Below are 115,895 nucleotides of genomic sequence, written 5' to 3'. Positions count from 1 at the left end.
TTATGGGGTCAGGGGGGTTGTGGGGTGGTTATAGGGTCGCGGGGGTGGGGGGGTTGGGGGGTGGTTATGGGGTTGGGGGTTGTGGGGTCGGGGGGTTATGGGGTGGTTATGGGGTCGGGGGTGGTTATGGGGTTGGGGGTCGGGGGGGCTTATGGGGTCGGGGGGGTTGTGGGGTTGGGGGGATATGGGGTTATGGGGGGGTTATGGGGTCGGGGGGTTGGTGGGGGGGGGGTTATGGGGGGGTTACGGGGTCAGAGGGGGTTATGGGGGGGTTATGGGGCCAGGAGCGCAGGTACGGGGTTGGGGGGTGGTTATGAGGTCGGGGGGGGGGGGTTATGGGGTCGGGGGGTCGGGGGGAGGTTGTGGGGTTGGGGGGGTTATGGGGTCGGGGGCTGTGGGGTTATGGGGGTGGTTATGGGGCTCGCAGGGCAGGTACGGGGTTATGGGGTTGGGGGGTTATGGGGGGGTTATGGGGTTGGGGGATTGTGGGGGGTTATGGGGTCAGAGGTGGTTGTGGGGTCAGGGGGGATATGGGGTTATGGGGTGGTTATGGGGCCAGCAACGCAGGTACAGGGTTACGGGGTGGTTATGGGGTCGGGGGGGGTCGGGGGGGGGTCGGGGGGTTGTGGGGTCAGGGGGTTGTGGGGGGTTATGGGTTCAGAGGGGGTTATGGGGTTATGGGGGTTATGGGCCTGGGAGCAGAGGTATGGGGTTATGGGGTCAGGGGGGGTTATGGGGTGGTTATGGGGTCGGGGGGTTGGGGGGGGGTTGGGGGGTGGTTATGGAGTCGGGGGGTCGGGGGGGGGGTAATGGGGTCGGGGGGGGTTATGGGGTCGGGGGCTGTGGGGTTATGGGGTGGTTATGGGGCCGGCAGGGCAGGTACGGGGTTATGGGGTCGGGGGGGTTATGGGGTCAGAGGGGGTTGTGGGGTCAGGGGGTTATGGGGTTATGGGGGGGTTATGGGGTCAGGGGGGTTATGGGGTTATGGGGGGGTTATGGGGTCAGGGGGGTTATGGGGTTATGGGGGGGTTATGGGGTCAGGGGGGTTATGGGGTTATGGGGGGGTTATGGGGTCAGGGGGGTTATGGGGTTATGGGGGGGTTATGGGGTCAGGGGGGTTATGGGGTTATGGGGGGTTATGGGGTCAGGGGGTTATGGGGTTATGGGGGGGTTATGGGGTCAGGGGGGTTATGGGGTCAGAGGGGGTTGTGGGGTCAGGGGGGTTATGGGGTTATGGGGGGGTTATGGGGCTGGCAGCGCAGGTACGGGGTTGTGGGGTCGGGGGGGTTATGGGGGGGTTATAGGGTCGGGGGGTTGTGGGCGTGGCCTGGGGGTGGGCGTGACCGGGCAGGGTGGGCGTGGCCTGGAGGGGGTGGGCGTGGCCTGGCGGCTGTGGGCGTGGCCGGGCAGGGGTGGGCGTGGCCCCGCCGGTGACGTCGGCGGGGCAGGGGGCGGTGCTCGGCGTGCAGGCGCTGCTATTGGCTGCGACGGCGGCGGAAGTGGCGCTGGCGGTGGGCGGGGCCGTGGCGGCCGGGAGGGCGCTGGAGGCGCGGGGGGAGGCGGTGAGTTGGGGGGGGGGGTCGCGTGGTGGGGGTTGGGGGGGGGTCACGTGGGGGTGGGGTCACGTGGGGGGGTATGGGGGGAAGGGGGGATGGGGGCAAATGGGGGGGTTTGGGGGGTAATGGGGGGTTGGGGAAATAGGGGGGTAATGGGGGGGTTGGGGGGAAATGGGGGGGTTATGGGGGGGCTGGGGCGGGCTATGGGGGGTTAATGGGGGGTTTGGGGGAAATGGGGGGGGTTATGGGGGAAATGGGGGGTAAGAGGGGGAATGGGGGGTTATGGGGGGGTCTTGGGGGGATTGGGGGGTTATGGGGGACCCTGGGGGGTTTAGGGGGATCGGGGGGGCTATGGGGGGGGTTTAGGGGGGGGTTGGGGGGTCTATGGGGGGTAATGGGGGGGTTTGGGGGGGCTGTGGGGGGATTTTGGGGGAGATGGGGGGGTAATGGGGGGTTGGGGGCAAATGGGGGGGTTATGGGGGGGTCCTGGGGGGATTTGGGGGGGTTAGGGGAGCCCTGGGGGGGTTTAGGGGGATCGGGGGGGGCTATGGGGGAGTTTAGGGGGATTGGGGGGTCTACGGGGGGTAATAGGGGGGTTTGGGGGGGCTGTGGGGGGGGTTTGGGGGAGATGGGGGGGTTATGGGGGGTAATGGGGGGGCGGGGGGCAAATGGAGGGGTTATGGGGGGTCCTGGGGGGATTTGGGGGGGTTATGCGGGACTCTGGGGGGGGTTTAGGGGGATCAGGGGGGGGGCTATGGGGGCTTAGGAGGGGAAATGGGGGCTAATGGGGGGTGGGTGGCAAATGGGGGTTAAGGGGGGAAATGGGGGGGTTATGGGGGGTAACGGGGGTGGGGGGCAAATGGGGGGGTTATGGGGGCGTTTAGGGGGATCGGGGGGCTATAAGGGGGTAATGGGGGGTTCGGGGGAAAATGGGGGAGTTATGGGGGGGTCTTGGGGGGGGTCGGGGGAAATAGGGGGTAAGGGGGGAAATGGGGGGTAATGGGGGGTTCGGGGGAAAATGGAGGGGTAATGGGGGAAACGGGGGGTTTTGGGGGGGTTGGGGGGAAATGGGGGGTTTTAGGGGGGTCGGGGGGCCACGGGGGGGGTTCCGGGGGCCGGGGGCAGATTTGGGGTCACCCGGTGGGGGCTGACCCCGTGCCCCCCCCCTTCTCCCCCCCTCCAGCCCGTGGTCATTTACCAGACGGCCCTGCCCCCCCTGCAGCCCCCGCCCCCCCGCCGAGGGGGCGGAGCCTGCGGAGGCCCCGCCCCCTGGCCCCGCCCCCGAATAAAAGCCCTTGCTCCGCCCCCCTCCCATTGGTCTCTGTGTGCTGGGGGGCGTGGCCAGGCGTGGCCCCGCCCCCTTTACCCTATTGGTGGGGGGTGTGGAGGAGCGGGCTGCTGGCCAATCAGAATGCGGCAGTGACGTCATCGTCTCCGCCCCCCGGTGATGTCACCGAGAAGGGGGGAGGGGTCCTTTAATGAAAGGGGGCGGGGCGTCCAGCGCGGGGAGGGGGCGTGGCCAGGAGCCGAGGGGGCGGGGCTACGAAGGGGCGGAGCCTGGGCGAGGAGGGAGGGGCTCCGCGGCCCCGCCCCTTTTCCGACGGGAGGGGGAGGGGTCCTCAGAGCTGGGCGATGTCGTAGGCGCTGGGGGAGGGGGGAGGGGGGGGTTAATGGGGGGGTCACGTGATGGGGGGGGGTCACGTGGGGGGTGGGGGGGTCACGTGAGGGGGAGGGGGTGGGGGGGGCCCTTGGGAGGGGTGGGGGGGGTCCTTGGGGGGAAATGGGGGGTTCTATGGGGGTCCCATGGAGGGGGCAATTGGGGGGGGGCAATTGGGGGGGGTCTTGGGTGGGGGGGAAGGGGGGGGTAGTTTTGGGGGGGGTCACATGGGGGGGCAATTGGGGGGGTGTTGGGTGGGAGGGGTTAATGGGGGGGCAATTTGGGGGGGTCCCATGGGGGTGGTTCAAAGGGGGGGGTCTTGGGTGTGGGGGGGGTCCCATGGGGGGGCAATTGGGGGGGTCGGGGGGGGTCTTGAGGGGGCAATTGGGGGGTAAAGGGGGGGTCTTGGGGGGGGGGGGTCACATGGGGGGGGGTTATTTGGGGGGGGTCCCTATGGGGGGGTCCCATTGGGGGGGCAATTGGGGGGGTCAAAGGGGAGGGTCTTGGGGGGGGGTAAGGGGGGGGTAATTTTGGGGGGGGCGTCCCATGGGGGGGTAAATGGGGGGGTCTCATTGGGGGGCCCATGGGGGGGCAATTGGGGGGGGGGGTCCTTGGGGGTCCCATGGGGGGGGGTCCCATTTTTGGGGGGGGCAATTGGGGGGGTCCTTGGGGGGTCCCTTGGGGGGGGGTCCCATTTTTGGGGGGGGGTTACTCACTTCTTCCTCTTCCGGCCCCGGCACCGCGGGAACTTCCCCAATTTCCCACCTGGGGGGAGGGGAGAGAGGTTGGGGGAGGGGCACCCATGGGTGGGGGCACCCATGGGTGGGGGCGGGGGTGGGGGGGGTCACTCACAGGCGATGACGGCGATGCCGGTGACGAAGAGCGCGGCCGCCACCACCAGCCCCCACTTCCGGAGCGAGGGGTAGTCTGGGGGGTGGGTGGGCGTGGTCAGGGGGTGGGCGTGGTCAAGGGGTGGGCGTGGCCAAAGGGGGGTGGGGCGTGGCCTAAGGGGGTGGGAGGGGCCTAAGGGGTGGGCGGGGCCCAAGGGGGGGGGGGAGTGGGGCCAAGGGACCACGGGGGGCAGGAGGGAGGTGGGGAAGGGGCGTGGCCCTCGGGGTGGGCGGGGCTTCGAGGTGGGCGGGGCTTCAAAAGGGGCGTGGTCTTAGCAAGCCCCGCCCCCATGGATGGCGGGTCTGGGGAAGGGGGCGTGGCTCTGTGGGGGGGCGGGGTTCGGCGGGAGGGAGCGTGGCCAATCAGGGGCCGGGGGCGTGGCCGGGAGTGGGCGGGGTTTGTGGAAGAGGCGGGGCTTAACGGGGTGGGGCTGCGGAGGGGGCGGGGCTTAATGGGCAGGGCTTAATGAAGGGGCGGGGTTTAGTGGGTGGGGTTAGAGGGGGCGGGGCTTAATGGACGTGTCTTAAAGGGGGCGGGGCTTGTGGGTGGGCGTGGCGTTGGGGGCGTGGCTTAAGAATGGGGCGTGGCTTAAGAATGGGGCGTGGCTTAAGAAGGGGGCGTGGCTTAATGAGGGGGCGTGGCTTAATGAGGGGGCGTGGCCAAAGGTCTCACCGTAGTAGAAGTCGTCCTGCTGCCCATCAGCCCCTGCGGGGGGGGGGGGGGGGGCGTCAGCCAATGGGCTCTGGGGGCGGGGCTAAGGAAAGCCCCGCCCCCAGAGCAGGCCCCTCCCACCTGGGGGGATTTGGGGAGGGCAATGGGGGAAAACGGGGGGGATTTGGGGGGAAATGGGGGGATTTGGGGAGAAATGGGGGGATTTGGGGAGGTGGGGGGGGTCAGGGGGGGTATGGGGGGTCGGGGGGTCAGGGGGGATTTGGGGGGGTCGGGGGGATTTGGGGGGTTGGGGGGGGGAATTTGGGGGTGCTGGGAGGGTTTGGGGGGATTTGGGGGGGTTTTTTGGGGGGGGGGGGGTAATGGGGGGGGGGGGGCAGCACCCACCTTTCTTTGGCCCCGCTGTCGCCGCCGGCTGTTTGCAGCCACCTGGGGGGGGGATGGGGTCAGGGGGATGGTCCCCAAATCCCCTGACCCCGTAACCCCTGACCCCAAAACCCCATATCCCCCTGACCCCATAACCCCCAACCCCTGACCCCATAACCCCTGACCCCATAACCCCTGACCCCATAACCCCCAACCCCTGACCCCATAACCCCCGACCCCAAAGCCCCATCCCCCTGGCCCCATAACCCCCGGCCCCATAACCCCTGACCCCAAATCCCCTGATCGCATAACCCCAAATCCCCCTGACCCCACATCCCCTGACCCCATAACCCCTGACCCCATAACCCATGACCCCAAAACCCCATATCCCCCTGACGCCATAACCCCCTACCCCTGACCCCATAACCCCTTGATCCCAAAACCCCCTGACCCCATAAGTCCTGACCCCATAACCCCTGACCCCATAACCCCTGACCCCATAACCCCATCCCCTGACCCCATAACCCCTGACCCCATAACCCCATCCCCCTGACCCCATAACCCCTGACCCCAAATCCCCCTGAACCCATAACCCCTGACCCCATAACTCCCTGACCCCATAACCCCATCCCCTGACCCCATAACCCCTGACCCCAAATCCCCTGACCCCATAACCCCTGACCCCATAACCTCTGACCCCATATCCCTGACCCCATAACCCCGTCCCCCTGACCCCGTAACCCCTGACCCCATAACCTGACCCCCTGACCCCGTAACCCCTGACCCCACACACCGCACTCTGTCACCGCCCTTGGCGCCGGGTCCTCCTCCGTGGTCGATGGGCCTGGGGGGGACAACTTGGGGTCATTTAGGGACATTTTGGGACATTTTAGGGACATTTGGGGGACGTCTGGGGACATTTGGGGTCATTTAGGGACATTTGGGGGACATTTAGGGACGTTTGGGGTATTTTAGGGTCATTTAGGGACATTATGAGACATTTGGGGACATTTGGGATATTTGAAGACATTTTAGGGTCATTTAGGGACATTTTGGGGACATTTGGGGACATTTTGGGGACGCTTGGGGACATTGGGGACATTTTGGGGATGTTTGGGGGACATTTGGGGTCATTTAGGGACATTTTGGGGACATCTGGGGACATTTGGGGGACGTTTGGGGACATTTGGGGACATTTAGGGACATTTGGGGGACATTTGGGGACATTTGGGGACATTAGGGGGACATTTGGGGTCATTTAGGGACATTTTGGGGACATTTTGGGGACGTTTGGGACATTTTAGGGACATCTGGGGGACGTCTGGGGACATTTGGGGTCATTTAGGGACATTTTGGGGACATTTAGGGACATTTGGGGGACATTTGGGGACATTTTGGGGACATTTTGGGGACATTTGGGGACATTTGGGGACATTTTGGGGACATTTGGGGACATTTGGGGACATTTTGGGACATTTTGGGGACGTTTGGGGACATTTGGGGACACTCACTGGGGGACGCCCAGGCCATCCCGCTGCTCTCGGTGCTGGCAGTGTCTGGGGTGGGGGGCCCGTCTGCAACTCTGGGGGGCACAGAGACCAGTATAAACCAGTATAAACCAGTATAAACCAGTGTGGACCAGTATAAACCAGTAAGGACCAGTATAAACCACTATAAACCAGTACAGACCGGTACAAACCAGCACAAACCACTACAAACTGGTGATCCCAGTAAAAACCACAACAGACCAATGTTCCCAGTACAGACCAGTATGTACCAGTATAAACCAGTATGGACCAGTATAAATCAGTATGGACCAGTATAAACCAGTAAGGACCAGTATAAACCACTATAAACCAGTACAGACCGGTACAAACCAGTACAAACCACTACAGACTGGTGATCCCAGTAAAAACAAAAATAGACCAATGTTCCCAGTACAGACCAGTATATACCAGTACAAACCAGTATGGACCAGTATAAATCAGCATGGACCAGTATAAAACCAGTAAGGCCCAGTATAAACCACTATAAACCAGTACAAACTGGTGATCTCACTAAAAGCCACAACAGACCAATGTTCCCAGTACAGACCAGTATATACCAGTGCAAACCAGTACAAACCAGTACAGACCAGTACAAACCAGTGTGGCCCCATGCCCCCAGTCCAAACCAGTCCAAACCAGTCCAGACCAGTTCAGACCAGTCCAAACCAGTCCAAACCAGTCCAGACCAGTACGGACCAATACAGAACAGTACAAACCAGTGTGCCCCCCCCCGCTACCAGTACAGACCAGTATAGACCAGTACAGACCAGTACAAACCAGTACAGACCAATGCAGACCAGTACAAACCAGTACAGACCAGTCCAAACAAGTGTGCCCCCCCGCCCCCAGTCCAAACCAGTCAAAACCAGTACAGACCAGTCCAAACCAGTCCAGACCAGTGTGGCCCCCTGTCCCCAGTCCACACCAGTCCAAACCAGTCCAGATCAGTCCAAACCAGTCTAAACCAGTCCAGACCAGTCCAAACCAGCCTAAACCAGTCCACACCAGTCCAGACCAGTCCAAACCAGTGCCCCCCACTCACCCTGACTGGAGCCCTCTGTGGGGGTCTGCAGGCCCGGGGCCACGCTGCTTCCTGCGGGGGGGGGGGGGGGGGAATGGGGTCACCCCCCAGGACCCCCCGTGCCCCCCCCCAGACCCCCCCCAGACCCCCCTGTGCCCCCCGACCACCCAAAACCCCCAATTTGCCCCCCCCGACCCCAATGCCCCCCCCCGGACCCCCACCCCCCCCCCAGGACCCCCATTTGCCCCCCAGACCCCCCCCGGACCCAAATGCCCCCCAGACCCTAATGCCCCCCCCCGTGTCCCCCCCCCGACCCCCCAAAAACCCCCACTTGCCCCTCCCCAGACCCCAATTCCCCCCCCAGGACCCCCATTTACCCCCCAGACCCCCCCCCGGACCCCAGTGCCCCCCCCAGACCCTAATGCCCCCCTCGTGCCCCCCCGACCCCCCAACCCCCCATTTGCCCCCCCAGACCCCAATTCCCCCCCCAGGACCCCCATTTGCCCCCCAGACCCCCCCCCCCCCAGGACCCCCATTTCCCCCCCCCCCAGACCCCCCTGTGCCCCCCCGGACCCCCATTTGCCCCCAAGACCCTCCCAGGACTCCCCCAGACCCCCCAAGACCCCCCCAAGACCCCCCTTTGACCCTCCCAGACCCCAATGCCCCCCCAGGACCCCCATTTGCCCCCCCCAGACCCCAATGCACCCCCCGGCCCCCCCCCCCCAGGACCCCCATTTGCCCCCCCCAGACCCCCCCCCCCCAGGACCCCCATTTGCCCCCTAAGACCCCCCAGGTCCCCCCAGACCCCCCCAAGACCCCCGGACCCCCAGGACCCCCTGTGACCCCCCAGGACCCCCATTTGCCCCCCAGACCCCCCCAGACCCCCATTTCCCCCCCCAGACCCCCAAAACCCCTATTTCCCCCCCCCAGACCCCCCTGTGCCCCCCAGGACCCCCATTTGCCCCCCAGACCCCCCCAGGCCCCCCCCAGACCCCCTCAAGACCCCCAAGACCCCCCTGTGACCCCCCAGGACCCCCATTTGCCCCCCAGACCCCCCAGGACCCCCAGACCCCCCCAGGACCCCCATTTGCCCCCCAGACCCCCCAGGACCCCCCCAGACCCCCAGGACCCCCATTTGCCCCCCCCCCATTACCTTCACTGGGGGCCAAGAGGAGGCTCAGGGCCAGGAGCCAAATGGGGGGGGACCTGGGGGGGGGGGGACGACACAGATTTTGGGGGGGGGGGCACCCAAATATTGGGGGGGGCAGATATTGCGGGGAGGGGTCAGATTTTGGGGAGAGGGGGGCCCAGATTTTGGGGGGGGGGGCAGAGGGGTTGGGGATGGGGGGGGGAACAGATTTGGGGGGGGGCTCCCAAATATTGGGGGGCAGAGATTTGGGGGGGTCCCCAGATTTTGGGGGGGGTCCCCAGATTTTGGGGGGTCCCAGATATTGGGGGGGGTCCCAGATATTGGGGCCGGGGGGCACAGCGAGGACCCAAATTTGGGAGGGGGGGGCAGATTTTGGGGCCGGGGGTGCCCAGATTTTTTGGGGGGGTCCCAGACACTGGGGGGGGGGTCCCTGATATTGGGGGGGGTCCCCAGATTTTGGGGGGGTCCCAGACATTGTGGGGGGTCCCAAAATACCGGGGGGGGGGGCAGATAACGGGGAGGGCCCCCGGATTTTGGGTCCGGGGGCCCCAGATTTTTTTGGGGGGGGTCCCAGACACTGGGGGGGGTCCCTGATATTGTGGGGGGTCCCAAATATTTTTTTGGGGGGGGTCCCAGCCGTTATGACCCACGTGCCCCCCCGCTTCCGCGTGGGTGGGGCCCCCCCGGCCTCCATCTTTCTAACGGGAACGAGCCTGGGGGGGGGGAACACCCAAAATATGGGGTCAGGGTTTTTTTGGGGGGGGGACACAAAAAAGGGGGGGGGGGCACAAGGGGGGGTGGGGGCCGCTTACCCTCATGGCGCTGCCGAGCGGAGGGGCCGGGGGGGGCACCCGGGGGCAGCTCCACCCCACAGGAAATCCTGCGGAGGCCTGGGCCGGCCCCCCCCCTTCCTTGGCCCCCCCCCGAAAATATTTTTGTGCCCCCCCGGCTTTGGGGACAACGTTGTCCCCAAATTTATGTGCCCCCCCCCCCCCACAAGGTCCCCAAGGCCTGGGGGGGCTCCGAAAGGCGGGTGTCCCCCCCCCCCGTGTCCCCCCCCCGCGTGTCACCCCCCTCGTGTCGCCCCACCCCGTGTCCTCCCCCTCGTGTCGCCCCCTCGTGTCCCCCCCCCCCCGTGTCCCCCCCCCGTCTGTCTGTCGTCCCCCCCCCCCTCGCTGTTACGGCCCAGATGTGGGATCGGACCCCCCCCCCGGGGGGGGCCTGGGGCCTCCAAACACCCCAAAATTGCCCCCCCCCCCCCCACCATATCCTAATACCTTGATCCTACAAACGCTCCGATATTGGGGACCCCCCCCCCAAAAAAAAATCCTAATGTCTTGGTCCTCCAAGCACCCCAAAATTGCCCCCCCCCCCCCCAAAATCCTAATAACTTGGTCCTCCAAAAGCCCCCAAAGTGCCCCCCCCATATCCTAATGTCTTGGTCCTCCAAGCACCCCAAAATTGGGAACCCCCCCCCCCATATTCTGGTTCCTTGGTCCTACAAACACCCCGAAACTGGGACGCCCCCCCAAATCCTAATGTCTTGGTCCTCCAAACACCCGGACATTTGGGGCCCCCCCACACCACCTGGGGACTTGGGGCCTACAAATCCATGCAGGCCTCGGTCCTCCAACCCCCGGCCTGTTGGTCCTCCAACCCCTTGACTCCTTGGTCCTCCAACACCTCGACCCCTTGGTCCTCCAAGCCCCGGCCTGTTGGTCCTCCAACGTCACCCCTGTTGGTCCTCCAACCCTTGGTCCTCCAACACCTTGACCCCTTGGTCCTCCAACCTCCGGCCTGCTGGTCCTCCAACACCTTGACCCCTCGGTCCTCCAACCCCTGGCCTGTTGGTCCTCCAACCCCTTGACCCCTTGGTCCTCCAAGCCCCGGCCTGTTGGTCCTCCAACCCCTTGACTCCTTGGTCCTCCAACCCCCGGCCTGCTGGTCCTCCAACACCTTGACCCCTCGGTCCTCCAACCCCTGGCCTGTTGGTCCTCCAACACCTTGACCCCTCGGTCCTCCAACCCCCGGCCTTTTGGTCCACCAACCCCTTGACCCCTTGGTCCTCCAACCCCCAGCCTGTTGGTCCTCCAACGTCCGGCCTGTTGGTCCTCCAACCCTTGGTCCTCCAACCCCTTGACCCCTCGGTCCTCCAACCCCCGGCCTGTTGGTCCTCCAACCCCTTGACCCCTCGGTCCTCCAACCCCGGCCTGTTGGTCCTCCAACCCCTTGACTCCTTGGTCCTCCAACCCCTTGACCCCTTGGTCCTCCAAGCCCCGGCCTGTTGGTCCTCCAACGTCACCCCTGTTGGTCCTCCAACCCTTGGTCCTCCAACACCTTGACCCCTTGGTCCTCCAACCTCCGGCCTGCTGGTCCTCCAACACCTTGACCCCTCGGTCCTCCAACCCCTGGCCTGTTGGTCCTCCAACCCCTTGACCCCTTGGTCCTCCAAGCCCCGGCCTGTTGGTCCTCCAACCCCTTGACCCCTTGGTCCTCCAACCTCCGGCCTGCTGGTCCTCCAACACCTTGACCCCTCGGTCCTCCAACCCCTGGCCTGTTGGTCCTCCAACCCCTTGACCCCTTGGTCCTCCAAGCCCCGGCCTGTTGGTCCTCCAACCCCTTGACCCCTTGGTCCTCCAACCTCCGGCCTGCTGGTCCTCCAACACCTTGACCCCTCGGTCCTCCAACCCCTGGCCTGTTGGTCCTCCAACACCTTGACCCCTCGGTCCTCCAACCCCCGGCCTTTTGGTCCACCAACCCCTTGACCCCTTGGTCCTCCAACCCCCAGCCTGTTGGTCCTCCAACGTCCGGCCTGTTGGTCCTCCAACCCTTGGTCCTCCAACCCCTTGACCCCTCGGTCCTCCAACCCCCGGCCTGTTGGTCCTCCAACCCCTTGACCCCTCGGTCCTCCAACCCCCGGCCTGTTGGTCCTCCAACCCCTTGACTCCTTGGTCCTCCAACCCCTTGACCCCTTGGTCCTCCAAGCCCCGGCCTGTTGGTCCTCCAACGTCACCCCTGTTGGTCCTCCAACCCTTGGTCCTCCAACACCTTGACCCCTTGGTCCTCCAACCCCCGGCCTTTTGGTCCACCAACCCCTTGACCCCTTGGTCCTCCAAGCCCCGGCCTGTTGGTCCTCCAACGTCACCCCTGTTGGTCCTCCAACCCTTGGTCCTCCAACACCTTGACCCCTTGGTCCTCCAACCCCCGGCCTTTTGGTCCACCAACCCCTTGACCCCTTGGTCCTCCAACCCCCAGCCTGTTGGTCCTCCAACGTCCGGCCTGTTGGTCCTCCAACCCTTGGTCCTCCAACCCCTTGACCCCTCGGTCCTCCAACCCCCGGCCTGTTGGTCCTCCAACCCCTTGACCCCTCGGTCCTCCAACCCCCGGCCTGTTGGTCCTCCAACCCCTTGACTCCTTGGTCCTCCAACCCCTTGACCCCTTGGTCCTCCAAACCCCAGCCTGTTGGTCCTCCAACCCCTTGACCCCTTGGTCCTCCAACCCCTTGACCCCTTGGTCCTCCAAGCCCCGGCCTGTTGGTCCTCCAACCCCTTGACCCCTTGGTCCTCCAACCCCTTGACCCCTCGGTCCTCCAACCCCCGGCCTGTTGGTCTTCCAACCCCTTGACCCCTTGGTCCTCCAACCCTCAGTCCTCCAACCACCCTCCCCCCCCAAAATCCGCAGGCCGCGGTTACCAAACAGCTCCTTTATTGGGGGGGGGGGGCGGTGGTGAGCAGCTCGTGGGGGGGGGAACCCCAAAACCAGGAGGGGGACACCCCAAATCCCCCCAACCCCCCCCCTTTAGGTCTCCAAATTTGGGGTTTTCCCCCCAAAATTTTCGGTGTTTCCCATTATGGGGCCTTTTTAGGGGGTCCCCTTATTTTTTTTGGGGGGGGGGGGAACCTTAATTTTTGGGGTCCCCCTTTTTGGGGGGGGGGGTCCCATTATTTTTTTGGGGGGGTCCCATTATTTTTTGGGGGGTCCCTTATTTTTTGGGGGGTTCCCCTTATATTTTTTGGGGGGTTTTCCCCCTTTTTGGGGGTTTCCCCTTTTTTGGGGGGTCCCCTTATTTTTTGGGGGGGTCTCTTATTTCCCCCCATTTTTTGGGGGGTTCCCTTAATTTTTGGGGGCGTCCCCTTGTTTTTTTTGGGGTCCCTTTTTTTTTTGCGGTGTCCCCCTTTTTTGGAGGGCCCTTATTTTTTTGGGGCCCATTTTTTTTTGGGGGGGGCCTTATTTTTTGGGGGGGGGTCCCCTTATTTTTTTGGGGACATTTCCCCATTTTAGGGCATTCCCCCCATTTCTCAATGCCCCCCCCCCTTTTTTTTTAGGGTTTCCCCTTTTTTTTTTTTGGGGGGGGGGGTGTCCCCATTTGGAGGAAGATTCCGGAAGGGGGGGGGGGTCCCAATTTTGGGGCCATTTCCCCATTTTTTGGTGTTATTTTTTTCGGGGGGGGTGTCTCCACATCCCCCCCCCCCCCTTTTAGTGTGAGCCCCTTTTTTTGGGGGGGGGGTCCCAAGTTTTGAGGAGGGGGCTCCCTCCTTTTTAGGGTCATGCTCGCAGGGGGGTCCCCCATTTTGGGGTCGCCCCCTTGCCCTTTTTTTTGGGGGGGGGGGGGTCCCCAGTGATATTTTTTTTTTGGGGGGGGGGGAATATTATGGGATGTGCCCCCTGCCCCCGTGCCCCTTTGCTTCTCAGAGGTGGTTTCTTAAGGGGGGGTCCCCCATTTGGGGGGGTCCTTGGCTCAGTCGTGGGGGGGGACCCCAAATTCACCCCCCCCATTTTTTTTGGGGGGGGGGGGGTCGCATGCACCAGACTTGGCGGGGGGGCTACGCCGTCGCCGCGGGGGCTGCGGGGAAGAGATGGGGACAGCGGTGACAATGCCCCCCCCCCCCCCAAATTCCTCACCCCCCAATTTACCCCCCCCCAAATTTACCCCCCAATTTCCCTCCTCAAATTTTGCCCCCCCAATTTACCCCCCCAAATTTGCCCCCTCCAATTCCCCCTCCCCAAATATTGCCCTCCCAAATTCCCCCCCCCCCAGAATTTACCCCCCCAGAATTTACCCCCCCAAATTTACCCCCCAAATTTGCCCCCCCCAAATTTATCACCCCAATTTTGCTCCCCCATTTACCCCCAAAATTTGCCCCCCCCAAATTTACTCCCCCAACTTACCTCCCCAAATTTACCCCCTCAAATTCCCCCCTCCCCAAATTTGTCCCCCCAATTTACCCCCCCAAATTTACCCCCCCAAATTTGCCTCTCCAAATTCCCCCAAAATTTGCCCCCCTATTTACACCCCCCAAAATTTGCCCCCCAAATTTCTCCCCCATTTCCCCCCCAGGTTTATCCTCCAAAAATTTGCCCCCCAATTAACCCCCCCAAATTTACCCCCCCCAAATTTGCCCCCTCAATTTTGCCCCCCCAAATTTACCCCCCCAAATTTGTCCCCCTAATTTACCCCCCCCAAAAATTTACCCCCTAATTTCCCCCCTTTTTAACTCCCCCCAAATTTGCCCCTCCATTTTATCCCCCCCCAAAATTTGCCCCCCCCAAATTTGCCTCCCAAAATTTGCCCCCCCAATTCACCCCCCAAAATTTGCCCCCCATTTTATCCCCCCAAAACCTGCCCCCCAAATTCACCCCCCAAAAATTTGCCCCCCCAAATTTACCCCCCAAATTTGCCCCCCCAAAATTTACCCCCCAAAATTTGCCCAAATTCACCCCCCTCAAATTTGCCCCCCAAAATTTGCCCCCTCCCCCAATCCACCCCCCTCCCTCTCCCCCCAAATCCCCCCCCCCCCCCCAAATCCCCCCCCCCGCCTTTACCTCTCCCATCTCCACCAAGGCTGCTCCCCCCCCCCCAACATCTCCCCCCGCCCCGCGGTTGCCATGGCGACCCCCCACGTCACCATGACGACACGTCGCCACGGCGACCACGAGCATCCTCCTGCTGTAAGGCTCCGCAGCACCCCCCCCCGCCCCAAAATCCCCCCCCCCGGGACCCCCCATTGCTCCCCCCACCCCAAACGACCCCCCAGGGCCCCCCCTTTTCCCTTGGCCCCCCCCCCTTTTGCACCCAGCCCCCCTTTCCCCCTCCCCCCTTTTTCCCCCTTCCGCCCCCCCTTTTCCCCCTGCCCCCCTTTTTAAGCCCCCCTTTTGCCCCCCCATTTGCCCCCAGCCCCCCCATTTGCCCCCCCCCCATAAAATGCCCCCCCCCATCACTCACTGGGGGTCTTCGCTGGCTGCCGGGGGTCCGGGGGCTGCGGGGGTGGGGGGAATAAAAGGGGGGGACACCCCAAATTTATCGAGGGGGGGGTTTGAATATTTGGGGGGGGGTCCCCAAAATGAGGGGGGTCCCAAAATGGGGGGGGGGTCCCAAAATGGGGGGGGGGGTCCCATGGTTTGGGGGGATCCCAAAATGGGGGGGTTTCCCATGGTGAGGGCGGGGTCCCCAAATGAGGGGGGCCCTAAATTGAGAGGGGGGTCCCTAAATTGGGGGGGGAGGTTCCCAGTATTGGGGGGGGTCCCAAAAGTAAGGGGGGTCCCAAAAATGGGGGGGGGGCATAAATTGAGGGGGGGGGGTCCCATAATATGGCGGGGGGTCCCATAATTTGGGGCGGTCCCATAATTTGGGGGGGGGGGGAGAATTTTGGGGGGGTCCCAGGGTTTGGGGGGTCCCCAAATTGAGGGGGGGTCCCCAAAATTGGGGGGGGGGGGTCCCAGGATTGGGGGGGTCCCAAAAATAGGGGGGGCAAAAATGAGGGGGGGCATAATTTTGGGGAGGGGTGTCCCATAATATGCGGGGGGGGTCCCATGGTTTTGGGGGGGGGGTCCCATGGTTTTGGGGGGGTCTGAAGAATTGGGGGGGGGGGTCGGGGGGGGCACGTGGATTTTGGGCAGGGGTCCCCAAAATTTAAGGGGGGGGGGGGGGCTCACCTCGGCTCCGCCTTTTTGCACTTGAATTTCTTACCTGGGGGGGGAGAGAAAAAAATTGGGGGGGGGCGACCCCAAAATCGGAGCCGCCCCCCAAAAAACAAATAAATTGGGGACCCCCCCCCAAAATAAAATGGGGGGGGGCACCGCAAAGGGAGCTGCCCAATTTTGGGGTCCTGGGGGCGTTTTTTTTAAGGGAGGGGGGATTTTGGGGTGAAAAAAGCAGATTTTGGGAAATTTTTTTTTTGGGGGGGGGGTTGGGGGATGTCAGGGGGTGAATTTTGGGGTGAAAAGGGAGGATTTTGGGGTCGGGGGAGTGGATTCGGGAGGTGTTTTTTGGGGGGTGCTGACGCATTTTTGGGGTCCCAAGGGGGGATTTTTGGGGTCCTGGAGGGGGGAATTTTGGGGTCATAAGGGGAAATTTTGGGAAAAATATTGGGGGGATTTTGGGGGGAATTCGGGGGTGAATTTTGGGGCGAAAATGAAGGATTTTGGGGTCGAGAGAGTGGATTTTGGAATTTTTGGGGTCCCGGGGGAGATTTTGGGGTCAAAAGGAGTGATTTTGAGGTCCTGGGGGGGATTTTTGGGGTCAAAAGGGGGTATTTTTGGGGTCCAGGGGAGGATTTTGGGGTCATTAGGGGGATTTTGGGGTCTCGGGGGGGGGGAATTTGGGGGTTTTAAAGGGGGATTTGGGGGACCTAGGGTTGATTTTTGGGATTATAAGGGGGGATTTTGGGGTCAGAAGGGGGATTTTGGGGTCATTGGGGGGATTTTGGGGTCACAAGGGCAATTTTGGGGGTCCTGGGGGGATTTTGGGGTCCACGGGGGGATTTTTGGGGTCCCTAGGGGGGATTTTGTGGTCCTGGGGGTATTTTGGGGCTATAAGGGGCGATTTTGGGGTCCCTTGGGGGATTTTGGGGTAACTCAGGGGGATTTTGGGGTCCTGGGGGGATTTTGGGGTTTCTTGGGGTATATTTCAAGCAGATTTTTTTTTGGGGGGGGATTTTTGGGGGACCTGGGGGTCTTTTGGGGTCTTGGGGGGTTATTTTGGGGTCTTGGGGGGATTTTTGGGGTCATAAGGGGCAATTTTGGGGTCCTGGGGGGTATTTTGGGGTTTTCTTGGGGTATATTTCAAGCAGATCTTTTTTTTGGGGAGGGATTTGGGGGATTTTGTGGGGGTCCTGGGGGGTCTTTTGGGGTCTTGGGGGTTATTTTGGGGTTCTGGGGGGGATTTTGGGGGTCATAAGGGGCAATTTTGGGGTCCTGGGGGGTATTTTGGGGTTTCTGGGGGTATATTTCAAGCAGATCTTTTTTGAGGGGGAGGGATTTGGGGGATTTTGGGGGGTCCTGGGGGTCTTTTTGGGGTCTTGGGGAGTTATTTTGGGGTCTTGGGGGGATTTTTGGGGTCATAAGGGGCAATTTTGGGGTCCTGGGGGGTATTTTGGTGTTTCTTGGGGTATATTTCAAGCAGATCTTTTTTTGGGGGGGGGGATTCGGGGGATTTTTGGGGGACCTGGGGGTCTTTTGGGGTCTTGGGGGTTATTTTGGGGTTCTGGGGGATTTTTGGGGTCATAAGGGGCAATTTTGGGGTCTGGGGGGGATTTTTGGGTTTCTGGGGGTGTATTTCAAGCAGATCGTTTTTGAGGGGAGGGATTTGGGGGATTTTGGGGGGGGTCCTGGGGGGTCTTTTGGGGTCTTGGGGAGTTATTTTGGGGTCTTGGGTGGGATTTTTGGGGTCATAAGGGGCAATTTTGGGGTCCTGGGTGGTATTTTGGGGTTTCTTGGGGTATATTTCAAGCAGATTTTTTTTTTTTGGGGGGGGGGGGATTCGGGGGGATTTTTGGGGGGGACCTGGGGGTCTTTTGGGGTCTTGGGGGGTTATTTTGGGGTCATGGGGGGATTTTTGGGGTCATAAGGGGCAATTTTGGGGTCCTGGGGGGTATTTTGGGGTTTTCTTGGGGTATATTTCAAGCAGATCTTTTTTTGGGGGGGGGATTCGGGGGATTTTTGGGGGGACCTGGGGGTCTTTTGGGGTCTTGGGGGTTATTTTGGGGTTCTGGGGGGATTTTGGGGTCATAAGAGGCAATTTTAGGGTCCTGGGGGGTATTTTTGGGTTTCTGGGGGTATATTTCAAGCAGATCTTTTTTGAGGGGGAGGGATTTGGGGGATTTTGGGGGTCCTGGGGGTCTTTTGGGGTCTTGGGGGGTTATTTTGGGGTTCTGGGGGGATTTGGGGGTTCTGGGGGGATTTTGGGGGACATAAGGGGCAATTTTGGGGTCCTGGGGGGATTTTGGGGTTTCTGGGGGTATATTTCAAGCAGATCTTTTTTGGGGGTGGGGATTTGGGGGATTTTGGGGGGGTCCTGGGGGTCTTTGGGGGTCTTGGGGGTTATTTTGGGGTTCTGTGGGGGATTTGGGGGTTCTGGGGGTATTTGGGGGGTCATAAGGGGCAATTTTGGGGTCCTGGGTGGTATTTTGGGGTTTCTTGGGGTATATTTCAAGCAGATTTTTTTTTGGGGGGGGGGGATTCGGGGGATTTTTGGGGGGACCTGGGGGTCTTTTGGGGGTCTTGGGGGTTATTTTGGGGTTCTGGGGGGATTTTGGGGGTCATAAGGGGCAATTTTGGGGTCTGGGGGGGATTTGGGGGTTTCTGGGGGTGTATTTCGAGCGGATTTTTTTGGGGGGGGATTCGGGGGGTCCTGGGGTCTTCTGGGGGGGTCTTTTTGGGGTTCGGAGTGGGGGGGGCACTCACTGAGGGCGACGAGGACCCCGAGGACGAACATGGCGATGGCCAGGACCAGCCCCGCCAGCCGCAGCGTCTCGTAGTCTGGGGGGACAGGGACCCCCCCCCATATGACCCCCCCCTCCACACCCCGAATCCCCAAAATATCCCCCCCCCCCCCCCCCAAAAAAACCCAACCCCAAGGAACAAGAAAATTCAAGGAACAGCCCCAAAAACACCCGGATCCACCCCAAAAATCCTTTAGACCCCCCGGAACCCCAAATCCCCCTCAAGACCCCAAATCCCTCCCGGACCCCCAAAGCCTCACCCCGGACCCCAAAATCCCCCCCCCAGACCCCAAATCCCCCTCAGGACCCCAAAATCCCCCTTGGACCCCATAAAATACCCCAAATCCCCCCCAAATCCCCCCCCCCCAGACCCCCCAAAATCCCCAAATCCCCCCCCAAGGACACCCCCAAATCCCCCTGCACCCCAAAATCCCCCCAACACCCCCAAACCTCCCCCAGGACCCCAAAAGAACCCCGTGGACCCCCCAAATCCCCCCTGAGACCCCCCCCAAAATCCCCAAATCCCCCCCCAATTACCCCCACCCCCCCCAACCCCCCAAATACCCCCTGGACACCCCAAATCCCCCCCCCAACCCCCCCCCCCAAATCCCCCCCAGGACCCCCAAATCCCCCCTTTAACACCCCTAAAGCCCCCCCAAACACCCCCCAGGACCCCCAATCCCCCCCCCAAAAACCAAAATCCCCCCCAAGGACCCCCAAATCCCCCCAAAACCCCCAAAATCACCCCCAACCCCCCCAAATCCCCCCAGGACCCCCCAAATCCCCTTCACCCCCCCCAAATCCCCCAAATCCCCCCAAATCCCCCAAATTTCCCTCCCGATCCCCCCCCCCCAACCCCCCCCTCCAAAAAAATTCCCCCTCCCCCCCCAAAATGTCCCCCGATTCCCCCCAAAATCCCCTTTCCCTCCCAAAAAGCCCCCCCAAAACGCCCCCAAAAAGCCCCCCAAATACCCCCCTAAAAAAATGCCCCCCCAAAAGTCCCCCCAAAAGCCCCCGTCCCCCCAAAAAGCCCCCCAAGCCCCCTCCCTTCCCTAAAATTGTCCCCCCCACCCCCCCAAAAGCCCCCCCAAACTTCCCCCCCTAAAAAGCCCCCTCCCCAAAATTGCCCACCCCAAATACCCCCTCCCCAACCCCCCCAAATCCCCCCCAAAAGCCCCCTCCCCCCCCCAAAAAAGCCCCCCTCCACCCCATAGTGCCCCCCTCCCCCCAAATTGCCCCCCCTCCCAAATTGCCCCCCTTGCCAAAATTGCCCCCCCCCAAAAAAAATCCCCCCCCCCCAAATATCTCACCATAGGAGAAGGGATCCTTGGCGCGGGCGGCTTCTACGGGGGGGGGGGGGGGGGCAAAAAAGACCCCAATTTTTTAATAGGGGGGGGGCCCAAAATGTGCTGGGGTGGGGCTCAGATATTTGGGGGGGTCCCAAAATTATTTTTCCGGGGGGGCGGCGGGTGGGTGCGGCCGGAGGGCGCTGAGTCAGCGCTTTGCGCCCGTTCACTCTGGAGCGGAATGATGGCGGCACCGGGGGGGGGGGGGGGCGAATTTGGGAGGGGGGTAAAAATGGGGGGGGGGGGGTTAAAAAGGGGGAGGGGGGGTTAAAAAGGGGGAGAGGGGTTAAAAATGGGGGTGGAGGGTTAAAAAAGGGGGGTGGGGGGGGGTAAAAAGGGGGGGTGTTAACTCTGGAGCGGAATGATGGAGGCAATGGGGAGGGGGCTGAATTTTGGGGTGGGGGGGCATAAAAATGGGGGGGGGTAAAAATGGGGGAGGGGGGTTAAAAGGGGGGGAGGGGGGTAAAAAGGGGGGAGGGGGGCTAAAAATGGGGGGAGGGTTAAAAAGGGGGGATGGGGGTAAAAAGGGGGGGTGTTAACTCTGGAGCGGAATGATGGCAGGGAGGGGGTTATGGGGGCTGGGGGGGTCAGGAGGGGGTTGGGGGGGTCGGGGGACCCATCCTGCACCCACCCAGCACCCACCCAGCACCAGACTGTGCCCTGATTTCACCCAGCACCCACCCAGCACCCACTCAGCACCCACCCAGCACCCTCACCAGCACCCGTCCTGCGCCCTAATTTCCCCCTGCACCCACCCTGCACCCACCCAGCACCCACCCAGCACCCATTCTGCACCCTGCACCCATCCTGCACCCGCCCAGCGCCCATCCTGCACCCACCTGTGTCCTACATCCAGCACCCATCCTGCACCTCCCGAGCCCCTCTGCGCCCCCTGCACCCATCCTGCACCCATCCTGCACCCATGCTGCACCCCACTGCACCTCATTGCACATTGCACCACCCTGCACCAATCCTGCACCCCGTTGCACCCCCTAGCACCCTTCATCCATCCTGCACGCACCCCGCACCCCCTGCACCTTGCACCACCCTGCACCCATCCTGCACCCCCTTGCACCCACCCTGCACCCGCCCCGCACCCCACCGTACCCCCTTGCACCTTGCACCCCGCTGCACCAATCCTGCACCCCCTTGCACCCTGCACCCATCCTGCACCCCATTACACCCCAGTGCACCTCCTACACCCTGCACGCACCCTGCACCCACCCTGCACCTATCCTGCACCCTGCACCCATCCTGCACCCACCCTGCACCCCCTGCACCTTGCACCCCCTTGCACCCTGCACCCATCCTGCACCTTGCACCCACCCTGCACCCCTTGCACCCCCTTACACCCCGGTGCAACCTTGCACCCTGCACCCATCCTGCACCCGCCCAGCACCCCCTGCACCTTGCACCACCCAGCACCCATCCTGCACCTCTTGCACCAGTCCTGCACCCACCCTGCACCTTGCACCCATCCTGCACCCACCCCGCACCCCCTGCACCTTGCAACCCCCTTGCACCCTGCACCCATCCTGCACCTTGCACCCACCCTGCACCCCTTGCACCCCCTTACACCCCGGTGCACCACTGCACCCTGCACCCATCCTGTGCCCGCCCAGCACCCACCTAGCACCCACGCTGCACCCATGCTGCACCTTGCACCCATCCTGCACCCATCCTGCACCTTGCACCCCTTGCACCCAGCACCCACCCAGCACCCACCCTGCACCCATCCTGCGCCCACCCCGCACCCCTGCACCTGCACCCCCTTGCACCCATCCTGCACCCCTTGCACCTTGCTCCCCCCCCCCCATTTTTTGGGGGGGGCCGCCCCCCCCCTCACCTCCCAGCGCTGCCTCCGTGGGGGTGGCCATGGCGGCTGGGACCTGCTGGGACCGGCTGGGACCGGCTGGGACCGGCTGGGACCGGTTGGATCCGGCTGGGACCGGTTGGATCCGGCGGGGTCCGCTCGGTGCCGGCTCCGATCCGGCGGCGGCGGCGGCGCTGCGGCAGCAAAACGGGGGGGGGGGGGGGGGGGGCGGAGCCAACGAGGCCACGCCCACCTCCCTCCCCCCCCAATTAAGGGGTGTCCCCATCTAATTGGGGGGGGAGATGAGGGGGTGGGGGGGGCTCAGTGCAGGGGTGAAGCCCCCCCCCCAGGCGCTGCAACAGCCGGTGGTGCAACAGCCGGTGGTGCAACAGCCGGGGATGCAACACCCTGCGGTGCAACACCTGCAGATGCAACACCCGGGGATGCAAAAGCCGGAGATGCAACACCTGGAGCTGTAGCAGGCGGGGATGCAACACCCAGCGACGCAACACCCTGCAGTGCAACACCCGGCGCTGCAACACACAGCGATGCAACACGCAGCAGCGCAACACGCAGCAATGCAATGCCCGGTGCTGCAACACCCTGCAGTGCAACACCTGCAAATGCAACCCTCAGGGATGCAACACCCGGGGATGCAACGCCCTGCGGTGCAACACCTGCAAATGCAACATTCGGGGATGCAACACGCGGTGCTGCAACAGGCGGCGATGCAACATGCAGCAATGCAACAACCCCCGGTGCTGCAACAGATGGTGCTGCAACATCCATGCAGTGCAAACACCTGCAAATGCAACCCCGGGGATGCAACAGCCGGGGATGCAACAGCCGGCAGTGCAACACCTGCAAGTGCAACACTCGGGGATGCAACAGCTGGAATTGCAACATGCAGCGACGCAAACCCTGGTGCTGCAACACCCAGCGATGCAACACCCTGCAGTGCAACAGCCGGTGCTGCAAAACCTGGTGATGCAACAGGCGGTGATGCAACGTGCAGCAATGCAACGCCCAGTGATGCAAAACCCGGCGATGCGACAGCTGGGGGGGCAACGTGCAGCAACGCAACAACCCCTGGTGCTGCAATGCCCGGTGCTGCAACACCCTGCAGTGCGACACCTGCAAATGCAACACCCGGTGGTGCAAACAGCCGGTGCTGCAATAGCCAGAACTGCAACACCCACAAATGCAACGCCCAGGGATGCAACAGCCTGCAGCACACCACCTGGTGCCGCAACAGGCGGCAATGCAACACGCAGCAATGCAGTGCCCGGCGATGCAGCACCCGGCAGTGCAACACCTGCAAATGCAACACCCAGCGCTGCAACAGCCGGTGATGCAATAGCTGGAACTGCAAATTGCAGCAATGCAAAACCCAGTGATGCAACACCCAGTGATGTAACACCCTGCAGTGCAACACCCGGTGCTGCAACATGCAGCAACGCAACATGCAGCAATGCAACGCCTGGTGCCGCAACATCCCTGCAGTGCAACACCTGCAAATGCAACACCTGGTGATGCAACAGCTGGAATTGCAACACACAGCGACGCAAACCCTGGTGCTGCAACACCCAGCGATGCAACACCCTGCAGCGCAACACCCGGTGCTGCAACATGCAGCAACGCAACATGCAGCAATGCAACGCCCAGTGCTGCAACAGATGGTGCTGCAACACCCTGCAGTGCAAGACCCGGTGATGCAAGAGGCGGTGATGCAATGTGCGGCGATGCAACGCCCGGTGCTGCAACATCCCTGCAGTGCAACACCTGCAAATGCAACACTCGGGGATGCAACAGCCAAGGATGCAACGCCCTGCAGTGCAACATCTGCAAATGCAACAGCCGGGGATGCAACAGCCTGGGATGCAACAACCTGCAGCGCAACAGCCGGTGCTGCAAAACCTGGAGATGCAACAGGTGGCGATGCAACTTGCAGCAATGCAACGCCCGGTGATGCAAAACCCGGCGATGCAACAGCTGGGGGTGCAACACGCAGCAACACAACAACCCCTGGCTCTGCAATGCCCGGTGCTGCAACACCCTGCAGTGCAACGCCTGCAAATGCAACACCCAGGGACGCAACAGCCGGGGATGCAACACCATGCAGCGCAACACCCGGCGCTGCAACACCTGGCGATGCAACGTGTGGCAATGCAATGCCCGGTGCTGCAACAGACGGTGCTGCAACGTCCCTGCAGTGCAAGCCCTGCAAATGCAACACCTGCAAATGCAACTCCCTGCAGTGCAACAGCCGGTGCTGCAACACCTGGTGCTGTAGCAGCCGGTGATGCAACACCTGGCAGTGCAACACCTGCAGATGCAACACCTGGCAGTGCAATAGCTGGAACTGCAACACCTGGCGATGCAACGCCTGGAGCTGCAACATGCAGCAATGCAAAACCTGGTGATGCAACACCCAGCGATGCAACACCCTGCAGCGCAACACCCGGTGCCGCAACATGCAGCAATGCAACATGCAGCAGAGCAACACGCAGCAATGCAACGCCCGGTGCTGCAACAGATGGTGCTGCAACACCCTGCAGTGCAACACCCGGTGCTGCAACAGGCAGTGATGCAGCACCCTGCAGTGCAACGCCTGGTGCTGCAACAGATGGTGCTGCAACACCCTGCAGTGCAACACCCAGTGCTGCAACAGGCGGCGATGCAACACGCAGCAATGCAACGGCCGGTGCTGCAACACCCCGCAGTGCAACACCTGCAAATGCAACACCCGGCGCTGCAACAGCCGGGGATGCAACACCCTGCAGCGCAACAGCCGGTGCTGCAAAACCTGGTGATGCAACAGGTGTTGATGAAACTTGCAGCAATGCAACACCCGGTGCTGCAAAACCCGGTGATGCAACAGCTGTTGGTGCAACACGCAGCAACGCAACCACCCCTGGTGCTGCAATGCCTACTGCTGCAACACCCTGCAGTGCAACACCTGCAAATGCAACAGCCGGTGCTGCAACAGCCAGTGCTGCAATAGCCAGAACTGCAACACCCGCAAATGCAACACCCAGCGATGCAACGCCCTGCAGCGCAACACCCAGTGCCACAACATGCAGCAATGCAACATGCAGCAGAGCAACACGCAGCAATGCAACGCCCGGTGCTGCAACAGATGGTGCTGCAACACCCTGCAGTGCAACACCCGGTGCTGCAACAGGTGGCGATGCAACATGCAGCAATGCAATGGCCGGTGCTGCAACAGCCTGCAGTGCAACACCTGCAAATGCAACACCCAGCGATGGAACAGCCGGGGATGCAACACCCTGCAGCGCAACAGCCGGTGCTGCAAAACCTGGTGATGCAACAGGTGGTGATGCAACATGCAGCAATGCAATGCCTGGCGATGCAACACCCGGTGATGTAACAGCTGTTGGTGCAACATGCAGCAACGCAACAACCCCTGGTGCTGCAATGCCTACTGCTGCAACACCCTGCAGCGCAACGCCTGCAAATGCAACACCCGGTGGTGCAATAGCCTGCAGCATACCACCTGGCGCCGCAACAGGTGGCGATGCAACACCTGGTGATGCAACACCTGCAAATGCAACACCTGGTGCTGCAACAGCCGGCGATGCAATAGCTGGAATTGCAACACCCGTTGATGCAACACCCGGTGCTGCAACACGCAGCAACGCAACACGCAGCAACGCAACGCCCGGTGATGCAACGCCCGGTGCTGCAACACCCTGCAGTGCAACGCCTGCAAATGCAACCCTCGGGGATGCAACAGTCGGGGATGCAACACGCAGCAATGCAACACCCGGTGCTGCAACACCCTGCAGTGCAACACCTGCAAATGCAACACCCGGGGATGCAACACCCTGCGGTGCAACACGCGGTGCTGCAACAGGCGGCGCTGCGACACGCAGCAATGCAACACCCCCGGTGCTGCAACACCCCGCAACACCTGGCGCTGCAACACCCGGTGCCGCAAACCCCCCATTAACCCCCCCAAAACAACCCCCCCCAAACACCCCAAAAAACAACCCCCCCAAAGCAACAACCCCAAAACAACCCCCCCCCAAAAAATTCCCCAATATAACACCCCCAAAACAACCCCCCCGCAGGCAAACCCCCCCAAAAACAACCCCCCAAGGATCCCCTCAAAACAACCCCCCCAAAAACAACCCCCCTAAAAACACCCCCCCCAAAAATAACCCCAAAGCAACCCCCCAAAGACCCCCCAAAAACAGGCCCCCCAAAACAACCCCCCCAAAAAAACACCCCAAAATAACACCCCCAAAACACCCCCCCAAAAGAACACCCCCCAAAAACACCCCCCCCCCAAAACAGCCCCCCCAAAATGCCCCCCCCCAAAATGCCCCCCCCAAAATACCCCCCCAAAACAGCCCCCCAAAAGACCCCCCCCCCCATGACAGCACCGACAACCTGGGGGGTGCAGCCTTTATTTGGGGGGGGAGGCACAAAAAAGGGGGGGGCACAAATATTTGGGGGGGGCACAAGGGGGGGGGCACAAATATTTGGGGGGGGGGCACAAATATTTGGGGGGGCACAAATATTTGGGGGGGGGCACAAATTGGGGGCGGGGTCACACAAATTTGTGGGGGCACAAAAATTTTGGGGGGGGGATTTGAGGGGGCACTCAAAAATTTAGGGGGGCACTCAAAAAGGGGGGCACAAAAATGGGGGGGACAAATTTGGGGGGGGTCACAGAATTTGGGGGGGTCACAGAAATTTGGGGGTCACAGAAATTTTGGGGGGACACAAATATTTTGGGGGGACACTCAAAAATTTGGGGGCCACAGATTTGGGGGGGGGTCACAGAAAAAAATTGGGGGGGGGGCATAAAAATGGGGGGGACACAGAAATTTGGGGGGGGGGGACACAAAAATGGGGGGGCACAAATTTGGGGGGGGGTCACAAAAATGGGGGGCACATAGAAATTTGGGGGGACACTCAAAAATTTGGGGGGTCACAGAAAAATTTGGGGGACACTCAAAAATTTTGGGGGCGCTCAAAAATGGGGGGCACACAAAAATTTGGGGGGGAAAGAAATTTGGGGGTCAGAAATTTGGGGGGGTCACAGAAATTGGGGGGGTCACAAAAATTTGGGAGGGTCACCCAAAAAATTGGGGGGGGGGGGTCACAAAAGTGGGGGGGCCATAGAAATGGGGGGGGCACAAAAATTTTGGGGGGACACTCAAAAATTTGGAGGGGGGCACAAAAATTTGGGAGGGGGATACAAAAATGGGGGGCACAAATTTTTGGGGGGTCACAGAAATTTGGGGGGTCACAAAATTTTGGGGGGTCACAGGAATTTGGGGGGGTCACAAAATTTTGGGGGGGTCACAAATATTCGGGGGGTCACAAATGTTTAGGGGGGTCACAAAATTTTGGGGGGGGGGGTCACAAATATTCGGGGGGGGGCGCCGTCCGTCCGTCCGTCCTCGAGCTGCGCACAAAAGGGGGGGGGAGAAATTTGGGGGGGTTATTCCCGCCCCTCCCCCCATCCCGAGACCCCCCCCCCTAAAAAAAAAGGGGGGGGGGGACCCCAAAAAAGGGGGGGGACCCCAAAAAAGCCCCCCCCCCCCCAAAACTCACCCCCGCGCTCATCTCATCCGGGTGGATAAACCTGGCCGGGGAGGAAAGGGTTAATTAATTTCGGGGGGGGGGGTCAATTAAAGGGGGTTAATTAAGGGCGGGGTTAATTAGGGGGGGGTTAATTAGGGGGAGGGGTTAATTAGGGGGGTTAATTAAAGGGGAGGGGGCGCCCCCCCCACTCACGGCGGATCGATTGGCGCAGGGGCCCCTCGGTCTCGTCGGGCTCCCCAGTCCTGGGGGGGGGGATCCCAGTAAAAACCAGTTAGAGACCAGTTACACCAGTGACCCCCACACACATACCCAGTTACCCCCCAGTGCCTCCCAGTAACCCACCCATTCACTCCCAGTTCCCCCCAGTGCTCCCCCATTTCCCTGGTGCCCCCCTAATTTCCCTCCCAGTAACCCCCCATTCCCTCCCAGTAACCCCAGTTCCTCCCAGTAACCCCCCAGTCTCCTTCCAGTTCCTCCCAGTAACCCCCTTTGTCCCTCCCAGTAACCCCCTTTGTCCCTCCCAGTATCTCCCAGTTCCTCCCCATACCCCCCATTCCCTCCCAGTAACCCCCATACCCTCCCAGTTCCCCCAGTTCCTCCCAGTAACCCCCCAGTCCCCTTCCAGTTCCTCCCAGTAACCCCCCAGTTCCTCCCAGTAACCCCCAATTCCTCCCAGTTACTCCCCAGTCCCCTCCCAGTATCTCCCAGTTCCTCCCCGTACCCCCCATTCCCTCCCAGTAACTCCCATACCCTCCCAGTTCCCCCAGTTCCTCCCAGTAACCCCCCAGTCCCCTCCCAGTTCCTCCCAGTAACCCCCCCAGTCCCTCCCAGTAACCCCCTTAGTCCCTCCCAGTTACCCTCAGTGCCCCCCATCTCCTCCCAGTTACCTCCAGTTCCTCCCAGTGCCCCCCAGTTCCTCCCAGTAACCCTCCATTCACTCCCAGTTCCCCCCAGTGCTCCCCCATTTCCCCGGTGCCCCCCCAGTTTCCCCTCCCAGTTCCTCCCAGTCCCCCCCAGTTCCCCTCCCAGTTACTCCCCAGTCCCCTCCCAGTATCTCCCAGTTCCTCCCCGTACCCCCCATTCCCTCCCAGTAACCCCCATACCCTCACAGTTCCCCCAGTTCCTCCCAGTAACCCCCCAGTCCCCTTCCAGTTCCTCCCAGTAACCCCCCCAGTCCCTCCCAGTAACCTCCTTTGTCCCTCCCAGTTACCCCCAGTGCCCCCGATCTCCTCCCAGTTACTCCCAGTTCCTCCCAGTGCCCCCCAGTTCCTCCCAGTAACCTTCCATTCACTCCCAGTTCCCCCCAGTGCTCCCCTATTTCCCTGGTGCCCCCCCAATTTCACTCCCAGTTCCTCCCAGTAACCCCCCAGTCCCTCCCAGTCACGCCCAGTTCCTCCCAGTTACCTTCAGTGCCCTCCATCTCCTCCCAGTTACCCCCCAGTTCCTCCCAGTGCACCCCCAGTTCCTCCCAGTAACCCCCCATACCCTCCCAGTTCCCCCAGTTCCTCCCAGTTCCCCCCCAGTCCCCTTCCAGTTCCTCCCAGTTTCCCTCCCAGTTCCTCCCAGTCCCCCCCAGTTCCCCTCCCAGTTACCCCCCAGTCCCCTCCCAGTAATCCCCCAGTTCCTCCCCGTACCCCCCATTCCCTCCCAGTAACCCCCGATACCCTCCCAGTTCCCCCAGTTCCTCCCAGTTACCCCCCAGTCCCTCCCAGTTACTCCCAGTGCCCCCTATCCCCTCCCAGTTACCCCCAGTTCCTCCCAGTGCCCCCCAGTTCCCCCCTGTTCCCCTCCAGTCTATTCCCAGTTCCCCCAGTTCCCTCCCAGTCCCCCCAATTCCCCTCCCAGATCTCCCAGTTACCCCCAGCCCCCTCCCAGAGCTTCCCAGTTCCCCCAGTCCCTCCCAGGTCCCCTCCCAAGCCCTCCCAGTCCCTCCCAGTTCCCACCCAGTCCCTCCCAGTTACCCCCAGTGCCCCCCATTCCCTTCCCAGTTACCCCCAGTTCCTCCCAGTAACCCCCCAATCCCACCCCAGTTATCCCCAGTTCCTCCCAGTTCCCCCCAGTACCCCCCACTTCCCCTCCAGTCCTTCCCAGTTCCCCCAGTTCCCTCCCAGTCCCCCCAGTTCCCCTCCCAGTTCCTCCCAGTTCCCTCCAGTCCCCCCCAGGTCCCCTCCCCAAGCCCTCCCAGTCCCTCCCAGTTCCCTCCCAGTCTCTCCCAGTGCCCCCAGTTCCTCCCCCAGTGCCCCCAGTCCCCTCCCAGTGCCCCCCAGTATCTCCCAGTGCTCCCAGTTACTTCGGCTGCTGGTCAAACTTGCACCGGCAGTGGCGGCCTGGGGGGAAGAGGTGAAATGGGGGGTGGTTTTGGGGAGGTTTGGGGCTTTTTGGTGATTTTGGGGCAGTTTGGGGCTATTTGGTGATTTTTGGGGATTTTGGGGGGTTTTGGGGTGGTTTTTGGGGAGTTTGGGGCTTTTTGGTTACTTTGGGGCATTTTGGGATGATTTTGGGGCTTTTTGGTGATTTTCGGGTGTTTTGGGGTGGATTTGGGGGTTTTTGGGGATTTTGGGGTGTTTTGGGGTGGATTTGGGGTGTTTGGGGGCTGTTTAGCGATTTTGGGGTGTTTTGGGATTGTGGGGTAGTTTTGGGGTGTTTTGGGGCTATTTGGTGATTTTCAGTTTTTTTGGGGGTGTTTTGGGGTGGTTTTGGGGGAGTTTGTGGCTTTTTGGAGATTTTTGGGCATTTTGGGGTGGTTTTGGGGCTTTTTGGGGATTTTGGGGTGTTTTGGGGTGGATTTGGGGTGTTTGGGGGCTGTTTAGCGATTTTGGGGTGTTTTGGGATTGTGGGGTAGTTTTGGGGTGTTTTGGGGCTTTTTGGAGATTTTCGGGCATTTTGGGGTGGTTTTGGGGCTTTTTGGTGATTTTGGGGTGTTTGGGGGTGGATTTGGGGTGTTTGGGGGCTGTTTAGAAATTTTGTGGTGTTTTGGGATTATGGGGTAGTTTTGGGGTGTTTGGGGGCTATTTGGTGATTTTGGGGTGGTTTGGGGTGGTTTTGGGGGTTTTGGGGCTTTTTGGTGGTTTTGGCGTAGTTTTGGGGTGTTTTGGGTCTTTTTGTGATTTTGGGGTGTTTGGGGGCTATTTGGTGATTTTGGGGTGGTTTGGGGTGTTTGGGGTGTTTTGGGTCTTTTTTGGTGATTTTGGGGTAGTTTTGGGGTGTTTTGGGGCTTTTTTGTGATTTTGGGGTGGTTTGGGGTGGTTTGGGGTGTTTGGGGTGTTTTGGGGCTTTTTGGTGATTTTGGGGTAGTTTTGGGGTGTTTTGGGGCTTTTTTGTGATTTTGGGGTGGTTTGGGGTGGTTTGGGGGTGTTTGGGGACTATTTGGTGATTTTGGGGTGTTTTGGGCTGGTTTTGGGAGGATTTGGGGCTTTTGGTGATTTGGTGATTTTGGGGGTGGTTTTGAGGTGATTTGGGGCTTTTTGGTGGTTTTGGGGTGGTTGGGGTGGTTTGGGGGTTTGGGGAGCTTTTTGTGATTTGGGGGTGTTTTGGGGTGGTTTGGGAGGGTTTTGGAGTATTTGGTGATTTTGGGGTGTTTTGGGGTGGTTTTGGGGGATTTGCGGCTTTTTGGTGATTTTGGTTATTTTGGGGGTGGTTTGGGGTTGTTTTGGGGCTTTTTGGTGGTTTTGGAGTAGTTTTGGGGTGATTTGGGGCTTTTTGTGATTTTGGGGTGGTTTGGGGTGGTTTTTGGGGGAGTTTGGGGCTTTTTTATGATTTTGGGGTGTTTTGGGGTTGTTTTGGGGTTGTTTTGGGGTGTTTGGGGCTTTTTTGTGATTTTGGGGTGGTTTGGAGTGGTTTTGGGGTGGTTTGGGAACTTTTTGGTGATTTCGGGGTGTTTTGGGGCTCTTTGCTTGTTTGGGGCTGTTTTTAGGTTGTTTCACAGCCATTTACTTATTTTGTGCCATTTTTGGGTTGTTTTGTGCCAATTTCTTTATTTTGTAGCCATTTTTGGGGTTCTTTCACCCCCGTTTTGGGACCTTTTTGGGGTATTTCACAGCCACTTGCTTATTCCAGGCCCTTTTTGGGTTGTTTCGCACCCATTTACTCGATTTGGATTGCTTTTTGGGTTATTTCACATCAATTTACTTATTTCATGCCATTTTTGGGTTGTTTTGTGCCAATTTGCTTATTTCGGGCCATTTTTTGGGTTCTTTCACCCCCGTTTTAGGACACTTTGGGTTACTTCGCAGCCACGTGCTTACTTCAGGCCCTTTTTGGGTTGTTCCCCAGCGCTTTGCTTATTTCGGGCCGCTTTGGGGTTATTTCGCGCCCGTTTTCGTATTTTTGACCGTTTCCGGCGCTTTTTGACCCATTTCCCCCCCCCCACTCACTGAGGATGAGGAGCACCCCGAGGAGGAAGAGCACCCCGGCGAAGATGAGGCCGCCGATGCGCAGCGACTCGTAGTCTGGGGGGGGGGGGGGGCACGCTCATGCACACGCGTGTGCACACGCGTGTCCCCCCCCGTGCACACGTGTGTGCGAGCGCGTGCCCGACACGCAAAAGGAGCCGCACGCGCCTGTGCGACACGCGTCCCCCACCCCCACGTGTTTGCACACGCGTGTGTGATCACACGCACACGCGTGTTCAACCGCGCACGCGTGTTCCCTCACACACACATGCGTGTGTAACCATCTTCCGGACGCGCAAACGGAGCCGCACACGCGTGTGCAACAGGAATTCCCCCACCCCCACCAGTTCCCCCACCCATGTGAGTTCACCCACACGCGTGTGCTCACCCACACACGCGTGTTCACCAACACACACACGTGTTCCCTCACACACGCGTGTGCAACCATGCTCTAGACACGCAAATGGAGCAGCACACGCGTGTGCAAGACGTGTCCCCCCACCCCCACCTGTTCCCCCACCTACATACGCTCACCCACACGCGTGTGCTCACCCACACACGCGTGTTCAGCAACACCCACATGGTCTCACACACATGTGCCCCTTGCACACGCGTGTGCACCCGCACTCACCGTAGTGGAAGCGGTCGCGTTCCTCCGGGACCCCTGTGCTGGGGGCCATGGTGGGACCCCCCCACCTGCACACACGCGTGGCCTGCGGGGAGAGCGCACACGCGTGTGCAAGGGGCTGGGTGGCCCCTCGTGGGAGGTCACGCGTGTGCGACACCCCCCCCCCCCCGTGTGACGTCACAGGGGTGTAAGCGCTCATGTGACGTCATCGCACGTGTGTAAAAAGGTGTCCCGTGATGTCACACACGCGTGTGCAAGTCCTCATGTGACGTCACACATGTGTGTAACTGCTAATGTGCCATCACACACGCGTGTAAAAGGCTTCCCGTGACGTCACACGCGCGTGTAGCCTCTCATGTGATATCGCACACGCGTGTGCAACTCCTCATGTGACATCACACGTGCGTGTGTAACCCATCATGTGACGTCACACACGCATGTACAAAGACTTCCATGACATCACACACATGTGCAAGCCCTTGTATGACATCGCACACGCGTGTGCAAGTCCTCATGTGACATCACACGCGTGTGTTACTGCTAATGTGACGTCACACACGCGTGTAAAAGGATTCCCGTGACGTCACACGCACGTTTAACCTCTCATGTGACATCGCACACGCGTGTGCAAGTCCTCATGTGACATCACACACGTGTGCAACATCCCATGTGACGTCACACACGTGTGCAAGGCTTCCCGTGACGTCACACATGCATGTGCAAACCTCCACGTGATGTCACGCGTGAGGACACGCCCCCGTGTGACATCACACGCGTGCAACACGCTTGTGTGACATCACATGTGACATCACACGCGTGTGCGACTGCTGCTCCCCAAGCCGGGACCGAGAATGGGAGAAAAATGGGCAGAATTGGGTAAAATTGGGAAAGAATTGGGCAAAAGTTGGGCAAAATAAAGCAAAATTGGGAAAAATCGGGGAAAATTGGGTAATATCGGGCAAAATTGGGGAAAATCGGTCATAATTGGGGATAATTGGGCAAAATAGGGTGAAAATTGGGCAAAATCAGGAAAAATTGGGAAAAAATAGGGTAAAATGGGGCAAAATAGGGCAAAATTGGGTAAAAATGGGCAAAATTGGGTAACAGAAAAATCGGGGAGAACTGGGAAAATTTGGGAAAAATCGCCAAAAATGGGGCAAAAAGGGGCAAAATGGACAAAAGTTGGGCAAAATTCGATAAAATCTGGCAAAAACTGGGCAAAAATTGGGCAAAAACTGGACAAAAATGAGTAAAATTGGGAAAAATAAGGCAAAATTTAGCAAAATTGGTCAAAATTGGTCAAAATTGGGCAAATATCAGGCAGAAATGGGCAAAATCAGCAAAAGTTGGGCAAAATTGGGCAAAATTGAGAAAATCATGCAAAATCACACAGAATTGGGCAAAAATTGCACAAAATTGGGCAAAATTGGGTAAAATCAGGCATAATTGGGTATAATCGGGCAAAATCGGGTAAAGATTGGGCAAAATTCTGCAAAATCGGGCAAAATTGGGCCAAATCAGGTAAAATTGGGCCAAATTGGGCCAAATCGGGCATAATTGGGTATAATCAGGTAAAATTGGGCAAAATGGGGCAAAACAGGCAAAAATTGGGCAAAACAGGGAAAAATTGGCAAAAATAGGGCAAAATTGGGCAAAAACTGGACAAAAAGGGATACGAGGAGTGCTAATGGGGGAAACCGGGCCCAAATTGGGCCAAAACCCAACAAAATTGGGCAAAAACCGGGGGTGAGGTGGGGGGGGTGGGCGCAATGGGGTGAAAGCGGGCGGAATTGGGCAAAACGGGGCGGAATCGGGCAAAACCGAGCGGAATTGGGCAAAAGGGAGGCCGACGGCCGTCGCCGTGGAGACGTGACCTTGAACCCCCCGCCCCCCCCCGCCCACTGGGGACGCCCCTCCCCCCACGCCTCCCCTCCCCCACCCCGGGGGGGGTCCCCAAGGGGGGGGAGGGACCCGTGGGGCCCCTATGGGGGGGGGGTGACAATGGGGGGGGGGACATTGGGGGGGGGGACACGGGGGGTGACAATGGGGGGGGGGGGCACAGAGGTGACAATGGGGGGGTGACAATGGGGGGGCACAGAGGTGACAATGGGGGTGACAATGGGGGGGGGCACACCGGGGGTGACAAATAAGGGGGGACACGGGGGGTGACAAGGGGGGGGGTGACAAAGGGGGGGTGACACAAGGGTGACAATGAGGGGGGTGACAATGGGGGGGGGGTGACAAATAAAGGGGGGGGACACGGGGGATGACAATGGGAGGGGTGACAATGGGGGGGGGGAACGAGGGGGACATGGGGGTGACACGGGGGGGACAATGGGGGGGGCGCAGAGGTGACAATGGGGGTGACAATGGGGGGTGACAATGGGGGGGGTGACACCGGGGGGTGGTGACCCGGGGGGGGGGGGGCAGGGGGGGTCTGTACCTGGCTCCGCCGCCGCTGTCCCCTCCCGGCCGCCCCCCGGCCCCGCCCCCCCCCCCCCCCCCCCCCCCCGCCCTATTTTTACCCCGCGGGGCCGGGGCCAAAAATCCCAAAACGGGCGGGGGGGGGGGAGGGGCCTGGCAGGGACCCAGTAGCTCCCAGTAACTCCCAGTAACTCCCAGTAACGTCCCAGGGGCCTGCCGGGGACCCCCAGCGAGCTCCCAGTAACACCCCAGTAACTCCCAGTGATCCCCAGTAACTCCCAGTAACCTCCCAGTAACTCCCAGTAACTCCCAGTAACTCCCAGTAGCTCCCAGTAACTCCCAGTAACTCCCAGTAACGTCCCAGGGGCCTGCCAGGGACCCCCAGCGAGCTCCCAGTAACACCCCAGTAACTCCCAGTGATCCCCAGTAACTCCCAGTAACCTCCCAGTAACCTCCCAGTACACTCCCAGGGACCCCCCAGTATCTCCCGGTAAACCCCAGTTACCCCCAGTAACTCCCAGTAACTGCCAGTGACCACCCAGTACCTTCCCAGTAACTCCCAGTGAGCTCCCAGTGAGCTCCCAGTAACCCCCAGTAACCCCCAGGAGCCTCCCAGTAACTCCAGGTAACCCCCCAGTACCTTCCCAGTAACTCCCAGTAACTCCCAGTGAGCTCCCAGTGAGCTCCCAGTAACTCCCAGTGAGCTCCCAGTGAGCTCCCAGTAACCCCCGGTAACCCCCAGGAGCCTCCCAGTAACATCCCAGTAAATCCCAGGGACCCTCAGTAACCTCCCAGTATATCCCAGTAACTCCCAGTAACTCCCAGTAACGTCCCAGGGGCCTGCCAGGGACCCCCAGCGAGCTCCCAGTAACACCCCAGTAACTCCCCGTGATCCCCAGTAGCTCCCAGTGAGCTCCCAGTAACTTCCCAGTTACCCCCAGTATATCCCAGTAACTCCCAGTGACCTTCCAGAGCCCTCCCAGTAACCCCCAATGACCTCTCAGTAATTCCCTGTAACTCCCAGTAACTCCCAGTAACATCCCAGGAGCCTCCCAGGGACCTCAGTGAGCTCCCAGTAACTCCCAGTAACTCCCAGTAACTCCCAGTAACATTCCAGTGACCCCCCAGTAACTCCCAGTAATCCCCAGTAACTCCCAGTGAGCTTCCAGTAACCCCCAAGACCCTCCCAGTAACCCCCAGTAAACCCCCAGTAACTCCCAGTAACGTCCCAGGAGCCTCCCAGGGACCTCAGTGAGCTCCCAGTAACTCCCAGTAACTCCCAGTGACCCCCAGTAACTCCCAGTGACCCCCCAGTAACCCCCAGTAAACCCCCAGTAACTCCCAGTAACGTCCCAGGAGCCTCCCAGGGACCTCAGTGAGCTCCCAGTAACTCCCAGTAACTCCCAGTAACATTCCAGTGACCCCCAGTAACTCCCAGTAATCCCCAGTAACTCCCAGTGAGCTTCCAGTAACCCCCAAGACCCTCCCAGTAACCCCCAGTAAACCCCCAGTAACTCCTAGTAACGTCCCAGGAGCGTCCCAGGGACCTCAGTGAGCTCCCAGTAACTCCCAGTAACATTCCAGTGACCCCCCAGTAACTCCCAGTAATCCCCAGTAACTCCCAGTGAGCTTCCAGTAACCCCCAAGACCCTCCCAGTAACCCCCAGTAACTTCCCAAGGACCCCAGTGAACTCCCAGTAATTCCCAGTAACCTCCCAGGAACCCCCAGTGACCCCCCAGCATCTCCCAGTAACCCCCAGTTACCACCAATAACTCCCAGTAACCCCCAGTAACCTCCCAGGGACCCCCAGTGACCTCCCAGTAACCTCCCAGTAACTCCCAGGGACCCCCAGTGACCTCCCAGTAACCTCCCAGTAACTCCCAGGAGCCTCCCAGTTACCCCCAGTAACAACCAGTAACTCCCAGTATCCTCCCAGTAATCCCCAGTAACCTTCCAGTGACCTCCCAGTGCCTTCCCAGTGACCCCGAGTAACTCCCACTGCCCTCCCAGTTACTCCCAGTGCCCCCCAGTTCCCTCCCAGTACCTCCCCAGTATATCCCAGTCCCACACCCCTCCCCCCCGTATATCCCAGTCCCCGCCCAGTGCCTCTCCAGTCCCTCCCAGTCTCCCCTCAGTTCCCACCTAGTATATCCCAGTCCCTCCCAGTGCCCTCCCAGCACCTTCCAGTGCCGCCCAGTCCCTCCCAGTTCCCCTCCCAGTCCCTCCCAATTCCTCCCAGTACCCCTCTCTCCCCCCAGAGCCTCCCCAGTGCCCCCAGTCCCCCCTAGAACCTCCCCACTTCCCCCCACCCTCTCCCAGTCCCTCCCAGTACATCCCAGTGTCCCCCCAGTACATCCCAGTGCTCCCCCATTTCCCTCCTAGTTCCCTCCCAGTGCCCCCCAGTCCCTCCCAGTGTATCCCAGTCCCTCCCAGTCCCCTCCCAGTTCCCACCCACTCCCCTCCAGTACCTCCCAGTGCCCCCCTAGTCCCTCCCAGTATGTCCCAGTACCCCCCCCCGTGCCCATAGTCCCCCCTAGAGCCCCCCCAGCCTCTCCCAGTGCCTCCAGTTCCCTCCCAGTATGTCCCCGGTCTCTCCCAGTCCCCCCTAGAACCTCCCCACTCCCCCCCCCCACCCCCTCCCAGTCCCTCCCAGTGCCCCTCAGTACCCCCCAGTCCCCACTTAGAGCCCCCCCAGTTCCCCCAGTCCCCCCAGTCCCCCCCAGTTCCCCCCCAGTTCCCTCCCGGCATATCCCAGTCCCTCCCAGTATCCCCCCAGTCCCTCCCAGTCCCCCCTAGGACCCCCCAGCGCCCCCAGTCCCCCCCAGAACATCCCCACTGCCCCCCCCACCCCCTCCCAGTCCCTCCCAGTGCCCCCCAGTACCCTCCCAGTCCCCACTTAGAGCCCCCCCAGTTCCTCCAGTCCCCCCAGTCCGTCCCAGTTCCCCCCCAGTTCCCTCCCAGTATATCCCAGTCCCTCCCAGTGCTTCCCAGTCCCTCTCATTTCCCCTTCCAGTTCTCTCCCAGTTCTTCCCAGTATCTCCCAGTGCCCTCCCAGTACCCTCCCAGTACCTCCCGGTACCCCTCCCAGTCCCTCCCAGTCCCTCCCAGTATATCCTAGAGGCCCCCAGTCCCTCCCAGTTTCTCCCAGTATATCCCAGTACCCCCTCAGTACCCACCCCAGCCCCTCCCAGTCCCTCCCAGTCCCCCCTTAGAGCCCCCCCAGTTCCCCCAGTCCATCCCAGTGCCCCCCAGTACCCTCCCAGTCCCCACTTAGAGCCCCCCAATTCCCCCAGTCCCCCCCAGTCCGTCCCAGTTCCCCCCCAGTTCCCTCCCAGTATATCCCAGTCCCCTCCAGTCCCTCCCAGTGCTTCCCAGTCCTTCTCATTTCCCCCCCAGTTCTCTCCCAGTTCTTCCCAGTCCCTCCCAGTGCCCCCCAGTCCCTCCCAGTATATCCTAGAGGCCCCCCAGTCCCTCCCAGTTTCTCCCAGTATATCCCAGTACCCCCTCAGTACCCCCCAGCACCCTTCCAGTTCCCCCTTAGAGCCCCCCAGTTCCCCCAGTCCCCCCCAGTCCATCCCAGTGCCCCCCAGTCCCTCCCAGTATATCCTAGAGGCCCCCCAGTCCCTCCCAGTTTCTCCCAGTATATCCCAGTACCCCCTCAGTACCCCCCAGTCCCTCCCAGTCCCCCCCAGAGCCCCCCAGTTCCCCCAGTCCATCCCAGTTCCCCCCAGTTCCCTCCCAGTATATCCCAGTCCCTCCCAGTCCCCTCCAGTCCCTCCCAGTGCTTCCCAGTCCCTCTCATTTCCCCCCAGTTCTCTCCCAGTTCTTCCCAGTACCTCCCAGTGCCCTCCCAGTACCCCTCCCAGTCCCTCCCAGTACATCCTAGAAGCCCCCAGTCCCTCCCAGTTTCTCCCAGTATATCCCAGTACCCCCTCAGTACCCCCCAGCCCCTCCCAGTCCCTCCCAGTCCCCCCTTAGAGCTCCCCCAGTTCCCCCAGTCCGTCCCAGTTCCCCCCAGTTCCCTCCCGGCATATCCCAGTCCTTCCCAGTATCCCCCAGTCCCTCCCAGTCCCCCCTAGGGCCCCCCCCCCAGCGCCCCCAGTCCCCCCTAGAACCTCCCCACTCCCCCCCCCCCCTCCCAGTCCCTCCCAGTGCCCCCCAGTACCCTCCCAGTCGCCACTTAGAGCCCCCCCAGTCCCCCCAGTCCCCCCAGTCTGTCCCAGTTCCCCCCAGTATATCCCAGTCTCTCCCAGTCCCCTCCAGTCCCTCCTAGTGCCCCCCAGTCCCTCCCAGTATATCCTAGAGGCCCCCCACTCCCTCCCAGTTTCTCCCAGTATATCCCAGTGCCCTCCCAGTACCCTCCCAGCCCCTCCCAGTCCCTCCCAGTCCCTCCTTAGAGCCCCCAGTTCCCCCAGTCCCCCCCAGTCCATCCCAGTTCCCCCAGTACCTCCCAGTATATCCTAGAGGTCCCCCACTCCCTCCCAGTTTCTCCCAGTATATCCCAGTACCCCCTCAGTACCCCCCAGCACCCTTCCAGTTCCCCCTTAGAGCCCCCCAGTTCCCCCAGTCCCCCCCAGTCCCCCCCAGTCCCCCCAGTTCCCTCCCCGGCATATCCCAGTCCCTCCCAGTATCCCCCCAGTCCCTCCCAGTCCCCCTGGGACCCCCCCCCCCCAGCGCCCCCAGTCCCCCCTAGAACCTCCCCACTCCCCCCCACCCCCTCCCAGTCGCCACTTAGAGCCCCCCCCAGTCCCCCCAGTCCTCCCCAGTCTGTCCCAGTTCCCCCCAGTTCCCCCCCAGTATATCCCAGTCTCTCCCAGTCCCCTCCAGTCCCTCCCAGTCCCTACCAGTCCCTCCTTAGAGCCCCCCAGTTCCCCCAGTCCCCCCCAAGTCCATCCCAGTTCCCCCCAGTACCTCCCAGTATATCCTAGAGGTCCCCCACTCCCTCCCAGTTTCTCCCAGTATATCCCAGTACCCCCTCAGTACCCCCCAGCACCTTTCCAGTTCCCCCTTAGAGCCCCCCAGTTCCCCCAGTCCCCCCAGTCGCCCCCAGTTCCCCCCCACTTCCCTCCCGGCATATCCCAGTCCCTCCCAGTATCCCCCCAGTCCCTCCCAGTCCCCCCTAGGACCCCCTCCAGCGCCCCCTGTCCCCCCCAGAACATCCCCACTGCCCCCCACCCCCTCCCAGTCCCTCCCAGTGCCCCCCAGTACCCTCCCAGTCCCCACTTAGAGCCCCCCCAGTTCCTCCAGTCCCCCCAGTCCGTCCCAGTTCCCCCCAGTTCCCTCCCAGTATATCCCAGTCCCTCCCAGTGCTTCCCAGTCCCTCTCATTTCCCCCCAGTTCTCTCCCAGTTCTTCCCAGTATCTCCCAGTTCCCCCCCAGTCCCTCCCAGTACATCCTAGAAGCCCCCAGTCCCTCCCAGTTTCTCCCAGTATATCCCAGTACCCCCTCAGTACCCCCCCAGCCCCTCCCAGTCCCTCCCAGTCCCCCCTTAGAGCCCCCCAGTTCCCCCAGTCCATCCCAGTTCCCCCCAGTTCCCTCCCGGCATATCCCAGTCCCTCCCAGTATCCCCCCAGTCCCTCCCAGTCCCCCTAGGGCCCCCCCCCAGCGCCCCCAGTCCCCCCTAGAACCTCCCCACTCCCCCCCCACCCCCTCCCAGTCCCTCCCAGTGCCCCCAGTGCCCCCCCCCCCCCCCCACAAAGCCCCCTCTGTCCCTCCGGTGGCCGGGGGCCAAGCGCCAACAGCGGCCCCTTTGTCCCCCCCTTGGCCACGCCCCTCGAGCTCAAGCCCCCGCCCACTCCCCCTTAAGCCCCCGCCCCCTCGGCCCCGCCCCCTCGGTTAAGCCCCGCCCCCCGCCGCCGCCCGCACCCGCGCCGCGACCCCGGAGCGCCGCAGCCCAGAGTTTGGGGGGGGGGGGGGGGGGGGGGGGGGGGGGGCAATAATTTGGGGGGGGGGTGGCACGATTTGGGGGGTCCCTATTCGGGGGAGGGGCGGGGTGTAGGGGAAGGGGTTAAATTTTGGGGGGGGGTCCCCGGATTTTTTTTTGGGGGGGGTAAAAATTTTTTGGGGGGGGTAAAATTTTTGGGGGGGGGTGGTAAAAATTTTTTTGGGGGGGGGATTTTAGGGGGGTAAATTTTCGGGGGTAAATTTTTTGGGGGGTAAATTTGGGGGGAGGGTTTGGGGGGCGAATTGGGGGGGAATTTGGGGGTAAATTTTGGGGGGCAGATTTGGGGGCAGATTTGGGGGGGCAGATTTGGGGTGGGTAAATTGGGGGGCAGATTTGGGGGGCAAATTTGGGGGTAAATTTGGGGGGCAAATTTGGGGGTAAATTTTGGGGGTAAATTTGAGGGGGGCAAATTTTGGGCTAAATTTTGGGGGGCAAATTTGAGGGGGGCAAATTTTGGGCTAAATTTTGGGGGGCAAATTTGAGGGGGCAAATTTTGGGGTAAATTTTTGGGGGGCAAATTTGAGGGGGCAAATTTAGGGGTAAATTTTAAGGGGGGCAAATTTAGGGGCAAATTTTGGGGGGGGCAGTTTAGGGGCTCAGTAAAGGGGATTTTTTTGGGGGGGGGCGTCCCTGATATAGGGGGGGCACTTTTAGTTTTTTTTTGGGGGGGGGGCAAATTTTAGGGGGGGTATTTTTAAGGGGGGGCTTCTTGGGGGGTATTTTTAAGAGGGGGGTGTTTTTAGGGTTTTTTTTTGGGGGGGGGGCTTCTTGGGGGGGTCAATTTTTTTGGGGGGGGCTCAGACCGGGGGGGGAGGATTTTTTTGGGGGGGGGGGTCCCATGGGGGCGCGGGGGGGTGGCGCGGGGCCCCCCGCTGCTCCTGGCGCTGCTGCTGGCGGCCGGCGGGGGGGGCCGCAGGGGAGGGGGGGGAGGAGGAGGAGGAGGAGGAGGCAATTTTTTTTTTGGGGGGGGGGGGGCACGCGGGGGGGGGCCGAGGCTGCCCGGGGGGGGTGCGAATGCGGCCGGGAGAGCGCCCTGTGCCGGGGGGGGGCAGGGCTGCCCCGGGGGCTGCCCCCCGCCTGGCCACGCTGTGAGTGACCCCCCTAAAAAAAAAATCCCCCCCCCCCCCAAACCCTCCTTGGACCCCCCTCATTGCCCCCCCAACCCCTTTTGGGACCCCCCCCAGTTTCCCCCTCCCCCTTTGACCCCCCAAACCCTTTTGGGACCTCCCCATTGCCCCCCCCCAAAAAAACCTCCTGGGACCCCCCCCATTGCCCCCCAACCCCTTTTAGGACCCCCCAATTTCCCCCCCCCCTTTGACCCCCCCAAACCCTTTTGGGACCCCCCAAGTTGCCCCCCCCCCAAAAAAAATCCCTGCTGGGACCCCCACCCATCGCCCCCCCAAAAACCCTCCTGGGACCCCCCATTGCCCCCCCAACCCCTTTTAGGACCCCCCCCCCCAATTCCCCCCATTGCCCCCCCCAAACCCTTTTGGGACCCCCCATTGCCCCCCCCCCAAAAAAAACCCTCCTGGGACCCCCCATTGCCCCCCAACCCCTTTTGGGACCCCCCAATTTCCCCCCCCTTTGACCCCCCCAAACCCTTTTGCCGCCCCCCCATTGCCCCCACCCCAAAAGATCCCTGCTGGGACCCCCCCATTGCCCCCCCCCAAAAAAACCTCTCCTGGGACCCCCCCATTGCCCCCCCCCAAAAATCCCCTGCGGGACCCCCCCACTGCCCCCCTAATCCCTTTTGGGACCCCCCCCCACTACCCCCCCCCCCAAAAAATCCCCCCTGGGACCCCCCCCCATTGCCCCCCCCCAAAAAATCCCCCTTGGGACCCCCCATTGCCCCCCCAATCCCTTTTAGGACCCCCCCCCAATTTCCCACCCCCCCTTTGACCCCCCCAAACCCTTTTGGGACCTCCCCCACCCCCCCCCCAAAAAACACCCCCTGGGACCCCCCCCATTATGCCCCCCATAGCCCCCCCTCCCAAATCCCTCCTGGGACCCCCCCCATTGCCCCCCCAATCCCTTTTGGGACCCCCCCCCCCCCCCCCCCCCCCCCCCAAAAAAAAATCCCCCCCGGGACCCCCTAAGGGCCCCCCCCGGGGGTCCCCCTCCCCCGCCCCTCGGAATCCCCCTGGGACCCCCCCCCCGGGACCCCCCTCCCCCGGGGACACCCCCCTCCCCCTGGGTATCCCGTGACGTCATCCCGCGAAGCCCCGCCCCCCCCCCCCGAAGGGGAGGGGCCCAGTGCGCGGGGGGACTGGGACCAGTAGGGGGAGAGGGCAGGAACTGGTTAGAGCCCAGTTTGGACCAGTTAGAGCCCAGTTTATCCCGGTTTGGCACTGGTTTGTCCCAGTTTAGCACTGTTTTCTCCCAGTTTATCCCAGTTTGGCCCAGTTAGACCCCAGTTTATCCCAGTTTGGCACTGGTTTAACCCAGTTTAAGTCTGGTTTCTCCCAGTTTGTCCCAGTTAGACCCCCAATTTATCCCAGTTTGGCACTGGTTTGGCCAAGATTAGCCCGTTTTCTCCCAGTTTAGCCCAGTTTCTCCCAGTTTGGCTCTGTTTCTCCCAGTTAGACCCCAGTTTATCCCAGTTTGGCACTGGTTTAACCCAGTTTAAGTCTGGTTTCTCCCAATTTGTCCCAGTTAGACCCCCAGTTTATCCCAGTTTGGCACTGGTTTGACCTAGTTTAGCACTGGTTTCTCCCAGTTTGTCCCAGTTTCTCCCATTTAGACCCCAGTTCATCCCAGTTTAGCACTGGTTTAACCCAGTTTGGCCTAGTTCAGCCCTGCTTTCCCCCCGGTTTAGCCCAGTCTGGCCCAGTTTGACCCCAGTTTATCTCAGTCTGCCCCTGCTTCATCCCAGTTCACCCCCAGTTTGCTCCTTCCTTCAGGCCAGTTTGCCCCACTCCATTCCCAGTTCATCCCAGTTTGCCTAACTCCATTCCCAGTTTGTCCCAGTTTGACCCCACCTTATCCCAGTTCGTCCCAGTTTGACCCCACTTTATCCCAGTTTGGCCCCGCTTTATCCCAGTTTGGCCCTGCTCTGGCTCCAGTTTTCCCCAGTTTGATCCTTTTCTTGGCCCAGTTTGGCACTGGTTCCCTCCCCCGCCCTCTCCCTGGTCCCAGTTTGTCCCAGTTGGTCCCAGTTGGTCCCAGTTTGGCCCAGTTTGGCCCAGTTTGGCCCCGTTTCTGCAGGTCCCTGGTGCGGTGGCACATCGATGTCCTGGGCGAGGGCAGCTTCCGTGACACCCCGGCCCTGCAGCTGCTGTGAGTGTCCCCAAATGTCCCCAAATGTCCCCAAATGTCCCCAAGGTGTCCCCAAGGTGTCCCCAAGATGTCCCCAAGGTGTCCCCAAGATGTCCCCAAGGTCCCCTGGTGTCCCCAAAGCACCCAAATGGTGTCCCCAAGGTCCCCAAGGTGTCCCCAAGGTGTCCCCAAGATGTCCCCAAGGTCCCCTGGTGTCCCCAAAGCACCCAAAGGGTGTCCCCAAGGTCCCTAAGGTGCCCCCAAGATGTCCCCAAGATGTCCCCAAGGTGCCCCCAAGATGTCCCCAAGGTCCCCATGGTGTCCCCAAGATGTCCCCAAGGTCCCTCTGGTGTCCCCAAGGTGTCCCTGGTGTCCCCATAGCACCCCAAAGGGTGTCCCTGAGGTCCCCAAGGTCCCCCCAAGGTCCCTATAGTGTCCCCAAAGTGTCCTTGATGTCCCCAAAGCACCCCACGTGGTGTCCCCAAGGTCCTCGAGGTGTCCCCAAGGTGCCCCTGGTGTCCCCAAAACACCCCAAAGGGTGTCCCCAAGGCCCCCAGTGTGTCCCCAAGGTCCCCAAAGGGTGTCCCCAAGGTCCCAGTGGTGTCCCCAAGGTGTCCCTAGTGTCCCCAAAGCACCCCAAAGGTTGTCCCAAAGGTCCTCAAAGTGTCCCCAAGGTCCCCATCATGTCCCCAAGGTCCCAGTGGTGTCCCCAAGGTCCCCAGGGTGTCCCCAAGGACCCCCCAAATGTCCCCGAGCTCCACCAGGCGCCCCTAAAATGTCCCCAGGGGTGGCAGCAGGGGTGTCCCCGATGCCCCGAGGTGTCCCCACGGCATCCCCGGGGTGTCCCCAGGGGGTGGCAGCGTTTCTGTCCCCACAGGCTGGTCACTGCTGGGCGCCTGGGGACCATTGGGGACGGGGCCTTCGCCGGGCTGGTGCTGCTGGAGTACCTGTGAGTGGCACTGGGAGCACTGGGAGGCACTGGGATGGGCTGGAGAGGGGCTGGGGGTCACTGGGAGGGACGCTGGGGGGAACTGGGATGTACTGGGAGGCACTGGGGGCACTGGGATGGACTGCAGAGGGACTGGGAGAGACATTAGGGGATACTGGGATTGACTGGGAGGCACTGGGATGGGCTGGAGAGGGACTGGGGGGCAGTGGAAGGGACACTGGAGGGTACTGGGATGGATTGGGAGGTACTGGGGGGCACTGGGATGGACTGGAGAGGGACTGGGGGGCAGTGGGAGGGACACTGGAGGGTACTGGGACGGATTGGGAGGCACTGGGGGGTACTGGGATGGACCGGGGAGGGACTGGGAGAGACAATGGGAGATACTGGGATGGACTGGGAGTCACTGTGGGGCACTGGGATGGACTGGAGAGGGACTGGGAGAGACGCTGAGGGATACTGGGATATACTGGGAGGTACTGGGGGGCACTGGAATGGACCGGGAGGCACTGGGAGGGACACTGGGATGTACTGGGAGGCACTGGGGGGCACTGGGATTTACTGGGGGGCACTGGGAGGGACAGTGGGGTGTACTGGGAGGCACTGGGGGACGCTGTGGGTTGTCCCCAGGTTCATCGAGGACAATGACGTGGGGACCATCGCCCCCACGGCGCTGCGGGGCCTCCGGGGGCTGCTCTACCTGTGAGTGACACGGGGACACCTTGGGGACACCTTGGGGACACTGGGGGACACCCTGGGGACACCTTGGGGACATTCTGGGGACACCTTGGGGACATTGGGGGACACCTTGGGGACACCTTGGGATACCCCAGGTCCCCCCAGCCCAATGTCCGTGGGTGTCCCCGTGTCCCCATGTCCCCACGTCCCCATGTCCCCATGTCCCCATGTCCCATGTCCCCATGTCCCCATGCCCCCATTTCCCCCGTCCCCATGTCCCCACGTCCCCATATCCCTATATCCCCATGTCCCCGTGACCCCATGTCCCCGTGACCGCATGTCCCCGTGTCCCATTTCCCATGTCCCCATATCCTCTGTCCCCATGTCCCCATGTCCCCATGTCCCTGTGTCCCCATGTCCCCGTATCCCCATGTCCCCATATCCCCATGTCCCATGTCCCCATATCCCCATGTCCCCATGTCCCCATATTCCCATATCCCCACGTCCCCATGTCCCCGTGTCCTATATCTCCTTGTCCCCATATCTCCATATCCCCATGTCCCCGTGTCCCGTATTCCCATGTCCCATGTCCCATGTCCCCATGTCCCCATGTCCCCACGTCCCTGTCCCCATGTCCCCATGTCCTATGTTCCCATGTCCCTATGTCCACTGTCCCCATGTCCCCATGTCCCCATGTCCCCATATCCTGTGTCCCCGTATCCCCATGTCCCCATGTCCCCATATTCCCATATCCCATGTCCCCATGTCCCCATGTCCTATATCTCCTTGTCCCCATGTCCCCATATCTCCATATCCCCATGTCCCCGTGTCCCGTATGTCCCCATGTCCCATTTCCCCTGTCCCCATGTCCCCATGTCCCCATATCCCCTGTCCCCATGTCCCCATGTCCCCATGTTCCCCTGTCCCTATGTCCACTGTCCCTGTGTCCCCGTGTCCCCATGTCCCCATATCCTGTCCCCCCGTATCCCCATGTCCCCATGTCCCCATATTCCCATATCCCCACGTCCCCATGTCCCCGTGTCCTATATCTCCTTGTCCCCATGTCCCCTTATCTCCATGTCCCCGTGTCCCCATGTCCTATGTTCCCATGTCCCATGGCCACTGTCCCCATGTCCCCATGTCCCCACGTCCCCATGTCCCATGTCCCATGTCCCCATGTCCCCATGTCCCATGTCCCCATGTCCCCACGTCCCCATGTCCATGTCCATGTCCCCATGTCCCCATGTCCCATGTCCCCATGTCCCCACGTCCCCATGTCCCATGTCCCCATGTCCCCATGTCCCCATGTCCCCATGTCCCCATGTCCCCACGTCCCCATGTCCCATGTCCCATGTCCCCATGTCCCCATGTCCCCATGTCCCATGTCCCATGTCCCATGTCCCCATGTCCCCATGTCCCCATGTCCCATGTCCCCACAGGAGCCTGGCCAACAACCGCCTGGAGACGCTGCCCCGGGGGCTCTTCCAGGGGCTGGAGACGTTGACACAGCTGTAGGTGACATGGGGACACGGGGACACGGGGACAGGGGATATGGGGTCGTGGAGATAGAGGGACATGGGGTCATGGGGATATGGGGTCATGGAGATATGGGGACATGGGGACACAGGTAGCTGGGGTCATGGGGACATGGGGATATGGGGTCATGGGGATATGGGGACACGGGGATATGGGGACATGGGGATATGGGGACATGGGGATATGGGGACACGGGGATATGGGGTCATGGGGATATGGGGTCATGGGGATATGGGGACATGGGGATATGGGGATACGAGGATATGGGGATGTGGGGATGTGGGGACAAGGGACATAGGGATGTGGGAACATTGTGATATGGGGACACAGGGACACGGGGAGGGGGTGACACGGGGACATAGGGGGTGACATGGGGCCAGAGAGGGTGTCACAGGGATATAGGGGTGTCACGGGGCTGGAGGGGTGTCACAGGTCTGGAGGGGTGACACGGGGATATACGGGGTGACACGGGGCCGGAGGGGGTGACATGGGTCTGGAGGGGGTGACACGGGGATATAGGGGGTGTTACGGGGATATGGGGGGGCTGTCACGAGACTGGAGGGGGTGACACGGGGCGGGAGGGGGGGGGTGACACGGGGACACAGGAGGTGACACGGGGGTGCCGGTGCCAGGGACCTGCGGGGGAACCCCTTCCAGTGCGACTGCCGCCTGCGCTGGCTGGTGGCCTGGCTGAGCAGCGCCGCCCCCGCCGCCGAAGCCGGGCGCTGCCGGGGACCCCCCACTCGCGCCGGCACCCCCCTGGCCCAGCTGCAGCCCCGCGACTTCGACTGCCTCGTGTCCGGTATGGCGTCCCCGTGACCCCAAAATTCGGGTCCCCGCTGTCCCCGATGCTTGGGTTAGCCTTGTCCCCAACGTCTCGGTCCCATATGTCCCCAGTTTCTGGGTCCTCTTGTCCCCAGTATCTTGGTCCCCCTTGTCCCCAACACCTTGGTCCCCCTCGACCCCAATACTTGGGATGACCTTGTCCCCAACACCTTGGTCCTATATGACCCCATTTTCTGGGTCTTCTTGTCCCCAACATCTCGGTTCCATGTCCCCAGCGCTTGGGTTGACCTTGTCCCCAACACCTTGGTCCCATATGTCCCCCAACGCTTGGGTTGACCTTGTCCCCAACACCTTGGTCCCAAGTGTCCCCAATTTCTGGGTCCCCTTGTCCCCAACATCTGTGTCCCCTTGTCCCCAAATTCTGTGTCCCCAAAACCTGTCCCCCACCATCCCGGACATGTGGGTCCCCCCACCCTTGACACTTGGGTCCCCCCCAACCAGGACAGCTTTGTCCCCTCACCCTGGGTTGGGGGGGGGGGGGCGGGGACAGGACACAAACACCGGTGTCCCCTCCCTGTGGTGACACGAGGGGGGACCCCAGGGTGGGGAGGGTCTCGAGGCGGGGGGTGACCCAGGTGTCGGGGGGGCTAACGGGGGTCCCGCAGAGCTGCGGCCCTTCCAGTCGCTGCCCTTCGCCTCGCTGGCGGCCGAGCCCTTCGCCCTGGGGGGGCACCCAGGGGTGGCCCTGGCCCAACCCTTCGCCGGTGCCTGTGCCCTCCTGGAATGGGACCAGTTGGCCGGGCGCTTTCGGGCCCCCACCATCATCAACGGTGAGTGACGGCACCCCAAAAACGGACCTGGGGTTGGGGGAACCCCAAAAAGTCTGGGGGGGGGGGGGAGCTAGAAGTGGCACGGAATGGGGTTAAAAATGGTTGGGGGGGGGGGGGGTCTCAAAAAATGGGCTGGTGACCCCAAAATGGCCTGGAGAGCCTCAAAAAATGGCCTCGGAGGGCCTCGGGGCCCTGAAAATGGACCTGGGGTTGGGGGAACCCCAAAACAACCTGGGGGGGAAGCTGGAAGTGGTGCGGAACAAGGTTAAAAATGGTTGGGGGGGATCTCAAAAATGGCCTGGAGACCCCCAAAATGGCCTTGGGACTGCCTCTAAAATTCCCTACAGCTCCAAAACCTACACCGCATCCCAAGAATGGCCTTAGGCACCCCAAAATGGCCTCGAGGTCCTGAAAAATGGACTCGGGGACCTCGAAATCAACACCAGGATCCCCCAAATGGCCTTTGGCACCCCCAAAATGGCCTGGGGCCCCCCAAAATGGCCTGGAGAACCCCAAAAATTGGCCTTGGAGGGCCTCAAGAATCCCCTACAGCTCCAAAACCAACACCGCATCCCAGAATCCCCGAAAGAATGATGGAACCCCAAAAGTACCCTTGTGCGTCCTACAGAATCAACCCAAGGCTCTCCCATGTCTCCATGGAGTTGTCCCCACCACCCCGATGTCCTCAATGTCCCCACAGGGTCGTCACCACCCCAACCCTAAGGTCAGGGTTTCATCCCCCCCTTGAACCCTACAACCCCAATGTCCCTGTCCCCATGGGGGATTTCTCCATCACCTTGACCCCAGCATCTCCACAGGGTTGTCCCTGTAGGGTTGTCTCCATCAACCCCAATGTCCCAACCACCCCAATGTCCCCACCACCCCGATGTCCCCAATATCCCTGTAGGGTTTTCTCCACCCCTTTGACCCCAACATATCCACAGGGTTGTCCCCACCAGCCCAATGTCCCCATAGGGTCATCACCGTCACCCCAACCTTGAGGTCCCTGTAGGTTTTTCTCCATCACCTTGACCCCAAAACCTCCACGGGGTCACTCCCATCCCTAACGCCACCCACGTCCTTGTCCCCGCAGGTTCGTCGCCGGTGGCCTGCCACCCCCTCCAGCTGGGGGGGGCGCTGGTGGTGGTGGTGGCCCAACTTGGGGGGGGTTCGGCCGTCTGGCGCCGGGCTGGTGGCCCCGGTAGCCGCTTCGTCCGGCTTCAAGCCTTGGGGAACGGGCGACTGCGGCGTCCCCACGCGGTGGCCAGCGCCCGTCTCGGGGGCCACTGGTACCTGGGGGTGGCCGACAGCTCCAAGGGGGGCACCAGCACCCTCTTCCGCTGGGGGGGACGGGGCTTCTACCCCCACCAGGCCTTGAGGCCATGGCACCGTGACACCCACCTGGAGTTCCTGGAGCTGGGGGGGCGGCCGGCCTTGGTGGTCTGCAGCGGGACGAGGAGGCCGCTGGTCTACCGGTGGAGCGGGGCGGCCTTTGCCCCCCACACGGACATCCCCCACGTCCCCGACGTCTACGCGGCCAAGCACTTCCGCCTGCGGGGTCACGTCTTCCTCTGCCTCACGCGCTTCCTGGGGGACGCCAAGGTGAGAACGGGGTTCTCACGGTGTTACGTGTCCATGGGGGGCCACCAGCAGCGTGAGGTTGTGGGATTTCATCATCTTCATGGGGTCTGTTGGGGTCTGACACCAGCATGTGTTCATGGGGTTCTACCACCATGGGTTGATGAGGTTCCACCGTCATCATGGGTTTTTGGGGTTCCACAACCTCTACCATGGGTTCATGGGGCTCTACCACCATTATGGGGTCCCACCACCATCATGGGTTCATGGGGGGGTCTACCACCATCATGGTTTATCCCACCACCATCATGGGCTCACGGGAGTCCCATCATCATGGGTTTATGGGGTCCCATCATCATGGGCTCATCAGGGAGGGGTCTACCACCATCATCATAGGTTCATGTTTGATGGGGTCCCACCACCATCATGGGTTTCTACAACAACCATGGGTTTATGGGGTCCCACCATCATCATGGGTTCATGGGGCTCTACCACCATCAGGGGTTGATGGGGTCCCACCACCATCATGGGTTTATGGGGTCCCACCATCATCATGGGTTCATGGGGCTCTACCACCATCATGGGCTCATGGGGTCCCACCACCATCATGGGCTCATGGGGGGGTCTACCACTATCATGGGTTCATGGGGTCCCACAGCCATCATGGGTTTTTGGGGTCCCACCACCTCTATCATGGGGTCATGGGGGTCCCACCACCATCATGGGCTCATGGGGTTCCACCACCATGGGTTGAAGAGGTTCCATCATCATGGGTTTATGGGGTCCCACCATCATCTTGGGTTTATAGGGTCCCACCGCAATCATGGGGGTCCACCACCATCATGGGTTGATGAGGTGCCACCATCATCATGGGTTTATGGGGGGGGTCTACCACCTCTATCATGTGTTCCTGGGGGTCTACCACCATTGTGGCGTCCCACCACCATCATGGTCTCATGGTGGCCCACCTCCACCCCTGCTTCACGACGCCCCCAACCCATACAAACCTTTCCCATGGTCCTTTGTTCCCAGGTGATGCGGTGGGAGGGGTCCATGTTCCGCGAGGTCCAGCAGGTGCCGGCGCGGGGCTCGATGGTCTTCCAACCCTTGTCCTTGGCCGGCCAGCGCTACGTCATCTTGGGCAACGACTACGCCCCGAGCCGCGTCTACCGCCTGGGACCCGGTGGCCACCTGGAGCCCACCCAGGAGCTCCTGGCCCCCGCCCCCCGTGCCTTCGCCCCCATCTCCTTGGGTCACCGTCACTTCTTGGTGGCCGCCAGCTTCAAGGGGGCCACCCAGATCTACCGGCACGTCACCGTGGACTTGGGGGCTTGAGGGACGTGGGGACGTCCCGCTGTTGTGGGGACAGGAGACGTGACGTTGTCATGGGCTTGGGAGCGTGGTGGACTTGGGGATGTCGGCCATGATGTCACCATGGACCTGGGTGCCCAAGGGACGTGGGACATTGATCATCATGTCATCAAGAACCTCAGGACATGGGGACATCTGTCATCATGTCATCAAGAACCTCAGGACCTAAGGGACATGGGACATTGGTCGTCGTGTCATCAAGAACCTCAGGACCTGAGGGACATGGGACATTGATCGTCGTGTCATCAAGAACCTCAGGGGGGACCTGATCATGTCATCAAGGGACCTGAGGGACATTCATCAAGGCCATTGTCATCATGTCATCAAGAACCTCAGGACATGGGGACATTGGTCACCATGTCATCAAGAACCTCAGGACTTGAGGGACATGGGACATTGATCATCATGTCATCAAGAACCTCAGGACATTGATCTGAGGGACATGGGACATTGGTCATCATGTCATCAAGAACCTCAGGACATGGGGACATTTGTCGTCATGTCATCAAGAACCTCAGGACTTGGGGACATCGGACATTGATCATCATGTCATCAAGAACCTCAGGACCTGAGGGACATGGGGACATTGATCATGTCATCAAGAACCTCCTGAGGACCTGGGGACGTTGGTCACCATGTCATCAAGAACCTCAGGACCTGAGGGACATGGGGACATCGGTCATCACGTCATCACGAACTCGGGGACCTGAGGGACATGGGTTGATGGCCACCATGTCTTCATGGCCCTGGTGGCCACCACGTCACCGTTGGCTTAGGCACTCGAGGGACGTTGGGGTGTCACCTCGTCCCCTCCTGGTGTCCCCATCCACCCAACATTGTCCCCAAGGCCCCATGTCACCTTGTCCCCTCCTGGTGTCCCCACCCACCCAACGCTGTCCCCAACGCCACCCAATGCCCCGTGACATCGTTGTCCTCGCTGTCACTGCTGGCCCCATGTCACTTGTGTACCCAAGGCCACCACGAGCCCCGCGCCACCTTGTCACCACCTACCCAATGTCCCCAACACCCCCCCGTCCTCGTGTCCCTTTGTCTCATTGTCCCCCTGGTGCCACTGCAGGGATTTCCCTCAAAATAACCAAATTTCCTTTTTTTTTAACATTTTTTTTTTATTAATTTCCCCTTTTCCTGGATTTTTTTTGGGGGGTTTCAACCCAAAATAAACCTCTCCCCGCACCCCTTCCACGCGTCCCTCCTGGGGTTGGGGACATCTGGGGACACCTCAGCACGAGCTGGCGGCTCCTGGGGAGAAACGGGGGTCAGGGGGCGCCCCGAAACCTGGGACCAACCCCCTGGAATTTGGGGTGTCCCCCCCCCCCAGGTCACCTGGGTCCCTTTTGGGGGGGGGGGGACACGTACCGGGGCCGACGAGGTGGGACGTCTCCGGAGCGGGGTGGTGGCGGCTGTGGGGGGAGGGGGGTCAGTGGGGGTTGTGACGTCCCTGTGTGTCCCCATGTCCCCCCCCCCTTGTTCCCATGTCCCCCAATGTCCCCCCTTGTCCCCATGTCCCCCCCAAGTCCTCTCCATGTCCCCCATGTCCTCAATGTCCCCCCCGTATCCCCCCCATGTCCCCAATGTCCCCCCATGTCCCCAATGTCCCCCCATGTCCCCCCCCCCATATCACCCCAATGTCCCCCCCATGTCCCCCCCATGTCCCCATGTCCCCCCCATGTCCCCAGTGTCCCCCCCCATGTCCCCAGTGTCCCCCCCCCATGTCCCCAATGTCCCCCCCATGTCCCACCTTCCTTTACTCCGGCACTTGCACTTCCCACCTGGGGGGGGACACAACAGAGGTGACAGACATTGGGGGGGGAGCACGATGTCACCCATGGGTGTCCCTCCCCTTGGGGAATCCTGGGTGACACCAGGACCCCCCAGATGAGACAGAGACCCCCCTGGTGACACCCTGGGGACCCCTCTCAGTGGCATGGGGACGCCTTGGGGACATGGGGACAGTGACACGAGGACCCCCCCCCCCCAGTGACAGGAGGACCCCCTGGGGACACCTTGGGGACACCTTGGGGATGTGGGGACCCCCCCAGGACACAGGGACCCCCCCATAGGGACACGGGGACCCCCTGGGGACACCTTGGGGACACCTTGGGGACACTTTGGGGATGCTTTGGGGACACCTTGGGGACACAGGGACCCCCCCTAGTGACACGGGGACCCCCCCAGGTGACAGGGGGACCCCCTGGGGACACCTTGGGGACACGGGGACCCCCCCCAATACCTTGGGGACACCTTGGGGACACGGGGACCCCCCCATAGTGACACGAGGACCCCCCCCGGTGACAGGGGGACCTCCTGGGGACCCCTTGGGGACACCTCGGGGACACCTCGGGGACACCTCGGGGACACCCTGGGGACACCCTGGGGACACTCACTGAGCAGGACGACGATGCCGGTGACGCACAGGACAGCCGCCACCACCAGGCCCCCCACCCGCAACTGGTGCCAGTCTGGGGGGGGGGGACACACGGTGACAAGGGGGGGGGACATCGTGCCACCCCCCCCCCCTTGGGGACACGATGCCACCCCCTTGGGGACACCGTGCCACCACCCTGGGGACCCTCCTGTGTCCCCCCCCCTTGGGGACTGTCCTGTCACCCCCCCCCCCCCCGGGACCCCTTTGTCACCCCCCCACCCTGTCACCCCCCCCCTTGGGGACACCAGTGTCCCCCCACTCACCGTAATAGAAGGGACTGGTGGCATCTGGGGGGGGGGGGGGGGGAAAAGGGGTCAGAGGGTCGCTGGCACCAGTAAGACCCCCCCCCTTTCCCAGTATGGCCCCCCAATACCAGTATAACCCCCCCCCCATTCCCAGTTTGAGCCCTCCCTTCCCAGTATGATCCCCCCCCATTTCCAGTTTGACCCGCACTTCCCAGTATGATCCCCCCACTCCCAGTTTGACACCCCCCTCCTACTCCCAGTATGACCCCCCCCCACTCCCAGTATGACCTCCCCATTCCTAGTATGACCCTCCTAATCCCAGTATGACCCCCCCATTCCCAGTATGTCCCCCATTCCCAGTATGCCCCCCCCCACTCCCAGTATGACCCCCTCAGTACCCCCCCACTCCCAGTATGACCCCCCCACTCCCAGTATGATCCCCCCCCACTCCCAGTATGACCCCCCCCTCCCAATCCCAGTATGACTCCCCCCCCCCCATTCCCAGTATGATCCCTCCCTTCCCAGTACAGCCCCCCAATTCCCAGTATGCCCCACCATTCCCAGTACCCCCCCATTCCCAGTAACCCCTATTCCCAGTACGACCCCCCCATTCCCGGTATGCACCCCCCCCATCCCAGTACAGCCCCTCCCCACTTCCCAGTCCGTCCCAGTTCATCCCAGTTCATCCCAGTAACTCACCCAGGGACTCCGAGCTGCCTCTTGCCAGGGGCAGAACTGGAGGGGGGGGGGGGGGGGGGGGGGCAAAAACCAGTTGGGGGGGCAAAAACCCAGTGCCCCCCAGTTCCCCCCCAGTTACTCCCAGTTCCCCCTAGTCACCCCCAATCCCTTCCCAGTTCCCCCCAGTCCCTCCCAGTTCACCCCAGTTCCCTCCCAGTCCCCCCAATACCTCCCCAGTCCCCCCCAGTTCCCCCAATCCCCCTCCAATCCCTCCCCAGTCCCTCCCAGTTCCCCCAATCCCCCCCCAGTTCCCTCCCAGTTCCCTCCCAGTCCCCCCAATCCCTCCCCAGTCCCTCCCAGTTCCCCTAATCCCCCCCCAGTTCCCTCCCAGTCCCTCCCAGTCCCCCCCAATCCTCCCCCAGTTCCTCCCAGTTCCCCCAATCCCTCCCCAGTCCCTCCCAGTTCCCCCCTGATCCCCTCCCAGTTACCCTAATCCCCCACCAGTTCCCCCCTGTTCCCTCCCAGTTACCCCAATCCCTCCCCAGTCCCTCCCAGTTCCCCCAATCCCTCCCCAGTCCCTCCCCAGTCCCCCCCCAGTTCCCTCCCAGTTCCTCCCAGTCCCCCCCCAATCCCTCCCCAGTCCCTCCCAGTTCCCCCAGTCCCCCCCCCAATCCCTCCCAGTTCCCTCCCAGTCCCTCCCAGTCCCCCCCCACCCCTCCCAGTCCCCTCCCAGTCCCTCCCAGTCCCCCCAGTACCTGCTGCCAGCAGCGCCAGCACCCCCGCGCTGCCCCCCCCCATGGTGACCTCTGACCCCTGGGGGGGGGGAGGGGCACCCCCTGAGCACCCAGTGCCCCTCCCTCCCCCCAGCACCCGACGCGCCCCTCCCCCCCTCCCCTCCCCAAAAAAAGGCACCCTTGGGTGGGGGAGGGGCGGTGAGTCACCCGCCCCGTGGCGGATTCCTTACTGGGGCGTTACTGGGAGGGAACTGGGAGGAATGGGAAGGGGGGGGGGCGCCCTCCCTCTTCCCCCCTCCCCCCTCAAAATGACCCCCCCCGGGGTGCCCCCCCCCCCCCATGGGACCCGGGTGCCCCCCCCCAAAAGTGTCCTTCCCCCCCCCCCCCCCAAAATAGCACCCAGCTGCCCCTCCGCCACCCAAAAGCCCCCACCCAAAGGTGCCCCCCCCCCAAATAACCCCCCCCCCAAAAGACCCCCACCCAAGGGTGCCCCCCCCCCCGGGTGCCCCCACCCAGAGTGCCCCCACCCAAGGGTGCCCCCCCAGCCCCCCCCATAACACCCAGTTCCCTCCCCCCCCCGCTAAAGAGCCCCCCCCAAAGGTGCCCCCCCCAAATAACCCCCCCCCAAAGACCCCCACCCAAGGGAGCCCCCCCCAGGGTACCCCCACCCAAGGGTGCCCCCCCAGCCTCTCCCCATAGCACCCAGTTCCCCCCCCGCTAAAGAGCCCCCCCCAAAATACCTCCCCCCAAAATAACCCCCCCTAAAGGACGCTCCCCCCAATTGACCCCCCCAAAGGACCCCCACCCAAAGGTGCCCCCCCCTCAGGGTGCCCCCCCCCCCCCCGGTCCCAAGGGTGCCCCCCACAGCCCCCCCCCATAGCACCCAGTTCCCCCCTGCTACAGTGCCCCCCCCCAAATACCCCGCCCAAAATAACCCCCCCTAAAGGACGCTCCCCCCAATAGACCCCCCCCAAAGGACCCCCACCCAAGGGTGGGTGCCCCCCCCCAGGGTGCCCCCCCCATAGCACCCAGTTCCCCCCCCCGCTACAGTGCTCCCCCCAAATACCCCCCCCCAAAATACCCCCCCCCAATTGACCCCCACCCAAAGGACCCCCACCCAAAGGAACCCCCCCCCAGGTGCCCCCCCCCACCCAAGGGTGCCCATCCCCGGTCCCAAGGGTGCCCCCCCCCCCCCCCCCCGCTCACCTTCCCGCACCACCACCACAACAGCCGCACCTGGAGGGGGCGTGGCCTCACGCGGAGGGGGGCGTGGCCAGACAAAGGGGGCGTGGCCAAGCGAAGGGGCGTGGCTAGGTGCAGGGGGCGTGGCCACGCCTCCCAGCCCCCCCCCCCCCCCCATGGGAGGGGGTTGGGGGGGATTTCTGTGCCCCCCCCCCCCCCCCCCCACCCCCAAGTGCTTATGAATGGAGCCTTGTTTTCCCACGGGGGGGGAGGGGCTCCTTGCCCTCCCCCTCCCCCCCCCCGGATGCCACCGTCCGTGACCTTTGACCCCTCCCTGTCCCCTACAAGGGTCCCTTTGAGGTCCCTTGGGGGGGGGGAGGGGGGAGTTGGGGACATTCCGGAGAGGCCACCAGGAGGGGGAGGGGCTGCAGGACCCCCCCCCCCCCGAGGGTGGGGGAGGGGTGGGGACGGGGGGAGGGGGAGGGAGGGGGAAAGAAGGGGGGGAGATGGGGGTGGGGGTGGGGGGCTTGTAGCGCTAGACGTAAACTAGTTGTAGCGCAAGATACTAGTTGTAGTGCAAGGTGTAAAGGAGCTGTAGGATGAGGCACACGCCAGTTGTAGTGCAAGGTGTAAACTACTTGTAGGGCAAGGTGTAAACTAGTTGTAGGGCAAGACACTAGTTGTAGGGCAAGACACTAGTTGTAAAGACAAACTAGTTGTAGTGCAGACATAAACTAGTTGTAGTACAAGACGTAAACTAGGTGTAGCGTAGTGCAAGATGTAAACTAGTTGTAGTGCAAGGCACTCACTAGTTGTAGTGCAAGGTGTAAACTAGTTGTAGTGCAAGATACTCACGAGTTGTAGTGCAAGATACACACTAGTTGTAGTGCAAGATGCACACTAGTTGTAGTGCAAGGTGTGCTCTCACTAGTTGTGGTACAAGATGTAAACTAGTTGTAGTGCAAGGTGTGAGCTTACTAGTTACAGTGCAAGACATAAACTAGTTGTAGTGCAAGGCACTCACTAGTTGTAGTACAAGACACTCACTAGCTGTAGTACAAGGTGTGCTCTCACTAGTTGTAGTGCAAGACGCACACACCAGTTGTAGTGCAAGATGTAAACTAGTTGTAGTGCAAGGTGTGCTTTCACTACTTGTAGTGCAAAACACTAGTAGTGCAAGACAATAGTTATAGTGCAAGACAAACTAGTTGTAGTGCAAGACTCACTAGTTGTAGTGCAAGAGACACGCTACTAGTAGTGAAAAACACTAGTTGTAGTGGAAGATACTAGTTGCAGTGCAAGACGCACACTAATTGTAGTGCAAGACAATCACCACTAGTGCAAGATGTAAACTGATTGTAGTGCAAGCACACACTAGCTGTAGTGCAAAATACTCACTAGTAGCGCAAGACATAAACTAGTTGTAGTGCGAGACACTAGTTGTAGTGCAAGACGTAAACTAGTTGTAGTGCGAGACACACACTAGTTGTAGTGCAAGACTCACTAGTAGTGCAAGACATAAACTGGTTGTAGTGCAAGGTGTAAACCAGTTGTAGTGCAAGACATAAACTAGTCGTAGTGCAAGGTGTAAACTAGTTGTAGTGCTAGGTGTAAACCAGTTGTAGTGCAAGATGTAAACTACTTGTAGCACAAGACATAAGCTAGTTGTAGTGCAAGGCATAAACCAGTGGTAGTACCAGATACTCACTAGTTGTAGTGCAAGGTGTAAACCACTCATAGTACAAGGTGTAAACCAGTCGTAGTGCAATGTGTAAACCAGTTGTAGCACAAGGTGTAAACCAGTTGTAGCGCAAGGTGTAAACCCATTGTAGAGCAAGGCACCCGCTCCTTGCGGCCCCGCCGCCTCCTCCTGGCCCCGCGCCCGTCACCGCGTCACCCTCCGGCGGTGCCACCCGGCGCCAGGGGTGGTGTCACCTCCCCCCCCCCCGCTGCCATCCCCTCCCCCCCCCCCCGAGGGCACGCGGGTGTCACACGCGTGTGCCCCGTGTCCCCTCCCCCCCGCCCCCATTGTCACCTCCCCCCCCCCCCAAAGTCACACGGGCACAGGGGGTGCTCGGCGGGGCTTTATTGGCGCTGCCGCGGTGACACGTCCCCGGTGGCCTCCTGTGGGGACATCGGGGTGTCACGGTGTCCCCAGGGAACAGCGGGGGGGTCGGGGTGTCCCCGGGGGACGGCGGGGTGTCCCCAAGCCCTAAGGGACACTGGGGTGGCCCCAAGTCTTGGGGGACATCGGGGTGTCAGGGTGTCCCCAAGCTCTAAGGGACACTGGGATGTCCCCAAGTCCTGGGGGACATTGGGGGTCGGGGTGTCCCCAAGCCCCAGGGGACTTTGGGGTGTCAGGGTGGCCCCAAATCCCAGGGGACATCGGGGTGTCGGGGTGTCCCCAAGCCTTAAGGGACATCGGGGTGTCGGGGTGTCCCCAGGCCCCAGGGGACATCGGGGTGTCAGGGTGTCCCCAAGCCCCAGGGGACATCGGGGTGTCAGGGTGTCCCCAAATCCCAAGGGACATCTGGGTGTCAGGGTGTCCCCAAGTTCTAAGGGACACTGGGATGTCCCCAAGTCCTGGGGGACATCGGGGTGTCGGGGTGTCCCCAAGCCCCAGGGGACATCGGGGCGTCAGGGTGTCCCCAAATCCCAGGGGACATTGGGGTGTCAGGGTGGTCCCAAATTTCAGGAGGACACGGGTGGCCCCGGAGCCAGGTGGTCCCCAAAAGGACCCAGATGTCCCCAACCCCAGGTCCCCAGGTCCCCAAATGCCCCCCAAGATGACCCAGATGTCCCCCAAGAGGACGCAGGTCCCCAGATGTCCCCCACCCCAGGTCCCCAGGTGCCCCCCAAGAGGACCCAGGTGTCCCCACCCCCCAGAGTCCCCAAATGCCCCCCAGACGCCGCCAACCCCAAAGACCCCAGGTCCCCAACTGCCCCCCAAGACGACCCAGATGTCCCCAACCCCATGTCCCCATGTCCCCAAATGCCCCCCAAGATGACCCAGATGTCCCCCAAGAGGACCCAGATCCCCAGATGTCCCCCACCCCAGGTCCCCAGGTGCCCCCCAAGAGGACCCAGGTGTCCCCAACCCCCGATGTCCCCAAATGCCCCCCAGACGCCCCCGACCCCAAAGACCCCAGGTCCCCAGATGCCCCCCAAGACGACCCAGATGTCCCCCAACCCCAGGTCCCCAGGTCCCCAAATGCCCCCCAAGATGACCCAGATGTCCCCCAAGAGGACCCAGGTCCCCAGATGTCCCCCACCCCAGGTCCCCAGGTGCCCCCCAAGAGGACCCAGGTGTCCCCAACCCCCAGAGTCCCCAAATGCCCCCTGGACGCCCCCGACCCCAAAGACCCCCGCTCACCCCTAGCAGAGGTACACCCTCTCCTCCTCCGTGGTGCGGCGGCGGCGGCGGGTGGTGGTGGGCGGGGGTGGCGGGGGGGTGGTGGCGGGAGGTGGCGGCGGGGGGGTGCTGGGGACCTCGGAGGGGACGGGGGGACCCTCGGTGGCCGTGAAGACGTCGACGCGGAAAATCCAGCGCCCCGGGACCCCCACGTTGCTGGTGCGGCCGATGTTGAGCACCGCCGGCGAGCGCGAGCCCGGGATGTTGTAGTAGTGGACGTCGTCCCCGCTGTTGAACCCGGCCTGGGGACGGGGACGGGGGGGACATGGGACGGGGAGGGTGAGCGGGGGGGCCCGGGGGTGGGATGGGGGTCACATGGGGCTGAGGATGGTTAATTCTGGCCTAAATCCTATCAGTTGGGCCCCAAATCCTATTAATTTTGTCCCAAATCCCATTAATTCTGCCCCAAATCCCGTTGATTCTGCCCCAATCCCCTTCACTCTGCCCCAAATCCCCTTATTTGTGCACCAAATCCTATTAATTCTGCCCCAAATCCCATTGATTCTGCCCCAATCCCTTTAACTCTGCCCCAAATCCCCTTATTTGTGCACCAAATCCTATTAATTCTGTCCCAAATCCCATTGATTCTGCCCCAGTCCCCTTAACTCTGCCCCAAATCCCCTTATTTGTGCACCAAATCCTATTAATTCTGCCCCAAATCCCATTGATTCTGCCCCAGTCCCCTTAACTCTGCCCCAAATCCCCTTATTTGTGCTCCAAATCCTATTAATTGTGTCCCAAATCCCCTTAACTCTTCCTAAATCCCCTTAACTCTGCCCCAAATCCCCTTAACTTCACCAAAATCCCCTTAACTCTTCCCAAATCCCATTAACTCCACCAAAATCTCCTTAACTTTGCCCAAATCCCCTTAACTTTGCCCAAATCGCCTTAACTCCACCAAAATCCCCTTAACTCTACCCAAATCCCCATAACTTCACCAGAATCCCCTTAACTCTGCCCAAATCCCCTTAACTTCACCAAAATCCCCTTAATCTTCCCAAATCCCCTTAGCTTCTCCAAAATCACCTTAACTCTTCCCAAATCCCCTTAACTCCACCAAAATCCCCTTAACTTTGCCCAAATCCCCTTAACTCTTCCCAAATCCCCTTAACTCTGCCCCAACCCCCCTTAACTCTTCCCAAATCCCCTTAACTCTGCCCCAAAATCCCCTTTCCTCTTCCCAATTTCCCTTAACTCTTCCCAAATCCCCTTAACTCTCCCCAAATCCCCTTAACTCTGCCCCAAAATCCCCTTTCCTCTTCCCAATTCCCCTTAACTCTTCCCAAATCCCATTAACTCTTCCCAACTCCCCTTAACTTTCCCCAAATCCCCTTAACTTTGCCCAAATCCCCTTAACTCTTCCCCAAATCTCCTTAACTCCTCCAAAATCCCCTTAACTCTTCCCAAATCCCCTCAACTTCACCCCAAAATCCCCTTAACTCTTCCCAAATCCCCTTAACTCTGCCCCAAATCCCCTTAACTCCACCCCAAATCCCCTTAACTCCCCCCAAATCCCCTTAACTCCACCCCAAATCCCCTTAACTCCCCCCAAATCCCCTTAACTCCGCCCCAAACCCCCTTAACTCCACCCCAACCCCCCCGCACTCGTCCCAGCGGGTTGGGGTGACCCCGGTGTCCCCCCCCCCCTTGTCCCCTGTCCCCACCTGGGCCGGGACGCCCCCCAGGCCGGTGTGGGGGTCCCCCTGGTTGGCGATGCCCGTGGTCCACTGGATGTCCCCATAGTTGAGCATGATGAAGGAGGTGACGCCGTCGGTGGCCAGCACGGCCTGGAAGGTGTTCACCTACGGCGGGGGGGACGGGGACATGTCACCGTGCCACCGTGCCATCGTGCCACCGTGTCACCGTGTCACCGTGGTCCCTGGTTCCGTGTCTCCGTCTTGTCCCCGTTGTTCACCTGTGTCCCCGTGTCTCATTTTGTCCCCGTGTCCCCACAAGTGCGTCCTCCTTGACGGGGCCACGCTTTGGTCCCACAGCCCCGTGTTGTCCCCATGTCCCCACTCATTGTCCCCATGTCCCCACTCATTGTCCCCATGTCCCCGTGTCCCATATCCAGCCTCATGTCCATCCCATGTCCCCTCACCCCATCCCCATGTCCCTCCATGTCCCCATATCTCATCCCCACGTCCCCATGCCCCGTCCCGATGTCCCCATGCCCCATCCCCATGTCCCCTCCTGTCCCCATACCCCATCCCCATGTTCCCATGACCCATCCTGATGTCCCCTCCTGTCCCCAAGCCCCATCCCAATGTCCCTCAATGTCCCCATATCTCATCTCCAAGTCCCCATGCCCCATTCCATGTCCCTCCATGTCCCCAAATCTCATCCCCAAGTCCCAGTGCCCCATTCTGATGTCCCTTCCGGTTCCCGTGCCCCATCCCGATGTCCCCATGCCCCATCTTGATGTCCCCTCCTGTCCCCATGCCCCATCCCAATGTCCCTCCATGTCCCCATATCTCATCCCCAAGTCCCCATGCCCCATCCTCATGTCCCCTCATGTCCCATCCTGATGTCTCTTTGTCCCCATGCCCCATCCCGCTGTCCCCATGCCCCATCCCATGTCCCTTCGTGTCCCCATGCCCCATCCCGATGTCCCCATGCCCCATTCTGATGTCCCCCCATGTCCCCATGTCCCATCCTGATGCCTCTTTGTGTCTACATGCCCCATCCCGCTGTCCCTATGCCCCATCCCGTGTCCCTTCGTGTCCCCATGCCCCACCCCCATGTCCCCATGACCCATCCTGATGCCCCCTCCTCTTCCCGTGCCCCATCCCCATGTCCCCACGCCCCATCCCGATGTCCCCACGCCCCATCCCGATGTCCCCCCGTATCCCCACGCCCCATCCCCACGTCCCCTCGTGTCCCACTCTCCTTGTCCCCTCCGTGTCCCCTTCTCCCCCAGGTCCCACCTTGTCAGAGGCGGCTCCGAAGAAGGACACGCGGTCCCAGGTGGCCACGAAGGCCCAGGTGGGTTGGGGGGCTTGCTCGGGGGGGGACACGGCGGGGGCCAGCTCGCGGGTCAGGCGGGCCAGCAGCTCCGGTGACCGGGTTTGCCGGTAGAAGACGTCCCCTCCCAGTCTGGTGTCCACGTCGGCCCAGTACGGGGCCACGAAGGGACGGTGACCGGGCAACGGGAAGGGGTTGGGGGTGAACTCGGAGACCCCCGTCCTGAAGGAAACCACCCCGTTGTTGTTCACCTGCGGGAGGCGACCGTCACCTGGTGGCACCCACGGTGGGTGGCCACCACCCATGGTGACCCTTGGCCATGGTGGTTTTATCTGTGGAGGCCACCAGTGGTGGTATCTCCAACCGTGGTGGCCCTCAACCAACGTGGACCCAACTGTGGTGGCCCCAACCATGGTGGCCCCAACCATGGTGGCCCCCAACCATGGTGGCACCCAACCATGGTGGCCCCAACCACAGTGGCCTCAACCATGGTGGTCCCCAACCAGGGTATCTCCAACTGTGGTGGCCCCCAACTGTGGTATCTCCAACCGTGGTGGCCCTCAACCAACGTGGCCCCAGCTGTGGTGGCCCCAACTGTGGTGGCCCCAACCATGGTGGCCCCCAACCATGGTGGCACCCAACCATGGTGGCCCCAACCACAGTGGCCTCAACCATGGTGGTCCCCAACCAGGGTATCTCCAACCGTGGTGGCCCTCAACCAACGTGGCCCCATCCGTGGTGGCCCCAGCTGTGGTGGCCCCAACCATGGTGGCACCCAATCATGGTGGCCCCAACCGTGGTGGCCCCAACCATGGTGGCACCCAACTGTGATGGCTCCAACCATGGTGGCACCCAATCATGGTGTCCCCAACTCATAGTGGCTCCAACTCATGGTGTCATCAACCATGACGGCCCAAATTCGTGGTGTCCCTAACCCATGGTGTTCCTAACCATGGTGTCCCCAACCCATGGTGGCTCCAACTCATGATGTCATCAACCATGATGACCCAAACTCACGGTGTCATCAACCATGGTGGCCCAAGCTCATGGCGTCCCAACCATGGTGTCCCCCAACTTATGGTGGCTCCAACTCATGGTGTCCCCACACCCACGGTGTCCCCAACCCCTGACATCTCGAGCACCCCACCCACCTTCCCACAATGCCCTGGGGCCCAGGACTCACGTAGAGGGAGCGGTGGGGCACCCCATAGAAGGAGAAGGTCTCCCACAGCAGGATCTCCGGGCTCATGCCGTCATCCTCGCGGGGGGTGGCCGTGTCCCCCTCCTCCGGCCCGAAGGGGTAGAGCAGCTCGCTTACGGGGCGCCCACCTGGGGGACCCCCAAAATGTGGTCCGTGAGGTGGCCCAGGACCCCCAGTGTCACCTCAGGACCATCCCAGTATGGATTTGGGACACCCAGTGTAACCCCGGGATCCCCCAGTATGGGTTTGGGACCGCCAGTGCCACCTCAGGACCATCCCAGTATAGGTTTGGGACCCCCAGTGCCACCCCTGGACCATCCCAGTATGGGTTTGGGACCCCAGTGCCACCCAAGGACCATCCCAGTATGGGTTTGGGGCCCCCAGTGCCACCCCTGGACCATCCCAGTATGGGTTTGGGACCACCAGTGCCACCTCTGGACCATCCCAGTATGGGTTTGGGACCCCAGTGCCACCCTGGGACCATCCCAGTATAGGTTTGGGAACCCCGGTGTCACCTTGAGACCATCCCAGTATGGGTTTGGGACCCCCAGGGTCACCCCGGGACCATTGCAGTATGGGTTTGGGACCCCCAGTGCCACCCAAGGACCATTGCAATATGGGGTTGGGACCCCCAGTGTCACCCTGGCACCTCCCAGTATGGCTCTGGGACCTCCAGTGTTACCTCAGCATCTTCCAGTATGGCTCTGAGACCTCCCAGTATGGCTCTGGGACCTCCCGGTATGACACTGGGACCTCCCAGCATGGTTCTAGGACCTCCCAGTATGACTCTGGGACCTCCCAGTATCCCTCCAGATGGGTCTGGGACCCCCCCTCACCCCATGGGTGCCCCCCATGTCCTCAGGGTGCCCCCCATGTCCCCACGGTCCCCACGCACTCACCCGTGTGGCCGAGGAGGAAGAGGAGGAGGAGGACGGGGGCAGCCTTCATCTGCGTGGACCTAGGTGGGGGCGGTTCCACTGGGTCACCCCAGGGTGTCCCTGTCCCCACAGGTGTCCCTGTCCCCGTAGGTGTCCCTGTCCCCATGGGTATCCCTGTCCCAACAGGTGACCCCATCCTTATGGGTGTCCCCATCCCCATGGGTGTCCCTGTCCCCAAGGGTGTCCCTGTCCACATGGGTGTCCCCATGGGTGTCCCCATCCCCAAGGTGACCCCCATCCCCATGGTTGTCCTTGTCCCTAAGGGTGTCCCTGTCCCCAAGGGTGTCCCTGTCCACATGGGTGTCCCTGTCCCCATAGGTGTCCCCATCCCCATGGGTGTCCCCGTCCCCGTGGGTGTCCCCATGGGTGTCCCCAATGGTGTCCCTGTCCCCAAGGGTGTCCCCATCCCCAAGGTGACCCCATCCCCACGGGTGTCCTTGTCCCTAAGGGTGTCCCTGTCCCCAAGGGTGTCCTCATCCCCACGGGTGTCCCCGTCCTAGTGGGTGTCCTCATCCCCAAGGTGACCCCATCCCCTTGGTTGTCCTTGTCCCTAAGGGTGTCCTTGTCCCCAAGGGTGTCCTCGTCCCCACGGGTGTCCCCATCCTAGTGGGTGACCCTGTCCCCATGGGTGTCCCCATCCCCAAGGTGACCCCCATCCCCACAGTTGTCCTTGTCCCTAAGGGGTCCTTGTCCCCAAGGGTGTCCTCGTCCCCACAGGTGTCCCCATCCTAGTGGGTGTCCCCGTCCCCATGGGTGTCCCCGTCCCCAAGGTGACCCCCATCCCCACGGTTGTCCTTGTCCCTAAGGGTGTCCCTGTCCCCAAGGGTGTCCCTGTCCCCATGGGTGTCCCCTTCCCCAAGGTGACCCCCATCCCCACAGGTGTCCTTGTCCCTAAGGGTGTCCTTGTCCCCAAGGGTGTCCTCGTCCCCACGGGTGTCCCCGTCCTAGTGGGTGCCCCCGTCCCCATGGGTGTCCCCATCCCCAAGGTGACCCCCATCCCCACGGTTGTCCTTGTCCCTAAGGGTGTCCCTGTCCCCAAGGGTGTCCTCGTCCCCATGGGTGTCCCCATGGGTGTCCCTGTCCCATGGGTGTCCCCATCCCCATGGGTGTCCCTGTTCCATGGGTAACCCCAAGGGTGTCCCCGTCCCTGTGGGTGTCCCCATCCCCACAGGTGTCCCCATGGGTGTCCTTGTCCCCAACCCCCCCGTTTCCCCACCCCCCCCGTGTCCCCACTCACCTGGGTGCCATGGTGTCTCTGGTGCCCACGGGGGTGGCCCGGAGCCGCTTTATCCCCTGGGACGGGGACAGGGACGGGGACAAGGGGGGGGGACGGGGGGGCACCTCCCAGAGCCCCGGGGCGGTTCCGCCTCCGTTCCCACGGCCACTGGAGACACTGGGATGTACTGGGAGGGACTGGGGGAGCCAAAAGGGGCGGGGGGGGGGACACTAGGGTGTATTGGGGACACTGGGTGGGGGGGGGAACTGTGAGGGACTGGGAGGACTGAAGGGGGTGCTATGGGGGACTGGGACATACTGGGAGGGATTGGGAGGACTGAAGGGGGTACTATGGGGGACTGGGATATACTGGGAAGGACTGGGGACACTGTGGGTGACACTGGAGGGCCGAATTGGGGCATATTGGGAGGTCTGGGGGACACTGGGATGTACTGGGAGGCACTGGGGACATGGGGGGGGGGGAGTGGAACTGGGACATACTGGGGTGGACTGGGAGGACTGAAGGGGGTGCTATGGGGGACTGGGACATACTGGGAGGGACTGGGGACACTGGGGGTGACACTGGAGTGCCAAACTGGCACATATTGGGAGGGCTGGGGGACACTGGGATGTACTGGGAGGCACTGGTAACATGGGGGGGGTGGGGGGAACTGGGACATACTGGGGCTACTGAGGATCACTGGGATGTACTGAAAGGACTGGGACATAATGAAAGAGGATGGGTTACTGGGGGGGGGGGAGAACACTGGGTGTGGACTGGGACAAACTGGGAGATAACTGGGGACACTGGGAATGAACTGGGACAATCTGGGGAATAACTGGGGCCACTGGGAGTCGACTGGGACAAACTGGAGGATAACTGGGACGTAGCTAGGACATCCTGGGGTTAACTGGGTTTGGGAACCGCGACGCCTTTGGAGTGGGGAGGTGGGAACCGGAGCCAACTGGGACATACTGGGAGGGACAGCGGTGGCCCGGGGCGATGCCAGCGGCGGTTCCCAGTGTCCCTCCTGGCACGGGGGAACGCATCCGGGATGGGGGGGGTGGGACAGGGACACGTGGCCACCCCCCCCCCCCCCAGGGGACCCAGGTGCCACCCTCGTCCCCCCCCCCCCTCAGGGGATCCACATGTCTGGGTGTCACCCCCCCCAGGGGACCAAATTGTCACCCCCCAGGGGACCCAGGTGCCACCCCCCTCCCAGGGGGATGCAGGTGCCACCACCCCAAGGGATAAAATTGTCACGCCCCCAGGGGACCCACGTGCCACCCCCCTCCAAGGGGACCCAGATGTCCGGGTGCCACCCCCCCCCCCCCCCCAAATGGGGGTGCCCCGGGGCCATGGGCAGGGAGGTGACAATGACGGGAGGTGACAATGACGTGGCCGTGACGGGAAATATTGACTGAGGGGGGGGGGACGGGGACACCTCGGGGGTGACAGGAGGTGCCTGGGGCACCGCAGGGCTGGCAGGGGACCCATGCATCCGGGTCCCCCCCTCCGCCCAACCCCCCCTGCCCCGAGCCTGATGCTTTTTTACTTTTTTTTTTTTTTTTCCCCTTAATTTCAGCCATTTTATTGCAAAACAAAACCCTGTAGTTTGGGGGAGAAAAAAGGGGTTAAAAGCCAGCTTTTTGTTATGTTTTGTCTGGGCTGCGGTGGCCTCTGGCCTCGGTGGCCTCGGGGACGAGGCGTGACATTTCTCTTTTTCTGCGTCACTGGGTGAAAAAAAGGAGAAAAATCCACATTAATTAACCCTTTTTTCAGTTGTTTTGCCCATTTTCATTTTTTTTACCCCCTTTTCTCTTTTTTTTCTCCTCTTTATTGTTTTCCCCCTCCTTTTAGGCTCTTTCCCGTCATTTTTCCCCCTTTTGGTGCTGATGAACTTAGCCATTCATTGTAAGCCCTGTAGGGCCTGATTCTGAGGGGAGAAAAGGGGATTTTTGTTAATATGGTCTACACCCTGTGGGGGTTTTCCTCGCATTAAATTTATGGGGAGTAAAAGGTGATTTTTGGTTAAAGTGAAGGAATGAACTGATGGGCGAGGATCTAGTACTGTTAGTAGGATGAATGACAACTGCCTCTTTTCGTGTGAAACTGGTGGAAAAAAGGTGATTTTGGTAAATCTGAAGGGATGGGCTGATGAACAGCAGGCTGCTGACAACACCCGTGGAGATCTGCCTTGTGTGAAACTGGGGGAAAACCGAAGAATTTTGGTTAAAATGAAGGGCTTGACACCTCTTGGTGAAGGCAGCCCACCTGGGTGCTTGAAAATGGTGGGGAAAAAAAAAAAAAAAGCAATTTTGCTTAATTTCACATGGATATCTTTTGGTGATAGGGGTGTGGAGGATGGCAGCTGTGAGGACTTCCCTAGCAGCAAACTGGGGGAGAAAAGGCAGTTTTGGTTAGTCTGAAGGCTTGGGCTGATGGTGGGATGAAGGACAACTCATGTTGCGCTACTTCCTTCTACAAAAATTTGTAGAAAAAGGGACAACTTTGGTTAATCTGAAAGTTTTTGACCAACTGACGGACGCTTCTCCAAGATGACGGCACTGCGGCCTACAAGGCCACAACCAGGCCGCAAAACACTACAAATATTCCCCCCGAATCACCCCCAAAAAAGACTCCCCGCGCTGTCACCGCTCAGGGACGCTCACATGGGTGAAGTCAGGTGCTCTCCAGGCCTTCATCGCCGCCGCCATGTTGGCCACCAAACCCCCATCGGGGCCCCGGAGGTCATTGGCCGCGTCGGCGTCGTAGTTGCCGCACAGGCCGCAGAGGAGCTTGCTCAGCTCCTTGGGGACCGTCACCGTCACCTCACCGGCAGGGCTGAGGCCGATGCGGACGGAGTTTTGGGAGAGCCACACGGTGTTCTCAGCCTCGTAGACGGTCAGCTGGTTGGAGATTTCAGCTGGGATGGAGGCTGGGACCCCGTTGACCTGAAGGAGAGAGAAGCGGGTAAAACACAACGCCTCAATGAGTTAGCCTCAAATTTCGGGGAGAAATAGATGGGGAATTGGTTTTCCCTCCCCATCATTCTTGGGGAGCCTAAAATAGGGTGAAATCCCTTATATTTGAGGTATTTTAGTTGAGCCATGTGGTATTCTTGGCCTCAAAGCTGGTCAACCAGTTGGAGATTTTGGCCAGGATGGAGGCCGGGACCCCGTTCTGTTGACCTGAAGGAGAGAGAAGTGGGTAGAACACAACGCTGCGATGAGTTGGCCTCCAAATTTGGGTAGAAATAGTTGGGGAATTGGTTCTTCCCCTCTATCATAGTGGTAGAGCCCAAAATAGGGTGAAATCCCTCAATCTGAGGGTTTTTGGTTAAGCTATGTGGTGTTCTTGGCCTTGTAGGCAATGAGTTGGTCTCCAAATTTGGGAAGAAACAGGTGGGGAATTGGTTCTTCCACTCTATTATAGTGGGGGAGCCTAAAATAGGGTGAAATCCCTCAATTTGAGGGCTTTTAGTTGAGCCATGTGGTGTTGTCGGCATCATAGGTGGTCAACTGGTTGGAGATTTTGGCCAGGATGGAGTCCAGGACCCCCCAAATTGGTGGAAAAAAAGGCATTTTTGGTCCATATAAAGGGCTGGGCAGCTGCGTGGACATCTCTTGGTAGTGGGATGAAGGGCAACATGTGGCGGTCCTTCTCTTGTAATATTGGTGGAAAAAGACATTGATTTGGTTAAAATGGAGAGACAAACCAATGCATGGGCATCTTGTGATGAAGGATGGCACCCATGGGTGTTTCTTCTGGAATAAATGAGTGGAAAGAAGGAAATTTGGGTTAAAATGAAGGGATGAGCTGAAGGATGAAGATCTCCTGATGATGGTGGGCTGAAGCCTTGCACGAAGCCGATGCCCCTTGCAAAATATCGATGGAAAACCCACCAAATTTGGTTCCAAAGAAGGGCCGGGCTGACACCGGGGGATTTTTATGGTGGATTCAACCTACCCAGATCTTCTTGTCCCTCTTGATGGTGACGAAAGACGAGCCGCCGAAGAAGTGGAGGGCCACCACGACCGGCCGGTCCTCATCCTCCCTGACATCAGCCAAGAGCCGGAACCAGTGGGGATGGCCGGGGTTGCAAAGAGAGGTCACCACGTAGCTGCCAGTGGCCATGGTGGCACCGGTGGCACCATCGAAGGAAGCGAAGCGGGTGGCAGGGACCAGGGTGCAGCGGCCGGGCTGCTCCACGCACCCACGGATGCCGTTGCGCGTGCCGCAGACTTGGCCAAAGGGGCAGCCGGCCGGCTGGCACAGCATGCCGCCCGCCGCCCGGCACGTGCAGCTCTCGCTGCAGTCGGCGGAGAGGATGGTCTCGGCGATCTGCGGGGCGGGAGAGGGGTGGTTAGGGTGGTAAAATCCTTTGGGGGGATTAAAAATGCAGCGTGCAGTGGGGTTCTGCCTTGCTAAGGGTGTAAAAGTGGGAGAAAGATGCATGCAAGCAGCTTTTCCCCTTGCAAAGGTTGAAAAAAGGGAAAAAAGGTGCATGCAACAGGGTTCTGACTTGCTAAGGGTGCAGAGAAAAGGAAAAATGCAGTTCACAATGGGGTTCTGCCTTGCAAAGGGTGTAAAAATGGAGGAAAGTTGCATGCAACAGGGTTCTGACTTTCTAAGGGTGCAAAAATGGGAAAAAGCTGCATGCAAGCAATTTTTTTCCCTTGCAAAGGGTGCAAAAAGGGAAAAAGGGAAAAAAGCTGCATGCAACAGGGTTCTGTCTTCCAAAGGTTGCAGAGAAAATGAAAGAAACACAGCATGTAGTAGGGTTCTGCCTTGCAAAGGATGCAAACACCCGCGGCGTGTGCAATGGTGCCAAGCTGCTCCTGCAAAATGCAAGCACCCACTGGGTGTGCAGTTCTGCAAACTCTCCCTTTGCAAGGATGCAAACACCCTCAGCACGTGCAACGGTGCAAAGCCGCCCGTGCAAGCACCCAGCAGCACCCACCTCGAAGAAGCGGCCGCGGTGCATGCACCCGCAGGACTCCATGGGGACGCACTCGCCCCCGTTGAAGACAAAACCCTCATCGCACTGGCAGCCCTCGAAGCACTTGTTGGTGGTGCATCTGCTGCCGGTGGAGAGGCTGGCGCACGTCCGGTCACAAGTGCGGGCGCAGAGCTCGTAGTGGCTGTCAGGAGGGCAGGAGAGTGCTGGCGGATAGAAAAACAGAAAGAAAAGCACCAAGTTTGCTATTTCTCGCTTATTTTCTCCTTCTCTCCCCACAAAAATACCCAAACGTGTTACAAAAGTTGTTGCAAAAATAGTGTCCAAAAGATGGGGCTGCATGCGGACTGCTTCTCCCTAGCAAAAGCTTCCCCCAAATTCCATGCAAGGTGTTTTCCCTTTGCAAATTTTTCTAAATACCAAAAAAATATTGATGCAACCACTTCCCCCTCCCCCTTGCAAAAGTTTGCAGGCCTGAAGAACTGCTGCATGCAACTGCTCGACTGCTTGTAGGGATTTAAAATTGCTGCATGTGATTGCTTTCCCCATGCAAAAAACAGCAAAAGTAAATTTACATTGCTGCATGCAAACAGGAACCCCTGCAACGGCTTCCACTCTTGCAAAAATGCAGTCACTGCTGCATGCAACTGCTTGCAAACTCTGCAGTACTAAACTGCTGCATGCAAGTGATTTCATTCTTGCAAACTCTGCAGAACTGGTGCATGTAACCATGTGCAAAACAGGGAACTAAACTGCTGCTACATGCAACTGCTCACATTCTTAGAAAAGTGCAAGCACCTCTGCAAACAACTGTGCACAAACTCCGCAGAACTGCTGCACGCAGCTGCGTGCAAACCGTGGAATTAAACTGCTGGTGCATGCAACTGCTGGCACTCAGAAATGCAAGCACCACTGCATGCAGCCATGTGCAAACTCTGCAAAACTGCTGCATGCAACTGCACGCTGCAGAACAAGTGTACGCAATCGTGTGCAATCTCTGCAGAAAAAGTGCATGCAATCACGTGCAAACCACGAAACTAAACTGCTGCTGCATGCAACGGCTCCCCCCCCTTACAGAACCGCCTCCCCGCCTCCTGCAGCCTCCCCTCCGCCCACTCACGGCACTTGGCTGCTTCTCTCCACTCCTGCAGCTCCCCGCCGGCAGCCTGGCAGGCGGCGGCGTAGGCCTGCAAGATCCTGCACAGCTCCGCGCCTTCCGCCTTGCCGCACCCTTCCTGCGCGCAGCTCGCCGCGTGCTCCCAGGGCGCCACCGCCTTGTGGCACCCCCCAAAAGGCCCCGTCTCGTCCTCCAGCAACCCGCAGAGCTCGGGTTTGCTTTGGGGACAGGGTTCCAGCTGCGAGCCATGCGTGCAACCCCTGACGGGGATGCCCCAGCTGTCCCCCAGCTGCTCCGGGCTGGCGGCGTCGTTGGCTGCATCGCCGTCAAAGTTGCCGCAGAGGCCGCCGGTGTGGTGCCGGTAGGAGGCGGGGAGGGTGAGCAGCACGTAGGAGATGCTGTCGTAGAGCAGCTTGAGGCCCCCCTGTGCCCGCAGCACCTGGTGGGCGCCCTCCTGCGTCACCGTCACCGCGCCCCCCACCAGCGTCAGGGGCAGGAGGTGACGCTCGCCATCCACCTGCAGGGGGGGAGAAAGGGGGTGTCAGGGTGGGCACCCTGAGGAATGAAGGGGTTTGGGGTGGTCTGCAGCTTGAAATGGGGTTGCCGGTAAGGGTGGGGTGCAGATAAAGTGGGGGTTGCATCTTCTGCAACCTGAAATGGGGTTGCAGGTAAAATAGGGTTTGCATTTAAAACAGGGTTTCCGTACTCTGCAACCTAAAATGGGGTTGCAGCTAAAGTGGGGATTACATCCTCTTCTCTGCAACCTAAAACGGGGTTTGCATTTAAAATAGGTTTGCATTTAAAAGGGAGTTTGCATTTAAAACGGGGTGTGCATGCTCTGCAGCCTGAAATGGGGTTGCACCCAGAACAGGGCTGCAAGAGCACTGCAAGCCCAAGCAGCACCCTCGGGTGCACGCACAGTGGGGACACGATGCACGAGTTCTCCACCTCCAAGCAGCACCTTTGGGTGCACGCACGATCAGGACAGGGTGCAGGAGCCAAACCAGCACCCTCGGGTGCACGCATGCCACGTGCACAACGAGGACCCCTTGCAGCAACCCCGGCCCCTCACCTTCACCTCCCACTGCTTCCCCTGGCTCATGCTGATGGTGATGCCGTGCACGGTGATCAGCAGCTGCTGGGTGAGCGGCACCGGCCCTCTGTGGTCCTTCTGCACCCGCACTATGAAGGGCACCAGCTCCACCTCGGGGCCGGCAGCTTCGGCCGCCGCCAGCGTGTAGGTGCAGGAGCCAGCAAAACGCAGCATGTGCCCGTCGAAGGTGCGGAAAGAAGTGGCGCCCAGCACCTCGCAGCGCCCGCAGGTGCTGGGATAGCAGCCCCGCACGCCGTCCTGCACCGTGCACGTTTCTCCCTCGCCGCAGCTCGCCTCTTTGCACTCCACCTCCCCGTTCTCTTTGCAGGTGCAACGCTCGCTGCACCGCGGGCAGGAGAAGAACTCCTCGCCCCGCTGGTAGTAGCGGCCGTCGTGCAAGCAGCCGCAGCGGGCCAGGGGGACGCAGCGGTCGCCGCTCTGCAGGAAGCCGGCGTCGCAGAAGCAGCCCTCGGTGCACGGGGCCGATTCGTCGCAGCCTTCAACCTCCGCCTGGCCGTGGCACGTGGCTGGGCAGGCCGAGCCGCAGAGCTCGTAGTGCTGGTTCGGGGGGCAGACGGGGCCTGCAGGAGGGTGAGATGGGTGCAGGGTCCTACCTCTGTCTGTGCCCAAATCCCTCCATGCAATTCCAAATCCCTGCAGAAATGCGATCCCAAATCCCTTCCTGCAATTCCAAAACCCTCCAGAAGTGTGAGCCCAAATCCCTCCCTGCAATTCCAAACCCTTGCAATAATGAAAGCCCCAAATCCCTTCCTGTAATCCCCAAACTTTGCAGAAATGTGACCCCAAATCCCTTCTTGCAATTCCAAAACACTCCAGAAATGCAAGCCCAAATCCCCCCCTGCAATCCCCGAAGCCTCCAGAAGTGTGAGCCCAAATCCCTCCCTGCAATTCCAAACCCCTGCAAAAATGCAAGCCCCAAATCCCTTCCTGCAATCCCCAAACCTTGCAGAAATGGGACCCCAAATCCCTTCTTGCAATTCCAAAACACTCCAGAAATGCAAGCCCAAATCCCTCCCTGCAATCCCTGAAGCCTGCAGAAATGTAAACCCAAATCCCTTCCTGCAGTTCCAAACCCCTGCAGAAATGCAAACCCAAATTCCTTCCTGCAATCCCCAAACCTTGCAGAGATGTGACCCCAAATTCCTTCATGCAATTCCAAAACACTCCAGAAATGAGCCCGAATCCCTTTCTACAATTCCCAAACCCTGAAGAAATGTGAGCCCAACTCCCTTACTGCAGTTCCACATCCCTGCAGAAATGTAAGCCCAAATTCCTTCATGCAATTCCAAGACCCTGCTGAAATGCAAGCCCCAAATCCCTCCCTGCAATTCCAAACGCCTGCAGAAATGCAAACCCAAATCCCTTCCTGCAATTCTAAAACCCTACAGGAATGCAAACCCAAATTCCTTCATGCAATTCCAAATCGCTGCAGAAATGTGAGCCCCAAATCCCTTCTTGCAATTCCAAAACATTCCAGAAATGCAAGCCCCAAAGCCCTCCTGCAATCCCCAAACCTTGCAGAAATGCAAACCCAAATCCCTTCCTGCAATTCTAAAACCCTGCAGAATTGTGAGCCCAAATTTCTTCCTGCAGTTCCCAAATCCTGCAGAAATGTGAGCCCAAATCATGCATGCAAACCCCAGGCTTTTCATGTAGACCCCAACTCCCTTTGTGCATGCAAACCCAGCTGCCTCCGTGCATGCACACCCCAATTTCTCCATGCAAACCCAAACCCCTCCATGCATGCACGCCCCAATTTCTCCATGCAAACCCAACACCCTCCATGCATGCACACCCCAAAAGCCTCCTTGCAACCCCCCAATGCAACCCCAGTGGATCTCCCCGCACCGAGCCCCACGTACTGCAGAAGGCGGCCGTGCGCCACTGCTCGACACGAATCCCCTGGCTCTGGCAGGCGGTGACGTAGGCACTGATGGCACTGCAGACAGCTTCCTGGTGCCCCTTGTAGAAACAAGTGTCAAAGAGGCAATCGTCAAAGTATGGGGCCGGGTCGATGGTGCTGTGACAGGCGGCGAAGGGTCCTTGCTTCTTCACCAGGACCCCGCAGTGCTTGTCGCCGCGGTAGGCACGCTTCTCCGCTTCGGTGCAAACTTGGCAATCCTTGGTGCAACCGGCAGAGCAGCCGGGGACATCGGCCACCTTCCAGGAGTCGGCGAATTGGATTTCGTCGGTGGCCGAGCTGCCGTCGGGCAAAGCGAAGTCGTCCTCGGGGTTTCCGTCAGCGTTGCCGCAGAGGCCGCAGACGGACCGTGAGTAGGTGCTGGGGAGGATGACCCTGGCGTAGCTGTGCCAGTCGAAGGTGACGATGACATCAAAGTCGGTCTTGATGAAGCCGTGGACGCCGCTGATGTAGGCACGGAGCTGGTTGCCGTGGGTGAAGGGCAGATCCACCAGGATCCCGTTGACCTGGAAGGGGAGCGGAGGGGCAGCAGGACGCCATGCGATGGGCGTGCAACCTGCCCAGATGTCATGCAACGAGCTTGAGATCCAACTGGATGTCTCACGATGACCTTGCAGTTCAATTGGACACTGTGCAACCGTGGCCAGTTGTCTCCTGACGCCCTCGGCACCCAACTGGACGCCTCCCGATGCCCTCAGCACCCAACTGGACGCCTCCCAACACCCTCACAACTCATCCACACGCCACACAACGAGCTTGCAACCCAACCGGATGCCATGCACCAGGCTTGTATGATGTCTAGTTGGATTTCTATGACCTTGCAACCCACACAAGGAGCCTGCAAGCTGCCCAGGTGCCATGCAAGGAGTTTGCAACCCAACCAGATGCCTTGCTACAACTGGATGCCTCCCCCCCCCCTACCTTGAGCTTCTGGGGGTCTGCTTGGCTGAGGCTGAGGGTCATGTTGTAGACCTTCAAGATGACCTCCTTGGTGTAGGAGACCACACGGCTGCCCCGGTTGTTGTTCTCCACGGTGACCATGAAGGGGACAAGGGTGGGGTCTTCAGAGCAGAGGGCAGCGAACTGGTAGACGCAGGTGCCCATGAAGTCATAGCGGCGCCCGTCGAAGGTGGTGTAATGGGGGTCCCCGGTGGCCACGCAGACAGAGCGACCCTTGGCCACGCACCGCCGCACGCCCTTCACCATGGTGCACTGCTCGCCCGCCTTGCAGCTGGCCTCCTTGCACACCACCATGCCCAAACCCGGGTCGCACCTGCACTGGGAATGGCAGGTCTCGTCGTCCCAAAACTCCTCGCCGGGTTGGTAGTAGCGACCATCGCGGGTGCAACCGCAGTCGGCCACTGCCACGCACTGGCCACCGCTGAGGACGTAGCCCTGGTTGCAAGCACAGGTCTCCACGCAGGGCTGGGTGCAAGAGGCGGGTGCGTCCCGGTTGGTGCAGGTGGCCGGGCAGGCGTTGCCACAAGCTTCATAGTGGCTGTTTTCTGGGCAGGGTAACGCTGCAGGAGGAAGGGGGGCAATTAGCTGATGAGCGGGTGGGAATGCAGCAGGGTTGCATGCATTGTAAAGTGTTATGTGCACCATTTTGCATGCAACATCCCAAGGATGAACATTGCACCTTGCGAATGCACCAAGCATTTTGCATGCAACATCCTGCAGATGTTGCAGCACGTAAATGCATGCAGCACTTTGCACGCAGCATCCTGCAGATGGATATTGCTCCGTGCAAATGCAATGAGCAGTTTGCAGGCAGTGTCCTGAGGATATTGCAAAATGCTCACTGCATTTGCATGGTGCAATACCCATTCGGGGATGCTGCATGCAAGCACCTTGACTACTTTGCACGCGGTCTCCTGGGGATTGATATCGTATTGTGTGAGCATGCTTTGCATGCAACCCTCCCTGGATGGCTAACTTCTGCAAATGCACCAGTTATGTTGCACACACCACCCCAGAGCTAAATATTCCCCCCTGCACACTCGCCAAGCACCTTGCATGCATCATCCCATGCCAGATATTCGCCCTATTTTGCAAAACCACATTGGCAAGGAGGAAGCCCATTGCTCACAGCAGCCTGATGGTGTCCTCCAGTCGTGCACCACAGCCCCTTGCTTTTTGCAGGTGGATGCATAAGCTTCCAGTGTCTTGCAGAGGATGCTTTTTGCCCCATCGTTCATGCACACGTCATAGAGGCAGTTGCGGAAGAAATCCCTGGGTTCGACAACATCGTGGCAAGCCTTGAAGGGCCCCTGGAAGCTTTTTTTGATCAGGCCACAATACTGGTTGCCACTATACAGCTCCTTCTTCTCCTCCTCGCACACGGGGCAGTCGCCTTCACAGAAATCCCAGCAAAACGGGTCGTCGTCGGGGACTTTCCAGCCCTTGGCCCAATCCACGATGGAGGCGATGAGGTCGCCGCTCTGCTGGGGGATGTCGTCCTCCGGCTTGAGGTTGAAGTTGCCACAGAGGCCGCAGGTGTGCTTGTAATAGCTGCTGGGGAGCTCGACGAGCAGGTACCAGTTCCAGTCGTACGTCACCCGGAGGCCGAAATTGGTCTCCAGCACGGCGTTGAGCCCGCTCTGGAAGAGCTCCAGCCTGCCGTCCTCCAGGCTCACCGGGAGCAGGGTCAGCACCCCGTTCACCTAGGGATGGGGAGCATTATATGTGAGCGTGGTGCATGGATCTGCGTGCTCCTGGGGCATGCAATTATTTTGCATCCACATGCAATTACTTCTGTTGAGCTTTGCCTTACCCAATTTACACACACCAGCTGCTATCGCAAACCTCCTGGAGGTGTCCCATGTGCTTTGAGGTTTCTTGCACACCTTTTGGCTTCCCCAGGGGGCAGAAAACCACCCCACATTGCCCCATGTGGGGCAGCGCATTCCCCTTCTACCCCAACGTTTCAAAACTTCACATTTTGGCTTGACAGATTCAGCCAAAAATAACGGTGGCCTTGATGGAACACATGGAGATGTTAGCCATGATGGAAGAAGAGATGGGTGGGAAAGGAGGTGGGGATGAGATAGGTGGGAAAGGAGATGGAGAAAGGCCAATCCTGCCTGTTTTAAGCCAACTCACCCTAATTTTGCCCACTTCCTTCTGATGGATGGAGATTTGTTGGCCATAGACCTCAATGTTGGCCAAGTTGATGTAGGAGACAGATTTCACCCCACCTCGGATGTTGTTCTTGGCCTCCACCTTGAAGGGCACCAACTTGGAGTCGTTCCCACAGGATTCAGCCATGGTGTAGGTGCAGGTGCCTTGGAAGTCGAAATCGCGCCCGTCGAAGGTGTGGTAGTGGGGGTCACCCCAACCCCAGCAGGTGGCCACCAGGGATGGGACACACTTGGCCTGGCCATCCTCAAATTTGCACGTCTCCTTGGGCCGGCACTGAAGGGCTTTGCAGGGGTCTAGAAGGAGAAGAAATGTCCATGGGGGATGTTCTGGTGAGGAGCACATCCCATGTCATCACGCAGACAAAGCGTCTTCACTGGCCTTGAGGTCCACCAAGCATCCTCTGCTCCCCCTTGGGCTTTAAGAGGGGCTCAGCAGCTCTGAGATGCAAATCAGAGCACAATAATCCGCCCCTGAGCCCAAGTCCCCCCCTTTTCAGCTGTCTCTCCCCCCATTTCACGAGGAAAAGGATCAAGATTGGGTTCATCCTTACCCAAGATCCCTCTTGCCCTTCAAGAAGGTGCCACCACCATGGTTAGAATTGGACATTTGGGTGGACCCAAAGCAAAGAGGTTGCTTTGCTGAAGCCTTTTATTTCTCCAGAATCATTCCACCACTTTCCTGACCATCTCAGTGTTGAGATGGGATCTGTGTCCTCCATCTCCCCTTGCTGTAGGGTTCCCACCTCAGCCTGCACCTTCATCCACACATCCCAGCCAGCCCCAGGATCTTCTCTGGCTCAGAGATCCCTTTCTCCCCAGCTCATACAACCCCGTTTTTCCTTACTTTGGTTGATGCAACCCAAGACCCCATCCCGAATTTCACAGGTTTCATCATCACTGCATCCGTGGCTCTCGCAGGTCAAACCCTTCCCAGGGATGCACGTGCAACGCGACTGGCAGTTCTCGTTCACGACCGACTCATGGGGCTGCAGGGCGAGAGGTTGCAAACGTTGCGATGAGAAGCACAAACCATTAGGAGTAAATGCATAAAAATGTGGAAATAAAACCCAGGGACCAGATCCTTAATCCACCCATTATTAGAAAAACCGCCTCCGTCTTAGAAAAAACCTCCGTTCTATTTATCCGCTTATTTTTGCTCCAAAAGGAGCTGATTTTGGGTGATTAAGATATTTAGAAAAATGTGGAAAGTGCAGGAACTCAATGTTTCTTCCACGTTCTCCTGCAGAGAGAAAAATCAGGTCATCTGAGGCATGGAAGTGTGCTCTTTTTTTGGTCTTAATGTGCTCAAAAGGGGGAAAAATGCATTGAGATCTACTGGAGCAAATACGCAGCTTGCAAAAGGCAAAATTGCTGAAGGATGTCTTGTTTTTGTTGCAAGGAAGGGGTCTGGGAAAGAAGCAAAAAACCATCTGCCTTCTTTCACCTTCCTTAAAGGAAAAATATATTATTTAGCACCTTCAGCTGTGGAATGCATCGCATCTATCTACAGGCATCCACGGCTGTGCTAGCACTTTTATGCCAAGTGATGAAAAGATGTGAAAATGCCTCAGATTTCTTCATAACAAAGAGCAGAATCACTTGGCAGATGGAAGATTTTGTCTTTTTCTTTTTGCAAGGTTCTTTGTGTCATGCACACATTGCCTTTGAAGGTCCTTGCTTGCACTAGGTTGTTACACAAGTGGGAAGAATAAAACCCAAATAAAATTGATTAAGAAAACCCAAAGTCTCCCAGCCTCAAGACATCACTACCTTGTAATATATCCCGTCCACAAAACATCCACATTTGTCCTTGGGGACACAGGCGTTCCCATCAAAGGTGTACCCTTCGTCGCAGTGGCAGCCTTCGGTGCATTTTTTGGGGCATTTGGAGGCATCCACGAGCCCCACGCAGCTGTTGCTGCAGAGGTTGGCGCACAGGGAGTAGCTGCTGTTGGCTGGGCAACTCAAGGCTGGAAGGAAAAGGATGATTGTCCCCAAACTGAAGGTTGGGCAGCCCACAATTGCACCCGAGGGAGACGGTGGAGCCCCAACATTAATGAAAATCCACCCCTTTGATGCTTGTGTTTGCTTTTCCTATTTGTTCCCAAGGGGAGCCAAAATCCACCCCATTGAGGGTGAATGAAAAAAGCCAACACAAGCATCAATACCAATTAAAAAAAAAAAAAAATCAATCTTATTGGCATTGCAAAGTCTATTCCCACTTACTCAAAGCACCGATCAAAAACAGGCCCCATCACATTGTTTTTTTCCCCCCAGAATTTTCATGTCGCCATCATCATTCCACCCCAACACCACCATTTGCATCTCCCCACGCTTTGATGGTGCTTCAGCTCTCAAGACGTTGTCCCTCTGAATTTATTTTTCAATTCATCCCAACAGGGCATGGATTCTGGACCGGGGAGGAAGTTTCCCACCTGTGACCCCCACTTACGGCAGAAGGAAGGTTTCCTCCATGCCTCGATGGTGACGCCAGCATCTTGGCAGGTGGATACGTAGCTCTGGATGCTCTGGCAGAGGACGTTGGTGTTGCCTTCGGTGAGGCAGAGGTCATGGATGCAGGCGTGGAAATACGGGGCTGGGCTGATGGTGTTGTAGCAGGAGGAAAAGGGGCCCTCAGGGACCACGAGGACGCCACAGTAGTTGGGTTTCTGGAAGACCTCCTCCTTCTCCTCCGTGCAGACCGGGCAGTCGTCTTTGGAGCAGTCGTCACTGCAAGCTACCTCGGGTGTTTTCCAGGCAGAGCCAAAGGCGGTCACATCGGGGGCGTTGTGGCCATCGGGGAGGAGATGATCATCATCTTGTTGCCCGTTGTTGTTGCCGCAGAGCCCACAGAGGTGGCCCTTGTAGCTCTGGGGAGCTGTGACCAACACGTGGTGGAGGAGGTCGTAGTGTACAACGAGGCCAAAGTCGGTCTGAAGAAGGACGCCCATCCCATGTTGGTGCACCTGGACCCGTCCCTCGCTCAGGATGGCCGGGAGGTTGTAGAATATTGAGTCCACCTGGGACAGAGAGAGAAATCCCATGGTGAGCCTCAGGGAGGAGGACACGGGGGTAGGAGCAAAAAACATTGGGGGAGGCACCTTCCAACCAATGTTTTTATGAATTTATGGCTCCCAGTTTGCAACTGGAAGGGGAAGTGGGGATGAAAATGGCTTTCTGTTGGACATAAATGTAAGTTCTTCTCTCCATCAAGGAAAAATGTTTGGATCTCTTGTGTTCGCACCCAAAAAGTGGTGAACCCCAAAATATGGCCTTACTTGGACCATTCAGTTCTTGCTTCATGGCAAAGTCAACACCAGCCTGTAGACTTTGACACCAGCTTGCAACCAAGAAGAGGCTGAGCATGAAGCACAACTATACCAGGGCGTCCCCTCTATCTTGATGCCAAAGTCAATGTTAGGCTGTAGACTTTGTCACCAGCATGTTTGCACCCATGTTGGGCCACCAACTACCTCCTTACCATGACTGTTCCTGTCTTGCCTCGTGCCATGGTCAATGTGAGTCCGTAGACTTCAACGGACAATGCTTGGATGGTGGAGACCTTCCTTTTCTGTCGGGCATCCTTCTCGATTTTCACAACAAAGGACTTGACGTTGTCGTCGCCGGCACAGGTCTCGGTGAGGATGTAGGAGCAGGTGCCAGGGATTTCGAAGGCCAACCCATCGAAGGACACATAGCTGCGGTCGCCGGTGACCACACAGGTCCCAAGGGTGGCAGATTGGCACTGGGTGACACCGTTGACAACTTTGCATTCGGTCTCATCGGTGTCAGGAACTTCTTCGCAGAGCACAGAGCTGTTGTCCTGGCACCGGCATTTCTCCTGCTTGGTGGGGTGGAAAGTCTCCCCCAGCTTGTAGTAGAAGTCCTGGTAGAGGCATCCGCACTGGGCCATGGGGACGCACTCATCGCCACTGAGCGCGAAGCCCTCGTTGCACACGCAGTCCTCCTTGCAGCGCTCGGAGCACTTCACCGAGGTGTAAATGCTGCTGCACATCTGGCTACAGGTCTGGGAGCAGAGCTCGTAGTGGCTGTTTGCAGGACACGAAATACCTGCCACAAGACAAGGGGGATCGTTAGGAGCAAGGAAATTACGGGCCAGATCCAAGAGGTTTCCTCTAACTGGAGAGAGTTGGGCCCAAGATGAGGTTTGCCAGAAGCAGGCTTTTTTCATCCAATTGCTTCATGGTTAAATCTCATCTCTTGCTTGCCGTGGACACGAGGGAAGAGATGACCATAAGGGAGGTCTCAACCCTTTTAGGTGGTGTTTTAAACCCCTGAACTGTCCATTTTTTCCCCCATTATTCCCTCAAGCAACACAATTGGTACCACGTTAGGTTCCTAATTGGGTTTCAACACCAGTCCCTCTCCCTTAATACAGAGATTTTTGGTGCATTTTATAAAGATTTAACCTCTAAGCAACCCAGGCAATTAGCCTCAACTCTCATTTTAGCCAAGAATTGGTGCTTATTGGGACCAAATCATTTGCCCACCATAGCTGGATGAGGGTGTGCATTGGCTGTAGACAGTGACAATGGGTCCAAGCTAGACTTTGGGTGGGATAAAACACCAAGTGAGACCTCTGGTTCATCCCCATATAGGTTTTTTCCCAGGACTGGGGCTCCCTCTGATGCTCACAACCCTTTGTGAAACAAAACAAAAGAAAAAACCCTCCAATTGTCCCAGCTTACTGCAGAAATCGTCCGTCCTCCAACTCCCAATGGTGACGCCGGCGGCTTGGCAGGTGGCGGCGTAGTGGCTGATCTGCTGGCACACCACAGCTTCCTGGTCTGGGAAGAGGCAAAAATCATGCACGCAGTTTTGGACGTAATTGAAAGGGTCCACCAGAGCATGGCAGGCTGTGAAGGGCCCGTCCACTTTCGAGATGAGCCCACAACCCTTCTCTGCGACCTCCTGCTGCCTCATGGCCTCCATCAGGGTGGGGCATTGCTCCTGCGACAGCTCCATGCAACCTGGGACGTCAGCCACCTTCCAGCTCTGCCCAAGGTCATCAGGGTTTAGTGTCGTTTGACCGTTCTTCATCATCATGTCATCACTCGTGTCCCCGTTGTAGTTCCCACAGAGGCCACATAGGGCATCTGCATAAGTGCCAGGCACCACCACGGTGATTTGGCTCTGCCAGTCGTAGGTGACAGTGAGGCCGAAGTCGGTCTCCACCACCGCGTCCTGCCCACCTCTGTAGACAGAGATCTTCCTCTTGTGGTGGTATGGTAAGTTGGCCAATTGGTTGTTGACCTGGGGGCAAAAGCAAAAAAAAATAAATAAAATTTTTTAAAAAATCTATATCCATCTGTAAAGACAAGTTGTGTTTTCATGCCACCTCAGATGCCTGCAATTTGGTCTCCATCTAAAGCACTCAAGTAATTTAGAAGACTTTTCAGATTTAATCATCTGCCCCAAACAGAGATGCCCACCATCTTTGAGATAAACAGTGCCTTGGCTTATCACATACTGACCTCCTGGTTCAGGTGAAGACCTTTCAATGAAGGCCTAATATTTAGGCAATTAAATCTTGATTAATGCAGAGCAAGCAGACCTGGTAGCTCTGGATATCAGCAGCATGGTTGGAGAAGAATATTCAGCATTATCCAATATGGGGGAAAAAATGAGGCATGAAGGTGGAAGAGTAAAAATGGGAAAAGGAGGCTGGGATGAGGAGCAGGAAGTGAATGTAGAAACAGAATCAAGTTTGTTAAACTCACAGTGATTTTGTTGGGGTCCTTCTGGCTGATCACAATGCTTTTCCCATAGACTTTGATCTTCACGAGAGCGATGGAGGACAGAAGTTGGTCATCCTGGTGGCCGTTCTGCACCAGCACCTGGAAATCCACCAGGTCTTGGCTCTTCTTGCACAACCCGGTGAACTGGTAGACGCACGTGCCCTGGAAGATGAACCTCCCACCGTCAAAGTCCTTGTAGTGAGTGGTGCCATACGCCGTGCAGTTCCCATAGCTCGTGGGGTAGCAATCCTGGATGCCCTGCTCCACCCGGCACTCTTTCTGGGCATGGCAGCTGGCCTTGCGGCATACGGCCGTCCGCGTGGCCACATCGCAAACGCAACGTTTCGTGCAGGTGCTGTCACCCCAAAACTCCTCGCCGAGGCCGTGCAGGCGGCCCTCGAAGACGCAGCCACACTCGGCCTGGGGGATGCACTTGCCAGCGTCCAACACGAAGCCCTCCTGGCACTCGCAGGTCTCCACGCAGGTCGAGGCACCGCAGTCGGCCGGCATTGCAGCATTGTTGCAGGTAGCGGGGCAGGCGCTGCCACAAGACCTGTAGTTGCTGTTCTCAGGGCAGGACAGAGCTGTTGAAGGGACAGGACACCGTGGTTGCAATGGGGGGGTTGCTCTTTGGCAGTAAGGAAGTGAAGCAGAATGCTAAGAGTATCTACGTGGACTTTTGGTAGCCTCCCATGGGCTTCCTGGAGCCCCAGTGGACTTTATGGGCTTTCTGCATGGACTTTTGGGAGCCCACGTGGACTTTATGGGCTTTCTGCCTGGTCTTCTGGGAGCCTCTATGGGGACTTGCCTTAATAACTTCTTCTAGCCCTCTTTTCATGGAGCTCACAGCTTTTTCAGGCACATTTTCGTGCAGCCTAATTCAAAGCGACCCACTTCAGAGGGTCAACCATCCCCATTGGTGCAATTTCCCTTTCATACCCCTTCTCTGCCCATTCCCACCCCATCTCACTTTAATTCCGCCCACCCTAATTAGCACCATGGCACCTTGCTCGCCCAAAGGGAGGATTTTCTGCCAACCAGGAGCTACTCACGACAATGCGCTGGCGTCCTCCAGTCATCCACAATGATTCCCTCTTCCCGGCAGTCATCTGCATAGGCTTTCAGGGCTTGGCACAGCATGGTATGGAGCCCGTTGTTGACACAGAGGTCATAGACGCAGTTGTCCAGGTAATTCTTGGGGTTGATGGCAGCGTGGCAGCGCTGGAAGGGCCCCGGGCTTTGGCTGAGCAACCCGCACAATCCCTCCACCTTGTACTTCTTCGCCTCATCCTGTGGGCACTGCTTGCAGTCGCCGATGCAGCTGTCGAAACAGTGGCTGCTCTCATCGAACACCTTCCAGCCCTGGCCCAGATCCACGGTGTTCTGAGCTGCATCCCCGTTGGGCAGGAGAACATCGTCTTGGGGGTTGCCATTGCTGTTGCCACACATCCCGCACACTTTGTTGGCCAGCACACTGGGGATCTTCACCACCAAGTGGTCATCCCAGTCGTACAGGACCTTCAGCAGGAAGCCGGTTTTAATCAGGACAGACCTGCCCTTCTGCTGCAGCTGGAGCTTCCCTTGGGCGAGGGAGATGGGGAGGCGGGAGTAGTGGTTGTTCACCTGGAAGGGAAATAAATCAGATGCAAGGTGAGAAATGAGATATGTTGAATTTTGAGGTGTTTTCTTGCAAGTTGTGAGCCTCAAATTCAGCATAAAATATGAAAAAAGAGCATTTCCCCTCCACTTCACCATCCCCAATTTTCCCCTCTCCTTGTGCAGAAATTTGGTGATCAGCCAAGGACAACAAAACCCAGGTGGGATCAAGGCAACACCTTTTCCTTCAAGAGATGTGAAAATGACATTGGTTCCACCCACACTAGGGCCAAGGTGGCAAAGGCAATTTTCCTGCCACGCAGGAAATGCCCGCATGGTAGCATCACCTACACAGGAAATATGTTATTCTAGTGAAACACCAAGATATTTCTTTGGATTTCTTAATTTTTTCCATACGTACCCTCACAAACCCGTCCTCGGACCTGACCACAGTAATGGTAATGTTGTAGACGTGGACGATCACGACACCGACATAGGAGACTTTTGGGTTACCCCTGTGCTCGTTTTTGGCCTCGACGCTGAAGATGGGCAGGTCCGGGTCTTCATCGCAGCTCTTGGTCATGGTGTAGGTGCACGTTCCCATGAAATCAAAGGTTTTCCCATCAAAGGTAAGGTAGTGAGGATCGCCGGTGGCCCAGCAGGTTGAGAATGTTTCCTGGATGCACGTGGGCACTCCTTCCACCATCTTGCACCTCTGCTGCTCACTGCAGACGATGTCGGCACAGGAAAGCGTGGAATAAGTTGCTGAGAAAGAAAATAGATTGTAAGGAAAAGCAGCAGCATCCATGAGAAAAGCCAGTGGTCTGCAAGGTACAACGGCAGGAACAAAGCACGGAAGGGTCAGTAGGTTGGAGGCCAGTAATTAGTGCAATACCCCAAGGGTTAATACCAGGTCCAGTCCTGTTTAATATCTTCATATTAATATGAAGATATTAATCATATTAATGAAGATATGAATCATTACACCTGGAGGATGGGACAGAGCATCCCCCAGGCACAGGAACACAACGGGTTCTAGGTGAACATCAGGAAGAACATCATTGTGCAGGTGATGGAGCACTGGCTCCAACCCAGTAAGGTGGTGGAGTCTCCTCCTTGGAGGATCTTCAACAGCCACCTGGATGTGATCCTGGGTGACCTGCTTGAGCGTGGGTTGGACCAGTTGGCCTCCAGAGGTCAACCTCAACCACTCTGTGGTTCCACAGAGCAAGAAGCCACCATCTCACGGCCACATAACCATGCGTTGAGCCCTACTTACGCGTGGCACAAAGGCCGGTGAAGCCAAAGCCTCTGTAACTGTGGAAGCCAAAGACCAGTAGCCCAAAGGCTGCAGGGTGGTGCTCGGTGCTCTGGATCTCGGATGTCTTGCTGATGCTGAGCATGGTCCAGGAGAAGTCCGAGCCGGGAACTTCTTGCCACGAGCTCTTCAATGTCTTCTGGTTGACAGTGATGGAGCGTGTGTCCGTGTTCCTGGCGATGATGAGCGCATAGTTCTTGTAGTCGTTCAGGCTGTTGACCCAGTAGGACGGGCAATAGCTGACGATGGGTGGGATGTTGAGTAGGAAAGGGTCTTGCCTCAGTGAGCCTTTTCTGGCACCGGTGAAGAAGAAAACCACCTGAATTGCAGCCGAAGAGCTCACGTAGAATGGTGAATTTTGACTCGTCTCAAATTTGTAGACCTCGCCGGCCAAGATGTCCTTTCTGGAAGGTGAATGATCCAAGTGGTAGGAAATGGAGGTTCTCTCAGCCGCCACAACATAGACATAATCGTGGACCTTCTGCAGCGGGTTGGGGGGGACGATGTAGGTGTACCCCCACGCGGTGACTGGCAGGAGCTGCTCCACCACGTAGTCACAGTCTGTGCGTATCTTCACGCAGGTGTGTCCGCTGAGGACGGCCACGACGTTGTCCGATGTGATCTTGGTGCCCGACAGATCATCGTCGCTTTGCAGCTGCAAGCTCTGGTACGGGTCCAAGGAGATGCGGAGAAGCGAGCCGGCAGAGTAAGTCGTCCCTCTGAAATAAACACTGCCCTTGAAGGTGATGGAGATGAAGGTCGTGGTCTTCCCGGCCACCACCACGAATTCTTTCAAGCCATCTTTTGAGCTGTCGTCTGGCGTCACCACATAGTACTCGGTGCCCAGCTTTTCGATGGGCAAAACAGCGGTGGCACCGATGCTGTAGGGCTTGGAGCTGGTGAAGACCACGGAGATGTCCTTGGTGGACTTGATCAAGATGCTTTTTTGTGAAATCCGGCTCCTGATGAGCTCCAGGGTACCGGGGACGTGGAAGGAAACCGTCTGGTCTTTCCTGAGGGTGATGGTGTTGCTGAAGGTGTCATCGTTCGTTGTCACCGTCACTTGGGTGGCGTCGAAGTAGGAGGTGAAGAGGAGCTTGATGTTGGGGCGGGTGGCTTCCTGGTTGTTCTGCGGGAAGGCGACAAAGAATTCCTTGCCACGAAAAGTTGCGGTTGAAAGGCCTGGAAAAAACAGGGGAAAAGGGTGGGTTTGGCTGCAGGAATTAAAGTAGAGAATTCTGCAGAAAAAATCCTTTTTTTTTTTTTTTTTTGGTTGCAGAAACTTGCAGTAGGAAGCTCTGAAAAAAAAAAAAAAAGACAACCAAGAAAACAACAAAAAGAACCCAAACACCCAAAACCAGGAAAAGAAGGCTTTTCAGCTGCAGAAATTGAGTTAGAAGCTTCTGAAAAATACTAAAGAAGGTTTTTCAGCCTCAGAAATTGCAATAGAAATTTCTGGGGGAAAAAAAAGAAAAAAAGTATTTTTCCCCCAGTAGGATCTTGCAGGAGAAAGTTCTGACAAATGAAAAATAGGAAATAAATGTTCTTGTTGTTGTTGCAGAAATTGCAACTGAAATTTCTGAAAGTTGGGGCAACTGAAAGTAGGGAAGTAGGAAATAAAGTTTTTTGTTGTTGTTGTTGCAGAAATATACAGTTAGGAAGTTCAGAAAAACTAAAAAACTAAAAGCGTTTGATGCAGAAATTGCAGTAGTTTTGAGGTTTATTTTTGTCTTTATTTTTCCTCATAGTTTTTAAAACATGCAGTAAACGGGTTTTTCCACATAAATTATAGCGCAAAGTCCTGAGAACCAAAATACGAAGAATAGGGGCATTTTGCTGAAGAAAACTGAAGTAAAAAGTTCAGGGCAAGGAGGATAAGGTCTGCCTGAATACAGTGATTGCAGCAGAAAAGTCAAGGGGGAAGCACAAGAAAAACAAAAATAAAAATTGTCAGCAGAAACTTGCCGTAGAAATTCCTATTAACGCAGTTAGTAATAGCTATTTCCCCCCCTCCAAATAGGTGAAAAGGATCTTTTTACAGTAAAAAGACCCCTTAGCTGAGAACAAAAACAAATAATAAATGATTTTTGATGAAAATCAAACAGGCTTTAAGGGACTTTTAGGTCAAAAGTAATACGTTTTTTTCCTGACCTTTCCCCCCTCCAAATAAATAGTAATATATATATATATATATATATATATATATACACACACACATATATTATATATTTTTTTTTTTCCTGGAAAAGAAAAGGAGGATAAAACACTTTTTTTTTTAAATAGAATAAAAAGGCAAACAGGACATTTTTAAACCAAGAAAGAAAAATCCCAGGGAATAAGTTTTTTATTTATTTTTTATTTTTTAACGCAAGCCAAAGAAGTAAAAAGGGCTGTTGGGTGGGAAAAAAGGAATTTAGGGCATTTTTCTAAACAAAAAAGAATTCAAATAGTAAAAAAAAACTTCTTTCTTTCTGAAAAATGGGACAAGTGATAGGGGAATGCTCTGGAAAAAAAAAAAAAAAGCAGGTTATAAAGGTGTTGTGGTTAAAAAAAGAGTTTATAGGGCATTTTTCTCCTCAAAAAAAAATTGGGTATTAGATTTTTTTTTTCCTTATGAAGACAAACAGGTAACAAAGACTTTTTTTTTCTGAAAAACAAACAAACAAACAAACCCCAAACCACTAAATGGATGATAATAGGTGTTTTCCAACAACTGAAACACAAAACAGGGAATAAAACTTATTTCTTAAAAAAATAAAAATTAGGGAAACAAGGGCTTTTTACCCAAAATATGATCATGCTGTTTAGTGAAAAATAGGATGTTAAGGGTTTTTTTTCCTAGTAAAAAACATATTATAAGGACTCTTAGTTTAAAAAAAAAAATCACAGGTGATGACAGCTTATTTATTTATTGTGGAAAAAAACAGGTGATAAGGGCTTTTTGGCAAAAAAAAAGAAAGACAGGTGATAAGGAATTTTTTTTCTCCTAAAAAATAGGGAGTAAAGATTTTTTCTTGGAAGACAGGAGCAGATAATAAGGGTAGTTTTGTTTTTTTAAAAAAATGAATAAATAGGTGACAAGGGATTTTTGTTGATGAAGACACAAAATAGAGAGTTTTGCTGAGGAAAAAAAGAAAAAACATCAGCAAACTGTATTGGTTTTTTTTTCCCCAAAAAAAGGGGGAACAAGAATTTCTTACTGCAGAAATGTACCAATTTCCCCCCAAAACAAGCCCCATCCCCAGAAAAATGACATTTTTTGGATGAACAAGGTCGTATCATCACTCACCACACATCAGGGACAGCCAGGCTGGGAGCCACCACATCCTGCCCATCACCATTGCTGGATAAAAAAATGCCAAGAAAAAGTGAAAAAAAATGCAAAAAATTGAGCTTAGGGTTGAGCAGGAGCCTGGTGGGGACCTCGATGTCCCATCTTATCTCAAAACTACCCCAAAGTGATGTTGTTTTTTAATTTTTTAGGGGGATGAACTCCACCCTCACCCAATTGCCACCACGTCCAACCCAACTCCTGAAGCCCCTCTTGATGCCACCTCCAAAACCTCGTCCTTCCCCTTATTTCCATCCACTCCCCCCACCCGATTACCTTCCACCAAGCCTCCTATGGATGAATCCACCCCCAAATCACTGAAATTTGAGACAAAAAGGGGCCAAAGTGCAGGGGCAAGCCTCCTGCCCACCTCCAGATGCTCTCGGAGGTGCGGGTTCCTCTCCATCACCCAATGTCCGTTGGTTTTAGCACCCAACTGATAGCACCAACAGGGACTGGGTGCTCTGGCTGGGCTTAGGTTGGGGGAAAAAAATCCCCTTTTAATTAATTTGTGGTTGATTTAACCCAGCTGGGACCTCTGCTGGTTGGGTGAAGGTATCACCGACACTTTATTTTGCTTACGTGGGATGTATTAGGGGCTCCCAGTAGAACCCGGGATGAGGATGAGGATGAGGATTAGGATGGAGAAGAGGATGGAGAAGAGGGTGGGGATGGAGATGGAGATGGAGATGGAGATGGAGATGGAGATGGAGATGAGGATGGAGATGAAGATGAAGATGAGGTTGGGGATTGGGATGGGGATGAAAATGGGGATGGAGATGAGGTTGGGGATGAAGATGAGGTTGGGGATGGGGATGGAGATGGGGATGGGGATGAAGACTGGGATGGGGATGAGGACGGGGATGAGAATGAGGATGACGAAGAAGAAAACAATGGGGATGGGGTTGACGATGAAGATAACAATGGGGATGGGGATGGAGATGAAGACGGGAATGAGGAGAAACGTAAATGTAAGAAAAAGAGCAGAAAGTCACTTAAAAATGGAGCCACTTACTGATAGGCTCAGCGTAGCTCTTTGCTCTCCCCGAAGCCCATGGAAATGTGAGGATGGAGAGGAAAAAAGTGCAGGGTTGGTCCCAAGTCCTCCCTTTTTATAATCAGATGGAGCCAATCTGTAGTTTCCTGAGAATCTCCTTGCAGAACTCACTTGGGACGGGGGGGGTGAAGGAATTGGCTCTGAAAAAGACAGATTTTGGCTGATTCAAGAGAATCTTGTGGAGGGGGATAGGGCAGGAGCTGCCGAGTTCTCACGTGGCTCAAGGAGGTCAAGTTGCAAAACAGCCCTGGGTTTCCTGAAAACGAGACTATCTGGGGCACATGGTGAGCCAGGATGTGAAGATATGCAGCTGGTTTCCCTCACCCTGCAATGCTTCCCTTGCAAAAAAAGTTTGCAGGGGAACCTTGTGATGGGTGCAGGATCCTCAGGGTGGTTTTGCAAAGGGTGCAGATCTGCAGGTGACCTTGCAACTGGTGCAGGATCTGCAGGTGACCTTACAACGGGTGCAGGATCCATGGGGAACCTTGCAATGGGTGCAGGATCCACATGGGACATTGCAATGGGTGCAAGACCCCTGGAGAACATTACATTGATTGTATGACCTGCAGCCAACCCCATTAGCATTATTTAATTGTTTTTTGGCTATTGCAAATGCCTTCTGGCCAATAAACCCTGCTGAGTGCACAACATCCCGAGCTGCAGCCCGGCACCCTTTGAAATGGTGTTTTTTCTGTCTTTCGTTGGAAAAATCCCATCTGGGAATCCTCAGGAACGACCACCCCTCCCCACATCTGCTCCACCTCCTTGCCAAAACCTCACGTAGGATCCAGAAAAACAGCAGGAGGAGCCAACTGTCTCCCAGGTCCCGAAATCTTCCCTTGAGATCCCAGGGGATTGCAGCTCCACGCTGCCTTGATGGGCAGAAATTTGGCAGATTCCACTGTGTTTTTGCTTTTTTTTATGGCAGAGGGAGGCCGTGAGGTCTGCGTGTTAAAAGAAGGGTCAGGATCTGCTGGAAAACTCATTTCTTGGTGGCCACGCTTGTGTCAGTGCCTCTTTTCTGCCCTCCTTGCCTTTCCTCTGTGAAACTGGGACACAACGAGATACCGAGGTAAGAAAATTATTTTTTCTCCCCCTTAAATCCTCTCCAAATTGCTTAAAATTGCATAAATAGAGCAGTCCAAAATGCTCCTGAGAAAGCACCAGTTTTGGTGCAAAAATGGATTGTTCTGCTTGTTTTGCAAAATGCTCATCAAATCATCCTAATGACATCATACACCCTCTGCCCTGCCTCAGTTTCTCTTTTTCCATCCATCCAAGAAAACAACTTTTATTATTATTATTATTATTATTATTATTATTATTATTATTATTATTATTATTTAATATGTGTGTGTGTTTTCACCAAAATCCCACCAATTTATGGCTAGTTTTGCTCCAGGGAGTGATTCCCATGGGTTCAGTCCCCAGGTTGGGGCAAAAAGGGGTAATTAAATGGCTGAAATGCGCAGGTGAAATCTGCTTTTTCTCAACTGCCTCAACAATAAAAATAAAAACCTTCTTGGCCAGGCAATGCTTTGAGAACCAACCAAAATAACTCATCGTGTTGTGGGTCAAAATTGCTGTGAAAAAAGCCCGGCTGTTATTTTAATGAGAAATCTTTCACCTACAGAGCATCATCAGGCTGCTTAATCATTATAATTAAAAATTTACAGAATTTTTACAATTTTGCAGGGGCCGGGATGAAGTCCTCCTTCACTTTCCTGCTCCTGCTGTTGGGTATGTGGGGAAAAAAAGGAGATGGGATTTCTTCCAGGGATGCTCTTAGATGGAAACGTGGTGGTTAATATTTTCCCCCTCTCCTTTCCAGAAGCTGTGGTGAATGTCCGACCAGTGCAAGAAGGTGGGTTTTTGGGCCGTGGGATTTACATTAATAGATGATATTCCCACCCAAAATGGGGCTGTTTCTGCTTTGGTTTGGGAAGGTGAAAGGAAGTGGGGTTTCCTCATGGATATATGGAAATGCAATTTTTTTTTTTTCAGGAATCCCAAACCTGATGGGCTTCACCCCAAAATGCATGAGGCTAGGAGGGGCTGGGGTGGGGGTGGACAAGGTGGACGGGGGGGTTGGTCCTGCAATACCTCTACCTCTGCCTTCCTGCAGCATCCCTGTTCTACCCCTACGGTTTGGACCAGAAAGACCAGAAAAACCCCAAACTTGATGACGGTTCATCGAAGAAGCTGTCCCTCTCCGTGCCCTTCACCTTCTATGGCAAAAAGTACCAAACCCTTTATGTATGTGAGCCGAAATGTTGTGTTCTCCTTGCATGTCTCTCCATTTTCCATCTTTCCCTCATTTTTTTCGCTCCCCTTTTCAATCCATTTTGTCACGGGCCCATCCTTAAGTCAACCCTTCTGTGGGAGTGACCCACAGAAGACTTAATATGAGTTTTTCTGGTGCATCAAAGCATCCTCATAGGGTTAGTGGGTCTTGGAGGAGCCCTACACCCTTGGGTATGGCCAAGCTGACTTGTGCTACATCCCATCTTCCCCTTGGTTTTGATAGAGCTCTAGAGACAATAGTGACCTAAATACCTCCAGTATGGTCCTAGAGATATAAAAGTTGCTGGTGAGAGCATATCCAGATCCTGCATCCATCTCAAGAAGCCTGCAAGCACATCAAGGAGTTGACCCCATATCAGGGCTCCAATGCAGGCTCCCGTTGCTGCCCCACCAGCGTTAATCCAGTTTCTTTTGCAGGTGAACAACAACGGTGTGATTTCCTTCGGCAGCCGGGTCAACCAATACACCCCCGATCCCTTCCCCCTCGCCGACGGGCGTTCCTTTGTGGCACCGTACTGGGGGGATGTGGACAACGTGCTGGGAGGGGACGTCTTCTACCGCGAGACCACGGACCCGACGCTGCTGGGGCTCATCACCAAGCAGATCAACCAGTATTTCCCCAAAATCCCCTTCACTGCCACGTGGGTTTTCGTGGCCACCTGGGACCACGTGGCCTATTACGGCTCCACCTCCAACAAGGTAAGGTGCAAGGCTAAGGCCAAATGAGGTCCCACATGCAAAAATTAATTTATTCTACCTAGCTCCATACAGAGAAACACGTGGACACGGGCAAAAGTGTTGTGGAAGGAGAATGAATTAGGCCCTCAGACTGGTCATCAGGATCAAAGACATCCTAAACCAAAGACAAGCCTAAACCATTGGCCTTTGCAACCCATTTATTGGTCTTATGACCTGCGTACTGGCCTTCATGCTTCATATGTTGGTCTTCATGTCCCATTTGTTGGCCCCATGGACCTTATATTGGCCTTAAGATCCACTCATTGGCCTTAAGATCCACTCATTGGCCTTAAGATCCACTCATTGGCCTTAAAATCCACTCATTGGCCTTAAAATCCACTCATTGGCCTGAAAGTCCACTCATTGGCCTTTCCAACCTATTTGTTGGCCCATTCATTGGCCTTCAGACCCCCCCTTGTTGGCCCTATGACTCTTTCGTTGTCTGTATGACCCATTTCTTGGCCTTCACAGCTCATGCATTGGCTTTATGACCCACTCATTGGACCTCATGACCCATTTGTTTGCCCTACAATGCTTTTATTGGCCTCCACAACCCATCTGTTGGCCTTCATGAACCACCTGTTGGCCTTATGACCCATCCATTGGCCTTTGCCACCCACTCATTTGCCTTCGTGCCATATGAGGTGAACACGTGTCCCCCAGTGCCTCTGTTCTACCCGCCAACCCTGGACATCCACACAAAACCCCACAGAGCTCCCCAACCATCCCAAAGTGCTGACATGCAGGTGTCGTATCCAAACCTTTACTCCATGATTAATTTACAGTTTTTTTCCTGTGTGGAATGTCAGCTTTTCCACCACACCATCTCTCTGGGCACCCCGTGCAGAGAAAGAGGCTCTGGTAGAGCACCAAAAGTATTTCTCTGAAGGTAGATGTGAAAAAAACAGCTTGGATAACCATGGCTTGACCAAGATGGCCTCTTTGCATGGGTCTAGGCAAGGAGTCTGCACTCATTTACACATGTCAGGGTCCCATCCATACCTTCTTGTCCCTCTTCCGATGGTGTAGTTTGCTCCCTTCTTTCTCAGGGGAACACCTTCCAAGCCGCCCTGACCACCAACACCGAGACGTCCTTCATCATCCTCAACTATAAGGACATCCAGTGGACCACGGGGGCGGCGAGTGGTGGTGACGCCGAAACAGGCCTTGGAGGGACCCCGGCCCACGTACGTGGGGATGAATCAAAGGCAGAGGGAAATGGGATGAAGGGAATTAAGGAAGAGGGGAGGAGGTTGGCCTGTAATGTCATTTAGGAACACCATTAGGTTCGCCAGGTGGATAGCCCATAATATTCTTGGGGAGGACATCAGGTTCACCAGAGGTAGGAGGCTGACCTGCACCGTTTTTGGTGGGCCAACACCGGGTTTGCCAAAAATAGAGGGCAGCTCCATAACTTTGTGGGGAGGACAAAACCCGAGATGGGATGTTGGCCCATAACATATTTTGGGGTCACCAACACCAGCAGTAGAAGGTTGGGGTCAAGAACACCAACAGTAGAAGGTTGTCCCATAGAGTTAATTCCCTGTGGGGTTGGTGTTTAAGCCCCAAAATCCTCCTTTTCGTCCTATTTCTAGGCTGGATTCAACAGTGGAGATGAAACCAACTACTACAACATTCCCGGCTCCCGCACCGACGCCGTCATAAACATCACCAAGACCTCCAACGTCAATGTCCCGGGGCGCTGGGTCTTCCAGGTGGATGACTTCAAGGTGACGGGCGTCCCCACCGAGATGCCCAAGGTCGCCGACAGCAACAACTGCTGGCTGTGAGTCAGGTGGTTTTTTTTGAGGTGTGAATCTAGGGAAAAAAAAAATAGACAGAATTGCAAAAGTAAGGACTTGGAAATTGGTATTATCTTCCCCAATACCCCGGCTTGCATGAATCTTGGTTTCTTCCTGCAGATAAACCAATGCAACTGGGACAGAAGGACTGTCCCCACTGGTCCTGTCCCCATTTTCCCCCTGTCAAACCCATGCAACAGCCTCTGCCAGAGCAATAAAATTGCAGTCAAGACATCGTGGCTCCTGTGTTGTCTCCATTTCTCACGTGTCTGTGTTCTTTTAGGGATTTTGGGAATTTGTGTGTATGAATTTATGCTCTTTGTGTGCAAGCATTTAGATTTTTTTTGCATTGTGTACATGAATTTATTTATTTATTAATTTTGGCCTCAGTGTGTGTGCATTTATGTGTTTTTTTTTTTTTTTTTTAGTCTGTATATGCACATTTATGGGTATTTTTTGCCCTTTGTTAACAAATTTATGATTTTTTTTGTGAACGAATTTATGATTTTTTTGACTATGTGCACAATTTAATGTTTATTCTTTGACTTTGTGTGTACGAATCTATGATTCTTGCACTCCATGTGCATGAATTTATGATTTCTTGTATTATATGCACGTATTCCCCCCACCCTCTAGCCTCACCCTCCCATTCTGCACGAATTTAGGATTTTTGCCCTCTGGGAGCATCAAGGGAACATTTATGATCTCCAGCGCTCCCTGCCTGCAAAAAAAGAAAATTCAAGTGGATTTGGAAAAAAAAAAAAAAGAAAAGAAAAAGAAAAGCCCCAAATTTGGCATCTCTGAGCAGCAACAATGGGTGCAAAAATAAAACCCTCAAAACACACAGACAAATTTTCCAAATGCTCTGATTTCATTATGCTTTTTTATAATCCTCAAATTTTCCCCATTTCTTGGCATTTTCATGCAGGGACATGAAGTCTGCCAAGAGCCCAAATGACTAATTTAGGGGAAAAATCCTAATTTTACGGGAAAAAAATCACCAGAATGACAAAGTGTTTTATTTATTTATTTATTTTTTCCCTAAAGAAAAGGTGGTCGTGGGAATGTGAACATGCAATACAACATGCAACACAAAACTCAATACACGCTAGGTGTGCACACAACATTGAGGTGCACAACACACATTTGTGAACACGTGTTTGTGAATGCACAATGCACATGCACACGCTAGATGCGTGCATAGCACATGGATGTGCAAAACGCATGTTTGCACACAACGTGCAACACAACCCGTGCATGTAACGTGACACACAAGCATGCGACACCCTAAGTGTGCACACAACACACGCAAATGTGCACAAAACACCCTCAAAAAACACCTGAGTCCCTAATTTGTCATCCTCCCCCAAATGCCTTGCAAAAACAAAAACGAGCCCTTCTTGCAAAAATTCCCACCTCCCTCCCTTTTTTTCTTTTTTAATTTCAGCTTCTTTTTTTTGACCTGTTTTTGCAATGATTGAACTTTCTTTTTGCATTTTAGCCCCATCCCAGTTCTGCAAAACCCTTTGCGTTCCAATTATGAGGCAATTTCCCCAGAAAAAATACTCTTTTTTTTTTTTTTTAACCAAGACCTTCTTAGTGAATCAGAATCAGCCTGGCCTTAATCAAAACCATGCATTCTTTCCTGTTTTCACCTCGTTTCTCGCCAAAAATGATGTCAAAGCACTGGGTGGGTCGGTCCCCCAGCGTCGTCTGCATTTGTCTTATATTCTCCCCTTTTCTGCAAAAAGTAATAAAGGGAGGAGCTGCCCTGGGGTTACTCTCATCATTCACTGCAAGAAAGGATTTGAGGACAGAAAGGAACACTTTGGGGCTGGATAAAAATCAGAGGCAGGTAAGGCTCTCCTGCAATATAGTTAAATATATGATTATATATACATTTGCTGTAAAAAGCCCCAAGTGTGAAAATTTGGCTGGAAATTCCCCAGATATCCCCGCTCCCTGCTACCACCCTTGGGTTTGATCCTGGCTGCAATTGAATTCAATTGTTTCCAGGATGATTTTGTGGGGAAAAAGGGAAAGGAAGAAAAAGAGGAAAGAGGAAGAAATGGGAGAAAAGGAGGGGAAAAGGAGAAAAAAGGGGGAAAGGGGGAAAAGGTGGAAAAATGAAAAAAGGGGGAAAAGGGAAGAAAGAGATAAAAGGGAAAAAAGAGGGGAAAGGAAAAAGAGGGAAAAGGGGAGAAGAAGATGAAAAAGGGAAAAAGGAAAGAGAAAAAAGGGAGAAAAAAGCAAATATGCTCAGAGGAGGGCTTGAATTTTGTAAAAATCTGGGGGGAACCAGGTCCATGTGAAGAAATGGGGGGATCTTGGATGAGGGAGGCACATATAAATGCCAAAAAAAAGCAGATTCTGGGGACAGGTGTAGGTGTAGGTGTGATAAAAAAGGAGATTTGAGGGACAGGTGTGAATGCAACAAACTTGGAAACTTATGGGATGTGTGCAAGTGAAAAGAAAAACTCAAATTTTTTTTTGTTTTGTTTGTTTGGGACATGTTTGAATGGACGTGCAATAGAATGTTGAATTTTGGGACAAGTATAAGTGCAATAAAGCCCAGACTTTTGGTCTGCTTAGAAACATGAGTGCAATAACAAAATTCAGAGAATTTGCTCGTTTTCAATGATTTCTCACCTTCTGCAGCTGAAGAGCCATGGATGGCAGCCCAGGACGGAGGAAAGCCGATGTACCGCTGCGAGGCTGGACCGCCGTGTTATGGGGTGAGTTCAAGTGGGTTTGGATGCATCATAACCTGTAAAATCCCCTCCAAAGTCACCTCAAAATATGATTTTTCAATTCAAAGGGACACATCTTGCACCCTCATCCTGTGCCACAGTTGAGAAGAGACAAAATTACCCCTCCAAAATATGTAGAAGGGAAACCAAGGGACAAAGACCCCACCCAAGACATGTTTTGGGGTGGTTTGGTTTAAAATAGGGCAATTTTCCTTCTCATTGCAACCCAACCCTGGCCAGGATTGTCTCCATGTGTGGCCATCCATATTTCCACCCCTGTGGCCTTTCTGAGAGGAAAAAAATACTTTAAAAAGCCCAAATACTCTTCACGATTCCTCCATCCAGCATGAAATCCATCCAAAAATTTCACTTTTTGCCCAAAGAATTAGTTTTTTTTCTCCAAAGATTTTTTTTTCCAAATGAGAGTCCTCTAAACCCATATCCCTTTAAATCAACATTTGTTCCAATTGATAGACCTTCAAACTGGCAGTTCTCCCACTTGATATCCCTTCAAATCGATAGTCCATCAAATCAAGTCCATCAAATTGTTGTCTTCAAATCGATATTTGTTTCAATCACTGGTCCTTCAAAATTGATATTTATCCAAAATTATATCCCTTCACATTGATAGTCCATTTAATTCCTTAACCACCGAGATTAAATCAGGTGCCACCACAAGCCCAGCTTGACTCTTTGTCCCCAGCTTGGGTTGCCAAATCTGAGTTTGGGGGTGATGAAGGCACCAATGGCAAAATTTCCTTTTCTAGGTCTTTTTTACCTGCTCAGCATCGCAGCATCAGCTCCTCATCACCTGGGGAAAGAGTTTGTGGTGGCCTTCATGCAGAATGGTTTGCAGCAGACCCTCAATAGTGACTTCAAGCTGCTCATCAGGGGTTATTCACCCTTCACGGCCGTAACCATCTCCATGAAGAAGCCAGGCTTGAGGATGACAGTGCAGGTGACCACGGGGCAAACTGTCCTGGTGAAGATCCCGCCCCAAGCCGAGATGGTGGGGAGCAAAATCTTTGACAACACAGTGGTGGTGAGGGCCAACAACGCCATCTCCTTGGTGGCCATCAACGAGAAACCCACCTCGGCAGACTCAACCGTGGTGTACCCCGTGCACAGCTGGGGCACGGAGTACCAAATTGTGACACCCAACGTGGGCACGGACCGCTACGGAGAGTTTGTGGTGGCTGCCTGGGATGAGCCCACCACCGTTGACGTGCACCTTAAAGCCACGGTGAACTACCAAGGCCAGTCTTACCCCCGGGGCTCAGTGCTCCCCATCAGACTGGAGCCCTTCCAAGCAGCCCAGCTCCAAAGCCCAGCTGATATGTCCGGCACTCGTATCGTGGCGCAGAAACCCGTGGCCGTCTTCACTGGCCACACTTGCCTGGCCAGATTTACCCAGTGCGACCATTTGGTGGAGCAGCTCCAACCCGTTTCCAGCTGGGGCACCACCTTCATCGTGCCACCGTTGCCTTTCGACACTCAATCCGACATCGTCTATGTCTCCACCTCCCAAGTGACGCGCGTGGAGTCTCAACACGGGGCGAGCAAAACTTCTCGGGAGCTACGGCCCGGCCGGTCGACGCTCTACGGACTCCAGGCCCCAAATCCTTTGTACCTCTCTGCCAACAACGGCATCCAGGTCATTTTTTTTGCTGATGGGGGTAATAAAGATTCTATCACTTACGACCCATTTTTTATGACCATCCCCGATGTCTCCAGCTACTGCCACTCCTACAACATCTTCGCTCTGGAAGGGTACAATAATTACGCCATATTGATTGCCAAGAACTCGGAGAAGGCTGGAATACTGTTCAACAAAACGCCGCTGGGAAATGTCGCATGGAAGCCTGTCCCAGGCACCGACTACTCCTGGGTCAGGCAGAGCTTGGGTGGTCAATTTGCTGTCCATACGGTGGAGCACAAGACGTCCCCCTTCGGGTTGCTCAGCATGGGGATCCGGGAACAGAAATCCTATGGGTTGGTGGCTGTGTGCGATAGTGGTGAGTGTCCTTTTGCCACCTTCACCTCTCCTTGCTCCCTTTTCACTTCCCTCCTCCACTGTATCAAAAGTGTGGTTGCAATACAAGGCCAAACCACATCTGAATTTATTCCTCTGAGTTGGGTGTTTCTAATGTTTCCTTTGAACCTCTGTAGCTAATAGATGCTAAGCTCATGTCGAGAAAAGTATTTAAAAATTGGCTCTTTGAGCTGAAACTTGTTGTTTCTCTTGTAGCACAAAGACAGGAAGCTCTGAAAAGTGGTAATTCAACCAACATGTCTTTGTATCATTTTGGGAGGGGATATTTCTTCTATGAGTAAATATATTGCCTATAAAAGGAGCCTTGAGCAATCACCCCAGATGTTCAAGTCTAAGTTTTGGGTGGTCAAACCTAGCCGGGATGAATTCATGCTTTAACAGAACGTAATCAGGTTGACCATCTACGGTGACAGTGACATTTGTGTGGCTCCTGAGGCCACATATATATATCAGTAAAAGTTGGTCCCACGATTAATTGTGTGCAATTTCTTCTAGATCCTTGCAGGGCCATGAAATGCCGCACGAAGGAGACGTGCAAAATGGAGAAGGGGGAGGCTGTGTGCGTGCATGACTACATGGGAACCTGCATGGGGTCGCAATCCCTGCAATACCACACCTTCGACGGGATGACTGTGGACATCCAGGGGGGCTGCACCTACACCATCGCCAAATATTGCGGCAAGGATCCCACCCTGGTGCCTTTCGTTGTGGAGGAGAAGAAGAGCGAAGGCAATTTCAAGGAGTGGCTGACCAATGTCCTCGTGTACGGCTACAACATCTCCATCCACAAGGGAGAAGGTGGCAAAATCCAGGTGGGCTTTTCTGGGCCGTGGCAACGTTATTCTGGATAAAGCCTTTTGTGGAAAGTAGAAGTGTGGTGGGTGAAGCTGAAAACAAAAAAAAAAAAAATGAGGAGAACCACCAAAAACACAGCTGGGTAATTTTGCATTACAAATCAAGACAAGGGCAATTTTAAGATGTAATCCACGCCTCCAAGTGTGGGCATCTACTCCAGGGTGAAGTCAGTTTTATCCAAGTGATCCACCAACCACAGGTTTCTACCCCAGAAAGGCAGCCTAGGTGAGATATAAATCTATTTTTCAAGATTAGATGAGGTTTCTCCTACCCATAAAGTTTGGGAATACAGAGCTGGTCCTAACATAAACCAGATTTTAAGCTCAGAAATCAAAAGAGATGGTTCTCCCATGACACACTTCAGTTTTTACCTTTTGCCACTAAAACCTGTTGAGTATCTGGAGGGCAAGAGGCAAAATTTCTGGTTTAGGCTGATAATTGCTTCGTCTGGAAAGAAAATTCTCTTTCTTATATGATTTTGGGGGTGGTAAACTCTTGGAAAATAAAATGTGCACTGAGATTTAGTCCTTCTTCTTCCCCTCAAGGTCAACGACCAACTCACCAGACTACCGGCCACCCTGAAGGACGGGAAAATCCAAATTTCCCAAAACGAGGGCAGGGTCATCCTGCAAACAGATTTTGGGATGCAGGTGACCTATGACGAAGACTGGGCCGTAATGGTGGCAGTACCCAGCAGCTATTTTGGGGCTACCTGTGGGCTCTGCGGGAACTTCAACGAGGATGCAGAGGATGAAATGAAACTCGCCGACGGCACTCAGGCTGCCAGTGTGGAGGATTGGGCTGAGAGCTGGCGAGATCCCTCCTGCCAGGATGATTGTGGAGGTCAAGGGACACTGCAGGACACGGAGGGCTGTGGTGAGCTTGGATGGGGGGGGGTTCCAAAGCATTTTGGGGGAGAAAAAAGGGAGATCTATGCATGGTTCTGGTGCTGGGTGCCTGGGAATTGCTGCCCAAGTCACTAAGCTGATGCTTGTAGGCATCAACTTGGCCAACATTTCCAGCACTGGAGAAGGGTTGTGTTGGTCTTTTCATGCCAAACCACCCCAAAACCTGTCTTATCTGACTTCAGATGTCCATAACATGCAGAATAATGTTTTTTTCAAGAGCTGTCCTCATGGGGTATCTTGGGGACCCCAAATTGCTTGTAGCATCAACTGAGACAGCCTCCAGTGCAGGAGCCCAATGTCTCTCTGTCTCAGGAAACTGCTCATCTCATCCTTTTTTAAGATCTTCTCAAATATCTTCCCCTTAGCTCAGAAATGCCCCCAAAACAGCCACTTCGAGACCTGCGGGACAGCGTGTCCTGCCACCTGCACCCACCCCAAAGCCCCCACGTCCTGCAGCAAACCATGCACAGCGAGCTGCCAGTGCGACGAGGGCTTCGTCCTCCATGACGACGCATGCGTCCCAGCAGAGTCCTGCGGTTGCTCCTACAACAACCGCTCCTACAAGGTCCAGGAAGAGTTTTGGGAGGACGGGAGCTGCCAGAGCCGGTGTCGATGCGAGGCAGGGGGCAAGGTGGCTTGCAAGAAGTCTGGGTGCAAGGCCCACGAGAAATGCACCATGGTTGATGGCGTCCCCAGCTGCCAGGCAAACAAGTACTTCACCTGCATCGGGACGGGAGATCCTCACTACACCACCTTTGACGGGTTGAAATATGACTTCCAAGGGACGTGCATCTACCAGTTTGCTGCCCTCTGCTCCCAGGACCCTGCACTGGTCCCCTTCACCGTCAAGGTGGAGAACAACAACAGGGGCAGCAAAGCCGTGTCCTTCACCAAAACCGTCACGCTGGAGGTCTACGGCAACACCATCAGCATGAGCCAGGAGCATCCACGCAAAGTCAAGGTAGGTGGCCACCAAGGACCTCTTGCAACCTGCATCCAAACTACTTATTAACTACATTGTCCCTCAAATCCTCTTTTTTAATTCATTCACGCTTCGATGGAAGCATCAATTTCTGTCTGCCGTCTCCAGAGGGAGCCCTGAGCAGCTAGTTTGGATTTCAACGCTTTATTTTTAAAACTTAGAGTTCTTCTAAAAAATTAGGAAAAGAAAAAGAAAAACAAAACAAAACAAAACACAACCCACACAGCTTGGTTTTGATGTGCTGGAGATGGGCTGTTTGTGCTCTGGTGAGCTGAGGAAGTAACAAATATCCATGAATAATAAGACAAATACTTCCACATTCAAAAGCATCCACTTTGGTTGACGTCTTTGGCTTCCTTTTTTCTGGTCCCATGTGGCTTTCTGAGTTAAAAATTCCTCTCTACCCTGGCACCTGCAAACTGACATAATCAGTTTGGGAAAGATTCAATTCCCGCCTTGTTTTTTGCTGAAGTGTTGCACAAAAGGCTGTGCTGTGACCATGCCTTTATTTTTCTGAGTAATCATGTTTTCAGTGTAAGAGAGAGCCCTTTCCCTGCAAGTCCTCCCTCTTCAAAGGGTTTTGAAGAAACACCCACATCGTGAGCAATTTGTCTTTGCCTGGGAATCCTTCCCCTTGCAAAGCTCTTTATGCAAATCTTGAGTGACTTTCACCTGTCTGATTATACTTCCCACACAAAGGGTTTGCCCCAAACATCCCATATTTGACATATTTGCATCTTCCAGGAAATCTTCCTCATGCAAAAGGTTTCGTGAACAAATAAATTAACAAAAGCCCCACAGATCCCAAGTTTGAAGAAACACCCAAATCCGGATCAATTTGCCTTTGCCTGAAAATCCTCCCTCTTGCAAAACATTGTGTGGAAGCACCCAAATCTTGAGTGATTTGCATTTGGCCACAAAACCCTCCCTGTGCAAAGGGTTTGCAAAAATCCCCCCACACTGCCTTTGCCAGCGATCCTTCTTCTGCAAAGTGCTTTGCAAGAACACTCAGATCTTGGCTGATTTGCACTTGCCCAGAAATCCTCCCCGTTTTTGCAGAAAAGCCCCAGAAATCCTCCCCATGCAAAATGTTTTGCAAAAGCACCCCAATCTTGAGCGCGTTGCATGAACCCAACACCACCATGCCCCTCTTTACCTCCTTCCCCAGCTCAACGGTGCCTTCGTGGAGCTCCCGTTCACCCAGAAGGACCAGTTCGAGCTCTACCACAGCGGCGTCCATGGTTTTGTCCGCACTAAATTTGGCTTGCGGGTGAGCTTCGATTGGTACAGCTACGCGCGCGTCATCCTCCCCGATGCCTACGCCGGCGCCGTCTGCGGCCTCTGCGGCAACGCCAACGGCAACCCCGATGATGACTTCATCGCTCGTGATGGCAAACGTGCCAAGGATGAAATCCAGTTGGCCGATAGCTGGAAGGTTGGAGATGTCCCTGGTTGCTCGGCTGGTTGCGTGGGGGATTGCCCGGTGTGCAACGAAGAGCAGAAACGACTCTACCGTGGTGATGACTATTGTGGGGTGATCGCCAGGGCTGGGGGACCCTTCCGAAATTGTCACCGGGCCATCAACCCCGGGACCTTCCTGGAGGATTGTGCCTTTGATGCTTGTCAGTACAAGGGACGCCGGGACATCTTGTGCAAAGCCATCGCTGCCTACATGACGGAGTGCCAGAGCAACGGCGTCGGCGTGGAGCAGTGGAGGACGCCGTCCTTCTGCGGTGAGTGGGGATGAAGGGAGGTTTCTCCCCCTGTTTGGCCAGAAAATAAGAGTTCAAGCCCAACTGCGTGCTCTTGGCTTTGCTTAGAGCCAAAGGGAATACAAAATGCCTCTAAAATTGGGTTTGTTTGCCCCACTCTCAACATTTTCCAGTGCAACTACAGTATCGTCTCCCTCCATGTCTCCAAGGCCAGATGATGAGTTAAGATGCAATCACAGATGTGGGAAAAGTCCCTCAAACTCATTGCCAAAGCAAAACTCATCTTCCTTCATGCATTGCTGCAAAATAAATCCATACTGCCCTCCATGTTCTTCCATGCAAGGAAGGAAAATGAAAAATAAATCCCAATTTCCCTCCAAATTCTTACACAATGCATGGGAGAGAAATGCAAAATAAGCTTGTATTGCTCTCCGGAGCTGTAATGGTGCTCCACCACCAAAGACTTGCTTGGATTTGCTCCTCAAGCCTCAGTGCAATGAGAGAAATCCTCTCCCTGACATTTTTGGCTGCAAATCTGAGCAGGGCTTTGAATTTTCTCCCCTTCTTTTTGCAGCCCCTGTCTGCCCTCGCCATTCCCACTATGAGCTGTGTGGGAATGGCTGCCCGACCACGTGCCGGGGCCGAGCCAGCCCCGAGGGCTGCGCATCAGCTCCGTGCACCGAAGGCTGCTTCTGCGACGAAGGTTTCGTCCTCAGCGGCGCTGAGTGCGTGCCGGCAAGCGAGTGTGGCTGCGAGCACCGGGGCCGCTATTACAAGAAGGGCGAGGATTTCTATGCCTCGTGCCGGGAGAGGTGCATCTGCAAAGCCAACGGGGTGGTGGAGTGCAAGGAAGCCACCTGCGGTGCCCACGAGGAGTGCCGAGTGGAGGATGGGGTGCTGGGGTGCCACCCTGCCGGCTACGGGCGGCTGGTGGTGTCGGGCGACCCGCACTACGTAACGTTCGACGGGAGAGCTTTTGACCTCCAGGGGTCCTGCAACTACGTCCTGGCACGGGTCTGCAAGCCAGATCAGCGACTGGCTAACTTCTCGGTGCTGCTGGAGCACGATGTCAGCGGACGGGGCAACGTGGCCCTGACGAAGAAGGTGGCCGTCTCCATCCACGGGTATACGGTCAGCATGGAGAGGGGTCGGAAGTGGGAGGTGACGGTAAGTTGGAAGGGCTATGTGCCTCGGTGCATGCAGGCATGCAACAACACACCTTGATGCATCCATGCATGTAAAAGAAAAAAAAAAAAAACCAAAACCTTGGTGCATCCATGCATGCACGCCAAAATCCCCTCGGTGCATCCATGCATGCATGTGATTTTCATGCAAAAAAAACCCTCAGTGCATTCATGTATGCATGCAGAAAAAAACCTCAGCACATGCATGAATGCAAAAAAAAACCCTCATTGCATGCATGAATGCACCCTCCCACTCAGTGCATCCATGGATCCATGCAAAAACCCCTTGGTGCATGCATGCATGCATGCAAAAATCCCTCCGTGCATGTGTGCAAAAAGCCCTTCATGCGTTCAAAGTCTTCCTGCATGCAAAATCTCCCCACTGGTGTCAGGACATCCCCCAGCTCTTGGTGCACACGTCTGTGCAAAATCTTGGTGCATGCAAAATGCCCTGGTGCACGTGTAAAGGCAAAATCCCCTGGCTGTGAAGTTGGGATGTCCCTGTCTGCCAGTGCACATGTTTATCCAACCCCCTGGTGCACATGTGCATGCTAAACCCCTCCTTAGGAAGCTGGGATGTCCCCATCCCTTGGTGCACATGTGTGTGCAATATCCCCTGGTGCACATGCACATGGAAACAAAAAATCCCCTGGTGCATGCATGCACACCAAATCCCCTGCTAAATGCATGCATGAAAAATCCAGTGCTGCACATGTGCATTCAGAATCACACCAAAACCCTGTGGAGCATGTGTGCACACGAAGTCTGTTTCATGCACAAGGTGCACAAGAGCATGCAAAAGCCCCTTGTGCATGTAAAATCATGCCAAAGATGGTGCACGTGTGCAGGAAGAAACTTGTAGGTGCATGCTTGCATGCATACAAAATCCTCTGGTGCACATATGTGTGCAAAATCACCTGCTGGGTGTGCAAATGCAAACCTGCCCCTCGTGCTCTGTTCATACCTCAGGTGGACGGGGAGCACTTCACGCTGCCGCTGGTGACGGAGGACAAGAAGCTACGGATTGGCCAAGAAGGGAACAACATCGTCCTCCAGACTGCCGCCGGCCTCCGGCTCCTCTACAACGCGGCCACCTACCTCCTCATCACCATCCCCGACGCCTACCGGGGCCGCGTCTGCGGGTTGGGTGGCAACTTCAACGGGGACCCCGGTGATGACTTCCAGCTGCCCGGGGGGTCCTTGGCGAAGAGCACCGAGGAATTTGTCACCTCCTGGAAGATGCCGGCAGAAGACGGAGCGTGCACCGACGGTTGCAACGGCAATGCTTGCCCCATATGCGATGCCTCCGCCACTGCTCCCTACGGCGCCAGTGACTCCTGCGGGCTCATTCGGGACCCGATGGGACCTTTCGGGATGTGCCACCACCGGGTGAGCCCGGTAGAGTATTTCCACCACTGCCTCCATGATGTCTGTGTTGCTGATGGTGCCCAGGATGCCCTGTGCCACAGCCTCCAAGCCTACGCTGCTGCTTGCCAAGCTGCCGGGGCTGAGATTGGAGGATGGAGAACGGTGACTTTTTGCCGTAAGTACTCCAAATTATCTGCATGGAAACACTTTGAGCCCTATTTTTCCCTCTGAGCCACATTTCCCCGCATCAAAACCCTCCAATTTTGTGATTGTGTCCCTGCTTTTGAGGCAAACCTTTGCCATCCGGACCAAGACTATGTATGAATGACCTGCATAAAATCATGCAATGCTGCTTTTTGCTTAAAGCCACCCCAAATCCATGAGACAGCCTAGAAATGCTTTCAAACCTCACCCAAAAAGTTCATTTGAGGACTTCAATTGCCTGTTTCCCACTCAAAACACCCTGAAAGAAAGAAATTTCTGCTCACTACCTCCAAAACTTCGATATTTATGTCAAAAGATTTTGAAACAGGAGTCCCTCTAATTTGCTTCAGAGGTGATTAGTGGCATGCAGATGCTTTAATTTGGATGCTAAAAGCAGGGTTTGATGGCTTCAGCATGTTTTGGAGCTGCCAGAGATGCCCAAGACCATCAGTTGTGCATGGGTCTTCCACCCCCCATTGGCTCAAGCAAAAGCAGTGACTTTTTTGGGGTAATAATGGTATTTTTCCTTTTTTCCCAGCCCTCTCCTGCCCACCCCACAGCCACTATGAGCTCTGCACCCGTACCTGCGACTTCACCTGCGCCAGCCTCTCCGTGCCGGCACCATGCAGCTGGACGTGCTTCGAGGGATGCCAGTGTGACGATGGGTACCTCTTCGACGGAGAAGCCTGCGTGTCCTTGGAGCAATGTGGCTGCGTGCACCAGGGACGGTATTTTAAGGTGAGGTTGGCCCTCGAGGCTTGGTGCTTTTAGTGGAAATCAGGTTGAGGAAGGATTGTGGGGTGGGTTGTCCCATCTACTTGATGGGACTGGTTTGGGGGTTTGATCATCGGTGGGGTAGATTGTCCCATGGTGTCAATGCAGCAGGTTTGGGGACTCAATCTTTGATGAGATGGGTTGTCCCAACTAGATGATGCAACTGGTTTGGGGTCTCAGTCTTTAATGAGCTGGGTTGTCCCATCTAGATGATGCAAAGGATGTGGGGGCTCAATCTTTGAGGAAGTTGGTTGTCCCATCTAGTCAACACAACTTGCTTTGGGACTCAGTCTTCAATGTAGGGGGTGGCCACTTGCCACTTGTGTCCATTTTAGGGACACATGTCCAAAATCATGCAGTTAATAGCATCTTAAAGTGCCTATTTTGCTCCACTGGACTGGAGGGTGATTAATTTGTTGAGTTGCACAAATTTCACCAAATGGACCTCATGGTTTTTCTACCTCTTTGTGGGACATCTCCGTTCTTTGAAGCGGAGAGGTTTGGGGGGTAGTTTGGAGGTGGCATCCATGTGGACTAACCTCTGAGCCTTTCCTTTCGAGGCGGGCGAGACCGTCGTCTCCAACAACTGCTCCACGAAATGCAACTGCCATCCATCCCGGGGACTCATCTGCGAGGCCACCCGGTGTCCCCCAGACAAGGTCTGTGCCACGCGGGAAGGGGTGCAGAGGTGCATCAAGCAGGAAGGCTGGTGCCGGATCTCCCCGGGGGCCTCCTTGACCACGTTCGACGGTGCTGGAGGGAGGCTTCCCTTCAGCGGCACCTACAAAATCGCCGCCCTCTGCGACGAGCGGTCGCCCAACTGGTTCAAGGTGGTGGTGGAGGTCAGCGAGTGTCGGGATGATGGCATCCCGGCTGCCGTGGCTATCTTCGTGTTCTTCCGTGATGCTTTCATCACCGTGAATAACAACATGGAGGTGTGGGTAAGCTGAAGCGGGCCATGGACAATCCTTGCTGCAAAAGAAGACAGGAAATTAAATTAAGAGGCAGAATTTGGGTGGGGTTTACCTGCTCTTCCTTTTAGTCCTAAATTCAAGATGATCACTAAAGTTAGTTTATCTTCTGGGTGCAAAACCTCAGATTTTTGGCCCATTTTAAATTACTACTTCAGGATGAGGCTGAAGGTCTCCTTCTGGGATAGACGTTGAGACATTTATGTTGAGCTGGGTAGTCTTGCCTAAAGAAAGACATTTACCAGCTGCAGTTTAGGGATAAAACATTGCCCAAGAGTCTTAAGCATGACTAAATGACTAAATGACTCAATGACTAAATGACTAAATGACTTCATCTCCTTGATGAAGTTTCAAAGGGATTATTGCTCTGGTGCAATATGTGGTCCCATTGTCCACAGAGCCTTCAACACCAAGATCATTGACTTGTGCTGCATCATTTTATGGGGTTGTTGGGCATTTCTAACCCATTTCTGGCATTTTTCATCCCTGCAGGTGAACGGTCTTTTCACCCGCCTGCCGGCGGAGGTGTCTGAAGCCATTTCCTTGAGCACAGCAGCAGGGAACGTCACCATCTCCCACACATCAGGGTTGGACGTGCTCTTCAGCCCCAGCGGGGAGGTGACGTTGACCGCAAGGGCCGCCTTGGTCAACCGTCTCTGTGCCCCCTGTGGCAACTTCAACGGGGACGCCAGTGATGACCTGAAGCTGCCCGACGGCCGCACCGTGAGGAACATCGCGGATGTCATTGATGCCTGGAAAGCCAAGGATTTTGCGGGATGGTGAGTAACCCCCAAAGAACCCTTCCAAAATGTGGGTTGGTATTTTTTAAGCCTGGGCAAGCAAGAGGGTAGGGAACAACCTCCGTGGGGCATCAAAGGGTTGGGCAAGGAGGCATCTGGAAAGGACTTCTCCATCTTCTTTGGTTTCATCCACAGCGACTGACACACAAACCCAAGGAAATTATTCTGGTAAGTGACTCTGCTCCTTTGCTGTCACGTCTCACGCTACAAACACCCCTTCAGCCCCATGGTTGGATGAGGCTTAATGTGATCGACACTCCCTAATGAATTCCTTGAATAATTGGGGTTTTCTGGTGCCTCGGCATGGACTGGTGTTAGAGGCATGCGTACAAAGAGTAAACTTCCAGTGCACTAGGTTTGATGTAGGACATCCTGGATGAAATGCTTTTTTGGCCATAATCATGATGATCAGTAAAGATTTATTTGTAAAAAGAAAAAACTGCAAAGATGAAGCTGAAAAGTGGTACTCCAGCATCTCATGGGATGTCTTTTGCTCCACTATGCTCCTCAGCCCAACATTTTCTCCCCGTGAGAAGCAAAGAGGAAAGAGAGAAATACGGGGGAATTTGGCTGAATAGCGATTTCAGTGAATAAAGAACAAACTTGCTAAAAATAGGGTGATTTTGCTAAACACAGAACGATTTAGCCAGAGCGATCCTGCCAAATACAGAGTGATCTTGCTGAATACACTGTGATTTTTTGAATATAGGGCCATCTTGCCAAATACAGATCAATCTTTCTGAGTATTGTCATTTGACAAATGTACAGCAATTCAGTGGAAAATAGGGTAATCAATCTTGCTGAATATAAAGTGTTTTCACTAAATATAGAGCAATTTTTTCAAGTATAGTGCAGTCTTGCCCAATATAGAGCGCGCTTAGCAAACAGAGCAATCTTCTTGAATATACTACGATCTTGACAAATACAGATTGATTTTGCAAAATACAAAGGAAACTTGTTGAATATAGGGTGATTTTTCCAGTTAATGAGCAGTCTTGCCCAACATAGAGCCCTTTTGCCAACTGTAGACATTTTGCCAACTTCAGGGCAATCCTGAAATCATTGGTGAAGGGCAATGAAGATGCCTCCAAGGGCTGTTCCATCTCCACCTCCCGCTTGCTTGCCCGCACGCCTTGCCCTTGTGTGCCCACTAGCTTGCCCTCACTCCACCGCCTTCCCCAGCCCTCCCGCCACGCTGCTTGTCCTGCAAAGCACCTCCACACCAACGCATGACACCCCAACATGTCCTCACGCAACGTTTTAACCCCTGCTCTCCTTCCGCTGTGGGCTACGAGGATGCTCCTGCAGGACATCAGACAAGGTTGCATCAAGGGGGTGGTGGACGGGGAGGGAACTTCAATTTTTTGGGGCGACTTCCATGATGTGGAGGATGAAGGCAACAACACTTGAAGGTGGTAGCCAGGCTTGGAAGCTTTTTCCCCAATCCCCTGCTTTGGGATGGGATTAGCCCCATAAAAACATGGTTGCATTGGGATGGGATTAGCCCAGTAAAAACAAGATTGTATTGAGCAAAACTCACCTTTTGGGAAGGGGAAGATGCAACGTTTCTACCTCCTGGTGGGGATGCGATGAGGAAGAGGAAGGTCTAGTGGTTCCTCTTCCAAGGGGGACCCTGATGGCTGCCCGTGTTTCGTCTCTTCCAGCCGCGCCTCCAACATCGTGCGGATGGAAGTGGAAGCCCCTGTCTACCCCGTGCAGTAGACGAAACCACGAGGGGGCAGAGGCAAGAGGACAATTTTCACGCACACCAGCTCATGCACTTCTTGTAAATAGTCCTGCAGAGGTTTTCATGCATATAGAGGCACCAAGCGACGTCTCGGGTTGAGTTTCTGCAAGTGCAGAGGGAAAACCAGCACTGAGCTATGACGGACGTCTACGGTAGGAAGTCACTCGGCCTCAAATACACACACAAAAAAAAAGGGCAAAAGCTTGATCTGGCCTCAAATTGGTGAGAAAAAAAAAAAAAAAAAAGGTGTTTTAAAGACCTGATATATTCAGGTAGAGCCCAATGCCGAGATAACCCATCCACACCGGAGCGGCCTGAAGGAAAGCACAATAAATACCCTAATCCACAACGAGCACAAAATGGAGGGTGGCAGACCCAAATCCCTGCCATTTTTCCCTAGAAATGCACTGTTCCTGTTGACTGTTTTCAGTATAATGCTGCCTGCTGTTGGGTTAAAAATAAACCTTTTTTACAATGTTTTTTTTTTTTCTCATTGTTTGGGGTGGTTTTTGGAGTTTATTTATTTATTTATTCATTTATTTTGCTCTGCAGTTCCTGGGGTGAGGGGAAAAATGGGAATTGTCTTCTCTGCTTCCATTGTTTTTGGGGAAACACCTCAAAGTTTTGCTCACAGTGAAACAACCCAACGTATTTCTCAAAGGGAAATATCCAGATTTATTTTCCGTGTTGGAATAACCCAGCATAACTCTCAAAGGGAAATAACCCAATGTTATTCTCAAAGAAAAATAAACCAACATAATTCTCAAAGAAAAATAACCGCCGTAATTCTCAAAGAGAAACAACCCAACATATTTCTCAAAGGGAAATAACCCGACATATTTCCCAAAGGGAAACAACCATGTTTATTTTCTATGTTGAAACAACCCAACATAATTCTCAAAGGGAAATAACCTGGCATAACTCTCAAAGGGAAACAACCAGATTTATTTTCCATTTTGAAAGAACACAACGTGCTTCCCCCCATAAAATAACCTATCATGTTTCCTGCTGTGAAATCAATCCAACTCATTTCCCATCGTGAAACTACCTGACACATTTCCACTCGAGAGCACAGCCAAATTATTGTGGAAACGACACAAACACAAGCTCAGCTCTTGTGTTTAGAGACACAACAGACTGAGAAATTAAATCAAAGAAGGAATAATAAATTAAAATGAAATGATAAATAAATGATAAATTTAAATTAAAGCAAAGAAAGGTTTTTTTTTTTTTAAAAAAGAGAATTTGCTGCTAAATAAATGAATTATTGGGCTCGTTGTAGCGTGCAGCTTGCTCAAATTGACAGCAGACATGTACAGACATGAATCTTCTCCCTGGGAGGTTCTTTTTTATGTAATACTTGACTTGACTATCAGTATTTTGAAAAGATAAAAAAAGAGAAATAAATTGTTTCCTATGAAATCCATGCAAGGTCACTTCAAGTCCACCAAAATCTTTATTTTCATCAGCTCAGCAGGAAATTATTGCCATCAGCAGCTGCTTGACTTCTGGAGCTTTTCACTTCAAGCAAGAATCCCACAATAATAACAAGTTTTGTGCAATCCCTCATAACTGGAGAGAGGGGGAATTATCCTAAAGTGGTTAATGACAAAAAATTCCCAAGCAATTAATTATAAAACCATCCCAAAGCATGATAACAAACCCCAAACTATTTGTAACAAACCCTAAAGTCATTAAAAAGGAAAAAAAAGTCAAGTATCCCTAAATTAGTTCAAAGCATTTATAATGCATCCCCAACCAATTAAATCAAATCCCAAAGCAACAACATCTAACAACATCTCAAAATTTATTACAAAAGGAGGAATTCTAGCAAACCCAAAGAGATTCTAAAAACATCCTCAGACCGTCATAAATCACCCAATTTTGGCCATTCACAACCTGCCCTTGAAAAATTTAGCAAGTGATGATCTTCCCCAGAACATCAAATTTACCAGATATCATGCAAAACCTGTGATAAATTGAAGGTGATTAATCACTGCCTGGTTTTGGATGTCCTCCCCAGGCACAGGACTTAATCTACTACTTTTGAGCCCAAATATTTGTGTGGAGTCGGAGCTCGACAATTTCCCTGGAAAAATGTTTTCTCTTGTATCGTTGATAAACTGGAGGATGTCAATTCTAGCGAAGGGCATTCATCTGGGAATTAAAACCCAGCAGTGAAAAAAAAAAAGCATTTTTTTCCCCTCAAAACAAAAATAAATAAATGGAGGTGACCCCATGTGATCAACCCTTTCCAAGCCGGGTCATGCAATGTCAAAACAGGGTGCAACCCCCAGAACAAGGGGCACGTGGCAATCAGTGCAAAGCACGTTGTGGTTCAAAACAACGTACAGTGACCCTACAAAAAATGCATTGCAACCCCACAGCAAAGCCGATTGCAAACCAGAGCAAGACGTTGAAATCCAAAGCAAGGGGCATTGCAACCCTCAGCGAGGGGCATTGCAACCTAAAGCAAGGGGCATTGCAACCCCCAGCAAGAGACTTTGCAACCCAAAGCAAGGGGCATTTCAACCCCCAAGAAGGGGCACTGCAACCCAAAGAAAGGGGCACTGCAACCCCCAGTAAGGGGCATTGCAACCCCCAGCAAGAGACTTTGCAACCCAAAGAAAGGGGCATTGCAACCCAAAGCAAGGGGCAATGCAATGCAAAACAAGGGGCATTACAACCCCCAGCAAGGAGCATCGCAGCCCCCAATGCAAGGGGAATTGCA

The 115,895-nt window shown here is 56.5% G+C and overlaps 9 protein-coding genes and 3 long non-coding RNA genes across 15 annotated transcripts; 3 read left to right on the top strand and 9 right to left on the bottom strand.

Annotated features, from left to right (window-relative positions):
* Positions 1-2,976: 2,976 nt before the first annotated feature.
* On the bottom strand, positions 2,977-8,916 carry LOC125181802 (FXYD domain-containing ion transport regulator 5-like). 3 transcript variants are annotated; one of them, XM_066987038.1, is made up of 9 exons: positions 8,861-8,916; positions 7,729-7,779; positions 6,651-6,721; positions 5,933-5,983; positions 5,161-5,202; positions 4,777-4,809; positions 4,066-4,140; positions 3,930-3,978; positions 2,977-3,200 (listed from the first exon to the last, which is right to left on the bottom strand). In XM_066987038.1, exons 3-9 carry the CDS (start codon positions 6,667-6,669, stop codon positions 3,176-3,178), a joined length of 294 nt encoding a protein of 97 aa, XP_066843139.1. In that variant the 5' UTR covers positions 6,670-6,721; positions 7,729-7,779; positions 8,861-8,916; the 3' UTR covers positions 2,977-3,175. The 3 variants fall into 3 exon arrangements, with proteins under 3 accessions (XP_066843139.1, XP_066843137.1, XP_066843138.1); XM_066987036.1 differs by lacking the exon at positions 3,930-3,978; XM_066987037.1 differs by lacking the exons at positions 3,930-3,978; positions 7,729-7,779 and having other exon boundaries at positions 8,861-8,901.
* Positions 8,917-13,460: 4,544 nt separating this feature from the next.
* On the bottom strand, positions 13,461-15,123 carry LOC136788481 (uncharacterized). The gene is made up of 2 exons (XR_010827238.1): positions 15,081-15,123; positions 13,461-13,700 (listed from the first exon to the last, which is right to left on the bottom strand). It is a non-coding gene; the product is annotated as an uncharacterized lncRNA (long non-coding RNA).
* A 653-nt stretch (positions 15,124-15,776) lies between these two features.
* On the bottom strand, positions 15,777-21,942 carry LOC136788484 (uncharacterized). Its single transcript, XR_010827241.1, has 4 exons — positions 21,769-21,942; positions 19,887-19,919; positions 18,539-18,613; positions 15,777-15,824 (listed from the first exon to the last, which is right to left on the bottom strand). It is a non-coding gene; the product is annotated as an uncharacterized lncRNA (long non-coding RNA).
* A 79-nt stretch (positions 21,943-22,021) lies between these two features.
* Positions 22,022-24,646, bottom strand: LOC136788467 (uncharacterized). Its single transcript, XM_066987017.1, has one exon. The coding sequence runs from the start codon at positions 24,224-24,226 to the stop codon at positions 22,022-22,024; it is 2,205 nt and encodes a 734-aa protein (XP_066843118.1). The 5' UTR covers positions 24,227-24,646.
* Positions 24,647-27,049: 2,403 nt separating this feature from the next.
* Positions 27,050-34,823, bottom strand: FXYD1 (FXYD domain containing ion transport regulator 1). The gene is made up of 7 exons (XM_066987039.1): positions 34,778-34,823; positions 32,338-32,419; positions 31,689-31,763; positions 29,606-29,642; positions 27,508-27,557; positions 27,325-27,355; positions 27,050-27,175 (listed from the first exon to the last, which is right to left on the bottom strand). Exons 2-6 carry the CDS (start codon positions 32,384-32,386, stop codon positions 27,333-27,335), a joined length of 234 nt encoding a protein of 77 aa, XP_066843140.1. The 5' UTR covers positions 32,387-32,419; positions 34,778-34,823; the 3' UTR covers positions 27,050-27,175; positions 27,325-27,332.
* A 6,843-nt stretch (positions 34,824-41,666) lies between these two features.
* Positions 41,667-51,941, top strand: LOC106029454 (leucine-rich repeat LGI family member 4-like). Its single transcript, XM_066987031.1, has 9 exons — positions 41,667-41,791; positions 43,908-43,979; positions 44,836-44,907; positions 45,535-45,606; positions 47,022-47,093; positions 47,751-47,920; positions 48,570-48,734; positions 49,828-50,336; positions 51,345-51,941. The coding sequence occupies exons 1-9, from the start codon at positions 41,718-41,720 to the stop codon at positions 51,645-51,647; spliced, it is 1,509 nt and encodes a 502-aa protein (XP_066843132.1). The 5' UTR covers positions 41,667-41,717; the 3' UTR covers positions 51,648-51,941.
* An 843-nt stretch (positions 51,942-52,784) lies between these two features.
* FXYD3 (FXYD domain containing ion transport regulator 3) lies at positions 52,785-57,095 on the bottom strand. Its single transcript, XM_066987032.1, has 8 exons — positions 56,993-57,095; positions 55,808-55,865; positions 55,074-55,109; positions 54,393-54,416; positions 54,089-54,163; positions 53,443-53,473; positions 53,061-53,104; positions 52,785-52,943 (listed from the first exon to the last, which is right to left on the bottom strand). The coding sequence occupies exons 2-8, from the start codon at positions 55,848-55,850 to the stop codon at positions 52,924-52,926; spliced, it is 273 nt and encodes a 90-aa protein (XP_066843133.1). The 5' UTR covers positions 55,851-55,865; positions 56,993-57,095; the 3' UTR covers positions 52,785-52,923.
* Positions 57,096-60,343: 3,248 nt separating this feature from the next.
* Positions 60,344-66,889, bottom strand: LOC106029452 (sushi, nidogen and EGF-like domain-containing protein 1). The gene is made up of 6 exons (XM_066987016.1): positions 66,721-66,889; positions 65,445-65,503; positions 64,528-64,673; positions 63,308-63,595; positions 62,045-62,182; positions 60,344-60,622 (listed from the first exon to the last, which is right to left on the bottom strand). The coding sequence occupies exons 1-6, from the start codon at positions 66,729-66,731 to the stop codon at positions 60,344-60,346; spliced, it is 921 nt and encodes a 306-aa protein (XP_066843117.1). The 5' UTR covers positions 66,732-66,889.
* A 1,359-nt stretch (positions 66,890-68,248) lies between these two features.
* Positions 68,249-92,114, bottom strand: FCGBP (Fc gamma binding protein). Its single transcript, XM_048055720.2, has 21 exons — positions 91,971-92,114; positions 90,914-90,967; positions 87,586-88,806; positions 86,728-87,071; positions 85,763-86,333; positions 84,693-85,294; positions 83,661-84,225; positions 82,433-83,022; positions 81,404-81,971; positions 80,722-80,921; positions 79,796-79,937; positions 78,914-79,245; positions 77,901-78,474; positions 76,733-77,331; positions 75,753-76,317; positions 73,849-74,450; positions 72,780-73,293; positions 71,663-71,865; positions 70,669-71,043; positions 69,372-69,653; positions 68,249-68,432 (listed from the first exon to the last, which is right to left on the bottom strand). The coding sequence occupies exons 2-21, from the start codon at positions 90,963-90,965 to the stop codon at positions 68,430-68,432; spliced, it is 8,904 nt and encodes a 2,967-aa protein (XP_047911677.2). The 5' UTR covers positions 90,966-90,967; positions 91,971-92,114; the 3' UTR covers positions 68,249-68,429.
* A 762-nt stretch (positions 92,115-92,876) lies between these two features.
* LOC136788435 (sushi, nidogen and EGF-like domain-containing protein 1) lies at positions 92,877-97,095 on the top strand. Its single transcript, XM_066986981.1, has 8 exons — positions 92,877-93,084; positions 93,708-93,752; positions 93,844-93,876; positions 94,138-94,268; positions 94,734-95,015; positions 96,104-96,241; positions 96,650-96,840; positions 96,977-97,095. The coding sequence occupies exons 2-8, from the start codon at positions 93,716-93,718 to the stop codon at positions 96,978-96,980; spliced, it is 816 nt and encodes a 271-aa protein (XP_066843082.1). The 5' UTR covers positions 92,877-93,084; positions 93,708-93,715; the 3' UTR covers positions 96,981-97,095.
* A 1,506-nt stretch (positions 97,096-98,601) lies between these two features.
* On the top strand, positions 98,602-113,643 carry LOC106049430 (IgGFc-binding protein-like). Of its 2 annotated transcripts, XM_066986980.1 has the most exons (14): positions 98,602-98,711; positions 99,515-99,591; positions 100,374-101,621; positions 102,155-102,471; positions 103,060-103,390; positions 103,788-104,383; positions 105,573-106,137; positions 106,691-107,283; positions 108,270-108,843; positions 109,411-109,610; positions 110,207-110,587; positions 111,110-111,396; positions 111,553-111,585; positions 113,082-113,643. In XM_066986980.1, exons 2-13 carry the CDS (start codon positions 99,525-99,527, stop codon positions 111,557-111,559), a joined length of 5,166 nt encoding a protein of 1,721 aa, XP_066843081.1. In that variant the 5' UTR covers positions 98,602-98,711; positions 99,515-99,524; the 3' UTR covers positions 111,560-111,585; positions 113,082-113,643. The 2 variants fall into 2 exon arrangements, with proteins under 2 accessions (XP_066843081.1, XP_066843080.1); XM_066986979.1 differs by lacking the exon at positions 111,553-111,585.
* LOC136788436 (uncharacterized) lies at positions 110,206-113,096 on the bottom strand. The gene is made up of 2 exons (XR_010827229.1): positions 112,958-113,096; positions 110,206-110,618 (listed from the first exon to the last, which is right to left on the bottom strand). It is a non-coding gene; the product is annotated as an uncharacterized lncRNA (long non-coding RNA).
* Positions 113,644-115,895: the final 2,252 nt, after the last annotated feature.

This window comes from Anser cygnoides, chromosome 37 (genome assembly GCF_040182565.1).
Source record: "Anser cygnoides isolate HZ-2024a breed goose chromosome 37, Taihu_goose_T2T_genome, whole genome shotgun sequence".
Lineage (NCBI taxonomy): Eukaryota > Metazoa > Chordata > Aves > Anseriformes > Anatidae > Anser > Anser cygnoides.
This window is presented reverse-complemented; position numbering and strand designations above follow the sequence as displayed.

What these genes read in the sequence shown, in the direction of transcription:
- LOC125181802 (XM_066987036.1), bottom strand. An exon ending in AAGGGCGGTGACAGAGTGCG is followed by an intron (nt 5,203 to 5,932) that starts GTGTGTGGGGTC and finishes TCCCCCCCCCAG; the next exon opens with GTGGCTGCAAACAGCCGGCG. An exon ending in GCAGGACGACTTCTACTACG is followed by an intron (nt 4,141 to 4,776) that starts GTGAGACCTTTG and finishes CCCACCCCCCAG; the next exon opens with ACTACCCCTCGCTCCGGAAG.
- LOC136788467 (XM_066987017.1), bottom strand. Translation starts at nt 24,226, where the DNA reads ATGTTGCATTGCTGCATGTTGCGGCACCGGGTGTTGCGCTGCAGGGTG.
- FXYD1 (XM_066987039.1), bottom strand. Translation starts at nt 32,386, where the DNA reads ATGGCCCCCAGCACAGGGGTCCCGGAGGAACGCGACCGCTTCCACTAC. An exon ending in CGGGGTGCTCCTCATCCTCA is followed by an intron (nt 29,643 to 31,688) that starts GTGAGTGGGGGG and finishes TCTTCCCCCCAG; the next exon opens with GCCGCCACTGCCGGTGCAAG. An exon ending in AAGTTTGACCAGCAGCCGAA is followed by an intron (nt 27,558 to 29,605) that starts GTAACTGGGAGC and finishes CCCCCCCCCCAG; the next exon opens with GACTGGGGAGCCCGACGAGA.
- LOC106029454 (XM_066987031.1), top strand. Translation starts at nt 41,718, where the DNA reads ATGCGGCCGGGAGAGCGCCCTGTGCCGGGGGGGGGCAGGGCTGCCCCG. An exon ending in CTTCGACTGCCTCGTGTCCG is followed by an intron (nt 47,921 to 48,569) that starts GTATGGCGTCCC and finishes GGGGTCCCGCAG; the next exon opens with AGCTGCGGCCCTTCCAGTCG. An exon ending in GCTTCCTGGGGGACGCCAAG is followed by an intron (nt 50,337 to 51,344) that starts GTGAGAACGGGG and finishes CTTTGTTCCCAG; the next exon opens with GTGATGCGGTGGGAGGGGTC.
- FXYD3 (XM_066987032.1), bottom strand. Translation starts at nt 55,850, where the DNA reads ATGGGGGGGGGCAGCGCGGGGGTGCTGGCGCTGCTGGCAGCAG. An exon ending in GCTGGCGCTGCTGGCAGCAG is followed by an intron (nt 55,110 to 55,807) that starts GTACTGGGGGGA and finishes CCCCCCCTCCAG; the next exon opens with TTCTGCCCCTGGCAAGAGGC. An exon ending in CGGCATCGTCGTCCTGCTCA is followed by an intron (nt 53,474 to 54,088) that starts GTGAGTGTCCCC and finishes GTCCCCCCCCAG; the next exon opens with GTGGGAAGTGCAAGTGCCGG.
- LOC106029452 (XM_066987016.1), bottom strand. An exon ending in TGCCCCACCGCTCCCTCTAC is followed by an intron (nt 63,596 to 64,527) that starts GTGAGTCCTGGG and finishes CGCCTCCCGCAG; the next exon opens with GTGAACAACAACGGGGTGGT. An exon ending in TCGGAGCCGCCTCTGACAAG is followed by an intron (nt 62,183 to 63,307) that starts GTGGGACCTGGG and finishes CCCCCGCCGTAG; the next exon opens with GTGAACACCTTCCAGGCCGT.
- FCGBP (XM_048055720.2), bottom strand. Translation starts at nt 90,965, where the DNA reads ATGGTGATGGGCAGGATGTGGTGGCTCCCAGCCTGGCTGTCCCTGATG. An exon ending in CTGGCTGTCCCTGATGTGTG is followed by an intron (nt 88,807 to 90,913) that starts GTGAGTGATGAT and finishes TGTTTTTTCCAG; the next exon opens with GCCTTTCAACCGCAACTTTT. An exon ending in GCAAGACAGGAACAGTCATG is followed by an intron (nt 81,972 to 82,432) that starts GTAAGGAGGTAG and finishes TCTCTGTCCCAG; the next exon opens with GTGGACTCAATATTCTACAA.
- LOC136788435 (XM_066986981.1), top strand. Translation starts at nt 93,716, where the DNA reads ATGAAGTCCTCCTTCACTTTCCTGCTCCTGCTGTTGG. An exon ending in TGTCCGACCAGTGCAAGAAG is followed by an intron (nt 93,877 to 94,137) that starts GTGGGTTTTTGG and finishes GCCTTCCTGCAG; the next exon opens with CATCCCTGTTCTACCCCTAC. An exon ending in ACGGCTCCACCTCCAACAAG is followed by an intron (nt 95,016 to 96,103) that starts GTAAGGTGCAAG and finishes CTTCTTTCTCAG; the next exon opens with GGGAACACCTTCCAAGCCGC.
- LOC106049430 (XM_066986979.1), top strand. Translation starts at nt 99,525, where the DNA reads ATGGATGGCAGCCCAGGACGGAGGAAAGCCGATGTACCGCTGCGAGGC. An exon ending in GGTGGCTGTGTGCGATAGTG is followed by an intron (nt 101,622 to 102,154) that starts GTGAGTGTCCTT and finishes AATTTCTTCTAG; the next exon opens with ATCCTTGCAGGGCCATGAAA. An exon ending in GAGAACGGTGACTTTTTGCC is followed by an intron (nt 108,844 to 109,410) that starts GTAAGTACTCCA and finishes CTTTTTTCCCAG; the next exon opens with CCCTCTCCTGCCCACCCCAC.